The sequence below is a fragment of the Acipenser ruthenus genome, chromosome 3, assembly GCF_902713425.1.
Source record: "Acipenser ruthenus chromosome 3, fAciRut3.2 maternal haplotype, whole genome shotgun sequence".
NCBI lineage: Eukaryota > Metazoa > Chordata > Actinopteri > Acipenseriformes > Acipenseridae > Acipenser > Acipenser ruthenus.
The window spans coordinates 91,050,136-91,194,314 of record NC_081191.1 but is presented as its reverse complement, the minus strand read 5'-3'; the positions used below and the strand labels follow the sequence as shown (position 1 = coordinate 91,194,314).

At 39.1% G+C, this 144,179-nt stretch overlaps 2 protein-coding genes across 7 annotated transcripts; one reads left to right on the top strand and one right to left on the bottom strand.

The window, feature by feature from the left end:
• The first annotated feature begins 41,798 nt into the window (after window positions 1-41,798).
• LOC117435340 (glutamate decarboxylase 1-like) lies at window positions 41,799-123,579 on the top strand. Of its 6 annotated transcripts, none has more exons than XM_059018765.1 (16): window positions 41,799-42,221; window positions 42,861-42,894; window positions 97,222-97,377; window positions 98,551-98,793; window positions 104,323-104,413; window positions 104,614-104,726; window positions 105,378-105,493; window positions 112,323-112,402; window positions 112,987-113,041; window positions 114,346-114,465; window positions 115,923-115,987; window positions 116,328-116,406; window positions 116,664-116,813; window positions 117,370-117,477; window positions 118,462-118,551; window positions 122,255-123,579. In XM_059018765.1, exons 3-16 carry the CDS (start codon window positions 97,365-97,367, stop codon window positions 122,426-122,428), a joined length of 1,497 nt encoding a protein of 498 aa, XP_058874748.1. In that variant the 5' UTR covers window positions 41,799-42,221; window positions 42,861-42,894; window positions 97,222-97,364; the 3' UTR covers window positions 122,429-123,579. The 6 variants fall into 6 exon arrangements, with proteins under 6 accessions (XP_058874748.1, XP_058874746.1, XP_058874745.1 ...); XM_059018763.1 differs by having other exon boundaries at window positions 41,799-42,327; XM_059018762.1 differs by lacking the exon at window positions 42,861-42,894.
• Window positions 44,782-46,825, bottom strand: LOC117435765 (melanocortin receptor 4-like). The gene is made up of 2 exons (XM_059018766.1): window positions 46,603-46,825; window positions 44,782-46,506 (listed from the first exon to the last, which is right to left on the bottom strand). Exon 2 carries the CDS (start codon window positions 46,459-46,461, stop codon window positions 45,421-45,423), a length of 1,041 nt encoding a protein of 346 aa, XP_058874749.1. The 5' UTR covers window positions 46,462-46,506; window positions 46,603-46,825; the 3' UTR covers window positions 44,782-45,420.
• Window positions 123,580-144,179: the final 20,600 nt, after the last annotated feature.

The window sequence follows — 144,179 nt, the reverse complement described above, 5'->3', positions numbered from 1 at the left end:
CACCTCCCGGTCTGCTGGCTCCTTCCACCGCTGCTTTAGTACCCAGTCCCTGATGGCCAGACTGCATTATCTGTGCGGGTGTGGAAGGGCAATCCACACAGATAGTGATGGAAATGGTGGACCGTCGCCACTACTGCAAGCAACTCCCATTGGGTGATGCAGTACCGCCACTCTGTCTTGTTCAGGGACCAGATGAAATAAGCCACTACCCGCTCTCCGTCTGTGCCCTGCTATGACCCCTTCATTGCTGGCATACGTGTCAAGTAGGAACAGGAGAGTTGGATCAGGGGGATGTCACAGAGCTAGTTAAGATCCTTAGGCCTGGCCAGATGTGGGAAATATACAAAGTAGGCACAAGTGCTGAGGCAGGATCTTTGTCTAATTTAGTAGTAGAAATGCCAACTGACTGTAGTAACGGTTCTAAAGTGTGACATTCTGGAGCCAATATTATGTTAAAAGCATTAAAATGGCTCATGGAGTACCTAGAGTGACATACTTGTGTGAATGGATTGAGATGGAGAAGTACAGTACATAATTGTCCTGCAGGAGATTCATATAGGTTTGGGCTAAGGGTAATATAGTCTAGAAAGATTTGGGCCTCTACGAGACAAATAGATTGTGACAAATATTAGAAAAGAAAGGGCACAGTTAAGAAGGGAGATTATACAGCACGTTTTTCTAAATGATACCATGCTCATACCAGAATTAACTCAGGAGAACCAATCCATATCCCTGATGGAAAAGAAATAGTGAGGGCAACTTGTCAAGTGCAAAAATCATATAAAATGGGCAGCAGCTGAAAGCCTAGAGTGTATAATGTGTAGGGAGAATACCAATGAAATTGCAATACATTACTGGGGCCAGCCAGAACTGATTCAGCATACATGCAATGCTAAATACTGGAGACCTGAGCCAGTCCTCCTACCTGCTTTGGAAAAGAAGGGATCAGAACTAAATTTCCTATCATCCTCCTGCTCACATGTAACTGAAATGGATTTACCAGTGAGCAGGAGGATGATGGGAAATGTAGTTCTGAGCGGTCCATGCGGGTACATGGGAAGCCATCTTGAGGCAGGGAATGCAATTTAAAAGTTTAAAAAGTGGTCAAAATGTAAAAAAAATAAAATAAAACAATACACACACCTTACTTAAACAGTTATAGCAACACATGGGAACATGTAACACAATAAAATAAAAAGGTCCTTATGTACCCTTCAAGTACAGTAACTTGTGTAAGCCCTTCTACATTGCTTGGTGGAAGCAAGCTTAGGCAACCCCACTTGTAAACAAACTTTAATGCAGGTGGTATGACTGATTTTACATCGTCCAATCAGTTTTATTGGTTTGGTGTGAACCAGGTTATTTTGGATGTTTCATAAATACCTTCAAACTAACCAATTTGCACCAAACATGGAAAAATACACATGCGAAAGGGCCTGTAAAGTGATTGTAGTTAATACAGTTATTGCATTGATTTTCCATGCCTTGCACATCTATTCACTATAAATGTTTGAACATGACTACCCCTTGTTATAAGGACACCATTAATTGGCACTGGCGTACAGCAGAGTTTAAATGTAATACTTCTTTGTTTGTACTCATCTGTATAAATTTCACATGTATCTAAGTAACTATCTGCAGACAGTTACAAGGTGTATTATTTTTATGTGTTGCATATAATGTTTTTCAGCATTCTGATGCAGAATGTAATATCCAGTTTCAATCCTGCACAACATACAATGCAGAAGTACATATTTAATTCAGGTTACAAGTACAATTGACAAATAAAATTCATTGAATGTGATGGTCTCTAACTATGCCACATTAAAGCAATCATACTATACAGTTCAAAGTAATACACAATGAATTCCCTCCTAGTTTATTTGTGTATACTTTGCAAACCATCCATCATCTGAGAAAGGCAATCTTACAGGACAAAAAAAAGTTTTTGAGACAAATGCCCAGTCACATACTTGAAATATTTTTTTTGTATATTGATAAGCTGGCTGCTGTGGGTTGAACAGTAACTATTAACGTCCACAGAGAGTAACTCTCAGTTGTTGAATTTGCTGATAGAATTTATGAGGAATAGCCTACAGCATAGTGTGGCAGGGCTGAGGCCTGCCCCTGTAAATAATGTGTATCAGTGGTGGTTTGTGAATAGATATGGCAGTGCTGGGAGGTTAGACTCCCCTCCCTGTCTAATTGAAATAGCATGTGCAGCAGGTGGCCATGTGTCAATTGAATAATTGATAATCAAATAACCCTGGTCACCTGTCTTTGTTCTGTGCTGTTCTTTGTCTGGTGCTTCGACAAGCCTGGACGTAAGGAAAGTAATCCTCGCCACTGGATGTGGAACCAGGGTGAGCTACAACACAATCACCACGCGTTTAACCAGGATCATAGATTAAACCTAGGGGTTTAACCTAGGTGTGGGAATTTTAAACCCACACCAGTTTATTTAGTTTTTGTAGGTAGAAGGTTCCGGGACCTCCCTTTTAGTGGGAGTAGCGCACGGCCCGAGCTTGGCCACCTTTTGTTTTCTAGTTGTTTTGTATTTTGTATTATATACATGTGTATACAATGGGGATATCATCACTGGTACCCTAGTGGTGGCTACGTATCACTGCAACTGTGTGTGTGATTCCCAATAAAACCTGGATGCCTGAGCGGCGTTTCAAATACAAACCCTCTGTGTCTCTCTCGTCTCTCAGTGGATACCCACACAGTAACAGTACACCCCAGTTACATACAGATATACTCCTGTTTTATTTACCTTGTTTTGCAGGTTGGCTTGCTTATATTTTCACAGTATTGTTACAGCTTTTAGGAAGCCTCCAAAGTGACAATGCCAGTCATTATGACAGAGGCCTACCAGCTTCATACATTTTAGTGATAATTTTTGTGCTTATGTTTTCTGCCCACTCATAACACAAGACCCCCAAAGTAGAGATAGTACCCTATAAGTATAATTAACTACAATATTTAACATTGATAGCACAGCTAATAAATCATTTGGCGAGCATTCAGAATTAAGAAAATAACCATTACACCACAAAATATTTCCCACGTTAAGAATCAAACATATTTTTTTTTTCTGTAATATCCCTTTGGTGTTTTTGTTCTCATTTCACTGAAATAATACATTTTACTTACCTATAACATTTTACTTGATTTCTTCCCTACTGTAATTAGTCCCCAAAGTTAATGTCTATTACCTGTAAAATCAGTATACACACATTGCTCCTAATTGGATTATTAAAACATCCTTCACACCTTATCCATTGAGGGTGGAGACCACATTAACCAGTGATATAGGAATGTGAACCAAAACTAATTTCAACATTAGGGCCAGGTGCCTGATAGACATGTGGGCATGTGGTTTGAAAATGTAATTAGAGGGACCGTCCACAACACTGCAGCAGTGAACAAGCTTCCAAATCACACCTAATTCTTGTTGAAAATGCAAACGTGTGTCAATATTCCACACGAGCTGGGTTAAATTACCATGTGTCAATATTCCACACGAGCTGGGTTAAATTACCATACTGTTTAATTGGCTAAATATTGCCCCTGCAATTGTATGTGTTTCCTATAGACAGAGACTAAATAATAAAATAATTTTCCCTTGAAATACAGTAAATAAAATGAATACATATATACGTATATATATGCAGTTCATACATACATACATACATACATACATACATACATACATACAGTACATACAGTACATACTTATGTCAGGAAAAGTGTAATTTACACTGAGATGAAAATATAAATGAAAGGTAAACACTGTATCAGTGTAATAGAAATGAAAACAGTTTAGTGGAATGTGAAACCGAAGCACAATTAAGTTAGGACGTGTCTGAGCTTCTGGCACTCTCTTTAAAGTGTTTCAAGAAACGCAGATGTGGAAAGAAATGATGGATTGCTGTTGCCTAGATTGCAAGAGGAGCCTGTTAAGATGGGAAAGCATTGTACTGCTTTCTCACTTGCATTTAATAAAAGTACTGACAGGAAGGACACAACTCAGTTACCAGGCTTATATAATCAATATCTTTTTGTTATGCAGGAGCTGATGGCATTTGATTAGGCATGCCTCTGAGAAATGACAACATGAAAATGCCTGCTGTATGCAAGCCTTGCAAACTGTCCTGCTTCTAATGTTCACCTATCCATGACAAAATTGCTCAATGAAAATGGCAGTGGCAGAGTATTACATTTTTGTGGTTACATTTGTTTTGTGTGCTTGTGTGAGATAAGTTAGCAAATTTGTTTTAAAAATACTTAAGCTACTAAAGAGTTAAACAAACCCTTTATTTGTGTTGTTATTCTATTGTCTGCAATGGATGCTTTGGCCTAAAGCTACACATGCTTCACAATAGTGATTCTGGAGAACTTGCTGGGTTGAATGAAAGCTGTCACAGAGATTTAATTAAAGTAACAGGGCAAAACTGAGCCTTAGGGAATACCAACATACAATATAGTACCAGTGTGATTGCTTCCCTTTGTTATATCATTTTTTAAATTTATTTTTATAATAAATACAATATGTTGTTTAGTTAATTTTTGTCCATTACAGTGTATTCATTATAAACTACTCAAGGGCATGCACATCTGAGGCGTGCAATTATAAGAGGAGTGGCTTACTGTTTAATTCACAGTCCTTCCACAAACCACCTACATATGGGTCCAAACAAACTGCATTTGAAACATTTCACAATAAGTGGAAGAGATTAATAAACAGCAAATTAGTTGAAAGCAGGGACAAATCTATTCAATTGAAATATACCGTAAATGGAGAAATGAGTCAAACCAGGGTAACTAGAATTAACCATAGAAAGGTGCTGAATAGCAAAGAACAGCACCTTTATTCAAAAAGTACAGAGCTCTCATGTCTCTCTCAAATTCATCACAAAGTAAATACATTAGAAGAAGAACAGTTGTTAACGTGACTGCTGTCAGCTCACAGAGAGATCAAAGTTTTATACATTTGAATCTAGAGTTGTTATAATGCAAAAACTACAAAGTGCATGGGCTTGAGAAAACTATATATATATAGTGCATGAGCTCAAGCAATATGAAAATACGAGTAAAAGATGAATATGAGGCAAAAGTACAGAACGTCATCTTTTATTTCTGGTGGTTTCAAGACAAACATGTTTTACCAACTAAGAATAACAGCACTTTTCGAGTTCCATCCCCCCATTTTATGTGAGCATAAGTATTGGGACAATTCAACTTAAAGCAAACATAAGAAGTATAAAAGCTAGTATTTAGTCGCAAATCCCTTGCATGCAATAACAGCAGTGAGTCTGCGACCCACTGACATCACCAAACTCTTGGTATCGTCCTTTGAGTTGTTTTGCCAAGCCTTTACTGCAGCCATTTTCAGCTGTTGCTTGTTTTGGGGAGTTTTTGACTTCAGTCTCCTCTTCAGCAAGTGAAATGCATGTTCAATCGGATTTAAATCAGGAGATTGACTTGGTCAATCTAAAACTTTCCACTTTTTTCCCCTGATGAACTCCTTGGTTGCATTGGCAGTGTGTTTTGGGTCATTGTCCTGTTGCTTTGTGAAGCACCGCCCAAAGAGTCTCGTGGCATTTCCTTGTACATTGGTAGCCAAGATGCTTCTGTATTATTATTATTATTATTATTATTATTATTATTATTATTATTATTATTATTATTATTCCTTATCCAGGGCGACTTACAATTGTTACAAGATATCGCATTATTTTTACATACAGTTACCCATTTATACAGTTGGGTTTTTACTGGAGCAATCTAAGTAAAGTACCATGCTCAAGGGTACAGCAGCAGTGTCCCCCACCTGGGATTGAACCCACGACCCTTCGGTCAAGAGTCCAGAGCCCTAACCACTACTCCACACTGCTGCCCATGTACAGTTCTGAAGTCATTCTGCTGCTGCCAGCATTCATTACATCATCAATAAAGATGAGTGAGCCTGTTCCAGAGGCAGCCATGCATGCCCATGCCATGACACTACCTCCACCATGCTTCACAGATGAGGTGGTATGCTTTGTATCCTCTGCAGTTTCTTTTTTTCTCTCCACACTTTTGCCTTCCCATCACTTTGATAAAGGTTAATCTTCATCTCATCTGTCCATGAAACTGTTCCAAAACTCTACTGGCTCATCTCTGTACTTTTTAGTAAATTCTAATCTGGCCTTTCTGTTTTGGTGCTGATCAGAGGGTTGCATCTTGCAGTGTAGCCTTTGTAATTCTGCTGCCAAAGTCTTCTGCAAACAGTAGATTGTGACACTTTCACCCCAGCATTCTGGAGGTTGTTGGTGATTACACTCACACTTATTTTAGGGTTGTTTTTCACAGCTCTGGTCATTTTTCTGTCATCAACTGCTGTTGTTTTCCTTGGCCGACCTGGTCGTTGCCGATTGCTGAAGACACCAGTGGTTTCTTTCTTTTTCAGGACATTCCAAACTGTTGATTTGGCTATGCCCAACTTTTGTGCTATGGTTCTAATTGAGTTCCTTTTTTCTTTTAGCATCCAAATCGCTTGCTTTTCTTTCATAGACAGCTCCCTAGTCTTCATGTTGGATTATGCCTACTGACACCAAATGCAGACTCCAAAGGCAAAAGCAAAGGATAAAACTGAGACTACACATTCACAGCTGTTTTATGTGTGAACAATCAATGCAACAGGAAACACCTGATCAATTAGAAACACGGGGATGGAACTCTGAAAGTGCTGTCATTCTTAGTTGGTAAAACATATATGTGTTGAAACAGCCAGAAATAAAAGGTGACATTCTGTACTCTTGCCTCATATTCATCTTTTAATCGTATTTTCATATTGCTTGAGTCTACAGCAAAAATAGCAAGTTTGACTTCACTGTCGCAATACTTATAGAGGGCACTATATATATATATATATATATATATATATATATATATATATATATATATATATATATATATATATAATTTTTTTAAACAATTAGGAACATGCCTCTTTAAAGATATATTAAGTCAGACAGAGCAACTTAAATATGAGAATTTGTTTCAACAGAGTTTTACAGTTGGGAAGTCCGTGGCAGGGGATGGGTGTGCTTCAGATATTTCCACACATAGTTGTTTCAGTTCTAGTTCTTAATTTCATTTTAGTGTGGGTTTGTAAAGTGCATCAAACAATGTTCCAATGGAACACTGCACTAAAATGTTAAAGCTGTTATACTTCAGTAGCTTTCTTAGTGATTTCTCTATAGATTTGCAAACCTTTTTTTCATTGCACAAACAATATTGATCCATCCATCCATTATCATTAACCGCTTACTCCTTACAGGGTCGCGGTGAGCCAGAGCCTAACCCGGCATACACAGGGCGCAAGGGGAGACTACACCCTGGACGGGACGCCAGTCCATTGCAGGGCACCACACACACACACACAGAGGGCAATTTAGAGTGACCAATCAACCTGGACAGCATGTCTTTGAACTGTGGGAGGAAACCGGAGTACCCGGAGAAAACCCACACGAACACGGGGAAAACATGCAAACTCCACACAGACAGTACCCTAGGCCGGATTCGAACCTAGGACCAGCTGGCACTGAGAGGCAGCAGCGCTAACCACTACGCCACTATGCTGCCCTAATAATATTGATGTTTAATAATTATTATTAAAAGAAAAAAGGGGTCTCTGACAGGGAGAACCCTGCAGCTGGTTCATGCGCGGATGTGTGCAGCTGGGACGCATAACAGTAGAGGCATTGCTAGGCAACCAACTGAGCAAGTAGGCTCTAGAACCACACAACAGTAGTAAGTCAGGATATCATTAAGTTACAAAAGGGTATGTGGCAGAGAGAACTGCTCCTTTATTATGGTTGCGAGAGAACTGCTGAAGGACCGTAAAGTTACTGTGAGTGTTTCGTGTTTGCTTGTTTGCCCATCTAATTGTACTTGTTTGTCATTATTAGATGGCTAATACATTCCGGGAGCTGTCGCTAAAGGCCAGCACTAACCCGGACAGCACTGCACTACTGTACACAAATAAATTGTATTTCACCACTTGCACAAAAGAGCTCACTCTGGAATATTTTTATTTATGAACATCATTGTCACAGATGGCTTTGTGTGGCATGTGGGTGGTGACGTCAGGTTCAGGAAGCAGTAGTCAAAAACAAAGTATGTGCTGAAACTGAAGCGCTATGGCTGCGCTTAGTGTTTTATTAATTCATAGTAGACAATTCTTAGCAGATGCCCTTATCCAGGGCAACAATTGAAACAATAAAATAATAAAGAAACAGTTTAAACAAAACAAAACCACGTCCACAAAACAAAAGGGCACATTGGCCAAACAAATAAACAAACAATAACGCAAACAAGTATATTGGTATATAGCAATTGGTGGCTGGAGCCTTAATTACCCATTAATAAATTACCTTATTAAGGCTCCAGTCACATTCCCACGAGGATTCTAGGGAAGGGGTTTTAACCCCATCCCCACCGACTACACATTATAAAAAAGGCTTTTTCGCAGGTCTCAAACTGTAAATAATAAAAGAGGGATGGTGCTCGACCGCCCGCACATAAACACAATAATAATGATTAGGACGGACGGCTTCGTCCGCTTGCATACAAATACAATAATAATAAGAATAATGATAATAATAATAACAACAACAACAAATGAAAACATACATAAATAAATACCAAGGGGTGGGCACTTTGCCACAATCATACATAACATTTTCAGAGCAGAAACACCGTATTTACACTGAAAATTTAACTTTTCTTACTTTTTTCAAAAAGAGCACATATACATAAACATGAAAAACTGTAATAAAATAAACTTTACGCAATAAACTTCTGTGCAAACTGGTGTAGAAAGCTGTATGCACATATACAATTATAAAACATAAATAACTAGTCATAAAAATAGCATAAAACAAAATTATAACACAACTTATCTAACTAACCTGCTTGATTTTTTTGAGGATGCAACATCGACAATGGATAATTGCAAAGCATATGACATGGTTTATTTAGATTTCCAGAAAGCTTTTGACAAAGGCCTGCATAAAAGATTAATTCTCAAACTGAACACAGTAGGGATTCAAGGAAATGCATGCACAGGAGGCTGTGTGGTCCAGTGGTTAAAGAAAAGGGCTTGAAACCAGGAGGTCCCTGGTTCAAATCCCACCTCAGCCACTGACTCATTGTGTGACCCTGAGCAAGTCACTTAACCTCTTTGTGCTCTGTTTTTCGGGTGAGACGTAATTGTAAGTGACTCTGCAGCTGATGCATAGTCGCCTTGGATAAAGGTGTCTGCTAAATAAATTAGGGAGTGGTTAACATGTGAAAAACAGAAAGTACTGATTAGAGGAAAAACCTCAAAATGGAGCAAGGTAACCAGTGGTGTACCACAGGGATCAGTATTAGGTCCTCTGCTATTCCTAATCTACATTAATGATTTAGATTTTGGTATAGTAAGCAAATTTGTTAAATTTGCAGACAACAGAAAAATAGGAGGAGTGGCAAACACTGTTGCAGCAGCAAAGGTCATTCAAAATGATCTAGACAGCATTCAGAACTGGGCAGACACATGACAAATTACATTTAATAGAGAAAAGTGTAAAGTACTGCACGCAGGCAATAACAATGTGCATTATAAATATCATATTGGAGATACTGAAATTGAAGAAGGAATCTATGAAAAAGACCTAGGAGTTTATGTTGACTTGGAAATGTCTTCATTTAGACAATGTGGGGAAACTATAAAAAAGGCCAACAAGATGCTTGGATATATTGTGAGAAGTGTTGAATTTAAATCAAGTGAAGTAAAGTTAAAACTTTACAATGCATTAGTAAGACCTCATCTAGAATATTGGGTTCAGTTCTCTAGAAAGAGTGCAAAGAAGAGTGACCAGAATTATCCTGAGTTTAAAAGGCATGTCATATGCAGACAGGGTAAAAGAATGGAATCTATTCAGTCTTGAACAAAGAAGACTACACTGCGATTCAAGCATTCAGGATTCTAAAAGGTACTGATAATGTTGACCCAAGGCACTTTTTCGACCTGAAAAAGGAAACAAGGACCAGGGGTCACAAATGGAGATTACATAAAGGGGCATTCAGAACAGAAAATAGGTGGGACTTTTTTACACAGAGAATGTTGGGAGTCTGGATCCAACTCCCCAGTAATGTTGTTGAAGCTGACACCTTGGGATCCTTCAAGAAGCTGCTTGATGAGATTCTGGGATCAATAAGCTAACAACCAAATGAGCAAGATGGGCCAAATGGCATCATCTTGTTTCTAAACTTTTTTATGCTCTTATGTTCTTATCTGCATGCCATGTCCCCATTGATTCGGTATCCCCAGGCGCTCATTTCCTGGCAACACGTTTTTTGAAGGGTGCTCAGCGGTTACGTCCTCCTAGAAATGACGTCCTCCCCGAGTGGAGTCTAGACGTGGTACTGGAGGCTCTCACTATGGTCCCGTTTCAGCCTATACATTCCATAGAGTTGAAATATCTTTCTATGAAGACAGCCTTTTTGCTAGCCATCACCTCCGCTAAGCGGGTTAGAGAGCTACAGGCTCTGTCAGTGCACAGTGCCTGTATGCGTATTTGGGATGATGTAAACAGGGTATTGTACGCATAAACCCTGCTTTCCTCCCTAAGGTGGTTACGGCTTTCCACTTAAACCAATCGATGGAATTAGAGGCTTTCCATCCCCTTTCTTTTTCTTTGGAGGAGGGTTGGAGATTGGACTCCCTCTGCCCAGTTCGTGCATTGAGAGGTTATGTGGATAGGATGAGAGTGTTGCTTCAGTCTGACCAGCTCTTCATCTGTCATGGTGAAAGGACCTTGAGTCAAGCCCTCTCAAAGCAGCGACTGTCCCACTAGATTGTGGACATAGTCTCGACTGCATATACCAATGCCGGTCTACCACCACCTGGGAGGGTGGCCACGCACTCTACCAGAGGAGTTGCTACGTCATTGGCCCTCTTTAAAGAAGTCTCATTGACTGATATTTGTACTGTGGCTAGCTGGGCTACTCCACATACATTTACCAGGTTCTACCGACTCAACATGGTAGATTCCGCATTGCCTTGGCAGGGTCGAGGATGTCACTCCCTGGAGGGACCTGTCGGCGGCTCTCACATAAAATGACCTGTGGCAGGCGTATCCCAAAAGTATTGTTGTTGGTCGTCTTCTTTTTCAGGGACCCGGGGTTACATCCGTAACTTATCGTTTTGTCATTTCAGGTTTGCAGTTAACTTCTCTCCAGTGTTTAATATTTTGGGATTAAAGGCAGCAAAATAGGCTACGGGAATTACACGATCATTGTAATTAATGTGTCAATATATGTTTTAAAGGTTTACAAAGCTTGAAAATGTTGCTGAATATGTCATTCAAAGTTGTTTTTAAAAAATCTATTTTTTTGCAGCTAACACAGACCATTTTAAATGACTCTTGTTTCCAGCAAAAGTTTGTTTCATTTTTAAAGATTGTTTCAATAGCGACTCGAGTTCCAATGATACAATGTACTCGTACACCCTCAGACAGTCCGGGATATATGAAGATTATGAGGCAGGTGTATATGCAACACTTTTGGCTATGTTAATATATTTATATAGTCAGCATGTACTTGTGATATTTAAGTAGACTATGCTTAAAATAGCTTTAAAATATACAAAAGAAACTGTAAATGTAAATGTCCAATAAATTAATGTACACAGAATGCAAGTTGAGGTGCAGTCATAAATACAAGCAGTCAAATGGCATCTAATGGTGAAAATTGACATTTCACCAAACACCTTTTGAAATGTAAATAGTGAACTTTTAATTGACTGAGCGAGTGCTTGACTTTTGATTAATATTACAAAATAAATCAGAGGGAGAGTTGAACAAACACATATTTAATTTTATTTGCAGAGTTAAACATAAATGTTCCATTAACAATTACTTTCTCTGCTTTGACTGTCTTGCAGGACGCTGTGATTTGGGACAAGACCCCCGCCCTCCTCCTACGGAGCGCATTTATTTTGTCCTTAATGTTTCATTGAAGTTAACCTTCTCGCTGATTCAGCACCAAATAGCCATTCATAATTCCCCCACCACTACTTCTGCTAATACATTTAGCTCCTGGTCTGTAAACTTTAGATTCCTCACCCTCCTTCTTGGTCGCTGTCATTGTGACAAACTCAGAAAGTACTTACCTTTTCTTTCGTGTGCCCTATATATATATATATATATATATATATAATACAGTGTGTGTAACCTCGTGCATAATTTGTGCATATAATAAGCTTAGTCAATAGAGCTACAGCTGCTTCATTTTTGCACGCAGTGTGGCTTCCCCCTGCCACGTGGTAATTCTGGTAATTTAGTGAATAAGTCCCACAGTATTTTTTGATGTCCAATCAATACTGTACTGTCCATTTGCAAAAAGTAAAGCTCAGTAAACACTGTAACTTTCAATTTGTCAAACTTCAGCTGTGTCCGTTTTATTTATTTTTTCCCCACATCTCAGTCTTTAACCTTTTCAATACTAAGGGCAAGATTTCTCAATGTCTGCTCCAGAAAATGGAATTTGCACCATTCTTTGTGAAAGGAAAATATAATCTGTTAAGCAATATTACACAAAATAATAATATTGTTTATTGAAAGAGTTTTGTTTCATTTAGACAAAATATTATAAATGAGTCCAAATAATTAAAGCTACTTTGTCCCCATAAAAACAAAACAAAAAAAAAAGAAAATAACTTACTAAATAAATCAATTGATCTGTAGGTTCTCTGTCTGATCCTGTCCTGGGTTTATCATCAAAACACATTTTAGGACTTGGCTTGTGAGTTATTTAAAATTATTATTATTATTTGTTTATTTAGCAGACACCTTTATCCAAGGTGACTTACAGAGACTAGGGTGTGTGAACTATGCATCAGTTGCAGAGTCACTTACAACTACGTCTCACCCAAAAGATGGAGCACAAGGAGGTTAAGTGACTTGCTCAGGGTCACACCATGAGTCAGTGGCTGAGGTGGGATTTGAACCGGGGACCTCCTGGTTACAAGCCCTTTTCTTTAACCACTGGACCACACAGCCTCCCATTGTGCATACTATTTTGGAATAAAAATATTTATGCTTTCACCCTGAAAACGATACGGGTCCCTTGTAGCTACCAGTTTGGCGCCATAAAATATATTTTCCCATGTTTTTCCACTCTGTTGGTGGTTCCTTTATTTAAAGCGTATCATCATCTAGGAACATATGAAGGCTGTCTGTCCCATTTACATTTTTACAAACAAAGAAAGAACTGAACTGTTTACCCAAATATGATCACACTTTCAAAAGACATCCTTAGAACAAATTAAATGCTGTTGTTGTTTGTTATTTGAGAAGATCAGACAGTCTGTTTGATATTCTGAATTTGTGTCTGTTCATGTTCACGTGTTCACCCCTTAAAGACCATCATGTAATACAGCTTAGCTGCGCCTGGTTTGGCATTCTGCTCTGACGTCAATCGGTTGTTCAAGCTCAATGGTGTGAGTTATTGTTATATTATTTAAATTAATATAACAAGCTGTCTACACATTGTTGGAAAGGATAAATACACCCCATATTAAATGTAACACTCACCCAGTATTTAGGACTGTGATAATGTAGATGACCAATCCAGCAAAAAAAGCAAAATGCAATGTGCAGTCTTTGTTTGTATTAATATAATATGATGTCCTTAAACTACCAGTATTTATATTGTTCACTTAAAAAAAAAAACTATAATGATAATCAGTACTCTGAAGTAAGTTATGCACTGAAAAAAAAACTCAAATCAAAGCACCTTACAGTCCTGTTTATTTGAGTACTTCCCAGATACCAGTACATATGAAAACATACCGTGTAGGTATAGGTCCCAATTTTGGTAAACATTAAAAAAAAAAAAAATGCAATGTGCAAACTCAAGAGCGATTGCATTGAGTTGTGGAAAAAAAATGACTATATTTGTATGAAACAAAAACATTTATTTCTAAATAAATACACGTCATATTTCATAATTACTAGAAGTTTTAATTTTGGTTTACCAGTTATTATTTAAAAATGTGTGCAGTGTCCGTGGATATTAAACCGACACAAATTGGATATTTGTATGTGCTCATAATAAATTCTTGATTGAAACCCATAAATTCTAGAGCTGACTAAGTTCATTGATCCAGATCGTCACACAACAGAGCCTTGTGTACACTTCAAGGAACGATAGCCTGCAAGCTGTATTGCAAACAATGAGATCATGAAGATAAACTGTAGGTTTTTCTGGTAGTATTTTGTGTAGCTTGTTTTGGCTTTCTTCTGTGAGCAGGTCAGCTGCTTTTAATTGAGTATGGAAGTTCAATAATAAAGTACTGATGGCATGAAATGATCAGAACAGTTTTATTTATAGGCGCCACCTTCGTTCTGCATTGTTATATTGATTTAAAATATATTGGTACGTCTCAAGGTATAGCTTATAATAAACATTCTGAACAAGAAATATGGGTAGGTATGAAACATGGCCAGTTTCTCAAATAGTGGTATAAGAGAGCCTCTTACAAGTTGCAGCTGCTTGTTTTCCCAAGTCTGTTAAACGTTTTAGAAAACCAACATAATACCAATGTATTTATGTTAATCAGTAAAAACCTTGCCAAACTAGTTTGGGTCCAGGACTGGGTGACAACACATAAAACATGCTAAATAAATGCTATAAGCCCCCCGCCTACTCTGCAATCTGATGGCAGTTACAAGATGACTAAGGCTGAAGGTATGTAAAAACTACACGCTTAATCTAAACAAAGAGAAAGTACCATATTTAGCTGTGAAAGGTTCATTTTCAGTTTCTGTGTTTTGTAAATACCCTAAAAAAATGAAGGTGCATAGCTGCCAAATAAGCATGGAAAAATTCTGAACATTACAACTATAAAGGAGTGAGCGCCTGGAAATGAAGTGAATTACCCTGCTATCTTCAGAGCCATGTATAAATACGATGGACATTTGTAACAAGAGGTAGTCTACATATGATAAATATATGTGACCTACTTCTTCAAGGAACTGACAACTCATTGTCTCAGCAATGGCATGGGATATGTATGTCATTTTTTTTCTTCTTGAATTTGAATGTCATTATCAACTAGGAATCGTTTATCTAACATTTGGGTGTTTTTTTTTTTTTTTAGATAAAGTATAGTACATACATAGCTATGGAGGAATTTATGTAAAATTGAAGATGTTTTGTGGCAAACTTTAATCTAAAACTACGTGTGCCTACAATCTTTTAAGCTATGAATAAAATTTGAAGAAAACTGTACATCTAAATTAGTTTTAGCTCAACTGGTATTAGTTACAGACCATTATTACATTTTTTCCATCTTGTAAAAAAAACTACATTTAACCACTACATTTACATAATAATTTTAAAGACCTGGCAAGCGACTTTCATGTGCATTTGGCAATGAAAACAAAATGAAACAAGCTTCAGATCTCTGATTATGTCAATACAGCTACCAGTATTGATTCTAAAGGACTGCAACCAATTAATTTTCTTACCTCTAATCATTAATATTGTTGCTGGCACCACCGGTTCACATGTTTATGTTTACATTCATTTTACATTTCCATCTACAGCATTGTCTTTGGAATATTACCAGATACAAATAGAAGTACAAATACTAGCAAAGAACCAAAATATCTTCACCAGGTGAAAGAGTGGAGTTAGTAGGGGGAGGGGGAGGGGGGGGGGGAGAGTCGTGTTATTGCTGGGGCTAATAAAGTATGACAATTGGTTTTAAAAACATGGTTACAGGATGAAACTAATTTGTAAGTGGTAGCATTTTTCTTTGTCTTTAACTTTGCAATTCCATTCATTTTCATTCTCTCGTTTCATTTTGTTTATATTACAAAATGATTCTTTTATTTATTTTTCCTGTTTTCCTGGCCTTTCCAGACTTCAATAAAATGTGCTGAACCACTTAAAAAGCTGATAATTACAAAGGGAAGTTTTCTGTATTGTAGCAATCTTTTATGTTTTGTTTTTTCCCTTGGCAAATGAAGTAAGCATATAAAGAATACCGCTGTAAACACTACAGTCCGTTTTAAGTCACTCAGCAGATTGTCAAGTAATATATCTTTTAATTATGGTCTCAAACAAAACTGCTTATAATTCAGGTGGGCCACAACAACAACCTTAACAGGTACATATTATAATTCAGCTATATTTATGATATGGCATAATTATTGGCATATAGCAAGCATGCTCTAATTATAATTCACTTCAGGTATCAACCAGAAATAACCCCTGTAGAAAAAGATGTGCAATTGTTGTATGTATGAATACATATTGATGCATAGATTTATTAATTTATGTAGAAAAAACAAAGCTCTTGATTTCTTCTTTGAAGTCGTCCAACTATTGCAAACATTGTCATTAACCATCAGTCTTCAAATAAAATAAGTCATTTTGAAGCACAGCTTATAATTGTCTGATTCCTTTGTTATAAATACAGATACACAACACATTTGTAAGCAAAATACTCAATATGAAGATAATCTTCGTGTTAAGAGGTAAGGTCATTTATGCTGGCAATAGGGGACTAGGGTTTTAAATAGTTATAGATATGTATGCAGAAGCATGATTCCTGCATTTTCTTTTTAACATTAATCTGCTTGTCTGTGAAGGTCACAATCACAAAATTAGCACTGTTATTTATATATGCCGCAGGTTAAGAAAAAAATAAAGAATGGTAATGCTCTTAAAGATAAAAGTGCAGAACTAGTTTTCCCTTTTTTTAAAAGCCCACAAGAAAAAAAAAACACATTCTTACTGTAGTGAAGTCATTGAATGTCAAGTGAAGGGTAGTCATTCAACCATGAAACAGAGAAATGTGCAGGAGCCAAATATAGGTATGATTTCACATTGGCTTTTATATTTCTGCTGACATTTCTGTTGCAATGTCATGTTTAATCACTGTTCACAATCGTGCTCTCCACCTTGATTTTTTTGTTCCACCAAATATGCTGCCTGTGTCTCTTCTATGTGCATCAGCTGAACACCTGTCAATCAATGTGAACAAAGCTGCTCACTGCATTATAATGCACACTGATGTCTGCAATTACTGTAATGTGCCATATTCTTGAAAATATAAGACTATTTTTTCTTTTTTTCATATGTGGTCCTTTGTTGTCAAGATCCAACACAGCCACTCTGTTTCCCAATTTCAGATCTTACAATATGGCTGAATTTGGTACTTGTGTCTGGGCCTTAACAGGTAGAACTTGAATAAAAAGAAATCCAATAAAATTTATTATAATTAAAATTGTAGTACAAGAACATATAAAGAAACAAGGTGGACCTGAATGGTTAAGAGTGATTCAATACAAAACCAAAAGGCCCATACTGTATTACTACACTGAAAATATTTGAAATGAAAAGAAAGTTATTCACTGAGATAACAGTCTTAGTCCTAAACATTATATTTTTAAATGAATTCAACCTGCAGTTTACCATAACTGCTCATTCCCCCTTTTACAACTGAGGGAGATTAATTATTAATGTAGCATGTGGGAGGCAGCTGCAGTAGGAAATGCTGGATGATGCTCCTGAATATGGGATGGTTTGTAGAGTATACCGCAGACCTGCTCCTGGAAGTCTTTTTCCACATATTACATATAATACATGCTAGTTGAGTTCAGTAAAAGGAAGCATAGGGATGACATAAACCAGTAAGAGACAACTCCTAGTAAGACAGAGAAACGCAGCATGTAAGCCACGAGCAACAAATACAATAAAGACATTGTAGAGGATGAATGCCTGCTGGTATCACTTTCCACACCATCAGGAGCAGAGCAGCAGGAGCTGCCTCTGCCTCCATCACCATCAGGGGGAGAAGAGCAGGAGCTGCCTCTCCCTTCACCAGAAGGATCAGGATTAGATGCTGGCGGTCCTCAGCAGCCCTTGCATAGGCTGCTGAGGGAAGCACAGGGAAGAACCGCCCGGCCGCAGAGGTCGAGAAGAGGGCCAACACCCGCACCCCAGCTTGTCCTGACTCCCTGCCTCGCTTCGCCCAAGGATGCCCGCCTCGCTTCGGCCAAGGATGCCTGCCTCGCTTCGCCCAAGGATGCCTGCCTCGCTTCGCCCAAGGATGTCTGCCTCGCTTCGCCCAAGGATGCCTGCCACGTTTCGCCCAAGGATGCTTGCCACGCTTCGCCTGGGGCTGCCTGTCGCTCCGCATCGCCTGGGGCTGCCTGTCGCTCCGCATCGCCTGGGGTTGCCAGCCGCTCCGCATCGCCTGGGGTTGCCAGCCGCTCCGCATCGCCTGGGGCTGCCAGTTGTTCCGCATCGCAGCAGGAAGTACTATGGCCGGAACCCCACCAAGGGGAGCTGCCGGCCACGAAGAACGTGGGGGAGGTCAGGAGACCTGCTCCCACTGCAGCAGTTTCGCTGCCGGAGATCGTGGGGGAGGTCCGGAGACCTGCTCCCACTGCAGCAGTTTCGCTGCCGGAGATCGTGGGGGAGGTCCGGAGACCTGCTCCCACTGCAGCAGTTTCGCTGCCGGAAGTACTGTGGTCGGTGCCCCACCAAGGGGATCTACCGGCTACGAAGACAGGGGGAGAGGTCAGGAGACCAGCATCCCCCACAGCAATTTCGCTGCAAACATGGACTAGCAGGCTGTCAGCCGTGCCACTACCGGCAGGGGTGCTGACAGCATGGCCAGCCATGGGCCCACTGAAGCCTCCCTTCCCAGCCTGAGACTTTGTCCTGGACTGCTGGATTTTTAAGGGGGGAGGTGGCCGTTGAGGCCATGTGTGCTTTGCACAGGGGGGGGGGTATATGTGGCAATGTGCCCCGCCCCTGTGTGCATATTATGTGTTGTATGGTGCGTGCGTGTGTAAATGTTGGTGTATAGTCATTGGTACACGGGATATAAATGGGTCTGTGTTTCACGTGTATTTAAAAATGTAGATTTATATTTAGGCACGAGGAGGGCACAAATCACTTCACGTGCTGGTTAAATGTAATATGTGAGCACGGGGTTGCTGTAATGAATTCACGTGCTGGGATTCAAGTGAAAATTAAATTAGTAATTGAATCCCAGCACAACAGTATATATAGACACATTTTCTTTCAGTCGGGGTTGGGTGTTCGGTGAGTGGAGAATGGGATTGGAGACAGAGGTATTTGTGGAAAGTAAATAATAGTTAAATCTGCTCACCGTGTTTTGTTCGTCTGTCTGTGCACTGTTTAGTTCGTTTTGTTTGTCTTTTTATTTAGGCGTATAGTGCCATGTCCTGTGTTTTTGTTTCAAACCTTTTATTTTCTGTGCTGTTTATTAAATGCTGAGTAAAAGCATTCGCTCAGCTCCACCAAACCACAAGTCTCTGTCTGTTTATTTCCTGCTTCTGGTCTGACGCCACCCACTCCGGCCGTCTTTGTGACAACATCTATACACCACTAGTAGGTGGAATCAAAATGCAAGCTCAAACTGTGACAACATCATTGCTATTGGGCTTTAACTGAATGAGAGCCATGTGGTGCGTACACTTTTGGAATACAGATGCAATTAAAAGTGAATTACGTCAGGGGCTACAGAGGTGTACCAGGGGGTGCTAGGGGTCTGCTGTGGCAGCACAAAGTCCCTTGGTGGCTGCATTTGAGAAAAGCTGCTATAGTAAGTAAATATAGGACAAAGTCATGTCAATTGGATGGTCATTTTAAACATACAACACAGTGGCATTTAAATATGATATTTGAAATCCTGGTATCTAAAACAACACTTTAAGACAATCATACTGTTACTAGTACTCTCACTTCTTTTTGCCTCTTTTGCATGTTTTGATTTGAATTTAATGTGCAGTGTTCTTTATTTAATAGGAGTCAAATCAAGGTACTTATAATGTCATGGGATTAAGATCAGGACTTCTTGCTGTCCATAACCATTGTAGATTCCTGCTCAAGATAATCCATAGACTGTGTCTATGTACCGTAGAGCTATAAATCCACCACTTTGAAGCACAATAAGATTTGTGTGACTTACAATGTAAATCCCTCGTCACACCATAAAACAGTCATATTCAATAACGTTAAATTGAGCAAATCATTCTCCTTGAGTTCCCCATACACAGACATGTTGATCATTAGTGGACAGATGAAACCTTTATCAGTAAAAGGTTGAGGTTGCCCTCCCACGACCTTGTTCAGGACATATATTCTACAAACTGTAAGGTTTATGAATTAAGGGAAATATGGAATTGTTATTGTTTAGACATTATAAGAACATTTTAGATATATACAAACCCGGTGAAAGTGTACATTGTACATAAAAAGTGTGGGGGGAGTCTGACAACATTACGAAATATGTTTAGGCAAAATCCATGTCAATGATCTCGATCACATTCCTGTAGATCTGTGTGTCCTTGACGCCTGTTCTTTGTTCTTGTGTGGATAAGACACAGGTGTTAAAAGCCAAGGATGCATTGCAAATCCGCGATCACCTAAGGAAGCTTTATTGTAATATCTGATATGCTGTTTTCTATACCAAGATTTCAGTTGTATAATTCAAACAAAATATACAGTAGATGTCAGCTGTCATATAATGTACGTATGCAGAATTAAAATAGGCTACAGTTGCACTGATAATTTCTTGGTAGTAACATTACACTGGGTGCAAATAATGGTGTATCATTTTAGTAATACAGTCAGCACTCACATTTCCAACCCTATAAAATTTTGACTTCAGTGACGGTTACAAATAGTTAAAATAAGTGAATAAAGCGCATTCATAACCACAAGTATAGAAAAGGCTAAAATATTTTCATAACTACAAATATTGAATTATTGAGGTAGTCAGAAATTAACCCTGGTCCTGTACACGCTCTGTATTTTCGGCGTCACAGACACGGTCTGTTAAATGTCTGTTTCAAGGTGAGTTATTTACTCTTAGGGGTTTAATTAAAACCCTGTTTATCCAAGTGCAAATTAACTCCTGATAAATGATGACAGTTAACACGGATTTGCTTTTAAATCCCCACGCAAACAAAAGAAATAATCACAAGAAGAATTGCTTGTTAATATATTAACATTATTTTGTAAATCAGCATAATTTTGGAAATTACATAAGGATGATTATTTAATAATGAAATAGGCACGACGACTGCTTGAAAATGCCATAATCAATGCTACATACCGATTTCTTGATTAACACTGGAGTTATCATTTACAAACTTTTGAAAATCCTGCCCAAATGGGGAGCTCCCGAGTGGCGCATCCAGTAAAGGCGCTCCGCGTGGAGTGCAGGATGCGCCCTACAGCCTGGAGATCGCAGGTTCAAATTATTATTATTATTATTGTTATTATTATTATTATTATTTATTTCTTAGCAGACGCCCTTATTCAGGGCGACTTACAATTCTTACAAGATATCACATTATTTTTACATACAATTACATTTTTATTTTATTATTTTTTTTTTTTTACACATTATTTTTTACATATAATTACCCATTCATACAGTTGGGTTTTGACTGGAGCAATCTAGGTAAAGTACCTTGCTCAAGGGTACAGCAGCAGTGTCACCCAACAGGGATTGAGCCCACAACCCTCCGGTCAAGAGTCCAGAGCCCTAACCACTACTCCACAGTGTATCAGGCTATGTCATTGCTGACTGTGACCATGACGCGCCGCCCGGGTAGGAAGGGATTAGGTCGGCAAGTGAATCCACGGTTCACCGCGCACCAGTGATCCCTGTGGCTGATATGGCGCCTGCGGGTCTGCAGTGGAGCCATTCAGATCTGTGTTGTCCTCCAGCACTATAGGTCTGGTGGCTTTGCTGTGGATCCACAGTGCAAAAAATTACGGATTGGCAGGAACACGTTTCAGAGGACGTATGTTTCAGCCTCTGTTTCCTGAGGATGGGGGTGAACCCGGATAAAAACAATAATTGGGCATTCCAAATTGTGGAGAAAACTGGGGTAAAAAGACCATTGGCGCTGACTAAATTAAAAAAAATAAATACATAAATACTGCCCAATATGTGCTATTAGTATTAACTATGTAAGAATACATTTATTATACAACTTTGTCTGCTCACATCTGCTGGAGCAGGTGCTGCTGCTGCTGCTGCTGCTGGCACTGCTGAGTTGTGTTCTGTGGGGTAACACAGATGCAGTATAACCATGTATACGGTATGACTTCATTTTTCAAAATATTAGGCAGTGTTAATCTCAGGGACAGCAAATTGTATAACAATGCACAGCAGTCTAATACTACAATATCTGTAAAAAATATTTGTGTGGTTTATTTAAAAAAGAAATGAGGGGAGGACCTTTTTTAATGTTCATATTACTTGTTTTGACAATGGTGATCACCAGACATTTTTAAATGAGGCTGTCGTTAGTTTAGACTTGCCCGCACCAAGCGTTCAATAACACCTCGTTGCCGACAGCATTTTGCTTTCATTCGGTTTATGATTTATGCTAATGAGGTATTTGTTAACCTTTATCTCAATTAGTTTCAAATGTTGCTTCAGGAACAAATGTCCTTGGGGCTTAACGACACGTGTCAGTTGTCCCTTGTGAATAGCAATGGTCGTTAAGTAAGTGGTTACGGTTGAAATCCGATCATGTGCTCCTGTTTTCCCCTTACGACAGCCATTAACCCTTTATGAATAGACCCCAAGCACTTTAAAAAGAAAACTGGATTTATTTTTGTGCATTTTGATAAAATAATAATAATACATATAAAAATAAATAATTTGGGAAAGGTTTTAGTCCTCTATTTGTTAGCCAATAACCACGGCAATAATCTTGTACCTCTTTGCTTTAGTTAAAAAATTATTAACAAAAAATCAAATTGGTATATCAAAAAGAATATCAGTAAACTAAAGGAAATGGGGATGCCAGAGCCTAGGGCAGTATTTTGTTTGTGACACCAATGCAATGATTGTCTTTTCAGATTTGTTTAAGGTGACAATCTGCTTCTGTGCTGTGCGTCACTAAAGTAAACAGGAGTTTCGAACAGCAGGGAATGCTGCTCTGAAAGCTATTAGAGAGTATGGATCGGAGAAAGAGATTGATGTTTTATTTATACTGCTTGTTAAAATGCTTAGGGTTTCTTCATCCAAATTACATTATTTATAAACGGTAGTGTATAATGTAGATTCAATTTGATGTAGGCAGCAATTAAAACAACCAAATAATGATAATTGAGAAAGGAATTTAAACCAACAATTAGCAGCATTAATGATGTATGTGTAACAGGACGGAGGCTGGGCATGAACTGGCGACCCTACACACCGCAAGCGAGCATAGTTAAAAAAAGCCAGGCTTGTCTGCAGTCATGGTTTTGAGCTTTTAACCTCATCTGACCCACACAGCACATGTCTGTAACGGAAGGGAAGAGACAGAAAGTACAAAAGTGAATGCAAATGTGATGACTTTACCGTGAGCTAGCTCAAATGGTGGGTAGAAAACACTTTCTACTTTAGGAAAGCAAAGACAAATATTGTGTGGATAAGTGTGGACATTAACAAAGTCTGTAGCCTGGAGATCACAAGATTTGTCTTTTCCAAAATGAGCCCCCATCCCTCCACCGCGTTCATGCTGCTGCTGGGCCTGTTCAGCAGTACAGTTCTTTTTTTTAAAACGTAGTGCTTTAGTGCTGTACAGATGTTCTAAGTCGTTCTCCGTTAGTGCTTCAGCTTTATTTGGATCATTGCCTTTACCTTGTTTTAAGAACATAAGAAGAACATAAGAAAGTTTACAAACGAGAGGAGGCCATTCAGCCCATCTTGCTCGTTTGGTTGTTAGTAGCTTATTGATCCCAGAATCTCATCAAGCAGCTGCTTGAAGGATCCCAGGGGGTCAGCTTCAACAACATTACTGAGGAGTTGGTTCCAGACCCTCACAATTCTCTGTTAAAAAAGTGTCTCCTATTTTCTGTTCTGAATGCCCCTTTATCTACTCCATTTGTGACCCCTGGTCCCCTGGGTTGACATTGTATATACTTTTTAGGATTTTGAATGTTTGAATCAGATCGCTGCGTAGTCTTCTTTGTTCAAGACTGAATAGATTCAATTCTTTTAGCCTGTCTGTATATGACATGCCTTTTAAACCTGGGATAATTCTGGTTTCTCTTCTTTGTACTCTTTCTAGAGCAGCAATATCCTTTTTGTAACGAGGTGACCAGAACTGAACACAATATTCTAGGTGAGGTCTTACTAATGCATTGTAAAGTTTTAACATTATTTCCCTTGATTTAAATTCAACACTTCTCATAATATATCCGAGCATCTTGTTGGCCTTTTTTATTGTTTCCCCACATTGTCTAGATGAAGACATTTCTACATAAACTCCTAGGTCTTTTTCATTCCCTTCTTCAATTTCAGTATCTCCCATATGATATTTATAATGCACATTTCTATTGCCTGCATGCAATACTTACACTTTTCTCTATTAAATGTCATTTGCCATGTGTCTGCCCAGTTCTGAATGCTGTCTAGATCATTTTGAATGACCTTTGCTGCTGCAACAGTGTTTGCCACTCCTCCTATTTTTGTGTCGTCTGCAAATTTAACAAGTTTGCTTACTATACCAGAATCTAAGTCATTAATGTTGATTAGGAATAGCAGAGGACCTAATACTGATCCCTGTGGTACACCACTGGTTACTTCGCTCCATTTTGAGGTTTCTCCTCTAATCAGTACTTTCTGTTTTCTACATGTTAACCACTCCCTAATCCATGTGCATGCATTTCCTTGAATCCCTACTGCGTTCAGTTTGAGAATTAATCTTTTATGCGGGACTTTGTCAAAAGCTTTCTGGAAATCTAAATAAACCATGTTGTATGCTTTGCAATTATCCATTGTCAATGTTGCATCAAAAAAGTCAAGCAGGTTAGTTAGACACGATCTCCCTTTCCTAAAACCACGCTGACTGTCTCCCAGGATATTGTTACCATATAGATAATTTTCCATTTTAGATCTTATTATAGTTTTAATTTCCTGTTCCTCGCTAGTTTCTCTGAAATATGAAACTACCAGCTTTATATTATTTTTTTAACGTATTCTCATTCTGTTGATTATTAATGAACTTTTCTGTACTGTGGGTGTTGTCGAGTGATTGAAAACGAGACATTTTGTGTTTCAATTGAAAGTGATGGTCTCGAGGAGTCGAATGGGTCAAAGTTCAAGTATATTTTCCTCTAGAAGAATTATCACTTTTTGACATCACTACTGTGGTATTATGCCTTTTTTTCCAATGGCTCAAGATGCAAATATAGCTTTCATCCATGTATTATATATATATATATATATATATATATATATATATATATATATATATATATATATATATATATATATAACCCAATTGGTGCTGCATTGATGATTTCACAGTGGTCATTAGCACCTACTCTCAAATAGACACTCTTATCTAAATAACTGCCTAGGTAAAGAGAAGATTGAGAAAATAAATGCCTGGGCAAATACAGTGCATGTGCATTCAAAACCAGGTTTTAGTAAAATGTGCCTTTTTGGCTTTCAACTGGTTTAGTAATTTGGTGGTAACATTTTGTAAATCTCTTTTTTTTTATCATTAAAACATTTATTAACCAGTGCCTGCGTCAGCATGGGCTGCATAATAAACTCTTTGATTGCAATGTCCCTTGAATCAGTTCAATCCAATTAGTCTGTTTCTGTTGATATTAGTTTTCATGGCATACTTTTATGCACTCTGCCAGTAATAACAAGATAAAATCCCTGTTTATACATCTACTACAATTAGGAATCTGGGAGTTGTATTTGATGCTGGTCTTACATTTGAAGTTGTTGACCTTTAAAGCACTTGGGGATCTTGGACCTACACATCTATCAGAACTGCTCCATCCATACAAACCTTGCCACTAGTTGTGATTGACAAATTCTGGGCTACTGGTTTTACCAGTGTCTAGGTACGTCACACTAGGCATTTATCCCACCATGCTCCGTGTGATTTTACAGAAAAGTATGCTGTATATACACATTCATTTGGCATCAAACCTAACTTGGTTTGAGGGTTCGCTGCCTGGCCGACTGGACGAGGCTGAGACCCCCAAAAAGAACAAGCCGGTCTCAATGCCACAATTAGAATTGAATATAGTCCTCTTGAATGTTTAGCCAACCTTTAACAAATGATCATCAGCACGCAGGAGAGGAAAACAAAACCCATTTTTGGGAAATAAACCTCTGGGAATCCATGTCTGATTCGATTGCCCTTCCTCCAGGCAGGCTACTAACGCTTTACTGTGCACATTACTGTAAAAGCATTTTTAGGCTCCGTAATATTTGTTATAATGTAAACTTGGTAAGCACTGTAGGATCAACAACCTAACCGTTTGATAAGGGAGTCTGGAGCTCCGTGGGAAGAAGCTGCTACGATTCTGAAGGAATGACCGGAAAACTGCTCAGCTGCGAATCCGGACCTGGAATAAATCAGGTGAAAAGGTGAAAGAAGAACAAATGTTGGGTGACGATTGTTCAGTTTTCGATAATAAAACAGCGGGCCTGAGGGTGATGCGCCCTGAGAAAGATGGAGATGGATAAGAGAGAAAGGGGTCATATGGGCCAACATGGGAGTTTAATTTATAAACAAATTGAAAAGCTTTTCCCTAATCTTCCTGGTCAGTTTTACTTCTTTTGAGCAGGAAGGAAAGGGTATCAGATGAGGTGATTGCTAGGTCAGAGATTAAGGGTTGAATCTGGTGGTTGAATTTGAGAGCGATGTAGACTCTGAGCACCTATGGGAACCCAAGAAGGCTAAGAGAAAGAGCTTTAAGGTTTTATCTAAAACAGGCAGGAGTAGCTGGAGCCGATGAGAGACACCAAGAGAGTACGTTGATGGCGATAGGTAGGCAAGCAGGGGGAGAAAGAGATTCTGATAGTTGGTCCTTTCAGGATTAGTGAAATTTGTGAGTTGCAGAGTGTAGAGCTGTGACACCAAAATTGAGTTGAGTTTGTAGAATGCCGGAAATTCAAATCTTATAGCTCTGTTCTTAAGGGACATAATATAGGATGACGCTACAGGCACTGAAAATGATGGAAAGGAATGTTGAATGCAAAGTGAATTTTTAAATCAATTCCAGGATGACCAGTACATTTGCAGTGAGCGGGGCGCAATGCTGAGAAGAGTTGTTTCTTGAGCCTGCAGAACCAGGGAATGCAGCAGGTGGCTCACATAAATGTCAGGTCTGAAAAGGGAGGAATCTGAGTTTGCAGGAGGTCGGCTTCGGGAGCTAATGCTCTGAATCTCTGCGTTTGGAAATGAGAAAGAGAATCGATTATATTCAGGTGGCCGAGAATGTGTTGAGCTCTGAAAATGAACTGATGAGTAACAGATAAACAGGTAATCCTTCTGAATATTCTCATTATATGGTGGGAGAAAGAACGACCTTGTTAAAGATTTAAACTGTAGGTGAATTATGTGAGCGGAGAAGAATGGATTTTGAGTCCAGGAAGACCCCCAAAAGGAATGTGGCTACAGCAAATGGACACATTTTGCGCAATGACGAGGAGTGATCGGTTATAGGAATGATGCTGAATTCGTCAGGCCATGGAGCAGAAAACCAATTTTCCCTTGTAGTATCCTCCAAAGCCAAGAGAGGGAGCTGCATCTTTGAACGGTTGAATGTCTTTGTGCAGCAGGAGACAGTTGTCGTAAAAGAAAGTACTGCCATTCCTTTATTTTAGTAGGAGCTCCCACAGGTGGAGTTCCTTGCGAAAAAAAAGGATCCATGAGTATGACATTGTTGAGGGAATCGACAGAAAGGGTCAAATCGAGATAAGGTAGGAGATAAAAGCTCTGCCTTGAGGATTTATCCTCATTGCGTACAAATTGCAAAGCATATGACATGGTTTATTTAAATTTCCAGAAAGCTTTTGACAAAGTCCCACATAAAAGATTAATTTTGCAAACTGAACGTAGTAGGGATTCGAGAAAATGCATACACGTGGATTAGGGAGTAGTTAACATGTAGAAAACAGAAGGCCTCCAGAGTATGCAGTATTGCGGCCCTGACTGATATTCAAAGAAATGGGAACGGTTTTGAAAGTGTTTGAATAAACTGCCGATAAGCTGAAAGAAGAAAAGCATCTCACAGAGAAGAGACCACTATGGGGTCCTGCTGACACCCATAGCGGCCAGGGAGGTCACTGCAGGGGCCTGCAGTGAGGGGAGGGTAACCTAAAAGGTTACATTTGGAAGACCGCTGAGGTAAGGAATAGAAGGGGGCTGTGGGGCCCTGTTGAAGCTCGCAGCTGGTAGATAACCGTTTGACAGAGAAGGGAGCACTATGGGGGCATGCTGGACGCCCATAGTGGCTAGCGAGGTCACTGCAGGGGCCTGCTGGACGCCTGCAGTGATGGGGGGTGGGGAACGCGGGAGTAGCCGCTCCCAACTGTAATTACTGATTAGAGGAGACATCAAAATGGAGCGAGGTAACCAGTGGTGTATCACAGGGATCAGTATTAGGTCCTCTGCTATTCCTAATCTACATAATGATTTATATTCTGGCATAGTAAGCAAACTTGTTAAATTTGCACACGACACAAAAATAGGTGGAGTGGCAAACACTGTTGCAGCAGCAAAGGTCATTCAAAATGATCTAGACAGCATTCAGAACTGGGCAAGCACATGGCAAATGACATTTAATAGAGAAGTGTAAATTACTGCACACAGGCAATAAAAATGTGCATTAGAAATATCATATGGAAGATACTGAAATTGAAGGAATCTTTGAAAAAGAGCTGGGAGTTTATATTGACTCAGATATGTCTTCATCTAGACAATGTGGGGAAGCTGTAAAAAGGCCAACAAGATGCTCAGATATATTGTGAGAAGTTTTGAATTTAAATCAAGGGAAGTAATGTTAAAACTTTACAATGCATTAGTAAGACCTCACCTAGAATATTGTGTTCAGTTCTGGTCACCTCATTACAAAAAGGATATTGCTGCTCTAGAAAGAGTGCAAAGAACAGTGACCAGAATTATCCCGGATTTAAAAGGCATGTCGTATGCAGACAGGTTAAAAGAAATGAAGCTATTCAGACTTGAACAAAGAAGACTATGCAGTGATCTGATTCAAGCATTCAAAATCCTAAAAGGTATTGACAAAGTCAACCCAGGAGACTTTTTGAACCAGGACCAGGGGTCACAAATGGAAATTAGATAAAGGGGCATTCAGAACAGAAAATAGGATGCGCTTTTTTACACAGAGAATTGTGAGGGTCTGGAACCAACTTAGTAATGTTGAAGCTGACACCCTGGGATCCTTCAAGAAGCTGCTTGATGAGATTCTGGGATCAATAAGCTATTAACAAAACGAGCAAGATGGGCTGAATGGCCTCCTCTTGTTTGCAAATCCTCCCATGTAGTTTAAATGGCCTAGGAGGAACAGAAGATTGCGTTTAGTAGGAGGGGGACCGGACAGAAAAGTGGAAATATAAAAAATACAATCCCCTGAGGACAGGCTCAATGGGCATGATTTTAAATGTGTTTGATATATTGGCTTTAGCCAGCAATTTTGATTAAGAATATGGCATGGTCGATTTGCATGCTGTTGATGCTGGGTGTGGTGGAGTTACGGTAAGCGGAAATGAAGGAAGTTACAGGCGGAATAGCACAGGTTCCTTCAATGAAGTTATTACAAATCTGGTAAAACAATCTCTGGATACAAATGCTCAAAACTGCTGATGAGCAGAAAGAAAAGCATTTCACAGAAAAAGAATCACTTTGAGGGCCTGTTGGACACCCATAGTGGCCAAAGAGGTCACTGCAGGGGCCTGCTGGACGCCTGCAGTGAGGGGAGGTAACCTGAAAGGTTATAGTTGGAGGTGAAGGGAGCACTATGGGGGCCTGCTGGACGCCCATAGTGGCCAAAGAGGTCGCTGCAGGGGCCTGCTGGACGCCTGCAGTGAGGGGAGGTAACCTGAAAGGTTATAGTTGGAGGTGAAGGGAGCACTATGGGGGCCTGCTGGACGCCCATAGTGACCAAAGAGGTCACTGCAGGGGCCTGCTGGACGCCTGTAGTGAGGGGAGGTAACCTGAAAGGTTATAGTTGGAGCCAGCATGCTCAGGAACTGCTGAATGAGCCTTTCATTGACAGGTGCTGTGGTCTTGCCTTCGGAGTTTTCCGGATGTAGACGCGCTTCGTGGAGATGCAGTCGGTGCGCGGCGAGGTGTTTCAAGTCCGCTTATAATAAGCCACTGGGCAGTCGGTGTAGTCCGCCCTCTGGGCAATAAATAGGACTACTAAGACAACTCGCTTGGTGGGAGCCCCTCCGACCCCCGGAGGGCGAGAGTCCCCAGTGGGAGGCTCTGTACTTCCCGCTGGTCCCAAGAGGAGCTGGGGACCTAGGATGGAGGGTGTTGCATGGAGCGCTCACGTCAGGAGAGATCCTGCGTCAATTTACCGACTCGGATGCCGCATGCCCTTTCTGCGGTCAGTCCGAGTCGGTAGCTCACATTTATTTTTTGTGCGCCAGGCTGCAGCCGTTTTTCCTTCTGTTTAGGAATCTTCTGTTGCAGTTTTGGCTGCATTTTCCCCCCACCCTCCTCATTTTTGGGCTCCCTGTTCGTGGCTCCACCAGGAAGAGAGACCTCCTCGTGAATCTGCTCCTGGCTCTTACTAAACTGGCCATTTACAAGACCAGGAAGCGTAAGATGATCGGGGAGGGTCTCTTTGACGGTGGGGCCATGTTCAGGGCCCTTGTCCGATCAAGGGTTAAGTTGGAGCACGCCCACGTGGAGTCCACTGGCGACATGACCTCTTTTGTCGACCAGTGGGCTCTAGGGGGCGTGCTCTGTACCACCTCCCCTTTTGTATTAAACATTTAATTTACAGTCCTTTTTGAACCGGTCTTTCCGTTAAATTAGTTAAGGCTCAGTCCTTGTTGGCACCCCTATTGTTTAGGGGTGCTAAATTGAATTTTTTCTCCGCCCGCTTTTGGGCGGCCGGTGCACCGGCTGCTGTTGGGCAGTCGGTGTAGTCCACAAACTGGCCTTAAATAGGACTACTACTAATAATAATAATCTTTTTTTTTTTTCATGTCCTCAATTTACCACCATAGATTTAGACAAATTGATAACCTCTTATAATATGCATCCCTGGAATGTTAGAGATTACTACGGCAGATTATACAATGAGTAATTATTAAATTAATTTATATTTAAAAATGTGGAGAAAGACTAATTTAACCAAGGAAGGTTGTATAACAGAGGTGCATTGGCCTGTGATTAACCACTACAATGTATAAGATTTGATTAAATCTAGGCCAAACATTTTTTTGAAATGCCAACATAATTTCAATATGACTAGGAAATACCATATACCTAATGTTACTGGTATACCATAACAGAATGCCCATAACTTAATGCAGAATGTATTAAAAGGTGGTTTGAAAAAAACAACAGCAACACTGTTCACATCGACTTTATTTATTGACATGATAAATCTCTCACATCAGTTCATTCAACAGGGATTTTCAAGTACAATAAAACCTGAACTTAAAGCCATCTAAACTAAGTGGACACCTGCTCTTATGGATCAGCCAACCTCTTAACAGATTTTATTTTTGAGAGTGACATCTTGAATAAGCAGCCACATGTTATATCTATTCCCTTTGGTGACCAGTAAGTTCAAACTCTCTTGTTAATGGATATATATATATATATATATATATATATATATATATATATATATATATATATATATATATATATATACAGTGCCCTCCATAAGTATTGAGCATAAGTGAGCATAAGTATTGGGACAATTCAACTTAAAGCAAATATAAGAAGTATAAAAGCTAGTATTTAGTAGCAAATCCCTTGCATGCAATAACAGAAGTGAGTCTGTGACCCATTGACATCACCACACTCTTGGTATCATCCTTTGAGATGCTTTGCCAAGCCTTTACTGCAGCCATTTTCAGCTGTTGCTTGTTTTGGGGAGTTTTTGACTTCAGTCTCCTCTTCAGCAAGCAAAATGCATGTTCAATCGGATTTAAATCAGGAGATTGACTTGGCCAGTCTAAAACTTTCCACTTTTTTCCCCCTGATGAACTCCTTGGTTGCATTGGCAGTGTGTTTTGGGTCATTGTCCTGTTGCATTGTGAAGCGCTGCCCAATGAGTCTGGTGGCATTTTCGTGAACATTGATAGCCAAGATGCTTCTGTATAAAGGTTAATCTTTGTCTCATCTGTCCATAAAGCTCTGTTCCAAAACTCTACTGGCTCATCTCTGTACTTTTTAGCAAATTTTAATCTGGCCTTTCTGTTTTTGGTGCTGATCAGAGGTTTGCATCTTGCAGTGTAGCCTTTGTAATTCTGCTGCCAAAGTCTTCTGCGAACAGTAGATGTGACACTTTTAGGTTGTTGGTTGTTTTTCACAGCTCTGGTCATTTTTCTGTCATCAACTGCTGTTGTTTTCCTTGGCCGACCTGGTCGTTGCCGATTGCTGAAGACACCAGTGGTTTCTTTCTTTTTCAGGACATTCCAAACTGTTGATTTGTCTATGCCCAACTTTTGTGCTATGGTTCTAATTGAGTTCCTTTTTTCTTTTAGCATCCAAATCGCTTGCTTTTCTTTCATAGACAGCTCCCTAGTCTTCATGTTGGATTATGCCTACTGACACCAAACGCAGACTCCAAAGGCAAAAGCAAAGGATAAAACTGGGACTACACATTCACAGCTCTTTTATGTGTGAACAATCAATGCAACAGGAAACACCTGATCAATTAGAAACACCTGTGAGCCAAATGTCCCAATACTTATGCTCACATAAAATGGGGGGGATGGAACTCTGTAAGTGCTGTTATTCTTAGTTGGTAAAACATATATGTGTTGAAACCACCAGAAATAAAAGTTGACATTCTGTACTTGTGCCTCATATTTATCTTTTAATTGTATTTTTATATTGCTTGAGGTTACAGCAAAAATAGCAATTTTGACTTCACTGTCCCAATACTTATGGAGGTCACTGTATGTATATATATATATATATATATATATATATATATATATATATATATATATATATATGCATTTCTTTTCCATAAATCATAACTAAATTGACTGCATGTATACGTTTGTAATTACAAAGTAAATTAAGAAAAAGTGAATATTTTGAATATTCTGGATACCAGTCTTTTAAGGGGGCTATTTCCCCTTTAGAGCGCGAGGGAATTGATGCAGTGCATGAGCCCCATAAAGTAAGACACTTGTTTTAGAATGTATTACAATTGGCAATCTCAATTATCGGGAGGTTCTTGACTCTCGCCGGGACACGGGTGATCAAGCTCTGTATCGGCAGGTCTGCTATGTACTTGCATCATACTTCCACAGGAGCTCCTCTTTTATGATTCATACATTTTCCAAATCGGAAACACAGTGTCTCTGCTTGTCTTACTGGAGTATATTACAAAGTATGGGTTTTCTGGGTAATAGATATGTAATTACAGAATACTTACACAGGAACTGCCTACTTAATGTGAAGTGTAACTTCAGTAACACTTGTAATTACAATGTACGTTTTAAAATGCAGAATATATACATACTGGTCTACTGTATAATTACTGTACTTGCATGATACTTACACACTTATACATTCACAGCGGTACTATTATAATATGGGGCTGTGGCGCAAGTGATTTAAAATATATAGTTGTATGTAGGCACGAGGATTGCACAATCACTTCACGTGCAGATACAATGTCTATTAATATGTGAGCACGGGGAGTGCACAGATTAGTTCACGTGCTGGGATTCAAGTGAATAATGAATTAAAAACTGAAACCAGTCACAATTGTATATATATAGATGCACGAAGCACTCACTCAGGGTTGTGTGAGAACGGGTGTGGAGAGGAGGTAATTTAATAAGAAAAAGGATGTAACAATTGCTCCATATGCTATACTACTTGTTAATGTTTATTGTTTATTTGTTTGGCCAATGTGTCATTGTGTTTGGTGTCAGTGTTTTTGTGTTTTGTTCAACTCTTATTTTGCAATAAACCGGCGCAACAGCACAATTCACCTTTCACCTCTTAGTACTGTGTGTTCTTCCGGGTCTGACGTCACCCCCACCAGCCAGCCTGTCCACAGATACACATTTCATTTTACTTTCACACAGACTGACTTTAGATTCTTGATTGTACATTGTTTTGAAAAACAAGTCTGGTGCATGGGAGGTTTAAAAATATTACATTGATGTTTGTTGTTTTTCACTGGGTAAACATATTGAAGTTCAAACCAAGTGCTAAATATAAGGATTAAAAAAGGTTAATTCAGGATTTCTGTGCTTCAGAGTTCCATTTAAAGCCTGTACTGTTTAGCCGGCACTAGGCATGGAGTTCCGATACAGCTAGACCTACTGAATCTACAGTATTTCTAGCAGGCGCATACAGAAAGGACAATAACGAAATGGGTGTTTGAAATTGGGCAATCTTGTTTACATATATTACAAACATTTTAAAAGTCATTCGACAACAACCACTTACATTTATATTGCACCTTATCATGCCATGGCTTCTCAAAGCACTTTACAAAATACTAAATACTATTAGAATTGTTTTATTTTCTCGGTTTTCTGAATGCAGAAGTGACAACTGGTGCAGGTCTAACTGAGACACTTCTTGGATTCCTGAGGCAAAAAGGAATACCTCTAGTTGACTGCAGGGGTCTGGGCTACGATAATGACAGCACAGTGGTGTCCAAGCATGCTTGTTTGAAATCAATCCCAGAGCTTTTTTTTTTTATCCCCTGCAGCTGCCGTAGTCTAAACCTGATTATCAGTGATGCTGCACAATCCTCGGTAGCAGCATAATTAATAATTTAATGGCTCCCTGCAATAAAGTACACCGCCCAGTCGATATATCGCGGGTGTCGGGGTCCAATACAAATCCGCTATATATTGAGGGCCACGATATAGCGAGAGACCCACAGAAAAACAAATAGGCTAATAACAAATACTGTGCAACCATTCTCTCATTTTATCATGGGCGTCAGGGTCCAATATAAATCCTCTACGCAACACGGCTTTTCTCATTTTTTGTAAAAAAAGCAGCACACTGTTTTAATTCATACTGCGGAGGGCAACTGCTTCTCATCAACTTAAGTCTCCTTTCTCAAATGCCCGAACCGCTGCATTGAAAGAATCCATTCCCAACATAGGAGGCTTGTTGCTAGGGAGCTGACGTCACTGCCCTGTGACTTTTCCTTGTGCATTGCTTAAAAAAAAGCTTCAGCAAGTAGATATTTAATTTGCTTTGTGTGATTGTGCAACGCATGTGTATATGATAACAGTACGATATTAATGCAATATTAATTGTTCTGTATATTTTAGTTTGTGATTTGCAGTACAAAATAAAAGGAACAGTAATTCTAAGTGAAATTGTCCATGTATAGTGCAGCTAAGGCATGCGCAGTTAGACTGTAAAAATTGGGAGCCAACTCCAGGACTGCAATATATCCGAATCCGCAGTATAGTGAGGGGCGATATAACAAGGAGTGGGTGTAGTATTTTCAGCCTCTATTCAGAGATTGAAGATTATCTGTACCTATGTCCAAATCACAGTCAAGCCAATTTCTGATATCAGATGAGAGGCAACAATTGACAGTGTTAAAGCTGTCTGATACCAGACTGAGGGGGTGCATGCTGCTTTTTGAGAAGTTGCAGCTACAGCTAAATATGCAATCAACTGTTCAGAAGCAGAATCCCTTGCAAAATAACTGGAATCCTTCCACTTCCTTATGTGCTTAGTTGTGTAGCACAATGTGTTAGCTGAGATAAGCAAGATCAAGACATGCACCCTTTAAGGAATAAACACTGTAAGCAAAAGTAGATCTCAAGTTAGTTTACAGAGTAAACAGCCTCAAAAGTGAGATACACTCTCTGGGTTTAGCAGAGTGAAACTAAAGCTCCGAACACCAGGCTATTACCCTTTTTATCCAGATCCTGGAGGCATCTTATGACTCATTGTCATAAGATCAATAATACATAACAATGGTTAGATTCCAGCTAAAGAGCAAGTAGGTCGTGACCCAGACTACTGATGCAAGGGGGACTTCTGTTGTCATTACTGTTAAAGTTTTAATCCAATTCATGCAACAAAATAAAATAAATCCATGTCTGGCTATTACATTTCCCATCGTCCTCCTGCTCACTGGTAAATCCATCTCAGGTACATATGTGAGCAGGAGGATGCTGGGAAATGTAGTTCTGAGAGGTCCATGCAGGTACATGTGAAGCCATCTTGAGGCAGGGAATGCAATTTAAAAGTTTAAAAAAGTGGTTAAAATGTAAAAATAAATAAATAAATAAATAAATAAAACAATACCCACACCCTACGTAGGGTTGCCAACTGGCCGGTTTTGGACCGGACATCGGTTTTAAGGGAATTTGTACCATGTACAGTCAGAACCACTGACCTGACAGCAAAAGTCAGGTTCTTGCAAATCTTGCTTACTCACTGTTCATTGCCGTTTGGGTATTTCCATTCTTGCTGAGCCAGTCCACTGTGCAAACGTTTTTTTTTTTTTTTATTATTATTATTATTATCGGTCCGTCAAGTTTGAAAACTACACTGAAATATATTCTGCGTTGTTTTGCCATTCACTGCTTATCGGGATCCGATTACTGAGCATCTGTTATTTAAAAAAAAAAAACCCTCCACCGGATCGTTTATATTGCATTCTCAGGTTTTGTGATCAGTACGAGCCTGACCCCCAACCCAATCACTTCACTCGCATTGCTGGTTTTGTCCGGTTTTGGAAAAATGGAAAGTTAGCAAGCCTAACCTTACATAAACAGTTGGAGTAACACTTGGGAACATGTAACACAATAAAATAAAAAGGGCATTATGTACCCTTTAAATGCTGCCTCAGCCTGATTCTTTTTCAGTTCTACAGACAAATCCATATTCTCTCATACCAAGCTAGTGTTCTGGGTTTTCACTTTACGTGCGTTTTCCTCGGATAAGGTTCAATTCTTTACTTGCACCCTATGGCTTGCTTGTAGGCCTAGGAGAGTAATGCCTACTTTTTCTTTCTTCTCCTTAATGGATTGCAAGTTATTTCTAATTGTATATTTGCCCATTCCTATCATTTTGTTTGTTATTTGACCCCTTTAGGACATCTTCTTGAAGGAACATATTTCTCAATATACTTTTCTATAACTTCATCCATCATTGTAGTTGTCGTCTTCCCACTGATAAGTGACCACAATATAAACTGGGTTACCCTTTCTTTTTTCTGTAGCCAATTTCAAATAATTTATAATAAGTATAACGTGTGTGCAATTATAATATCAAATAGGCGTCTCGCGAAAAAAATAAATACAGCTATTTGTACTATATTGAGCCAACCCCCCCCCCCCCCAAATGCTGTGCTGCTATTTTATTATTATATTCTACTTAGAAAAAAAAAGAAATAAAAAAGTGTACAAAGTAGTTTTACTGTAACATACTAAAATTGTTTAATATCTTTTTTTTATCTACTAAAAAAATAAAAAATAAATCAGACAGACATCTAATACAGTGGATTTACAACTTGAACTCTACCTTGATAATAAATAAATAGCTATGAACACAATTAAACTTCTTCAGTACAGACAGCAAAAATACTGGGCATTGGTGATTTCTTTTTAGAAGACTAGCGATTGATGTCAGTTGAAATAAGCACTTAAAGCACCAATATGGCAAATAGGTGTTTTTTTTCCAACTATTAAGACTTTAAACAAAAAAAAACTAAGCCAGTATTTCAATTACTGCAGCACAGTTTCCCTCCAATAAAACTTACAGTTACACTTACAATGGTTGGGGGGCAGGGGAAATTTAAAGTTCACACTTACAATGGTTAGGGGGCAGGGGAAATTTTAAGTTCAATACCCTTTCAAATGCAGTCAAAAACTACGCCACCCCTTGTTTATGTAGAGGGGTGTGACAGAGATCGAATGGTACTTGGTGTTAGATCTCCCTCTCGACCTGTGATGGCACTGTGTAACGGGAACAGAGTACCCTTAACTAAACGGTACGACAATTTATTCTGTAGGGTAGGTGGAATTTGGTCATTTAGGAAAGGGGCGCAGCTATGGTATCCAAACTCAATGACCCAGATGGTAATCGGTGTGGCGTCCGAGGATTGGAGGAGCGGATGCTCTCGTTAACCTAGGGGTCATGAGCGAGGATATAAATAGGGGACTTAGCATACGTGATCTGTTCCTTGGTAAATGATTAGTGTTGAAAACCTACAAGGAGTCTGTGTGCTGTTTCGTGAACCGTGAGTTTTGTCTTGTGTTTGTTAGTGTTTTGTTAACTGTCGTCTGTTTTTTAATAGACTACCAGTTGCACAATCTGGAGCTGTAGCGAAAGCCAGCATAAACCCGGACATCACTGTCACCCCTGCATTTCACGGAGAACTGTATTACACCACTTGCACGTATTCACTATCACTAAGAACTGTGTTTGTGTTTTGTGTTTAGTGTTGGTGTGTAAAACTGGACTTTTGGTTACGGGTCAAACCCGGGGAATTACAAATACTGAGTGATACACGCCGCTGTATCACTCCAACATCATTATTTACAGGTGTTTGCCATAAGGCTCTGGACATTGTTAATTAAATCAATAAACACCCTTGCACCTGGAAATCATTGTCTGTCTGTTTTGTTTCCGCTCTGCACTGCACTCACCTGTATTCACTCACCACTTTGCCACACGTGCTTGTCAGAAGAGGGATGGACTACGCAGCACTGTCGGAGCTGCTGGAGCAGCTGGACAGCAGACGGGAGGCTGAGGAAAGACGGAGAAAGGAGAGGTACGCAGAGCTAATTGAGAGGGTCGGACTGGGAGCACAGACAGCAGCGGTACCCGTCATGATGGCCCCAAAGGCGAGGACTCATAAGATGACAGTGGAGGATGACCCAGAAGCCTACTTGGTGGCATTTGAGTGGTTGGCTAACACCGCGTCATGGCCCAGAGAGTTCTGGGCAAGCCAATTGGGACCCTGCCTGATTGGAGAGGCACAGGCAGCTTACCAGGCTATGTCAGATGACGCCGCCGCTCAATATGACCTGGTGAAGCTAGCCATCCTCCGCCGTCTGAATATTACGGAGGAAACCCACCAAGTGAGGCTCAGGGTGTACAAGAGGTCCCCAAATACACGCCCCAGGGTGGTGACGCAGCAGCTCTGTGACCACATGGTACACTGGCTCACCCTGGCACTGAAAACAAGTGTGGAGATGGGTGAAACCATTGTCATCAAGCAGTTTTGCCATGTGGATACGGCGCCACAACCCCAACACCCTGGACCAGGCAGTAAAACTCGCAGAGGACTTCGAGGACTCCCTGGTGTCAGCCCAGTCTGGGCTACTCACCGCTCCAACACCACGGAGCATCCGAGCACCACCCCCTCTCTCTACACCTCCACCCCCACCACTGGGACCGGCTCAACGACCTTCTACACCACCGGCCCCAATGGGCAACCTTGCCTCCCCTCCATGGAGACCGTTTGACCCCCAGCTGGGGTAGAGATGCTGCCCCCGCCCTGTTGCCATACCGGGCAGCGGGACAGATCTCTAACCTCTGTGCCCTCCTTTCCCCCTACCTGTTTTAGGTGCCACCAGCCGGGTCATCAGGCCAAGTCATGCCCATCTGTGATGGAGTGTGACGTGGCCGCATGCAATCTGGCATCAGAAGCGGTTAAGCGAGGGGAAAATGGTCGGGAGGGGCCTTGTATTGTTAATGTAATTTTGGGAAATGTGAAAACCCATGCATTAGTGGACACAGGGTGTGGTCAGACCTTAATTAGAACGTCTCTCTTGGGTGGTGTGTTGTGGCAGCCACAAGATCAGGTGGCTATCTCCTGAATCCATGGAGACAAGGCAACATACCCCACAGTCAAAGTATATTTATCGGTGCATTAATTCGAACCTTTTGACCTGGAGGCAAGGTAATGCTGCTGCTTCCCTCCTCAGAATCAAAACTATGTGCTAATTGACAGAGGCCATATGAAGTGATTCGGGCTATAGGAAAGGTGAATTATGAAATTAGACAGCCTGATAGCCGTAATGAAAAATACATTTATCATATAGATTTGTTAAAGCCCTGGCAGGCAAGGGAGGCCTTATTTATAGCCCCAGGCAATGTAGAGGATGATTTGGGCCCAGAGCTAGAGACCTTTAGCACAAAGGACATTTCGATGGGGGAACAGTTACTTCCTGATCAGCAACAGGAGCTGCGTATGTTAATTCAGGAATTCAACGATGTTTTTTCTGACGTGCCCGGTAAAACTAATCTTGTTGAATATGCCATTGTTTCTCCCCCAGGTGTCACAGTACGAAAGAGACCTTATCGGATTCCAGAAAGTCGACGAGGTGGCATTCGCAAAGAGGTATGGGACATGCTCGAACTTGGGGTGATTGAGCCTTCCAGAAGCGAGTGGTGCAGTCCAATTGTGAAAGTGGCCAAAAAGGACGGCACCAACCGCTCTGCGTTGATTTCTGCAAGGTAAACGCTATTGCCAAGTTTGATGCGTATCCCATGCCTCGGGTCGACAAGCTTCTAGATAGACTGGGGATGGCAAGGTTTATTTCCACTCTGGATCTGACAAAGGGATATTGGCAGATCCCGTTAACTCGTAGTTCTAGAGAGATAACCGCATTTTCAACACCAGAGGGGCTGTTTCATTTCACAAACATGCCCTTTGCTTTGGGCTACATGGTGCGCCCGCTGCCTTCCAGAGACTGATGGACCAGGTTTTACATCCACATCGTGAATATGCGGCAGCGTATATTGATGATAATAAATTGTAGTGGCTGTGGGCCATTTTTATGGTTAGCAGTGGTGTAGTTCACCTTAATGATAATGCCGTCGGCTTTTTTATTAATGTGTTTTGCTGTGTTTGGACTGTCATGTTGTATATCTCTTGTGGGTCTACAGTTCTGTATAAAACCACTTACCATGAACTGCGTTATGCCCTTGTTATACTATTGAAGCCGCTATTTGGGAATACCCTTGCTGTAAAAACTACACTAAAGTTAAACACGAAGAGCAAGTGAGCTCCTTAAATGTAACTGAAATAATTCCTGTCCATTTTTTGATCCCAGCTATTTCCAAAGACAATGCGTGTCTACCCTCCACGTTAATAAATATAGTTGGTGAACTGGATGTCATGAGCCAGCTCGATCGTCCATAACAGCGCAACAAACATCCAACAAGTTGTTGATGCCCAAATAAAATTGCAAATGAACGTATTGATTGTGTTTTATTTGTTTGCATCATTAATATTTAACACAACAGTAAGTCCAACACAACATAAAAGAAAGGAGAGAATCTCTGACAGCACGAGCCTCCTCAGATCGCTGCTGTCCAAATGAAACTGGTGGCAGAGGTAACCTTCACAGTTGCCAAGTCCGCTTATAATAAGCTGAATCGGGCTTGTTTTTTGACAGTCGTGGGTTGTAATTGCATAGTTAGTACTTAAAACTGCTTTTGTGACATCGTATCTTATCTGCGGTGATAGTAACATGTGTAGTCCCCTTTAAAAATCTGCGATTGTGGCCATTGTTATTATTAACTGCATTAGACAAACTACACGCCCCTTAATGCAATTTCGCGCCCAAAGGGATTGAACTTTACACTGCAGCGTGTCAATCAATGCAGAGCACCAATCAGGAAGGAGAATCGCCTGTACGTCCCACCTTTGACAGACACCCTTATAAGGATAAGCTCCGCCCAAAACTGTTTTTTTTTTCCTCTTGGCTTTGTTGTTGAGTTTATGTTGTGGCGGTTAAGAAAAAAAACAAGGGAGATTACGCAGATGGCCCCTGTTTTATGAAGACGACACAGTGCATTAAGGAAAATAAAAATAAAAAAAGACGTTAGCGTTTCAACATACTATAGCTTCAACAGTATGAGTTAGAACTGCAAACGCCGGTTAATTATATTACGACTAACACCGTGTTGGTTTAAATGGAATTAATTACCAGCTGGCACTGAAGCAAGTCAAGTCTGAGCTTGCTTGACGGCCTGATTAGGGTAATTCCAGTTTGTTGGCGCATACTCCAAAGAGCCGTGTGTGTGCTGCAAGGCATCGGACTAAAGTTTTCCTGCAACCTGCCTGTGCAATTTTTCCGGAACGCCGTGGCGTTTGTCTGCTCCTTTCCGCAGCATCTACCAAGGAAATTCGTGAGTAGCAAACATAAAAAAGGAAAGAGCAAGAGTTTGCCGTGTATTGATATGTCAATTAAAAGATTAAAAAGTCCCCCTCAGGACTGAGGAAAAAAACCACGAGGTGGGTGAAAGCAATTGTTTAATGTTTATGTGCACCAACGGAAAATAAATAATAAAAGGACAGTATGGGCCCCAACGAGTTATGCTAGCGCTATATAAAACAAAAGGAACAAAGTTTACACGAGTTTGCATTGCATTGGACTTGTTTTTGTTTTCTTTTTGAATGTAATATGGTATGTAAGGTGTATGTAATTGTTTAATTTAGGAAAAGTTGGTTTTATAGAAGCTATTAAGAATAAGAGTGGAACATTTCTTATTTTTCTTTCATTACTACAGTACCTACATTATAGAGTTTTGATCTGGTATAAAAAAAAAAAAAAAAACAATATAATTTTTAAATGTATTATTTTTTTTCACTGGGGTTATTCTGAAGTCTTGATTTTGACAATTAAAATTAGTTGAAACAAATGCATTTACCCAATTTAATGGTGTTGATAATAGTTGAGAACACTACCCAGATATTTACTTATTAAATGCACTAGTGCCTGTTGTCACTAAGCTGAGTATATTATTTTTATTTTTTTTTTCCCCCAGGTACAATGAAATCTGTGCTTCATTGGAGTTGGATGTGGGTATTTAACTGTTTAAATATATTGCTGCATATTACTGCTAAAATAGAGGGGCAGTTATTTCAATTTCCAGGGAAATACTACAAGGGCACATTATTTTAAAGTGTACAGTATTATCCAGGTGGAAGCACCGCACCATAGTCATTATTATTCATTCTTGACGATATCTGCATATAGAATAGGGCAATACCAGTCAGCTCACCATCAACCACTGTGAACCAGGATCTTATTGTATGCGTACTACTGTAAACCACAATCACCATCAGGTACTCAGACAAGTAAATAAGTTCTAAATATTGCTTGTTTGTGCTCTGCTAGCTCAGAGTGACAAGAGTGGGGTTACACATGATTAATAAATTAAACTCCTAATATCTTCTGAAATATCACCCAAAAAGAAAAAACGTGTTGTGATTTCTGGTCTCGTTACACCGCTCTCATTGGTTGTTCTTAAGTTGTGGATCAACAAATTACCGTTATTTCCCTGGGACTAGCAAAATATTTTTTAAAAAAAAAAAGATAATTGTGACGCCAATTTCTCTGGCACACAACGGATTTTGTTTCCTGTGATTATTGGGGGGCCAAAAAATAATCTGCCCCCCCCCAAAACAAAATATTGGTGGGGCCCAGCCCCCCTTGGCCCCCACAGTTCCTACGCCTATGGCAGATAGAGACTATGTTTGCACACCCAGTTGTGTGGTATTGATTTTTTTTACGTGACATCCTGTACCCTGCAGCTCTCCCCCAATCCCCTATCTAAAATACCCTGGTACACAGAAGGACAAGGACGAGCTACAAGAAACTGTTGAATTGACTCCAGCATATTTACAGTTGCCTTATATTTTGCTATGGACACCTGAATAATCAAATCAATTACCACAAATTTGTCCGTGATTAAACATAAATGACACTTTTTGTATTTGTTTATTTGTGCAAAATATATTGACACCATAAGCATTTTTGTAACCTATGTAATACTTGCAATGTACAGCAGTTTGTATCAGCAGTTCCAAAATTGTAGTTACAGACATAAACATCATGCATATTTAACTGGTAACATGTACCTATAGCAATTAACGAGAGTTTTTGGGAAAAAGCGTTACATTGTAATTACATATCCAGCAAGTTTGTTTTATACAATTGTGTACTTACATATATTGTGTAAAAAGATGTACACATGAAGTACATTGTAACTGTACATAATAGCATTGTAATTTAAGTATTTACTGAGTAAATATTATGTAAATACACAGTAATTAGAGACACTTAATGTAAAGTGTTAACAGAAACATAAAAATGAATTGGTAGTTCCTCTTAGTATTTGTAAGTTAAATAATGGTCATGGTAAATTAATAGGGTATTACAATTTAACGTTAAAGTATTAAGGCAATATAGAGCAAGTCACAATATAAACTGTAATAACACAATTTTACAAATGCTTCATTAATATTTATGGTAACTGTGTGTAAGTTGCCCTCCCATAATAAATTTACAGTATGGTACAGGTAATTTGTTCTCAATAGAAAGACAGACCAATTTTTTTGTGGGGTCACATTTCACCAATTTTACATTGGGACCCTCTGGTCCAGCTCCAACCCCACCCCAGGAACGATGTTATTTGATTAAATATTGAATGTAGCATAAACGAAGGCTTACATATTAAAAAATCTGAATTTAGTCCATACATAATTGCATTTGAATTATTGGTACATTACAATGTTACTGAAAATTAGTAAAGTTTGTAAATTTTTTTGCATGGATCTAATCTTTACCCTTTTTATTTCCAGAAATTCAAATAGAAAAGTGATAGACATGTATTTAATATAAATAATTATGGCACAAAATATAAATATATACAGATCTTTCAAATAACACAGTACATATTAACGTTGAAGCCCATGTTTGTACTTTATAACAAAACATGACAAAAACAATACAACATTCAGACATGACAAAAACAGTAAATAAACCTAAGAAATCACTGTAGACACAATTTAATAACAAGGTCGAGTTTACCCTGCAAAAACAATTACGATTCCACAGATAACATTAACCAAAAGATATTCCTTACACATTCAAAACATACTGCTACTACACGTTTGCTCGACTACAAAGTCCATAAATGGATACATATTTGCCTACATTAACATGATCCTTAACCATTTATTTACCCAGCAGACTTTATAGTACAATTTGGGTTTTATAAAGCAATAATAAGAATTGCAAAATAAGGCATTGCATGGTTTATGCCTTGCAGTGATTAATTTGTGTTTGTCAGGAACCAAGATGAACAAATAACTTGCTCTGCAAACTGAATGAGCAAAATGAAAAACTGCAGTTCTGAGAATTAATTTGCCCTCACAGTTTCATTGTTTAAAAGCAGCATCCTGGATTGTTTACTTAGCAGCCTGGATTGGTAGAATGTGTTAGAAATGTGGCTGAAATGAAATCAACATAGGCGGTTCATTTCACTTAGGAATGCAGTTGTTCTATAGTAAAATAGTGACTGCAAACCGTGCCATTTGTTTTTAGTACCGGCTGGGCAGTTCACACACACATGTTCCTGGTAAGCTGCAACAGCAAATGATTTCTTTAAAGGTCTTGCGCATCTCCTGGCTACGGAATGCATAGATTAATGGATCGATCACTGAGTTACACATTATGAGAATGAGGTACATATTGAAATGGGACATGAAACAGACACAGTAAGGGTTTCTAGGGCAGGAGATCATAAGGATGAGGTGGAGAAAGAATGGTGCCCAGCATACCACAAAGACACCAAGCAAGATGGTTAAGGTGATGGCTCCTTTCATATTGGTACCGTGATGGATTGTGCCATTCCCTGGAAGGACTGCGATTCTCTTCATGTGCAGCCGAGCCAGCATGAACATATGGACATAGAGAGAGGTCATGAGTACAAGCATAGTGAAAAACATGGAAATAAGACAAATTAGGACAGTGGTACTTTCAGAGTAAATTATAAACAGGATACCAGACACTATACAAAAAGACCAGATACTTGAAATAATAATCATAGCCCTTCTTACAGTCATGATGTTATGGTACCGGAGGGCATAGAAGATAGTGATGTATCTGTCTATTGCAATGGCCAACAGACTGCAAATTGAAGCCAGCAATGAGCTGCAAATCATAGAATCAAACACATTGTCCATGTTTTTGATCAAGTTGTCCTGGAATGTCAGGTGCCCACCGGTGATCAAGGCCATCACTATAGTTTCCCAGGCATTTAATACACTTACGAGCATGTCGGCCACTGCCAAACTGCAGATGAAGATGTACATAGGAGAGTGTAGGTTCTTGTTCTTTATAATTGCAGCAATAACCAAAATGTTTTCTAAAAGGCTGAAAATACCAAGGACCAGAAACACCTCAGTTGAGATCAAAAGCTGCTCATAACATCCTGAAGAGGAGAAGTCTTTTTCACTGGACTGATTAGCACCTGCATAAGCACCCAAAGTGTGGTTCCTTGTATGGTAGGCTTGAATTATTCCGTGGTGATATGTGGAGTTCATTTTGTGGATCATGAACCCTGCTGTTATATAGACCATTCAAGTAATTAATCAGTTGAATGAACAATGGCGAGGCTCACATTCCTGAAAGACACTGTGCAGCATTGATTTACCAATTCAACAATCTCCAGAAACATGCATTGACAGCACTGCACAAGGTAGATCACAGAATTTACTTACTGGACTGGACTGTAGGGAAAAATCTTGCCACTTGCCAACCTTTCTCTTGCTGAAACAGCTTCTTATATTCTTGCCATTTATTAATTGTTTAGCATCAGCTTCCTAGAAAGCGTTCTGGTTTTCCAAAGAGGAAAAATGCAGTAGAAAACTTTTTCATTTTAATTGCTTTGTGATGTGCAAATCCTGTGTTGTCACTGAAGCAAACTGAAGCTCCAGCTACCACTGGCTATTTTATAATTCTGCACTGTGTGCTCAGTCTCCACCCCCACATTCTTATTAACCAATAAGAAATAGGATATGCAGAAGAAAGCAGCACAGCATCACCACTGAAGCTACATACCTGTTTCATAAGAAGGGAATCCTAAATGTGTTGTTGGCTGAATTTGTCCTTTTGGTCTTTATTGTGACTGTAGCTGAATGCATGAATGCATGCACTGGCAGGTTAGTTGCAAAAAAATAAATAATCTATGAATCAAATGAAGAACAAAATGCCTGGCAGATATTTGTTTGACTGCAATCAATGAAATTAATCTTCTGTTTTTCGGGTTTCATTAATTTTTCCAGTGCTTATTTTTTAGCTATTTTTGAGTTTTATGTAAATCTTTTTTTTTCGGGGCTTTCGTTTTGATATACTCTATGAAATTAGTGGTTTTGGTTACTTTCCAAAATGCTTGAGTGTTTTTTTTTTTTGTCAAAATATGTATAGTAGTAACTCGACAGTATTTGCACACTTAAGTTGTACCTTCTTTCCTTTTCTGTCTTCCACAACGAAATCCCTATGGTCATGGGTACATTCTTCTGGGGTTTTTGTGTGGAGGCATTTTTATACATTTCGCCACAATTCTGTTTTAAATCCTTTGTATCTTAACTGTAATACAGCTTTAAATCCCGCTAACAAGCCTCCATCCTGATTGTAATCTTGTTTTAAATCTCGCAAGCGGAGTCTCCAATAGAAATGTAGGAATGTGCTGCCACTCAGTAGTTGGGGCGGGTTTAAAGTATTCAAAACGAATCAATGATAGATGCAAGTCAGGAAGGCGGAACATTGCCGAGCAGCACTGGGAAATGTATTTATTATTATTGTAGTAGCAGGTTTTATTTTTTAATGGGAAAAGGGTAAAGTCAATGTGAATTGATTAACCATTTCCACAGTTTTTCCGGTGTTTATTGGCTATCAACCGATTAAATTTTTTTGGAATCGGGGGTGTTATATCGTGTTTTATCGGTTAAAACTGAAAATCAGAAGCCCTAAACATAATTTACAAATCATTGTAGAAAAGTGTCTGATAAGCGTTTTTATGCCTGACTCATTTAATAATTTGTAAAGAATTTGGAAATGATTCATAATGAGTGTAATAAAAAAACTCAAAACGCTATATTTCAAAGGCCACAAATTACAATTACGTTTTTCTGTTTATTTTGTGCCCTTTTTTTTACTATGATTGACTTGAGTTGAATATGAATTATAAAACGATTAATTACAAAAAGATGAGGGTTAATATCATAGTGTACAAAAATTTGAAAATCAAATTTGTTATCACTTTAAATTTCTGTATTAGTTTTCACGCAACCATGACGAGTGTTCCATTTCACGCCTGCACATCCTGCAAGGCGAATATACCGCCCAGCGACAAACACCCGCTCTTCTTGCGGTGCCTGGGGGTCCAACACGCCACGGAGGACTTCTGCAACTTGTGCGTGGCCTTTCAGCCCAGGGTGTGTCGCAATAGGCTTAGAAGGGCCATGGGGCTAGACGCACAGTCTCCCATGGCAGAGCCGTCAGCAGCCCTCGGAGCCCCATCCCCACTCTTCCAGCTCTCACAGAGCCCTTCGCAGGGATAAACCTGTGCTCAGGCTCCAGGTGAGAAGGGTGAAGCGCTCAAAGCAGGCGAGGGACCTTGAGCTGCTGTCTAGGCAGCAAGCTCCTGTGGCACTGGTAAAGGCCCAGGCCCCACTAACGCCCGTACCAGATTCGGACCCTGGGTCTGCCATAGAAGCCCAGGTCGAGCTGGACCCACAGCCCGGAGGAGGAGGAGGACACGCAATCTTTAGCGGCCTCCTGGGATGAGGACTGCTTCCCCACTGAAGTGGAGAAAGAAGAGGAGTTGGCGCCATCGATTGTGGTGGAACTTAGCTCTGAGAGTGCCTCGGAGACTAGTTTACCGCCATTGCTTAGCTCCATGCCGGCATTAATGGGGCATGCTGCAAATCTTTGGAAGATCCCCTGTACGACACCGGCAGACACCATCAGAGCCCCGCCGGTTCGTGTTTCGGACGCAGGCAGTAACTCCCACAGCACAGTCATTCCCACAGTTCCCTGAGTTTATGGAGGAGGTACGCTCCTTTTGGGATCGACCGGCGTCAGCGCCAATTTTTTTGATGCAAGCTGCCTGACTTGCTTCATTGGAAGGCACAGAGAAGCTGGGCTTGGCAGGATTCTCCCAGGTTGACTCCACCATCGCGGCCTTGGTTAAGGCCCCGCCGGTGGGTGGATTGTCAAGGGACCCTATGTGCCCGAACCCTCAATGTAGGGTTACGGAGACACATTTGAGGAGGGCTTATGCAATGGAAGCATATTTAGATGGCGTGCTCACGGGGGTCCCGCTTCCAGAGCCTGTGGCCACAAAGCTCCACCTCCTCTCCAGTATGCCGCTCCAGATTTCCGGTCTTCAAGGGCAAGCCATAGGCCGGAGCCTGGCAAGCCTGGTGGTAGCTCGCAGACAGCTATGGTTGTCGCAAGCAAGGGTACCCAATGCGGATAAGGCGGCATTACTGGACGCGCCAATATCCCAGGGGCATACCTTTGGTCCGGGTGTGGAGGAGATCTTACAGCGCTCCCTTCGGCAGCGCGAAGCATCTTGGCAGGTGGCCACGTTGCTCTCTCCCCGTGCTCCGGCAGGCCCCACAGATGCATACCGTCACAAGAACGGTCCCAGTGCCCATGGCCCCGCTGGGTGACCTGAGACATCGCCTACAGGCCACAGCGGCGATGGAAAACCGAGCCCCTCCACAGAGCACAAGGAACGCAGCCCGCGGTGCGTCCGCGCAACAGCATTCCAGGAGAATTCCAGGGCCGTCGTCCTAGGCAGCCGCCTCGGAGTGCTCTGCCCCAACCTTGCTGGTGCCAGCAGAGGTCCTGAAGGCTAGCAGCCTCAGACCCATCCCTTCATCGCACAACAGCTGCAATATTGGCGCGCTTGCACCTCGGACACCTGGGTGCTCGCTACCGTGCTAAATGGTTACGCACTGCGGTTCCGTTTTGGACCTACCCCCTTCCGAGGAGTCATGCACACATCCGTGTCGGACCCTCTTCAGGTCTCGGTACTCAAAGAGGAAGTGAACGCCTTTCTGTGCAAGCAAGCCTTTCGTCTCATAGACCCCACCTCCTGTGGAGAGGGGTTCTACTCAAGATATTTTCTAGTACCCAAGCAGGACAGCGGCTTTCGCCCCATCTTAGACCTAAGATTCCTCAACAATCTCTTGAAGGAAAGGAGGTTCCAAATGCTGACTCCAGTCAGTACGACCGGGCGACTGGTTCACCACCGTGGACTTACGGGACGCATGCTTTCACATTCCCATTCGTCCAGAGCACAGGAAGTACCTCCGCTTCGCCTTTCAGGGAAGTGTTTACGAGTTCTCCGTGCTGCTGTTCGGCCTCTCCCTGGCTCCTCATACATTTTCAAAGTACGTGGAAGCTATCCTGGCCCCCTTGCGGTTTCAGGGGATCAGAGTACTAAACTATCTCGATGACTGGCTGATTTGTGCTCAGTCGTGAGAGGTAGCAATGGTCCACATGGCGATTGTGACGCAGCATCTGGCGAGGCTGGACCTCACCATCAACGATGCGGAGAGTCAGCTTATACCAATGCAGCACACGACGTACTTGGGGCTCCGGCTGTACTCCAGTACGATGCGCACATACCTGTCGGACGACAGAGTAGCAGCGATTCAGGGTTGCCTCTCCCTGTTCCCACAGGAATCAAAGGTCCCCTTGGTGTGGTTCCAGACAGACTCCACTAGGTCGCTGTATGCCTATAAGTGGAAGTATTTCAAGAATTGGTGTCTGACTAGAAGCCATGACCCAGTTTTTTGCAGTTGCAAGAACTGCTTGATGCTGGTATGCGTGCCATGCCTCCATAGATTCGGTATCTTCAGGTGCACATTTTTTGGCGACACGGTTTTCAAGGGCACTCGGCGGTTACACCCTCCCAGGAGGACCGTTCCCCCCGAGTGGAGCCTTGATGTTGTACTGGAGGCTCTCTCGAAGGCCCACTTTGAGCCTATACACTGTAGAGTTGAAGCTTCTGTCTATGAAGACAGCCTTCCTCTTGGCTATCACCTCCGCTAAGCGGGTCAGTGAGCTGCAGGTGCTGTCGGTGCACAGCTCCTGTATGTGTATTTGGGACGATGGCAGCAGGGTGTCGCTGCATACAAACCCTGCTTTCCTTCCCAAGGTCATTACAGCCTTCCATATGAATCAGTCTGTGGAATTGGAGTCTTTCCATCCACCACCATTTGCTTCCGAGGAGGATAGGAGATTAAATTTCCTCTGCCCAGTGCGGGCATTGAGGTGTTATGTGGATAGGACAAGAGCTCTGCGTCATACTGACCAGCTCTTTGTCTGTCATGGTATACAGACCCTAGGACAGCCCCTCTCAAAGCAGCGACTGTCGCATTGGATTGCGGACCCAGTCTCTGCAGCGTATGATAGTGCTGGCTTACCCCCACCTGGGAGAGTAGCTTCTAACTCTACTAGAGGGTTGGCTACATCTTGGGCCCTCTTCAGAGGGGACTCACTATCAGATATATGTACGACAGCTAGCTGGGCTACGCCGCATACATTCTCCAGGTTCTACCACTTAAATGTGGTAGATCCCTCCTTGAATATAAGAAAGTTTACAAACGAGAGGAGGCCATACAGACCATCTTGCTCGTTTGGTTGTTAGTAGCTTATTGATCCCAGAATATCATCAAGCAGCTTCTTGAAGGATCCCAGGGGGTCAGATTCAAAAACATTACTGGGGAGTTGGTTCCAGACCCTCACAATTCTCTGTGTAAAAAAGTGCCTCCTATTTTCTGTTCTGAATGCCCCTTTATCTAATCTCCATTTGTGACCCCTGGTCCTTGTTTCTTTTTTCAGGTCAAAAAAGTCCTCTGGGTCAACATTGTCTATACCTTTTAGGATTATGAATGTTTGAATCAGATCACCGCGTAGTCTTCTTTGTACTATAATCAAGCAAAAACTAAAAAATGTTTCAATGTTCGTCTGATATATGTGCGGAAGTACATTTTTCACTTACTGAGGAATCTGAGGAAAGTGACCATGAACCAGATGTGCAACCGGAGGGCAAATGGAGACGCGCATCTGTAAGTGCAGATACTTTAAAAAAACTCTAATTTAAATAAGGGATTTCAAGGGAATACTACTTTGAGAACTGCACTGGAGTTTTTTCAACTTTTTTTCACAAACGCTTTGTTTACTGAAATTGTAAATGAAACCAATAGACATGCGAGCGTAAAACTAACAGGACCGCTGCGTCACAATTCTATTTGGAACTCCTGGAAACCTGTGATGTTACCTGAGATGAAGGCATTTTTTGGTGTTCTGCTAAATATGGGACTGAATGTAAAAACAGACATAAAATAATATTTCTCAGAGGAATGAGCCGACAGAATGCCGTTTTTCAAAGATGTATTCAAGAGATCACGTTTCTTGCAGATCTTTTGGATGCTGCACCTTTGCCCTCCCCCACCCAGATGCCTTAGGCTGCTTTTGTTAGCAGAGGACAAAAGGTCAGGAATGTGGTCAGCTACATAGACACAAAATGCCGTGAGCTATTTATCCCAGGTAGAGACATTTGCATTGATGAGAGCATCCTTGGTTACAAAAGAAGGATTATCTTCAAGTGCTACAATCCTCAGAAGCCTACCAAGTGGGGGATGCGTGTGTTTGTTTTAGCTGACTGTGAAACTGGTCATGTCTCTGCTATTGTTCCTTACTTTGGCAGCCCAACAACAGACTCCCTGCTGAGACCTGACATGCCGTTTTCATCAATAATTGTTCTTGACCTGTGTGAAACATTGCTGCAGACAACAAATGGACATGGCTTTCATTTGTTTACAGACATATTTTACACAGGTTACAACCTGGCCATGGAACTGCTAAAATAAAGAGAACAGAAGAGGATTGCCAGTGACAGTAAAGCAAGGCCCCAAACTGAAAAAAATTAGACAGTCTCATTCAGCAAGGACAACAAGGTCATGGTGCTAGGATGGAAGGACAAAAGGTTAGTGCTTGTGTTGAGCACCTTCCATGGCAGTGACTGTGAGAAGGTACAGCGCACCATCAAGAGAGGAGCAATTGAAGAGCTGGACAAGCCTAAAGTGATCCTGTGATTACACCAGCAAGATGGGTACAGCGGACCGGGCGGATCACTACTGTGCCAGCTATGCTTTCACAAGAAAGTCTCTGAAGTGGTGGAGGAAGATGTTCTTTTGGCTGCTGGAAGTAGCAATTGTGAACAGTGCTATCCTGTTCAATTTGATGAAGGTGGAATCAGGACAACTACCTGTTCACCATAAAACCTTCAGGAAAGCCTTACTGGTACAACTGGTGGGAAATGTTCGCAACCCTGGCTCAAGAAAACGTGGTCGTCCATCATCAACAGACAGAAAAGAAAGACTGAATGGAAAGCCTCATTTTGTCGTTAAAAATGAATCAAAGAGCACCAAAGACTGTGCAGTGACAGAAAGACAAAAGGGGAGCAAAACCTGCTCAAGGCGAAAGATACCATACCATGGACACATACAGATAATTTCTGTCAGTGTAAATGCCTTTTTTGTTTGCAAACCTCGCCTGATATAAATTGTTATAAAATTGATGAAAAATAGTTTTTAGTTCATTTTTTTATTTTTTTTTGCTATTTGTGTGTAATTGATTTGTAAAAAGTTTTGTACCTGTCTGATTATTCTAAAGGGACTATAATCAAGCAAAAACTAAAATTTTGTGAAATGTTGTTACTTTTTCTTTCAGTGTTCGTGTGATATATAAAAAAATAAAATAAATAAAAACATGTTTTTTTTGTTCAAAATTCTGGTACTGTTGTCTGTATAGGGTACCCGTTGGACTTGCACTGCTTTGTGGCTTGTTTTAAGCAAATTAAGTCACTTTATTTCAATTTGAACAGCACGTGGTCTGAAATTTTATTTTGTTCATAAAAATTAATTGGACCTGACCAGCCTGACAGCCACAGAATAAATGGACTGCAAAGGGTTAAAACTGGATAGGAACAGGTCAACATGTGGGGTATGTTGTCTGTATCCTCCTTTGCTATTTTTTTTTCTTCATCTATGATTTTGCCATTTGTATCTCTTAGACATTTAACCTCTTCTTTGAACATTCTCTTGCTGTTATAATATTGGAAAAACATTTTGGAATTGGTTTTAGCCCCCTTAACAATGTTCATTTCTCTCTCTTTCTTGGCCTTTCTAACTTCCTTTTTGACTTGCGTTTGTAGTTCCGAGTACTCTTTCTGTGTACTTTGTTTTTGGTCCCTTTTAAACGCTCTGTAAAGTGCCTTTTTTCACTGAATATTTTTTTTAAATTGATCTATTAAACCATTTCTTTTTTTCCTTGCTTCTGCCAACCTGAACCTAGCTGTGTTGACCCTCTTCTATCTCGCTGGTGGCTTTCAGTCTGCTAGGGGTGCTGACTTCCATGAATTGCATGAATTGTGGGTGTGCCAGCTCCTCAAGCTCCTCTGTTGCTGTCTCATTTCCTGCAGCTCCATTTCTAGCATACTTACTAGTTTACGCAAGTCCTAGATCGTGCGGCACTTTACACACACTTGGTTTAGCTCTGCTGGGTTTTCTCGGATTTCCCACATCATGCAGGTGTCACAGATTACTGGCTTGAAGACAATGTTAATTATCTTTTTTTTCTTTGGTTTAGTTTAGCTTCTGCAGCTGTCAACCTGCGTTCAAACTGCTTCTAACTGCTCTGTACTTTTCCACGACTGTACTTCTCCCACGCTGTCACTTCCACACGCTTTCCCCTGGCTTTTGTTTGTATCTGTTGTCCTGCAGGCTCCGCCCCTCCCCTGTGTCTCAGAACGGCGGCGAATTTGAATCAGCTGCTCTGAGCTTCAGCTTGTTATCAGAAAAAGACACACATGTGTTATACTTTAAGCTATGGTGTTTTCTGATTAAAACAATTAAAAGATGCAATTTCTCCTTACTGCTCTGTACTTTTCCACGACTGTACTTCTCCCACGCTGTTGCTTCCACACACTTCCCTGAAAGAGAAGACGACCAACAACCACAAAGTCACATCAGTCGCCCTCACGGGTTCGATGCAAAAAGAAAAATGGCTTCCTCACCATGACGGTTTTAATCCCTCGGTAGGCAGGACTGAGAGCGTCATCCCAGGAAGGGGCCTATCGGCAGCTCTGGTATAGAGAGCTCAGAAAATACCTACCAATAGGCAGGCATATCCTATACCTAATGTTGTTGTTGGTGGTTATCTTCTCTTTCAGGGAACCAGGGTTATGGTACCAGGGGAACCAGGGTTATGTTTTCTTGCTTTGTAGTATTTCCATCAGCATCTGCAGTATTTTCTCCCTTGTAAGATTTTTTATCTTTAAAGTGAAGATCTTTGTGTGATATTGGGCGGCAGATGACAGCCCAAACCGTCAATCTTTTCTATAGTGATAGACACTCAGAACGTACTATAAGTAGGTTGATCCAAAGATGCACCTGGCAATTCTGCCTCTAATGGCCACGCTGCTCAGAGCGCTCTGTGATACTCATGAACTTGGCAGTTTTCAACTCGTTGTATAATTAAATACAAATCAGTTAAGCACCATCTTTCTGTATTTTGTAGAAGTATAAATACTCCGGTAAACATAAATAACATTCATCATACTCATACTTTGACGGTTTTTGTTTTATTTCCCTTTAAAAACTGCCATTTCTGAAAATAATACGGTCTCAAGCATATTCAAACTGGTAGAAAATGAATAAAAACATTAAATTAAATCTAAAACACACATTTTCAGTATAGTATAGTAACTGAAGAAGACATAACATGTGCAATGTAATTTATTTTTGCTCGTAGTGCTTTCTCGTAGTGATCTCAAAACAACGCATCACGGCACCACCTGTTTTCTTGATAGTGCAAAATATGCATTTCGAACGGGTCCGCGGCACCGAGTTTTATTTTTCTACACTTTTTTAAACTCACGGTTGATGAGTCCTGGTCGATTTTGATTCATGTTTGTGTAATAAATTAAAAGTAGACAGTCTAAACTTTTTGTCAGTGTAGGCCCTAAAGTGTACGTCATACAGAAGGGCGTTTTTTTTCGTTTTTTTTCCTTTACGCGATGATCTCAACACCTAAACCAATCAGGGCCGAGCTGACACTTAAACTATTGGTTGTTGAAGGTGTCTATAATAAAACGTAATTTAAATCAAGAGCCAATCATGGTCGACATTTTAGATATTAAGGCGTTAACATTGTACGCACTTCCTCACCAGCTTGTAATTTTTTGAACAGCTCAGTATAGTCTTTGTTTTGAAGTGGAGCGGTGCTCCCAACATTCCATCAGCGAGTACTATACTGGCGCAGCAGAGCAATACTTTATTGTACGGAATTAGGAATAGAGTTATTACATTTATTAAAGTTATTAAAGTATAAAAATGTAAATGATAATTTATATGTACAGATTTTGAGTAATGGAGTTATACACGAAATATATGTATTTGCCGTTGCTAGACAAAATGATCGACCCCTGAAATATGTGTGTTGTGATATTTTAATCACTACTTCATCCTTAATTTAAAAAATCAAGAACTTAAATTTTAAACAAAAATGGTGTAGAACGTAATGGAATTAATTGAAAATAGAAATAAAATGCGTGAAATTAAGCTTAGACAAACGGCCTTTCGTTGTACGGGGGGGGGGGGGGGGGGGGGGTGAAACAGTGCCGCGGCTCCAGCAATGCTGAACTCATTTAAAATACGCTAGTACAGTAGTTGATATAGGTAAACAGTTAAAAACTATAGATAATGTTGATATCACATAGATCTCTGACATATGCTTGTGTGTGTGTGTCTGTCATTAGACTGCCGTTTGAGCTCATATCTCCTGTGTAGGTTGAATATTTTTAGGCTCGGTAGTTTTAACATGTAACAAAACGTCACAAAGTGGTCATTTGCATATTAATTAAATACTTATTTTATTTATTTTAACCATTGTTGTTTTAAACTACTCAACGGCAACAAATATGATACCAAATTATATATTATGCTTTAAATATATCAACTTTATAGAAATGACAAAGTTGCAATTGTGTAACAATTTACACAAGTTTAAATTAGATTAATATATTAATAAATTAAAAATGCTAAACACTTTATTTATATACAAATAATCACATTACCTGCCTTTTCAGTGGCAAATGCACTCTTTACAAATTCTTAACATGTAAAACATTGTTATGATGACTTTTGAACCCTAAACAAACACTATAACACATATTGCAAAACTGGAATAGTTATAATTTCTTAACAGACAAATAAAAACGCTTTTAAACAAGCTATAATATGTTATGTTGCGATACATTATAAACAAAACCCTTGCATTTAAAAATGACACCTAACCCATTTTTTTTCAGTACAGATTTACATACAGACACGTGTCTGTAGGTGCCACGCCTTCTGGGCAGTCCTGACACTTGGGTGAGATGCGTTTTTAGGGGCAGGTTGTTGCATTAAAAGAAAAACTAACTTTCAATTGAAAAACACGACCAAGCTTAGCGTAAACTTTTTCTTTAATTTTTTTTTTTTTTAATTTTTTTTTATTTTTATTTTTTTAATTCAGAAAGCTAAAGTCAGTAGAGTGCAACACTTAAATCCAAGATGGCCGCCGAGAAGGAAAGGGTAGCAGGATTTGGTGCATAAAAAAGCATTTCTACACGTTTTAAATCATTTTTTATATATTTTAATTTTAGATATGTTTAAGTTGTTGAAATCTAAAAAAATATGTGGCCAACCTACTATAAGCATACACTGTATACACCCAATATACGGACACCTAGAGAAGTGTATTTTTGTGTTTTTCTTCAGTGTTTACAAACCACTAAAAAGACATTATTTGAAGTGATGGTTGGGTGAGTGTATATACTGACAGATTCTCCAATTTTCTTTTCATTTAGAGAGTGGTTTATTGCAGATCAGAGACTAATATAGCTTGAATCTTTATATTCTTCTTGGGCATTTCTTACATTTCCATAGAAATACCTTACTATTTTATTAAGATGTGCATTTTCCACAGTTGAGATATGTATTTGTTTCTGTTTTAGCCAGTCCTGAAAGATGGCAATTGCTCACTTTGTCATTTTTTGTATTTCTCTGTTTTGCTATCTTCCAGTTTATTTAATTGTTCTTCGTCTAAATCGGCATGCCTACTTACAAGTTTAGGAAAATGTTTTGGTGGTTCAGTATCTTCAAAGACATCCATATTTTCAGGTGGTCACTCAGTTTTGTAGTTGCTGTAACTTTATAACTGTAAACAAGATAGCTGCAAATTCTATGAGGCAGCGCAGTGATTTCTAATATGTGATGAGGCTCAAACTGTCCGTATCCATCCAATATATGGACAGCTGGAACCTTGCTTGACCAATAACATTGCTTGTTTCACATTACATTGCCAGCCCTGGATTATAAATTAACTTATAGTACAGCAAATTGCCCTTTGGAGCAGTGGAGACTCCTTAGAGGAGGCAAGGAAGGCAGTGCCTCCTCAAAATTTTCAAAGTTATTTATTTTTTAAATATAAATATAAGAAAAAATTACATTTTAACCTAAACCCTAGATTCAACATAGTAACAGCAGTTCTGGTTCCTAGGTTCTGAACAGACAACACATCATTAACTCCTATCTCCTATTAACCACGGTACTAGCAGTAGCAGATCATGTGATCTGAGCACGGGTTTTAATTGACAAGCCTCTGTTACAAACTCCTATCTGCTATAATCACACACAGTACAGTACTTGCTATAATATTTTATAAGTAACTTTAACTCTGCAACTGTTTAAGAGCAGAAAACAAGTAAAAAGGTATAATTAAACAAATTATCAGTTCAATTAAGGGTTTAGTTAAGTGTCTGAGAGCTCAGTTGGAATGAAAACCAGAAGACTTCCATGACAGCCAATTAAACCTCCATACAGACCCTGAAGTAGTAGTGGAATAGCCATCCATGACTGTGTTTGGACACCCCCGCATTAACTACTGTATGCACAGCACTGTGTCTGCAGAGTAAAGATCTATTTTCTGAACACTGAAACTGAAAATCCCCAGTTACCTAGCAACTACAGCAGGACTGCCAGACAGGGTACAAGGTTTTATATATGAAAGTTTGAATGAAATCCTTTGAAAAATAATGTCAGTGTTTTATTCTATCTTTGTGTTTGCTCTCTTTCTTAAAGTCATATGCTTAAATAAGCAGACAATAAAATGTTTTCAACACGGTGAGAGCATTATTGAACAATCAAGTATAATGTAACCATATATTTTTAGAAATAGGTAATAAATGCAAGATGCATTTAAAACCCCTTTCACACTGGCATGATCTACCCGGGTCAGGACCCAGTGTCATGTGGGTTGGGTACACGATTTCACACTGCTTTTGATAAAACAGGGTTGACCTGGGTGACAGAAGTAAACAATACACGTATCAATACCCTGGAAGCAGCTTGTTGCTGACGCTTCCATCCAAGCTTCTCTGGATTAAACCTTTGGTCCAAATGTTGATTAAAGCAAATGTTTCTACATCCCTGCTGCAATCTGGCTCATGGTCTGTCTCAAGCAACAAAAATATGGCTAAACAAAAATAAACAGATACGTTCCTTACTGAAGTGCAACCTTCATGCAGGCGTGGCTGACTGTTATTGCGTTGACTCACGAACGGCCGTCAAGCATTTTGTCTCGCTTAACCTGGGTCACTGTGTGGCAAACCACATCCTTAACCAGGACCTGGGTCCGGACCTGGGTAGGAGTGCCAATATGAAAGCGGCTTTAGTAGAATTTTTCGTTTTTTGGGTCTAGAAAAAACAAATTACATGAAGCATTGTGGTTAGGATGGCATCCTGGTTTTCTGGGTTGGTCTGTGTTTTTGGCTTCAATCCCAGGGTCCTGGGTTCTTTTTGAAATAACCAAAAAAGGTCCTGTATATATATGAAGTGTGCACCTGTATTACAATTATTTCTTATAATCACTGTCAATACATATCAACCAGCAATAAAAATACTCTTGTACTGGTTGGCAACAGTATTGTCAGCAGTGTGAGATGAGAGAACATGTTTTTTATCAAAATGAAAAAAAAAACTGGTGTAAGATTGTATTTAACGGAATTTGTTAAACATTTCGATGATGTGCTTACTGCTCTGCGTGGAGTCCTGATTTAAATGGCATCTGCGCTGCGTGTAAGAAGTTCATGGCATATCCACTTTTTTTTAGTTTGAAGTAACAAAATAAGGTTTCAGAGAGAGAGGAGCCTATGGGCCGTTTGGACGAGACGATAGACCACCTTGATTGAAAAAAGAGGGCGCTTTGAGGACTATTTGACGGTTGGTATATGCATACATGTATGTAAATTATACAAAATTACTTTATTTACAATGAAGGGAAAACAGAATGCATGTTTTACTGACATTATAAGCATTTGGGCGACACAGTAACGTGATTTGGTATAATGTAATTATGCCATGTATGGCATGGATGGATGTATGCAGCTGATGGTGACAAAATAATGATGTGTAGATTTTGCAACTGTCGGCTGGAATGGGAGTTGAAAGATAGCATCGTTAATCATAAGCTGTTTATTCCTTTTGGGGAAAATGTGGAGTGCTTGCTTATATTTTGTATTAGTATGCTAATTCTTTGTTTTATTTCAAGTGATGCAAACTTTGCACTGGAGCAAATGCGGTTTGGGTTTTGAATGAATTTGAATGAATGAATGAATCCGCTTTGCTTAGTGTTTAAATACTGAGAAACCCCAAGCTTGTATACTGGATCCCTGCTTCAGTGCAATGGGATTGAAGTACAATTCTTTTTAAATGGGTAGATTGCTGTATGTGCAATTATTGTGACAGCCCCACAATAGCAAAAAATATATATTTATATATATATATATATATATATATATATATATATATATATATATATATATATATATATATATATAAACACGCAGCCATTTACCGGTGACAAACACTTTTACAAACACTTTATACAATACCTTTCTTTGTTTTAAACAACACTTCTCTTCATAAACCAGCACCCTGGTGATCTCTCATCTAATGGAGCTGGAAGCTCTCTTTTTATAGTATGTATCAGTAGTGGCTCCTGACTATAGTGGGGTTGCAAAATAAATGGGGACCCAAACTAATTAATAGTAGCTCACCGACCGGAGGCATTCTCACTCAGAAATGATTCACAGCAAAACAGCCCAAATGGAAAAATATGCTATTATACTGTATACAGATTTAATAGTGCAATTTTTAATACATGTTTGGAGGAAGAGAGGAGAACAATTTAAAGAAAAGTTAATCATGCCCAGTGTTAAACGTGGTGGAGGTTGTGTGATGGTATGGGCTTGTTTTTCTTCCTCAGGCTCTGGCAACCTTTTTATTGTAGAATGATCAATGAATGCTGCAAAATATCACAACATTTTGCACTCTCATTTGTTACCCAGTGCTAGAAGGCTTGTTGGATGGAAGTTTGTATTCCACCAGGATAATCACCCTAAGAATTCTGCAAAGTCTACAAAGGAATTTCTGAAAAAAGGAAGATTACAGTTATGGATTGACCATCTCAGTCCCCAGACTTGAATCCCACCAAGATGTTGTGGATTGACTTGATCTGCTGTTGCAAAAAGGAAACTAAAGTCTGTTGCCGAACTCAAAGCTCTATGTGTTGAAGAATGGGCAAAAATCTTAGGAAAGATGCCAGGACCTGGTTTGAAAATAAAAAAAGACTGCAAGCTGTAAAGGAAGCAAAGGGAGGGCACACAAAATACTAATATAAGGGTGCCCAAATACTTTTGTCAAAGTATGGAATTAGCTTCTGCATGTAATTTTTCATTGTATGCATGTTATATAATAATTTGTTGTTTTATTATAAAGCTGAATCTCTAATTTATATCTTTCAAAAGAACAATTAGAAATTGTATATATAAGCATGGATAAAATCCAAGGTTAAATGTTTAAATATACAGGACTGCATATGTGTGAGGGTGGCTTTTAAATAAAAATCTTTCTCAGGATTCTTTTCATCAACCTTGTGATTCGCAATCTTTCCTTTCAACACTGTTGTTTGCGTGGCTTCAACTCCTACTTCATGGTCTTGCTTTATTTCACATCATCTCACTAATAACCTATTCTGTTCTGAGTAGCAATGACCTAGTTATCCTTAATAGCCCCAAGCTAGGACATTTTCATCTAGATTGCAGAAATACTGTTTTGTCTCAACTAGGCCTGCTTAATAAAATGCTCTGTTTGCTTGTCTCCCACAACTGATCTCTATAGGTTACTGCTTGTTTAAAACTCAATTACAAGACGCAGGGTTTTACATAACCTTGAAACAGCAATCATAGGTTTTAGCAGCAATTAAATAGATGGCGATGAATATACATACACATTAAAAAAAACAGTTACATGATTTCCATTACACGAGAGTAGATGTTAAAACTTCATGCTGATTTGAACTCGGCTCTCGCCAAGATAAGCACCAGCTAAGACGTAGCTTTACAGTAAACTAATGTGATCCATATGTGTCTCTATCCATTTACGTTTCCTTCCATATGATGATGTAGATATCCTTCTGTCTGGTGTTAATGGCTGAAGTGTAATGCTGGCTCCAGGGATCAGCTTATTTTGCCACCCTGGCGCATCAGCACACACAACGGCTGCGATGCTGGCAGTAATGACTGGCATAAACAAAACATGAAAAAATATAAACATTACTTAAAATAAACTGTTATTAAATTGTACTAACCAATTGTGTATCAAATTAAATTTGCAATTAAGTAAAATCATATATTATTTTTCTCTTGATTATACCATAGTCATTCTTATAACTGACATTTGATGTTTGATGTTTTTTTAAGACAGCTCCTTGTCTTAGACAGAAGGGGAATTGCTTGTTAATGAGATGTCTTCTCAAAAACTGCTGATGGTGATAAATGTGTCCCCTTCAGCCAACATTGAAAACATTGCAGGGCTGTGGTGATAAATGATTGCATTGGTGAGACAAATATAGGAGTCACATATTAGATTGATGACATTGGGAACCCTTTGTGTAACTGCTTAACAGATCAACAAGAAGCAAGTTCATTTTGCATTTAGAGAGCTCTTACAGACAGCAACAGAAACCAATAATGATTTGACTTTACATATTTATAAAACCAGGATAAATGCAAGTTGGGTAGCATATGAAAAATAAATTCCTGCTATAATAAATTTTCATCTTGCAAAGTATGGGTATGTTCCATGGTATTTTTTGTGTGACTGTAAAAGGAAAATCAATCTGTGAATGTAAATCATCTTTAGGGGTTGGAAGGTTCATTATTACTATTTAAACAGAGTCCAGTTTTCCAGAAATGGAAGTATCCAAATTCAACTTCCCCTTTGCTTTTGTGACCTGTTGATAATACTACCCAAATGTTTTTTTTTTTTTTTTATATACTGTGGTTCTGTGCACAAAATACAATTAAACTGTATGCATGTGCTCTATGTTCAATAGCCTGACCACCGGTAATCTTATTTAAGATTTACTCCTATCGCACAGACTTACAATTGAATGTATGTTAAATTAATGCTTTGGGGCTCAACAGAGCCTGAAAAATCATCCTTTGACTTTAAAGCTGCGTAAGTCAGTAGTTCATAATTGAAGACAAAAAAGCCATGTCTGTCACTTATGATCTCTGAGACCTAATCTATCTGGTCTGGCTGTCTCAGCAAGTCCATGAGTGAACATAATAAACAAGAAATTGAGCAGGTGCAAATTACTTTTCACTAGATGTGTGTAGCCTTAGAATTCAAATATACTATAAAATGTATTTAATTTTTATGTTTCTCCCTGTCTGTAAAGCAAACACAAACTAGGGATCGCTACCAGTGGCATGCAGCAATATAGTCTAAAGGTTCCCTTAGTTAACTGCACTATTTATCCTTATTGCTGCCATAGAGCCTATTGCTGCTTCTTCTCAAAATATTACTGGAAAATGATATAGTGCAGTTGAGAGTTCATCTATAAATGTGAGAAGGAATGGCCACCAGCCAAATTCGAGAGAGAAACTAAATGAGACAAGTCAGTTTTAACGCCATTCAGCTGTGAAATTTGAAAAATTTCCCCATGACCCATTGAAAATCATATCCAACTGAAAAGTATTAAATCCCAACATATTCACAGGAAAAATATAGAAAATGTATTGTGGGGCTTGACACCGTCTGAATACGTAAGGGGATTTGGTCAGCGTTGAAGCTGCTTGGTACCCCTGCACACAAGTTTATTTCTTTAATTTAGAAACAAGCTGAACTAAATTTGTAGCTCACAAGTAGTTGGAGAAATGCAAATAAGTAATCAAACAAGTTAGGTTTGAAGATGTTAATACATATTCTAGAAGTCTCAATACCTTTAAAATTGCTTTGTCCTACAGGTATACAATGGGATTAAATAACTTTAATCATTTTAGTTTTTACAGTATAGAGCTGATTCCTGGTAGTGATTTACTCAATAGTGAGTTTATTAGAATATATATATATATATATATATATATATATATATATATATATATATATATATATATATATATATAGATATATATATTATACATATATATATAATATATTGTAAATGGACTGCTGCCACACAGGTTTGTGCCCCTTAAAAATAGACCCAGGACACAGATTAGGAGGTTTCAAAGCGCTGACACGCTATATTTTTTTAAAAACACAAAAACAAAATAAACAAAACAAACACCTAGCTCCTTCGGAGCACTTACTAGACAGTATGCTGGTCCCTGACTAGCTTGCAGGACAGCTAAGCCGTTTACCTGGCATATCCAAAAACAAATCACACAGTTTTAACAAAACACTTACTTGTTCCATTGACTGCATGGCCACAGAACATACTACCTGTCTCCTTCTACACAGCAGCCTCAAACAGACTGGCTGCTTTCTTTAAATACCCTGCACCTGGCTGTAATTTACAATGATAGCCAGGTGCAGGGGATCATTACTAATTAAACAATTAACAAAACCATAAAACAAAACAATTAAACCAATGTGCATTTGCACAGGTTTTTCATGCAAGGAGGATTAACCCCCTCCCTGCTGTGTTACAATATATGTATGTGTGTCTATATATATATATATATATATATATATATATATATATATATATATATGTGTGTGTGTGTGTGTGTGTGGACCAGCATGAATCACTACCCCTGGTTTTGCAGCTTTCCAATCATGGGTGAGCATATATATATAAAATGGGGATTGATTTTATTCTTAATCGAGGACGGTAAAACGTGACTGACGTGCATCTGGGTAACGGATATCCGAGTGCTGACTGTATTTCATTTTTGCTAAAAACAACATAAAATGTATACTTAAAGAAATACAAAATGTTCTGAAACTTTATTATTCATTAACATACATTTCTTAGAGGGTACCAGTCGTGAACAGAAAGTGAATATAGACTTATTTCAATAGAAAATATGTTTCCAAATACTTTTGTCATATTTTACAGATCCTCCTATTGTTGTGCTGGGCTATTTTGATGCACAAAGTGTTCAAACCACGACAAGCTTCAGTGCATTGCGTTATTAACATGGCATTGATTTCCGCAATTGTCAACTATAGCTACACACAAAGCAAAGTCGTTTGCATGCAGATATACAAATATCATGGATGATGAGAATAATTCCAACACAATACAATGGTACCTGTATGAGCCATTATTGTTAGACTATAGTAGTCTAAGCTCTTCAGGGAGCGGGAGTGATGATTCAGACTATGATAGCCGCCAGTTCATTTTAGCAACAGTCAGTGGATAAACCCACCCCCAATTCTCTGTGATTGGTTGCAAATATGAATGTTGACTGTTCAGTAATTCTCCAGATTTGCACGCCGCTGTACAGCTGCTTTTTAATGCTACTGGTTGTTCAACCTTCCCTTTAGTCACACCAAGTGTCATTGTAGTGTAATAAGTTAGATATGGTAGTAACACAGCAGCCAGCATGACTACGCTGTGGGAAAAAAACAGGATAAAAATAACATCCCAAGAAAGGCTCTGGGGACACTGGGACCAGTGTTACAAAAGTGGGACTGTACCGTCCAAAATGGGACGTCTGGTCACCTTAGCTATTCTATTTATAATTATGGGGACCAATGGGAGGAATGTCTATACCTATGTATAACTGGTTCCACCATATAGAGGGACAAGGGAGCAATCTAATTAATGTTTGAGAATTCTTATTTTGAAATAGACATATTTTGTTTATGTGGATATTACAAATATGGTATAACATGCAGTCTATAGCAACATGTAATTATTAATAGTTTATTTAGCTATTATAAACCAGTTGGCGGGTAAGTCACCAATGCACTCTATGTACTGTTCTGCACAAAATTACTATGTGACTGTGTGTGCATTTCAATCAAAGTGTGTGTGCACCAGCTTGTTCTAAATAGACTGTATATATGTTTGCCAGCAAGTTACTGAAAACCAAGACCTGATGATAAATAATTAGCATGTGTTTTTATTAAACTTTGTAGGAAATAGCTAAGCTCAGTGGTGTTCTTCCCTTCACTGACAATATTAAGGGTTGATAAATTTCTGAGGAATCGCATCCAAGCAATAGCTGCAGGAACCTAGTCCAACTGTCAAACCCACACTGATAACTGAATTAAAAAATAGTGAAAATTGCAAGGCTAATTAAAAGAATGACATGTTCTAGAGGTAAGTTACAGAATTTCTATAGTGTTCAATAATGTACATTTTTTAAAAATAAATGCATAAACATCATGTGTAGCCCTATTTTAACGGTATGTATGTATTTATTTATTTTCATACTTTGTCATTTAAATTCATAAGAGATATATGAAATATAAACTGACATTGCTGGCGACACCCATTTAAGGCTTCTAATACAGGAAGAAGGAAAATAGTCATAGAGTCAGCGAGAGCATGGGGAGGTTTGGATAACATGGAAAGGAAATGGACATGAGAGTGAATACTACTTTACAATGAACAACCCAATTGTGCAGCTCAAGATCTGCAGTGAGAGCTCTGGGACAAGATGTGGCACTCCAGGTTTGCAGTTCTGGCTGGACCAAGTTGAGAACGGTCAAGGGTCCGAAGAATCATGAAGGGAGAAAGAAGCCGGTCAATTCAGACGAGTGAAATCCAGCGGCAGGTTGCACAGCACAGTTCACAGGATAGCAGCACCCCTGTTATAGACAAGAGTAGTTCCAATAGGAGCACAGCTAGTGATGAAACCAATGATCCTGGTGAGTCTAGTCAGATGAACCAGCCTAGGAGAGAAAGGAACCATAATGTGCGCAAACCAAGAGTTAGGTGGTCAAGAGCCTCTGAGAAAATGGCTTGGCACATGACAGATCTCTGCTTGTTGTTGGAAAGGTTAAGTGGAACATTAGAAAGGAAGCTGGAAAATTCGGGGATACCATCTACTGTACGTGCATGGGTTTGAGAGGTTTGGAGTAGAAGATAGAAAGCAATGATAACTACGATTCCAGGAAAGTCAAGATGGCAGCAGGAGATTGAATGTCTGGTTAGAGAAAGGAGGCAACTGAGAAAGTGGAGGGCTGAAGAAAGTCAGATGGAGGCCCTCAGTCTTCTGCAAAATGATCTAAAACATTAGCTTGCGATATTGTGCAAAGCGGAGCACCTACGAAAGCGATGTAAAAAGATGGGGCGTGCAAGAACAAGCTTTTCTGAAGATCCATTCAAGTTTGTGAAGAACGTATTCTCCAGCGAAAATAAAGACATTCTTATAGCAACTAAGCCAGAGATACCTTGAAGAGACATGGGCTGATCCAAGAAGAGGGGAGCCTATGTCTATTCCCTCTGATAGTCCACCTATTAATCCACCAAAGTACCAAATCCTATGGAAGGAGGTGGAGCAAACTGTGAAGAAAACAAGGGCATCATTGCCTGGGGCAAATGGTGTACCATACCAATACTGGGAGTCCACGATGCCTTAGCAGGGTAGCATTCTACGTTAAGGGGAAATTACAGCTGCCAATCTCAGCTCTAACTGAGGAATTCAAGTGCACTAAGGTTCGACTGGAAATGACACTGATGGAATCATGTGACAAGTGTGAAAGGGAGGCAGCACCCGTAGTGAGAACTGGGAGAAAGTGGACAGCAAAGGTGGTGAAAGTGGTGGAAGATGTAAAGGCTGCTCTTCATATCAGTGATATCTCAGGGCACGTACAACAGGGAAGAAGAGGCTTTGATCTCAGTTCGGCTCCCCCAAGATGGCACAAAGCAGCTTCAGCTTAAAGAATGAAGTTGGTCACTGAAGTGCAAAAGCAAGAGGAGAGGATGAGGTGTGTCAAGGCAGTGTCCCAGGCTAAGCAAGGAGAAGATGAGATGGGAGAATCTGGAACAGCGTAAGATTGGCTGACAAGACCAGTGGACAATGGAACAGAGAAGGATCAGCTTCCTAATCAGATCCATATAAGATGTTCTTTCATCACTGCAAAACCTGGATGTGTGGGTAGGAGAGAACCCTGCATGTCCTTTGTGTTCATTACCAGCTACCCTGAAGCACATTCATGCAAATGTAAGTTGGTTCTGAGCCAGGGTCGCTTTACTTGGCGTCATGATCAGGGGCTACAATGGTTGGCGTTAGCACTGAAAGAACAGCGTAATAAGAGCAACAGCTCGCCGCCAATATCCGCAATAGCTGACACAGAGAATGACACTCCTTCATCTAGGAAAGCAACCAATAGAAAAGCTTATTAGAACTAAGATTCACCTGGGACAATTGGAAGCTGCTTGAGATTGGAGAATGCAGGTAAGAACATAAGAAAGTTTACAAACAAGAGGAAGCCATTTGGCCCATCTTGCTCATTTGGTTGTTAGCAGCTTATTGATCCCAGAATATCATCAAGCTGCTTCTTGAAGGATCCCAGGGTGTCAGCTTCAAAAACATTACTGGGGAGTTGGTTCCAGACCCTCACAATTCTCTGTGTAAAAAAGTGCCTCCTATTTTAGTGCCCCTTTATCTAATTTCCCTTTGTGACCCAGTTGTCCTTGTTTCTTTTTTCAGGTCGAAAAAGTCCTCTGGGTCGACATTGTCAATACCTTTCAGAATTTTGAGTGCTTGAGTCAGATCTCCGCATAGTCTTCTTTGTTCAAGACTGAATAGATTCAATTCTTTTAGCCTGTCTGCATACGACATGCCTTTTAAACATGGGTTAATTCTGGTCACTCTTCTTTGCACTCTTTCTAGAGCAGCAATATCATGTTTGTAACGAGGTGAGCAGAACTGAACACAATATTCTAGGTGAGGTCTTACTAATGCATTGTAAAGTTTTAACATTACTTCCTTTGATTTAAATTCAACACTTTTCACAATATATCCGAGCATCTTGTTGGACTTTTTTAAAGCTTCCCCACATTGTCTAGATGAAGACATTTCTGAGTCAACATAAACTCCTTGGTCTTTTTCAAAGATTTCTTCTTTAATTTCAGTATCTCCCATATGATATTTATAATGCAGATTTTTATTGCCTGTGTGCAGTACCTTACACTTTTCTCTATTAAATGTCATTTGCCATGTGTTTGCCCAGTTCTGAATGCTGTCTAGATCATTTTGAATGACCTTTGCTGCTGCAAGTGTGTTTGCCACTCCTAAGTTTGCTTACTATACCAGAATCTAAGTCATTAATGTTGATTAGGAATAGCAGAGGACCTAATACTGATCCCTGTGGTACTCCACTAGTTACCTCGCTCCATTTTGAGGTTTCTCCTCTAATCAGTACTTTCTGTTTTCTACATGTTAACCACTCCCTAATCCATGTGCATGCATTTCCTTGAATCCCTACTGCGTTCAGTTTGAGAATTAAGCTTTTATGTGGAACTTTGTCAAAAGCTTTCTGGAAATCTAAATAAACCATGTCACATGCTTTGCAGTTATCCCATGGCGATGTTACATCCTCAAAAAAATCAAGCAGGTTAGACACAATCTCCCTTTCCTAAAACCATGCTGACTGTCTCCCAGGATACTGTTAGTTAATTTTCCATTTGGGATCTTATTATAGTTTCCATAAGTTTACATATAATTGAAGTCAGGCTTATTGGTCTGTAGTTACCTGGTTCAGTTTTGTATCCTTTTTTGTGGATCGGTATTACGTTTCCAATTCTCCAGTCTGTCGGTACAACCCGTGTCAAGGGACTGTTGCATGATCTTGATTAGCGGTTTGTAAATAACTTCTTTCATTTCTTTGAGTGCTATTGGGAGGATCTCATCCGGCCCAGGGGATTTGTTTATTTTAAGAGCTCCTAGTCCCTTTAACACGTCTGTCTCTGTTATGCTAAAGTTATTAAAACTGGATAGGAACAGGTCGACATGTGGGGCATTGCCCGTATCCTCCTTTGTAAAAACTTGTGAAAAGTAATCATTTAATATATTTGCTATTTTTTTCTCTTTGTCTATGATTTTGCCATTTGTATCTCTTAGACATTTTACCTCTTTTTTGAATGTTCTCTTACTGTTATAATATTGGGAAAAAATGAAATTGGTTTTAGACCCCTTAGCAATGCTCATTTCTAGCTCTCTTGGCCTTTCTAACTTACTTTTTGACTTGTGTTTGCAGTTCCAAGTACTCTTTCTGTGTACTTTGTTCTTGGTCCCTTTTAAACGCTCTGTAAAGTGCCTTTTTCTGTGAATATTTTTTTTAATTGATCTATTAAACAATTTTGGCAATTTAGTTTTAGATTTAGATTTGTCTACTTTTGCGATGTAATTGTTTTGCACCTCTAGTACTACATTTTTGAAAAACAGCCATCCTTTTTCCGTGGATGTTTTCTCTAATTTACTCCAATCTACTACTTGTAGTCTCTGTTTCATACCTTCGTAGTTTGCCTTTCTAAAATTGTAAACCTTAGCTTTAGTCATTACTGTTTGGGTTTTAATAAGCACTTCAAATGAGACCATGTTGTGGTCTGAGTTTGCTAATGGTTCTCTGACCTCTGTTTTAGTTATTCTGTCTTCATTATTTGAAAAGACTAAATAAAGGCTTGACTTCCCTCAAGTTAGTACCTTAACAAACTGCGTTAGGAAGCAGTCATTTGTCATTTCCACCATTTCAATTTCGTCCGTCTTGCTCCCCACCGGGTTTTCCCATTTTATACGTGGGAAGTTGAAATCCCCCATTAATTTGTCTTCTCCCAATTAATGTATTTTTTGATGAAAGCAATTCCTGCTTTAATTTCTCCTGAGTGCTTCTAACTGCTCTGCATTTTTAAAACAGTGCACTTCTCACACAATGTCGCTCCCATGCTGTCGCTGGAAGAACTGCCTCGCTTTGTTGTGTTCTGTTGTGCTGGTAGCTCCGCCCTGCCCCCTTGTCTTAGAACGGCACTGAATTTGAATTAGCTGCTCTGAGTTTCAGTTTGTGACCACTGGTAGATGTTGGCCAGTGCCTTATTTTCCCACCCGAGACTGCTACAACTACCCTTCGACATTGTTCTGTGGTCATTCTCAGCACACCTGGTTCTCCTGGTGGAGTTAACTGTGCCATGGGAAGATTCCATGGATGAGGAAGAAATTCCAGTATGCCGAGTTAGCCACTTTATACAATAGAAGTGGGTTGTCTGGGATGTGTTGCGCACTGCATTACCCGGCTTCTCAGAAATATTGGATTCAGTGGACAGTAATTGCAGTGTACAATGAAGGTTCTATTCAAGGAGGCAGAAAAGCAGTAACTGGCTCTGGTTGAGGAGGAAAGAGATAGATTGGAGACCTCAAAATAGAAGTGATGGATTAAGTCAACATCAATAGAAAATAATGGGTGGCAAAGGCAAGTGATGGTGGAAGTTAACATGAATAAAAAGGAATGTAGTATGGCTAGGGTAAGTAAACTGGGCTGGGTTGGGTGGGGGTGGGGGTGGGGGTGGGGGGAGTGGTGCTGATATACTAGCATCACTGTCGAGCCTTCCTGAGATGTCACAGACTAATCAACTAAGCACCGAAGATGAAAGGTGCCCACCTGGTGGCCCCTGTGAAGTGCTCAACGCAGCCCATTCCAGACAGTTGCCATGCGGAGGCGTTAGGGAGGTCATATCTTGGATGATCCCTGGAGCCAGCATTGTTGCTGTTGTGTGTGCTAATGTGCCAGGCAGGCCATAAATAGAGTGATCCCTAGAACTAGCCATCAACACTGGGCCAAAAGGAAATCCACGTTACCTGGCAGAGGAAAAGCACTGAAGGCTCATATATTACAGCAAAGCTATGTCTTGGTTTGACCCGACCACTACTACAGTCAGTTCCGCTTTATGGGGACGCCTCAAGAGAAGGGAAAAATATCCCAAATAAGTGACTAACCCAATTAAACGAGAGGCAGCTGAAATGACCTTAGTCAAACTTTTTTGATTCTTAATGAAAAAAAGAATGAAATTACATCATATTATTATTAAATGTTAAATACGTAATTCAAAATACGAGTCAATGTTTTTTTTTTTAATTCCTAAACAAAATTAAATCGCACCTGCGCTGTTGACACGCAAACTTTCTTTGCAAGTCGCCTGTGAAACCATAGGAGACTTCAAGAGTTCAACATGGTTTAGACAATTTACGCAAGTCACAGCATAATCACATAGTCACTGCACTGTGCTACGCGACCTGTCTTCCTCTGAAAAGCGATCTCCGTTCATAATTTGAAAATACTGTATCCCAATTAAATGACATAAATAGCATTTGGAAGAAAACTCTCCCAGAGTTGTATCCCATTTAAGCAGCAATCCGGATTATCAGGATTCCGATTAGGCGGTGCCGACTATTTCATTTTATCTTGGCAAAAGCAGAGTCTAATATTAGCATGAAGTAGATAACAACTACTTGTAATTAAAATATGACTCAGGGTTAAATATTGTCATATTCATGAAAGTGGTGTCTTTGCAAACAATCCTATCTTACATTAACAATATTAGTATTAACAATATTTCAGATTAACAGATATACTGCCTAACAACGCAATGTATTTGCTGTCTGCACAACGTGTTGCATGCACCTTTTCAATTCAAGAAAAACAGTATGGATGCATGTGGCAAAGTGGTAAGTAGTACATGCAGGTGCAGTGTAGTAATCCAACAATGAAAAGACAATAAAGTATGGGGGGAAAATGAGTTCTGTTTATTTTATTGCACAGGGAATTATGAAGGGTTGCAGTCGCGTAAACAATAACAAAGTCCAAACACACCAAACACAAACACGGTCACCTCTCCCAGTGAGTGCTGCAGTGCGGGTGGTGAAAGTACAATTTATTTGTGAACAGTTAGTGCTCTGTTGTCCGGGTTTTGTGCTGGCCGTGGGCGACAGCTCCGGATCGTGTTAGCCGTCCATCAAACAAGACAAACAGTAGGCTTTAGACAGACAGACAAAACAAACAAAAACACTCACGGTTAGTTTCACAACTCGGGTCCTTTCGGTCATAGCATTACCATTACAAGTAACAGATCACATCACTACTTCCCTTTTTTATACCGTCAACCATGGCCCCTTGCTTAACTGGCACACCTGCTCCTCCAATCCATGGATGTCCATGACATTAACCTTCCGGGTCAATGGTTTAGTGTACCGTAGCTCCGCCCCCTTTCTAGATGGCTCTGTTCCTTTTACACAGCACCCTCACAGGTTGTGGGGGAGATCTAACACCAAGAATCATTCAATCTCTGTCACAATGCATTGTTGAATTTCATCATATTCATCAACAATGACAACGGATAACATACTTGTCTGGATGAATAATGACATTAATTGTCACAATGTATTGTATAACACATTTTTTTCATTAAAATACAGAGGCACAGTTTAATTATATGATTTACAAAAATTCCAACTATAAGAAAGTAATCCAGGCTGAATTAAATACAGAACTGTTTGTGAAAAAAATAGAAATTACTTGAATTTCACAGTTCAATTGAGAGGAACGGTAGTTCCTCACGCCAAGTTATCAGTGAGAACTGCCAGAGACTCTCTATACAGCAAGGATTGTTGACGTATTTTTAAGGTATTGGCGCATGAGTAAATCAGCCAAAAGCAACATTTCACTTTTAATTTGTAGTTCCCAAAACTCTTAGGTGACATGTAAGAGAAATAAGTTGCTAAAGTAAGGTAAACATGTCCTCCTTTTTCTCCCAACGTTTATTTTGCAAATTTCTGCAGACCCCAGGCACTTTTATCCACACAGTATATTACAGGACATCTGAGTTTAATGACAATTAACTTGTTTTGTCAACATGGAAATGTACTAGGGAATGCATTTATTTTGATGTATCATTTATATTAAACAATTTATTTCTGTTTTAAAATGAAACATTTGCATGCAAAAAATATTTTTTTTAAATAAAATATAAATATAAAAGAAAGGTTTCTTGAAACTTGGCTTGTTTTTGATATCTCCACTTTAAATGGCTGGGCACTTTTGGTAACTTGGCATTGTTTCACATTTCCCATATATGGCAGCAGTGTGGAGTAGTGGTTAGGGGTCTGGACTCTTGAACGGAGGGTTGTGGGTTCAATCCCCAGTGGGGGACACTGCTGATGTACCCTTGAGCAAGGTACTTTACCTAGATTGCTCCAGTAAAAACCCAACTGTATAAATGGGTAATTGTATGTAAAAAATAATGTAACAATTGTAAGTCACCCTGGATAAGGGCGTCTGCTAAGAAATAAATAATAATTTCCAATGTGTTTTTGTTTCAGATGATAAAACAATGTTGCTATTATCATATGTCGCGCTAAGTGGGCAGCAGTGTGGAGTAGTGGTTAGGGCTCTGGACTCTTGACCAGAGGGTCGTGGGTTCAATCCCAGGTGGGGGATACTGCTGCTGTACCCTTGACTAAGGTACTATACCTAGATTGCTCCAGTAAAAACCCAACTGTATAAATGGGTAATTGTATGTAACAATAATGTATAAAAAATAACGTAATTGTATGTAAAAATAATGTGATATCTTGTAACAATTGTAAGTCGCTCTGGATAAGGGCATCTGCTAAGAAATTAATAAATTAAGTCAATTCAGAAGATCATATATACAGTGTCTGGCAAATACTACATGTAAATTCAAGGCTATACTTTCTGATTTGTAAATGATGCTTTCAAAAACATTCCTCATTCCCTGAAACCGTCTCACTGTATCAAAAGGTGTACACCTTTGTGTGGCAGCATATTTGATGCTGGAAGTTTAGTTTGCAAATATTTATTAAGAGATTGTAGTTAGGTCAAGTTTGTGAGGGAGGTGCAATACAGGTACAAATTATAACAAAGTACATAGCAGAAATTCAGTAAAAACAGCTTATATAAATAATATTCCAATTAAACTAATCCCACAAAAAAAAATTAAGGTCCAATGAAATGCAACAAAAGATCATACAAAAATGTATCAGTGGAATTAGACCCTACTTTTTCAATGCATAGCAAAAAAACTGAACAGTTGTGAATTTTTTTTTTTAATGGTACCCACTACTGCCATTTGGTGCCAGTAGAGCAGCGCATAAGCACTGTCTGTAGTGTAGTGAGAAGTGTGGAAGGATTCAGTGTGAGAGTCAGTGTGAAGTAACTTTATTATTAAACACAATTTACTTGACGGTAAGAGCTGACAATTCCGAAAGACAGGAAATTGTCAGGTAAGACATGTAAGAAAACATGTCTACCATTATAACAAACATTCCCAAGTAAGACCACATCTTAGATACCTTATACATAGACTTCTTGTACATAAAACAAGCTATTATTAGTTTATTATATTTTTAACAATTTTTAAAAACATGAATACTTTTATGCAGGGTTGAAATTCTCAACAAAAAAGTGCAGGTACTTGTATGCACAGCAGGGTGTAAACATTTTAAAAATGGAGACAATTTGAGTGCCAATAAATAAATCATTTTAAAATGTAAACATATCGGTACACGATACATTTATAAATACAAAATAAGCCATAAAAAATAACTGATCAATTATAACCAATTCACCATAAACAAGGAAGCTGAAAATAATGAAAGCATTGTATCCCCTGCATGTATCACTCAGTCATGTACTGTAATATAACACTTAAGTTAAACCTTAAATGACAAACATTAAGAAATATTACACTACTACTGCTGTAGAGAGGGAGTTTTGTTTCAAGATATCCTAAAAAAAGGCATGATGTTATAAAAAAAATGGTATAAAAAAACAATTGTGCTATGAAAACATTATACAAAAAGGTCTAAGTCAAACAATGCACAATAGGGACTAAATTACCCCTCAAATTTATTACGTAACAGGCACTACGACTACTAATGATGTCATTGACTTGGCCATTTTAATCTTCATAGTATTCTCAGCAACCATCCCCATACTTTCCAGACCCTGGGTACCCATCTACAACAGGACCTGGCCATGCTACAGCCTTGGATTAGAACATATGTCCCTGTTTCTTTTATTTATTTTATACTTCTTACTTATCTTACGATATGTTTTGTGTGTTTCTCTGTTGTGTTTCTGTGTTGATTATACCATGATATATTCCAGAAAAAGATTTCAGGCAGAAACAGAAGAAAAGTAGACTTTTATTTTTATTTGACCCCTGGTATTATGGTTTCTGCACAAGAAAGGAAGTGGCAAAAGACACATTTTCATAAAATAATATCATTACGGTGGTTTATTTCTGCCTTTTTAAAGATACAACGCTGATCACTATACTTAACATGTACCTTGCAAGTTGGGCCCGTGTTTGAAAAGCGTGAAGCACACCTCCACCTGTATCCTGATTCTGACTCGCTTACCAAATCTGAAGCAGTACTTTCTTGATACTGTTTTTTTATTGTTAATCCCTACTGTCCCACACATCACTTGCCATTTTAGAAAATTTTGCGCAAATTCTGGCAATGTGGTAAATCATTGCAAGGCAAAACACGTTATGATAATTATTTCTAATATTTATCAACTATGTAATTTATGGCGAACAATGACATAGATTTTTGCCTTCAAATTCATGTGCAGCAATGGTCGTTTCGAACATTTCAGAGTTTCTCCGCTGCACTATAGAAAATATTATTATGAAGTAATAATAATAATTACTCCACACCGCTGTTTTCACATTGCACTGCTAAGGTCTTCTCTCGTTGATCAACGAATGAGCACTGACATAAAGAGAAATGGGCGGAGATTTGTGTTGCATGCCAAAATGAAATCAGATCAGAATGAAAGCTCGACCAATCAACATGCAGTGATCATAATGACGTTAATGGTGGCCAATAGCAGCTAACAGAAACAGAAACTCTCAGAGGAAACAGAATGCAAGCAGCACAAACTGTGCTGAATGAAAGTGCATTTGAAAAACGTTGCGCTAGTGGACTGTGTGAGTGGATGGAATGCATCCGTGTTGGATGAAAAGCAGATTAAATAAGTCCCAGTACCCAGTACCGGCATCTAAATAAGTCCCGGTACGGTGTACCGGTGAGTACAGGCAGAATTTAGAACTAAATTAATCATGGACAACAGGATCTCCAAGATACTTGTAACTCTGAGATACTTATAATTATCATGCACATTATATTGTTTGTGATACGTTATCACACAATATATTAGTATTACAAATGTAGATCTTTTATGCTATTTTTTTAAAAAGTGTATACAATGCATATAAACTAAATATATACTGACTAATATCTTGGCTGTAAATATTTAAAGGAGGTACAACTTCCTTCGTTGCTACATCAACTTGTGGAGCCCCCATTGGAGATAGCGCTGTCAATCATGGTACTGCATCCGGGGTTTAGCTTCACAGAGTTAAGGTCGGAAGCATTTACATTTTTTTTTTTTTTAAATAAGTTGTAAAAAAATTAAATGGATAGTCAGGATCCACAAGAACCACAAGACATGTGACCTCAGAAATTCAAATTAAATTACCCACAGAGAATTATTAAACTGTGCATGTTATATTCAAATAACTCGCTAATACTTTATCAATTTTTTCAGTTCCAAAAAAAGGCACTCCTAGTCTGAGTACTATCCGCCTGCCAGATATGGTGTTTAAACACGCAGCCATTTTTGAGTTATTTTACGACAAAGAAACCTCTAACTAATTTGTTAAAACAAATGTTTTCACGATACTGCAACTTAAACTACACCACGGATATTCACGAAACTTGGACAAAACAATTATCCGTCACACGGACACAAAGCTTATGAAATGCTGTCCTGATCCGTTTTGAAATGGCCGAGAAAACATACCCCTCAAAATTGAGTTCAAACAAGGCTCTGCCAGCCGCTCTTACCTAAGTATAATATATGCTACACAAACTCAAATAAGTACAATTATAAAATGGCTGGGATAAATTAAACATGACCGTGCAGAAATAATTGTTTAGTGATAGTCCCTGTAAAGCCCTGGGCTTAAGTACCAAATTCCGCCGGACTCCATGATCTAAAATCGAGGTGGAGATCGGTTGCGTTGGATCAAGGGGGGGTTAGCGTTTTACAAAAAAAAACTAAAAAACCCTCAGGTTCAAGTTTTCAAGAATATGGTATCGAAAGTGAAATACATTACGGTAACTGCAGACATCAGTGTGTATTATAATGCAGTGATCAGTTTTGTTCAGGTTGACTGATATGACATTTTGCATGACATGCTGGCTGTCTGGAAGACTCTGGGGAAGTTAAAATGGTGTTGAGAAGAGACATAGACAGCGTGTTTGGAGGGAAACAGTGAATTCAAACATCAGCTTTACTTGGTGTATAAAACATTACAGTACTTAAATAATAACCTTGAATATCTAAAGAAAATGGTTGTGGGTTATTGCTTACTTAACTAACTGTGACTTACCTTTTCTAATTTATTCATACTCATTTACACTATTTTTTATTGAAAAGTAATTGCCACAGAATTGCTTTTTGCAGAAAATAATTGTTTTGTCTTTGCAGATTTACGTGAGGACTAATTACTGTTCTACAGTTAATTATAGCACCAAGGTTGCTGTATGGATTGTTTTCATACCCTGTAACAATCTCACTGCAAGACTCTGATAGCTTGCAGCACTGGAATATATATATATATATATATATATATATATATATAAGGCCAATATGTATGTATGTAGGTAAAAAACAAACAGATTATAGATGTATAGAGTTTCCTTTATATTTACCTTGTAATACTTGAGGTACAGTATGTTAATGGCCTGATAACATGATATTACAGATTGTGAAAATAATAACAAGTTTAATTTGTGGGGCTTTCTTTATACAGTAAACATGGTATTTGAATGATCTGCTCATTTTAATTCTTGAATGTATTCTGTTGATTGGAGTATAACGTGAATACAGCTTTCATGGCCTTGTTTATGGAACGTGCACCAAATGTAATCAGGTAGATAAAGTGGTCAGGCAGTTTATAGCCATGGCTGAGAAGGTAAAAAGTCTGCATAATAAACGATTGCAATACGGTGTCACGAGATTCAGAACACCTGGATTGTGAAGAGATGAGGCTTCCAGCAAGGAACATGTAAGCAATAAGGCACAACAGGGTGTGTGATATACTTAGGGCTTCTGTTTTTCGGGTGTTATTCATTTTATTTTTTCGGTGCTTGTATTGTTAGCTATTATCAAGTTTTATGTAAATTGTAAATTGCTTGTTATATACTGTATGAAATTATTGTTTTCTGTTACTATCCAAAATGCTTTGGCGTTTTTGTTTTCTGTCAAAATATGTATTGTTGTAACTCGACAGTACTTGCACACTTAAGTTGTACCTTCTTTCCTTTGCAGTCTTCCACAACAAAATCCTTATGGTCATGTGCACATTCTTCAGGGTTTTTTGTGTGTCTAGGTATTTAACATTTTGCCACAATTTACAATTCTGTTTTAAACCCTCCATATCTTAACTGTAACCAAAATAAAGCGTGCAGGCCATTTAGAGCCCACTGGCTGACAAAAGCCATCATGTCACCAGTGGACTCCGCATAGACATGCTCTAAAAGAACCCGGGACCGGATCAGGGCCCTGAGACTCTCCCTGGCAGTCTTGCAGTGTAGGGGCACACATAAAAATTAATTAATTAATTAATTAATTAATTAATTAATTTATTTATTAGCAGAGGAAAGGGAGGGAGATCAGGTTAGAGGAGTTTGTTTTGATTAATGCTTAGTGTGTTAACTATGCAACCAACCTGTTATATAAGGCTGTGTGGTCCAGTGGTTAAAGAAAAGGGCTTGTAACCAGGAGGTCCCCGGTTTAAATCCCACCTCAGCCACTGACTCATTGTGTGACCCTGAGCAAGTCACTTAACCTCCTTGTGCTCCATCTCGGGTAAGACGTAGTTGTAAGTGACTCTGCAGTTGATGCATAGTTCACACACCCTAGTCTCTGTAAGTCGCCTTGGATAAAGGCCTCTGTTAAATAAACAAATAAGAAGAAGAAGAAACAATTGTGCGGAGTTGAAAGTAGCCTGTTTTTATTTTTTTATTTATTTAAATATATTTTTGGAATTTCAAAACTTAATGTTGTTGAAGCGGACACCCTGGGATCCTTCAAGAAGCTGCTTGATGAGATTCTGGGATCAATAAGCTACAAACAACCAAATGAGCAAGATGGGCTGAATGGCCTCCTCTCGTTTGTAAATGCTTCACTTTGAACTTGTAACTAAAGTATGAAATCCTTTTGTAAAATAATAATAATAATAATAATAATAATAATAATCTTACCTTATTCCGTTCTTCAGTAGCCACTGTTTGTCTATCCATGGTCGTTGTCATGGTCTTCTGCCGTTTAACAGAAGCTATGACGGCGAGTTATTGGAAATTCTGGACTTGCATTTTGCATTTGTGCCTTATCTTTTGCAGTTATATCCGGTGCTAATTTAGATTTGTTTCCAGATCTCATTGATGGCCTTAGTAATCTCTCCATGGCTGAACTAAAGCTCGCACTAAAACCCCGCCACACTTCTCACAATACAAATAGCGTGTATGCGCTCTAGTGACATGTACGGTGATAGTAGGGAGCAAACGTATGAGTTTGTTTTTTTTGTAAAAAACAAAAAAAAACAAAAGGAAAATTCCTCAAGAGACGAAATTCCGTGATTTTTTTCAGTTGTGTTGTACTTAAGTGCAACACAACTGAAAAAAGAACAGTTCTTTTTGATGTTTTTCCCCACATGTAGCACTTCAAAAAATGAAATACAAAAAAAAAATGAACCTTTAAAAAAATTCAAATAAAAATAAAGTAAATAATTACACACACATACGAGTTCAAAGCATCTATATATTGTAACAGAGCAGCACTCACTCTGGTTCGTTGCCCCTTTAAAATCTCTTCCACGGGCGGGCTTGAGGGTGGGTCGGTCCCTCCGGCGCTTCCAGGAAGGGACCGTGAACCGGCGACACGGGACCCCACCGGGATGACAGGGCCGACCCAAGCGACGGCCGGGGAACAGGAGGATGCAGCAGCGGGCAGAGGTCTTCACCTGGGGACCGGCGCAGCGATGTCCGATCACCCAGGGGGAGCTTAGCAGCGAACAGGGGGAGCACCAGCGACGTCTGACAGCAGCTCAGCAACGTCTGGGTGCTCGGGGAGAGCGGAGTAGGGAACCAGGGGTAGAGCTGTGGCCAGTGGTGCACAATCCTGGGCTCCAGGTCTAGTGCAGTGAGGTCCAGGCAGACCGGCAGGGTGTCCAGGAGCAAGGGGCACGGGATCACCTGCAGCAGCGCTGGGCCGGATCGTAGGGGTGGTGGTCGGGGTTGTGGTGGGGGTGGGCTCCTCACCTCCTCCCCCTTGTCTGTAGCCGGCGGCAGTACCTCTTGCTCCCTCGGCTGTCCTTCCTCTGGCTCCGGGAAGGACTCCTCCCGCTCAGGACACAGCACCATGTCCTCTGGTGCAGGAGACCGCGGGGCTTCTCTCGCTGGGACTTCAGACAGCGGTGCCTCCCTTGCCTGCTCCCGTTTTTGGAGCAGCAGCTCCAGCTCTGTTGGCTCCCGCTCCCTTGCTTCCAACGGGGCCAACCCCAGATCTCTTTCCCATCTCTCAGTCTGCTCTAACTGAGCAGCGGTGTTCCGGTTGATTATTGCGATCAACTCTTCAATGCTTTCCATTTTTCTCTGGGTCGTAGGGGCGCCCACACTCGCTTCCACCATATGTAACAGAGCGGCACTCACTCTGGTTCGTTGCCCCTTTAAAAGCAGGACCCAGGACACAAGAAATTGATTTTCAAGCGCTTACGCGCTAATTTTAATATACACAAAAATAAATAAACAAACGAAACAAAACACCTAGCTCCGTTTTGAGCACTAACTAAACATTTTATGCAGGTCCCTGACTAGCTCGCAGGACGGCTAAGCCGTTTACCTGTCATAAAAACACTGGAAACCACACAAGTTTAACACAGCACGTTGACTGCTCAGAAGCAGAGCGCACCTTCTGCCTCCTTCTACTCAGCAGCCCCGTGCAGACTGACTGCACATCTTAAATACCCCTGCACCTGGTACTAATTGATAATAACTACCAGGTGCGGGTGATAATTAAATAAATAAAACAATTAATTTAAACAAAACGTGCATTCGCACATGTTTTTGGCAGGGAAGATTTTAACCCCCTCCCTGCCGTGTTACTAATATATATATATATATATATATATATATATATATATATATATATATATATATATATATATATATTACTGTTTAATTTTTATATTAATACAATTTTGTATTTAGATATTTTGTATTAATGTCATTACTTAATGATGTATTTTAATACCAGTAAATAACTTAATAAAATATAAAATACAAATAAACAAATTAAGTAAATTAGCAAATAAATTAATAATTAAATATATAAATGTAAACAAATATGTAAACAAACAAATATAAAAATAAATGAAATAAATGAGTAAACAAATACATTATAATGCGCTACGGACGCTGCACTGTGGTTGATCCCAGGAGCCAGCATTGCAGCTGTTGTGTGTGCTGATGCGCCAGGGAGGCAAAATAGGCTGATCCCTGGAGCCAGCATTAAACTTCAGCCATCAACACCAGGCAGAAGGATATCTACATCATCAGATGGAAGGAAACGCAGATGGATCACATTAGTATACAATAAAATAAGCTATGTCTTAGTTGGTGCTTATCTTGGCTAGAGCTGAGTCCAATACCAGCATGAAGTTTTAACACCTACTCTCATGCAACGGAAATCAAAATAAACCAATAAATAAAGAAATAAATAATTAAATACAACATACAAAAATCAATAAACAAAATAAAAAATAATATATTGTAATGGAGCCTCACGGCTCAGGTTCGTTTTGCCCTTAACACAGCAGACCCAGACACAAGATTTATGATTTTTCAGCGCGTATGCGCACTTATTTACAATAATAAAATAAAACAAAACAAAAACAAAAGCCTAACTCCACACAGGAGTGCTAAATAAACTTTTGCAGTTCCACTACCTAACACCGGACAGCAAAGCTGTTTACCGGTTTCACAAAACACGCACACGCACACGCACACGGTTCACACAGTACCTTTGCGAACCACACAGGTTTCTTCACTATGACATCCTCACTTCACACAGACTGGAGACTGTCCAGAACAAACTTTTTTCCTGGTTTAAATACCTGCCTGCTAATTGCAGGCAGGTGATAATGATTACAGACTGGAGCCAGGTGAACCCCATCCTGGCTCCCTCCCGTGGCATTCTGGGGGTTGTAGTCCTGCAGCTCCCTCCTTGGACTACATATATATATATATATTCAAGTTGTTCCTATTCAATTTATAGTAATAAATTACTAAACCATTTTTTTACTGGTGCATGGTGACCAATGCAATGTTAATAATTTATAATCACATATATCATATTTTCCATGCATTAAGGACACCTGACCCTGTTGACAGTGTAATCACTTGCAGTTGGTGACACAGTCGCTGTGTCACCATACAAGCACCTGTACTCACTGACACGGGGTCTGTGTCACCATACAAGCAGCTGTACTCATTGACACAGGGTCTGTGTCACCATACAAGCACCTGTACTCATTGACAAGGAAGCTGTGTCACCATACAAGCACCTGTACTCACTGACACAGGGTCTGTGTCACCATACAAGCACCTGTACTCATTGACACAGGGTCTGTGTCACCATACAAGCACCTGTACTCATTGACACAGGGTCTGTGTCACCATACAAGCACCTGTACTCATTGACACAGGGTCTGTGTCACCATACAAGCACCTGTACTCATTGACACTGGAGCTGTGTCAGTATATAATCACCTGTACTCATTATCACAGAGGCTGTGTCACCATACAAGCACCTGTACTCATTGACAAGGAAGCTGTGTCACCATACAAGCACCTGTACTCATTGACAAGGAAGCTGTGTCAGTATATAATCACCTGTATTCAGTGACACAGGAGCTGTGTCACCATACAAGCACCTGTACTCATTGACACTGGGTCTGTGTCACCATACAAGCACCTGTACTCATTGACACAGGGTCTGTGTCACCATACAAGCACCTGTACTCATTGACACAGGGTCTGTGTCACCATACAAGCACCTGTACTCATTGACACTGGAGCTGTGTCAGTATATAATCACCTGTACTCATTAACACAGAGGCTGTGTCACCATACAAGCACCTGTACTCATTGACAAAGAAGCTGTGTCACCATACAAGCACCTGTACTCATTGACAAGGAAGCTGTGTCAGTATATAATCACCTGTATTCAGTGACACAGGAGCTGTGTCACCATACAAGCACCTGTACTCATTGACACTGGAGCTGTGTCAGTATATAATCACCTGTACTCATTAACACAGAGGCTGTGTCACCATACAAGCACCTGTACTCATTGACAAGGAAGCTGTGTCACCATACAAGCACCTGTACGCATTGACAAGGAAGCTGTGTCAGTATATAATCACCTGTACTCATTAACACAGAGGCTGTGTCACCATACAAGCACCTGTACTCATTGACAAGGAAGCTGTGTCACCATACAAGCACCTGTACTCATTGACAAGGAAGCTGTGTCAGTACATAAACGCCTGTACTTATTGACACAGGGGCTGTCAGTATATAAACACACATCCTCGTTGACACAGAGGCTATTTCAGTATATAATCGTCTGTACTCGTTGACACAGGTACTGTGTCATTATATAAACACCTATATTCAACGACACAGTGGCTCTGTCACTATGTAATCACCTGTTCCTGTTGACACAGTGGCTGTCACTTGATTAACATCTGTACTAATTGACACAGTGGCTGTGTCACTATATAAATACACAGTTCACACAGTTGCTGTTCAGTTAAAAACATTGAAACAGTGTAAAACAATGGGATATACAACATAATAAAGGTGCTTTCTTCACTGTGTTAACAATTTTAAATGCGCAGCTCTTATACTCATTACGGTACACTTGAATGCATCGCGCAGTTTATCCCTCCCAGGAAAGAAAAGGAAAGCAGAAAACAAACTGGTAATAACTTTTACTTTATTTTCATGTACATTTATAATCATGACAGAGTAAAATCAGAACTCACTGATGCTACATGTTATTCTCTGTGTGTGTTAACTTTGATTCTTTTCTTTTACCGAAGCAGACCACAACAGCGTCCTAGCCTCATGCAGTGTTCAATACCGTTTGCTTGAAATGGCTCATTTACATAACTGTATACAAATTGCTAACAATTAAACAATCGTTGGTCAGTTGGGTGAAACGAGTAAAGGGATCCCCTGGGTCCTGCTATCCTGCCAGTTGCAGGCCACCTGCTACATTTATACTCCTAAAGTTTACCGATTTTACAGGATTAAGACTTGAATGAAGTGACGAGTTCATAATTTCGGTTCACATTGGTGTCGTGAAAACAACAACAACAACAACAACAATAATAATAATAATAATAATAATAATAATAATAATAATAAAAAAAAAACATTGAGACGCATTTCAGTGCTTCTAGTTTTACAGAGTGACTCATTCTTTTTATGTAGAATTGTATTTAAAAATAAATAGTTAAATTTTCAATTCCCTTACCTACACAGACCATTTCCCCCTTCCTCTGTGACAAAATCCCAGCTTTAATTATAACACTTGCTGAGGTGACACAAGGTAAAATAATTATATTTAAGAATTCTATGTTTAAAAAAACAAAAAACAAAAAACAAAACAAGCAATAGATCAAAGGTGATACATATATCTAAGTCTGGTTTCAAACCAGTTTGGACAACTCCAAGTCAACATGAGAGTAGTCTCCCTATCTCCTCCCACCTGCACCACCCACCTTATTTAAACCACTTGACAAGTCATTTCTTGTGGTCAGGAATATAAGCTCATGTTGGTGACATTTACTATCCACTCATTCAGAAGAGACAGAAAGAAATTGATATGGAAACCGCAGCAAGTAAGTGCTATACAAATTATGCTATGGCCTTTATATGTTTGATAATATGCAAACATTAAGTGTAAATTACTGCTTCCAATTGCTTAGGCTTGTCCAGGGTTTACAAAAGTCTCATGGAATACGTTAATTCTTGTTTTGGAGACATGCAATATATTAGTTAGAATGTATTTTTGAGTTTTGGGCAAACAATGATTCCGTACAGTATTCCGTCCAGTAATATATTTTATAATAGTTGGTTTTCAGTTTGCAACTATGTATATCAAGACTGCTACTGTAATATGTTTCATACTTCACATGGAACAGTCTCAAAATCAATACTCCAAGGCCCATTCTAGAGAACGTAAACAGTGTTTTTTGTTTAACCCTTAAATCTTATATACCGTAGTACTAAGTACTGTAGATTATCACTCAAAAGATTCAGTTAATCGATTTTGAATTTGCAATGACTTTCTTCAGGAAAAAGTTCTGTACATATGTATGCGGATGACACTGTGGTTAACTACAGCTCTGACAATGTCCATGATTTAACTAAGACACTACAGAATGATTTTTTTTTTTTTTAACTTCAAGATTGGTTTGTTAAAAATGGTTTGATTTTAAATGAAAAAAAAGACAAATATGTTATTTGGTTCAGAGAAAATGATACAAAACAAAAGTTCAATTTTATTATTGTTACTTGTAATAATACACCTTTGGAGAGAGTTGATACTTTTAAATACTTAGGTGTCATTATCGATACAACTCAACTTTAAATATGAAAAAACACTTAAAAGAAATATGTAGTAAAATTGGGGAACAACTCAGATTGTTGTATGGCCAATGTCATTGCGTAAATTTTCCATCAAGGTTTAAATTAGCTAAGCAACTTTTGTTTCCTATTCTGGACTACAATGATGTGATTTATATGACAGCTAGTAAGGAGTCGCTGAAGAAGACTGATACAGTGTTTAACAGGATTTGTAGATTTGTTCTTCAGTGTAATCCTTTAGAACATCACTGTACCTTGTATTCCAGATGAAACATGTCACCTGATAATAGAAGGAACTTTCATTGGAATCAGATTCTTTTTAAAGGGGCGCTTAACAAACTGAATGTTTATTTGAGTAATCTATTCCAGGAGTTTATCTGCGATTACAGTTTACAAAATGTTTGCGGTACCAAATATTTTAAAATACCGATGGTAAAAAGTGCTACTGGAAGGAAATCTGTTGCTTTTGCTGTAGTTCCAGACTGGAATGCAAGAGACTTCCCATCGTCAATTAAAAAATATGTTGCTTCATTATCTGAAGCCCTGTGTGTATATATGTTGTGTATAGTTTTAAAGGTGTATTCTCTGTGTTTTATGTGATTGTAATTTGCTGCTGTTGGATGTCGTTGTAAACAAGCTAATTTTTGCTCATATGGCCTTTTTTCAATAAAAATAAATGAAAGATGTTAAATAAATTAATTTTAAACATCTGATATTTCAAATTATAAATTTATGCTGCATCATTTTTGTGCAAACTTACTTCAAAACACTTGGTCTAAGCACTTCAGACCGTAAGATCAGTAGCACATTGTATTAACATTATTTAAAAAAAGAAAAAAAAAAAAAAAAGAATGGAGTTTGGTTTCAATGGAGCCAGATCATGACGTTTGGATGTATAAAATGGATGAGGCTCAGATTCCACTCACCCGTCATTGTCATCCAACAGTAGTGCTGCACGCACTGTAGCAAGGCAAATTAACCAATGCACATCAACTATGTAAACACCATTCAGTTGCTTCAAACTGTTATTTTGAGGTGAGGTATGACACAGGCCCGGTTTTTGGGGTGGAACCGCATAACTGTCTCGCGTTTTGATTGGTCCTTATGACGTCAACACGAGTGGGAAAGCTTGGAGGTATTGAGAGAGAGAGATCTGCTTTCCAGAACCTTTCAATTAAAATATAAGTTGGTATTTTACTGTACTAATATAACAAACAATGGGTGACTATTACTTTGTATAAATTGTCATGTTATGCACGAATGTAAGAATTGGCTTTCTGTGTTGATCTACTTTTTTTCTTTCAAACAGCATATATCTATAATCATTTGCGTGATTTATTTTAATTGCAAATATATATCCTGCCCATTACTACAGTTTTGTTACAGGATTCATTAGTTTGTCTGTAATGTAATCACAGTTTTACATCTAGACTGCTCGTTCTCAGGGTTCTGGGCCGCTTTGCTTTTATAACTTCCCAAATTCTGGGATGATTTGGTTTTCAGATAATGTCACAAATTCTGGGCCGCTCTGGTTTTCCGATAACATCCCAAATTCTGGGCCGCTTTGTTTTTCCGAATTCAGCCCAGTTTTTGTGATCTTCTGCTCCGCTGACAGCCGAGTTTCAAAGTCATGCATGCCCAGTTTACCGAGAACTGGATTGTGAATTCATTTAAGAGTAACCAGTACATGAATTAAGTTAATGTATTTTTTTACTCGACCCAGAAAACCATTATTTTTTCATGACGAAACAGAAATGAAATGTAAATGTTAAAAAAAGAAAGTATTTCATAATTACAAAGAAACTACATTGCACTGAAATAGATACATGAAAATTCATTAAAGCAGTCATTTTCCTTTTTTTTTATTTAGTAGTCTCCAATTAAATTTGTCCCCGTTTTTTTCCCAATTTGAAATGCCCAGTTGTATTTAGGCTCAGCCCACCGCTACCGCCCCTGCTCTGACTCGGGAGCGGCAAAGACGAACACACGCTGTACTCCGAAGCGTCGGAGGACAACGCAGCTCTGGGCAGCTCACAGGCAAGCTCGCAGGCGCCTGGCCAGTTTACACGGGTTGCTGGTGCGATGTGAGCCGAGGACACCCTGGCCGACCTAAGCCCTGGCCTACCTAAATTTCCTCCAGTAGTTCAATTGGCTAAGCAATTCCTCACTTCACCCACTTTAACCACTGTGTCAGTGTGATGGCACAGAATAGCTGCCGCATATAAAGAGCTTTGTTATCCTATGGGATGAAAGGTGCTATATAAATCCAAAGTATTATCTTTCATTTAAATAAAGAGCTTTTTAAAACTAGGGGTACCGTAATTTTGGAGTTCAAAGTGTTTGAAGACCTTGAGTCATTTACCCTCAAAAAGGTGAGAAAGGGCACCCAGAGTCTTGAAAAGTGGTATCCTGGCAGCATAAGTAGCTCTCTAATTGCTCCTGGAATTTCAGAACCCTCCATTTATGTGAAAAATGGACATTCCGTTGCTTATCAGTGCCCACTTTGGGATGGTGGTAGAGGGCACAGCAAGTTTCTTTTTTTTTTTTTTATTTAGCACGTTCTTATCTCAAACTCAGCTGTGGGTAAACACAAAATGCTAGACCGGTTGTTTATAATTAGGCTTGCTACTCTCTACCTGCCTTTAAAGCTGTAATTAAACCAACTCAATTTCTTAATTTCAGTGTCTTACAACTGCCAAAGAGCAACGTGAAACTGTTGTTTTGTTGTTTCAGAATGTGTGTAAAAGCCGACATTCCTCTGTACAAAGTGGACCAACTGGCAGTTTGAGATTTTTTCAGCAAGCACATTAGGGAGGTGGTGTCATTCCAATTGTAGCTGGAATGCTGCAGCTTATTTTTTAACAATAGCCGTCCGGACGACGAAGACTAACTCGACTATTATTATTTTTATTATTATTTTTTTACAGCATTTGTAATACTTGATGTAAAAAAATAAAAAAGGATGTTTGTTTGTTTTATTGATTAATGGTGCTGGTAAGCTTGTAACTTGCTTAGAATTTGAAAGTGTAACCATTTTTATTTTATTTATTTATTTAGCAGACGCATTTATCCAAAGCAACTTACACGTTGCACTGTAATACAAGGTTACAGTTCAAGAATAATTAAAGTTATAAACTAAAATACAACATAGATAGACAAACCATCAGTTTGAGACAACAAGGCAGTTAATTCTTTGGAGTAAGGGGGGAGTTTGCGTAGCAGCTACAGGAATACAGAATGGTAATGTACACCTCTTCATGGTGACCCCCCCCCCCCCCACTACCCCAAAATGAAATAATACGCTTGGACAGTTGTATTGGATTTACCGCTGTATCATGTATAAAGGGTTTCGCAGCCTCGCAAATAATAACAAACTTATGCACAAAGGTGAGAATCCACTGCATGGCCATGAGACTCTCAAAATTGTGAAAAACGGTAAGTTTCATGGGTAAACCTTGAGATTTGACATCCATGAGTGCTTTGTCTTTTAAAACCCATATTGATAAAGTTCAATCTAAAGTTAAATCTAGAATTGGTTTCCTCTTTCGCAGTAAATCGTGTTTTACACGTTCCGCTAGGTATACTTTAGTCCAGATGTCTGTTCTTCCAATACTAAATTATTTTATGTTCCAATACTTATCTTACTCATCACTGCAATCTTTATATTATGGTTGAATGGCCTTCATTGCACACTAGGCGACTGGATCATTGGCTTAGGTTAGTTTATAGAACCCTGAATGGGAAAACCGCACTATATCTGTACAACCTATTACAGTTCTCTGTTTCGGTGTACAATTTACAATTTAAGATAAGATTCATTAATTAGATTGGTTCTTCCCAGAGTGTCCACTGTTTTTGGGCGTAATTCATTTCAGTTGCCGGCTGCTATTGACTGGAATGAATTTCAAATCAAATTAAAATTACTGAGTTTTGTTTTTCGGAGGATGTTTTTAATCGGAATCTGAATTTACTATTGTCTGATACATATGTATGTATTTGTTAATGTGTTTGTTTATTTATTTATTTATTTATTTATTTATTTCTATGTTGTATTTGTTTCCTTTGTACTGCTGTGATGTCTACCTCTTGACCAGATTGTTGTTGTAAATGAGAATTTGTTCTCTATTTTCTCATCTGGTAAAATAAATAAATAAATGAAAAAATTAAAACATTTGCAAGAAACAATAGGGGGGATTCATTAGGTGTTTGAATTAAAAAGGGTGCAATGTAAATCTGGTGATATGGAGCAATGAACCTGCTAGCAGGGGTGTCCAATCCTGGTACTGGAGGGCCGGTGTCCATCCTGGTTTTTGTTCCAACTGTACCCTAAATGACTTAATTGAACCAATTAACCCCTTCAGTGCTAGGGGACGTACAGTGTGCATCCTCCCATGTATCTCACTGTCCCGCAGGCTGCGAGTAACCGATCATTTAAAAAATTTCACGGAGTGTGTGGAAGGGTTCCATCTCTAGAAATATGTGAATGGTTGATCGGTTAAGCAATTTAAACAGTGGATGATTGACGTCTAAATTAGCCTATAGGAGTTATCCGTGTTATTCAGTCTGGAGTCCAGGAAGTCGAGTCCGCAAACTATTAGAAATTATTTTCAGAACTATAAACAATCACTATTGATTGCTGCAGGCTGTCCTATTTTGTACTGTATGCAATCTAGTGGCACAGTGCCCTGCAGGCTGTGAGTGACCAATCGCTTCCACAATTGTAGGACGTGTGTGGGGGGGTTTAAGGTTGGTTTATACTTCCGACTGCAACCCAATTTTTGGTTTCAGTCAGTGGTCTCTGACAGTCGGAATGACATCTTCCGCACTGCCGCGAGCTGCGTCTTTTTTAAAAAGTCGTACAGCCTTTTCTTGTGTCTGCGACCACAAAACGCACAGGATCGGATTATGTTGAAAAAATCCAACATTTGTCGCATGGTCGCAAGCCAGTGAAGCACAATAGAGCAAGTTTTTGAGGAATCCAATAAACATCAGAACAGGATTTTAAACTTGCCTCTAAACTGAATGAAATTAAAGCATAAATTAACCTTTGATAAAATGAATATTGGTGCTTACATAGGCTACCATGCACAGCAACCACTTGTATAATAATAACAATAATAATGAATACATTGTATTTTTATTTGTATTATTGTTATTCTTTTTATGTATTTGAGTTAACATCGCTATTTATTTTCTGTATGCAATTACTTTCCCCATCAAATCAGTAACATTGCTCAGCTGTTCAATATGCCTGGTCGGAGGCAGTATGTTTGCTGCTCATAAAAATATATATGAGACAATTTACACATTCACTTCATTCATGAGATGGGCAATTTTAAAATCCCGTCTCAAAGTGTCACAGGATTGTGGAGCCTGTTGGCAATCCTAGTCACAAGTCGACACCGGCAGTAGCGCAGACTGGCTGAAAGTATGACCGAACTCGGGGGCGCTTCAGTCCTTCTGGCACACCCGTAGAAGTGTCTGCAGCTGACGTACGGCTTTTGACAGCGAAAGAAGTATAAACCAACCTTTAGTCTCTCAAACTTTGTGAATGGTGCACCGGTCACATCTATCAAACATGTATCATGATTGATGCCTAAACTAACTTATAGGATTTTTCCTTCTTCAGTCTGGAATCCAGGAAGTCAATTCAGTAACCAAAGTCTGTATTTATATAGGATCGTGCTGTTGGCAACCTGTTGCAATATAAGAAGCATGTATTGTTAGTGGAATTTGTTATTCGTGCAAAAAATGTTTCCATTTTTTTCATACGCGAAAAACGCACAATAAAAGGTTTGCAAATATTTATGGCTTTACAGTATGTAAATAGTTTACCAAACATTCCATCGATAAAAACTGGCCTATAAGATTTATCCTTGTTGTTTTGTCTGGAATTCAGTTACTGTCTGGAAACTAGCTAATCTTTCATCACTGTGCCATGGTGTGAGTTGAGCGATCGAGATTGTTATAACTGAAATAACTGATTAGTCAATAAAGAGATTTGAATACATATCTGTATTTTGTACAGCTCTTTTTGAGTGTTCAGAGGTCAGAGTTCTTTTCAGAATTCTAATACATATATATTTTTCTGTTTTTTGGTGTGGAATGCTTGTGCCATAATAAGAACATAAGAAAGTTTACAAACGAGAGGAGGCCATTCAGCCCATCTTGCTCGTTTAGTTGTTAGTAGCTTATTGATCCCAGAATCTCATCAAGCAGCTTCTTGAAAGATCCCAGGGTGTCAGCTTCAACAACATTACTGGGGAGTTGGTTCTAGACCCTCACAATTCTCTGTGTAAAAAAGTGCCTCCTATTTTAGTGCCCCTTTATCTAATTTCCCTTTGTGACCCGTTGTCCTTGTTTCTTTTTTCAGGTCGAAAAAGTCCTCTAGGTCGACATTGCCAATACCTTTCAGAATTTTGAGTGCTTGAGTCAGATCACTGCATACTCTTCTTTGTTCAAGACTGAATAGATTCAATTCTTTTAGCCTGTCTGCATACGACATGCCTTTTAAACATGGGTTAATTCTGGTCGCTCTTCTTTGCACTCTTTCTAGATCAGCAATATCATGTTTGTAGCGAGGTGACCAGAACTGAACACAATATTCTACACAAGGTCTTACTAATGCATTGTAAAGTTTTAACATTACTTCCCTTGATTTAAATTCAACACTTTTCACAATATATCCGAGCATCTTGTTGGACTTTTTTAAAGCTTCCCCACATTGTCTAGATGAAGACATTTCTGAGTCAACATAAACTCCTTGGTCTTTTTCAAAGATTCCTTCTTCAATTTCATTATCTCCCATATGATATTTATAATGCAGATTTTTATTGCCTGTGTGCAGTACCTTACACTTTTCTCTATTAAATGTCATTTGCCATGTGTTTGCCCAGTTCTGAATGCTGTCTAGATCATTTTGAATGACCGTTGCTGCTGCAAGTGTGTTTGCCACTCCTAAGTTTGCTTACTATACCAGAATCTAAGTCATTAGTGTTGATTAGGAATAGCAGAGGACCTAATACTGATCCCTGTGGTACACCACTGGTTACCTCATTACATTTTGAGGTTTCTCCTCTAATCAGTACTTTCTGTTTTCTACATGTTAACCACTCCCTAATCCATGTGCATGCATTTCCTTGAATCCTTACTGCGTTCAGTTTGAGAATTAATCTTTTATGCGGGACTTTGTCAAAAGCTTTCTGGAAATCTAAATAAACCATGTCGTATGCTTTGCAATTATCCATTGTCGATGTTGCATCCTCAAAAAAAAGTAGTTAGACATGATCTCCCTTTATAGTTTCCATAAGTTTACATATAATAGAAGTCAAGCTTATTGGTCTGTACCTGGTTCGGTTTTGTTTCCCTTTCTGTGTATCGGTATTATGTTTGCAATTTTCCAGTCTGTCGGTACAACCCGTGTTAAGAGACTGTTGCATGATCTTGGTTAGCGGTTTGTAAATAACTTCTTTCATTTCTTTGAGTACTATTGGGAGGATCTCATTCGGCCCAGGGTATTTGTTTATTTTAAGAGCTCCTAGTCCCTTTAACACTTCTGCCTCTGTTATGCTGAAGTTATTTAAAACTGGATAGGAACAGGTCAACATGTGGGGAATGTTGTCCGTATCCTCCTTTGTAAAAACCTTTGAAAAGTCATCATTTAATATATTTGCTATATATATATATATATATATATATATATATATATATATACAGACGTGCTCAAATTTGTTGGTACCCCTCCACAAAAAACAAAGAATGCACAGTTTTCTCTGAAATAACTTGAAACTGACAAAAGTAATTGGCATCCACCATTGTTTATTCCATATTTAATAGAAATCAGACTTTGCTTTTGATTTTTTATTCAACATAATATTGTAAATAATAAAACAAATGAAAATGGCATGGACAAAAATGATGGGACCACTAACCTAATATTTTGTTGCACAACCTTTAGAGGCAATCACTGCAATCAAACGTTTTCTGTAGCTCTCAATGAGACTTCTGCACCTGTTAACAGGTAGTTTGGCCAACTCTTCCTGAGCAAACTGCTCCAGCTGTCTCAGGTTTGATGGGTGCCTTCTCCAGACTGCAAGTTTCAGCTCTTTCCATAGATGTTCGATAGGATTCAGATCAGGACTCATAGAAGGCCACTTCAGAATAGTCCAGTGTTTTGTTCTTATCCATTCTTGGGTGCTTTTAGCTGTGTGTTTTGGGTCATTATCCTGTTGGAGGACCCATGACCTGCGACTGAGACAGAGCTTTCTGACACTGGGCAGTACGTTTCGCTCCAGAATGCCTTGATAGTCTTGAGATTTCATTGTGCCCTGCACAGATTCAAGGCACCCTGTGCCAGGCGCAGCAAAGCAGCCCCAAAACATAACCGAGCCTCCTCCATGTTTCACTGTAGGTATGGTGTTCTTTTCTTTGAAAGCTTCATTTTTTCGTCTGTGAAATAGAGCTGATGTGACTTGCCAAAAAGCTCCAGTTTTGACTCATCTGTCCAAAGGACATTCTCCCAGAAGGATTGTGGCTTGTCAATATGCATTTAAGCAAATTCCAGTCTGGCTTTTTTATGTTTTTCTTTCAAAAGTGGAGTCCTCCTGGGTCTTCTTCCATGGAGCCCACTTTAGCTCAAAAAGCGACGGATGGTGCGATCAGAAACTGACGTATCTTCACCTTGGAGTTCAGCTTGTATCTCTTTGGCAGTTATCCTTGGTTCTTTTTCTACCATTCGCACTATCCTTCTGTTCAGTCTGGGTCGATTTTCCTCTTGCGGCCGCGCCCAGGGAGGTTGGCTACAGTTCCATGGACCTTAAACTTCGTAATAATATTTGCACCTGTTGTCACAGGAACATCAAGCTGCTTGGAGATGGTCTTGTAGCCTTTACCTTTACCATGCTTGTCTATTATTGTCTTTCTGATCTCCTCAGACAACTCTCTCCTTTGCTTTCTCTGGTCCATGTTCAGTGTGGTGCACACAATGATACCAAACAGCACAGTGACTACTTTTCTCCATTTAAATAGGCTGAATGACTGATTACAAGATTGGAGACATGTGTGATACTAATTAAAGAAACTAATTAGTTTGAAATATCACTATAATCCAATTATTTATTACCTTTTCTGAGGGGTACCAACAAATGCGTCCAGGCCATTTTAGAATATCTTTGTAGAATAAGCAATATTTCATCTCTTTTCACAGCTTCTTTGCTTTATTCTATGACATACCAAAGGCATGCAAGTATACATGATAAAATAGCTTTTAATTTCATCACTTTTCAGGAGGAATGAAGCATTATTTCAATGAGCTGTAAGGGTACCAACAAATTTGAGCACGTCTGTATATATATATATATGTAAGGCAGTCACGTTCTGTACTTTTATTCCAAGCAAAATAATGTCATATTGTTTGAATTTTGTATTTATCAAATGGATTCCATAGCATACCAAAAGATATTGGCCAATCATCTGAAACCCTCTGCTACAAAGCTTGGTTTAAAGCACAACTGGATGTTCCAACACAACAACGATGCAAAGCACACATCAAAATCTACTTCAGAATGGTTAAAGAAGAATAAAATCAAGGTTCTGGAATGGCCTAGTCAAAGTCCCGCTCTAAATCCGATTGAGAATCTTTGGTATGATTTGAAGAAAAATTGGTGGAGTTAAAGTTTTTTTGGAACAATGCCAAATATTTTGGAAGTATTTATATTATTTCAGAATTTCAATTGATATTAATACTATCAATTGTATCACTATTCTAAACATTTTCTTTTTCTCAATTACCTTCCTTTGGTTCCTGTTTGAGCTAACCTTTTCTCCCATGTTTATACAAAATCATATGTTTGTCCCTTTCTACAAACTCCTGTACTGCTTAGATGTTTCCCCTCAAAACTGTAAACTTTTTATGTAAAATGTTTTTATTTATTTTACTACTAATATTGACAAAAAGTAGCATTCAGTTTTACTATATATATATATATATATATATATATATATATATATATATATATATATAATATTAGCTCAAAGAGCCAGCTGCCCTAATTTTGAATAGTGTTGAATTTTCCTTGCTCTTACTTTTGACATTATAAAATAATGAGAATGTATGTGACTGTTAAATGGTGTGTGCTTTTCTTTATATTCTGCTCTTTCCCAGGTTCAGCTGAGACACTGAAGACTAAAGGAAAACGTAAAGCGGACCCTTTATGGCTAAAAACTCAGCAGCTTATCATCCAATCAGAAAATGAAAGCAAAGAAAGGCAATCTGGTACTGAGAGCAGAACCACCAACTTTTCTACAATGTATGGCCGGGGTAAGAGAATTCTTGAAATTTAGGACCGAAACAACAGATAATTCCTTCTCCGCTGTCTTTTATGTACATACTGTAGTGTAACTGATGGTGGAAGTGGAGAAACCTCTTTAGAAAAGGCAAAGGCTGTTTAAGTGTCTCTAATTTCTCTACTCTGAGTTTCTGTTAGTAGACTTTATACTGTGTTTGTACTTGCTCCAGGCTTTCCTTCTGCATCTTTAATGAGACTGGTAATCCACACTTAAGACATAAATCTTGTGTGGACAATATACAAATTACTGCTAGGGGTTGTAAATACCTAAAACCAGTGGTCCTAACTTTTTGTTGTTTGGATTTATATTCTGTGTAATCGTTTCTTGTCATATATATTCAACCATGCTCAAAATGCACAGAAAAACATAGATATTTGAAGAGAGTTTTTAAAATGAGATTCTGCATGTGAAACCCAAATACGATTTGTCAAAACTACTCTTACAATCCAGACCAACAGGTACAGCGGTAAGACACTAGCCTAGCAAGCAGTTAGTACAGAGTCACTATCTTTCCCTGTGCATAAGGTTGCCGCACCCTGATGATCACCAGTTCTGCATTCTGAATCTCAGGGACTGCTTCAATATACCCCACAACAAGAGTGTTGAGGCAACCAGATGACCATGGTCTCTACTTACTGAGCAATCGTCTTACCTATGTTCAGTTTGTAGGAGTAGGTTTGAGTTGATGTCATATTGGCTTTCACGTGTACTACCTTGTTTAAACAGCATTGGTCTCATACCAGCTGTCATAGTTAATGTTATATCTGCAGGGGAACTCATGGTAAAAAGACTATGGTAATGTACTTTTCAACAAGTCTGTATCTGTTCTTTTGAGCATAGTTTAAATATATAAGAAGATGAGTTGCCTGAATGTCTGAGAAGACATGGCCAAACAGAATATGAAACCAGACAATGAAAATGAGTATTTTAAACAAACATACTACTACCACATCATGTTCCACAATACAGTACACACTGTTTTACAGCAAATACAGTATAGAAGACAATTAAGGCAGGTGCTAGGGAGGTATCCCAAATTAACTAGGCTATATGTATTTCAGAATGTTACTGGAACTGGAATTCTGCATAGATTGTGTCACTCAAATGTTTCCTGCCTATTAAATTGTTTTCCATTTTTCCATAGACTTGTTGCCAGCAAAGAATGGTGAGGAAAACACTAAGCAATTCCTCTTTGAAGTGGTCCACATACTTCTAAACTATGTCAGCAAATCGTTTGACAGAAACACCAAAGTTCTGGACTTCCACTACCCACATCAGCTCAAGGACGGTCTTGACGGATTTAGTCTGGAGCTGTCTGATAATCCTGAAAATTTAGAACAGCTTCTTGTGGACTGCAGAGACACCTTAAAATATGGAGTTAAAACAGGTATGATTTTAATAAATAAATAATAGTAATAATAATATCATTATCTTCTGGGGAGAACTTGTTACAATTTCCTCGAATCAGATTCACTTTTATTGAAATAAAAGAAGGGGCTGGAACTAGGGGTGAAATTCTGCGGTCATTAGTACTGGGACTTATTTTGATGCCGGTACGTTCTGTTGGAAAGCAGTCTTGTCACAGCAACGAAACTCATTAAAATATTATCAAAATGAGCCAATGGATGGCCTATTGACCTGCATAAGATCACGTCAAATTATTTGGAAGCTTATGTGCCAATCATTATTAAACCAATCGGGCAGTTTCGTTTTGGCATGCGTCAAAAATCTCCACCCATTTGGCTTTGTGTCAGTGTGAACATTGCTGCACATTATTAATTGGAAGCCAAAAATCCACGTCTGTGTCCCCACCATAACTAGTTGATATTAGAAATACGTCTCACAACGTGTTTTGCCTTGCACCGATTTACCACCTTCTAAAATGGCAAGTTATACTGTGAACAGGCTGGCTTGTGTGGTGACGTCATGCCAGGAAGGAGTAGCACACACAGCACTGAGGTATGAATGAATGCGCTGGTGTGCTGGTTTATTGTAAATAAAACAAAGATTTAAACAAAACACGAAACACTACCATAAAATAAATAAAACAGCATGTTGACCAGACAAACAAACAGTGGACGAACCAAAACTAGTATCGTGCGGGTCCACCTGCATGAGTAGAAATTGTTATATTTATAATTCTAATTCTAATTCTCTCTCTCTCTCTCTCTCTCTCTCTCTCTCTCTCTCTCTCTCTCTCTCTCTCTCTCTCTCTCTCTCTCTCTCTGCACAATGAACACCAACCCTGTGTGTGTTAAACACTTACTCTTTTATGCAGCTGTGCCGAGAATCTCAGCATGGTCTGCACGTGAACTAATTGTGCACTCCCCGTGCCCCCATACAAATACCCACTTTAATCTGCACGTGAAGTGATTGTGCAATGTGCAACACAAATATACATTTTAAATCACCTGTGCTACATAACCCACACTTCGTGCACCACTACACACATATAAACATCACACATGCAACATAAAACACAAAATACACACAGGGGCGGGGCACCCCTCCACAGATACATAAACACAGGATTTGGCACCTGAGTCAGAATCGGGATACAGATGCATGTGTCCTTCAAGCTTTCCTAACACTGGCCCAACTTGGTAAATGTGACGCATAGTGATCAACGTTTTGTTTTACTGTGATCCTATTTTCTGTTATGAGGAGAGTACTAATAAACAAAAAAACAAAACGGTGAGATTTTTCTTTTTGTACAACACCCCCTTTTCCACATTTATTTTTTGAAGAGTTTAAGTTAAATCTGACAGTTTTCAACTGTGTGTACAGCTAAAAAAATCCAAAAAAAGGCAAATGTAAACCTGGCAGTGGGTAAAACTGCTCAGATCATCTTGAATCATACATCAAATTATCACTCCCTCCCCATGCATTGCATACAACAGGAATTATCATTCTAGTTTTTTTTTTTTTTTTTTTAAATACACAAACTTTGCCGGACAGAGGCAAAAGTGCCCAGACAAGGATTTAAAACTACTCAGATCGTCTTAAATCATACATCAATGTATTGCTCCCTCCCCATACATTACACAGCAACAGGAATTATCATTATGGCTTTTTTCCTAAATAAATGTTTATGCTTCCAGACAAAAACAATAATAATTATTCTAGTAGTTGAAGTGTTGGCTGAAGGATTGACTGATGATGACTTTTGTAACCAAATAAAGCCAGACTAGAGCTGAATAGTGTCTTTGTCTTCTGGAAAGAAAAAAAAAAGTAATTTTTAACACTGTCCCTATGCCCGTAAATAACAAATATCTGTGATTTTCTAATCAAAATAAAAGGACGGTATATTTTTGTATTGCTTTTTGGTTTTCCCAATCAGCTCGAATGACATATACCTATACCTTATGTGATATATCAATACCAATTAAATACTGTGCTGAAATTAATATGGATTCTTCAACCAAGTAGCCAAAGCAAAAAGATTGTGGACTTCCGTATAACTAAACACACATCCCACTACTTCATGTGCAAGATGCTGTCAACCAAGGATACAGTAAGGTGTTAATACGTCAGTCCAGCACCTCCACATCACTAAGCTGTGGGATACCTTTGCAACAGGGAGGAGCTTCAGATTTTTAGCAGCTCATGAGATGGCTAGAGCACTGGGTCCTGACAAATGTCGAGCCTTGCCCATGTTCCATGCCTTCACTGGCTGTGACACGGTTAGATACATGGAGGTATTTTGATGAAGTCACACCAGCAGTCTGCGCTTTGGCTGCTTGCCCTAACTGGCTGGGGTTACTGGAATGCTTTGTTATGCTCTTATATGATCGTGCCAGCAGTCAAGAGCATGTCAACGATGCTCGGACGCAGCTCTTCACTAAGAGGGGTAGAACGATTGTTGGCCTTCCTCCAACACAAGCTGCACTACAGCACACCAAGAGGTCCGCCTACCAAGCTGGCCACTGCTGGACACAGATGATGGTTACTGTTCCTGAGCTTCCATCTCCTAGTGAATGGGGATGGATTAAGAGTGACAAAGGTGGCTGGGATATAAGGTGGACAACTCTTCTGGAGGCTACTCCAGCATGTTGCCAACTGCTTCTCTACGGTTGCAAGAAAGGTTGCAGTGTAAATGCATCAAGGCAGCATTCAAGTGCACTGCTGTCTGCCAATGCAGTGGACTGTGTGATTCTGAATCAATTTATAGCTAGTGGACACAGAAATGTGAACTTTTCAACTTTTGTGTACTAAATAGTTGCTTTATTGATGATATATCTTAATTGGTCAAGTGATAGTCGGTACTGTGATCCTACAAGTAAGCAATAAGACTGACAGGGTGTGTGATATACTCTAATATCAATCACCCGGAGCGTGGTGATATTAGAGTATATCACACAGGCTGAAGTGCCTTATTGCACTTTGTGGCGGAGTGTCCTGCCCCTTTGTTTATTATTTATGTATGTTTATTATTTATGTATGTTTATTATTATTATTATTATTATTATTATTATTATTATTATTATTATTATTATTATTATTATATTGTTATATTGTTTAAATGTATGCAGGTGGGAGGCAGGAGTTGCCTCTGTCTCCACCACCTCCACCACCAGGAACAGAGCAGCAGGAGCTGCCTCTGTCTCCACCACTGCCAGGAGCAGAGGGTGAATACCTACTGGTTCCGCCTCCACCAATGTGGGAGGACGGCTTAACGCTCCCACCTCCACCAGCAGAGAGTGAATACCTGCTGGTTCCGCCTCCACTGCCGTGGGAGGACTGCTTGCCCCTCCCACCTCCACCAGCAGAGGGTGAATACCTGCTGGTTCCACCTCCACCGCCATGGGAAGGACTGCTCCTGCCCTGCCTCGCTCCGCCCAAGGATGCCTGCCTCGCTCTGCCCAAGGATGCCTGCCTCGCACCGCCCAAGGATGCCTGCCTCCCACCGCCCAAGGATGCCTACCTCGCACCGTCCAAGGATGCCTGCCATGCATCGCCTGGAGTTGCCTACTGCTCCGCATAGCCTGGGGTTGCCTGTTGCTCCGCATTGTCTGGGGTTGCCTGCTGCTCCGCAGTGCCTGGGGTTGCCTGCTGCTCCGCATCGCCTGGGGAGCCACTGGTTGCAGGGTACAAGGGAGAAGTGGAGCTCCCGCTGCCGCCTCTATGGCCAAGGGCTCCCCTCCCGAGTTTGCCTCCCGAGGGTCTGCTGCTGCCGTCGTCTCCCGAGGGTCCGCTGCTGCCGTCGCCTCCCGAAGGTCCTGCTTCGCCTGGGGTCACTGAGGGTCCTGCTTCGCCTGGGGTCACTGAGGGTCCTGCTTCGCCTGGGGTCGCTGAGGGTCCTGCTTCGCCTGGGGTCGCTGCCGGCTCTGCTTCGCCTGGGGTCACTGCCAGCTCTGCTTCGCCTGGGGTCGTCACCGGCTCCGCTTCGCCTGGGAAGCTGCCGGCCATGTAGAAGGGGGGAGAGGTCAGGAGACCAGCTCCCCCCGCAGCAGTTTCGCTGCAGGGAATTGGGTGGCCAGAACCTTAGAAGAGGGAGCTGCCGGCCATGAAGAAGGGGGGAGAGGTCAGGAGACCAGCTCCCCGCAGCAGTTTCGCTGCAGGAAATTTGGTGGCCGGAGCCCCAGAAGAGGGAGCTGCCGGCTACAGTGAGTAGGGGGGAAGGTCAGCAGACCACCCCCACAGGCCGCCGGGCGGCCGTAAGATTGCTTTGGGTTAACTCCCTCTCCCTGCTTTCATGTGTGGAATGCAGATAGTCAGAAGATAAATGATCGCCAATTGTCTCATTAGCTCCTGACTACCTGCTATATAAGATCTCACCTTCAGAGTGTGGGGAGAGGGTTGGAGGAGAGAGAACGAAAGCCAAGAGACGATTGCTACCGGTGTCAGTATTGCTGAAGGTATTCGTTAGTACAGTTTATTTATATCTTGGTTTTGTTTGGCCCGCGTGCCTTTTCATTTTGTGTTTGTTTAAATCTTTTGTTTGTTGTATTATTTAATAAAAACACTGAGCGCCATTGTGCTTCAGTTTTGCACCGCCATTCATTGTTTTGGTTTCTGTTCCTGGTCCGTGACGTCACCACCCACACGCCACTCAACAACTCGGTCACACGCTTATAAAATGGGTTAACTAACTAAATTGAAAAGAAATATATAAAAAAAAATGTTTTTTTTAATTACAAAACAAGTCATTTTTATTAAATATCCTTCTGCCTAAAACTGATCTAAGAATAAATATTTCCATATACAGTAACTTTAAAAAAAAAATGCATGGATTAAGAAAAAAAGAAAAGAAAAGCGATTTATAGATGTTGACTTTAACATTGCTATTGGAAGTGCAGTTTTTCTTTATTTGATTGGTTATACTTCTTGGTTTGTACACTACATAAATACAATTTCGCTAATAACCAACAGTGGCCATTTCATAAAATGGCCGCCCGGCCATCATAGGACAAATCTACCATGGCCCCATAGCCAGAAAGGTTTGTTTAGTCAGTGTCAAACTGTTTGCCAATTTCCATGCTTTTATCATCTTACACATACCTGCTGGGCTATTTATGATATCACTGTGTGTGTGTGTGTGTGTGTGTGTTATTTTTGTGAATTACAGTAATTTATAGTAGAATTTCTCAATTTTTAGTAACTTTTATAATTTCCATGAACTTGACTGTATACCGTGATATTAAGGTTACCATGGTATTTTTTGGACGGTTATCACAGTGTGGAAATGTTATACCGGCCCATTTTTAATCTACAGTGCCCATGTTGTTGTTGAAGCTGACACCCTGGGATCCTTCAAGAAGCTGCTTGATGAGATTCTGGGATCTATAAGCCACTAACAACCAAACGAGCAAGATGTGCCGAATGGCCTCCTCTCGTTTTGTAAACTTTCTTATGTTCTTATTCCCAATAACATTAGATCCATTGTTACCTTCTGTCTATGTATTGTTTTCTGCAGGTCACCCTCGTTTTTTTAACCAGCTGTCAACTGGGCTTGATGTTATTGGATTAGCCGGAGAATGGCTGACAGCAACTGCCAACACAAACATGTAAGCAATGTTGTACTGTATTTTGAAAATGTTAGGATAACTGGCTGACAAAATGTACAGACTGACTGGAACAGTTTGGCATTTTGAAAGAACAGAAAAGCCAAAAAGGATACATGTACTGTATGAAGGTAATGTGTCTATTGATTTGCAATTACCTACAATTGAATCATACTAATATTCAAGGTATGACACTTTTGCAGATTTACATTTGAAATATCACCAGTTTTTATAATGATGGAAGAAATCCTCCTCAAGAAAATGTATGAAAAGATTGGCTGGCCATCAGAAGAGGGAGATGGCATTTTCTCACCTGGTTAGTAGACCACTGTGTGCAAGTAACCTACTGTAGTAAGCAGACCTCTACTAGTGTAGGCTATTGTAATAAATTTTAGCAGAATCTTCATATTCAGTAATGCAATACAAAAATAATAAAAACATTTTAAAAACTAACAAGAGGTTCAAAAGCCAAAAGAATACTCAAAACAGCATATAGCTATCACAGGTTTGGAGAGATAACTTAACTCAACACGATAGACCACTAATGTAGTCTGAATAGAGATATTTTATCTTTTTTGGTATAAGGAATGCAACTCTTTAATTAGTAATTTATCTTTCTGTAGTTGCTTCCCCTCACATTACATTTTCAATATGGTGTCACTATTCTTATACAGTTGTGATAAAGATACTGTTTTGTTGCCTGTGCAAGAATGCTTTAGAAATGAGTTGTGCCTGAAGCTCAGCTTGAATCCTGCTCAATTTTCCAAGATGTCCATGAGTGGGGCATTAGATTAAGACCACACACAAACCAAAATAAATATTGGACCCCATGTATTTTGTTTTTGACAAGTTTCCTTGTCATTTAAATGTACGCATTGTAAGGGATTTCAGTTTTAATGTCATTATGTTCTTAGTAAACTTTAAAAGAATGACATCATGTTTGTTTTTCCTATTTTGATTTTCTTAGGTGGATCCATATCTAATCTTTACAGTGTACTGGTGGCTCGATATTACCGGTTTCCTGAGGCAAAGACAAAAGGAATGGCTTGTGTCCCCAGACTGGTGCTATTTACATCTGAACATGTGTGTTTTTTTAAGATTTTATTTTTTTCACTTTATAGTAGTGGTGGGCAACAATATGAAAGTGGTATATCGATATTGTGCATGTATTTCGATATCGATACTATCGAGGTCTTCCAAAACACAGAAAAATATGATCATTGCAATATCAAATATTTACATTCAATTATAAACATTAACATAACACAGACGTTAACCGATATTTACAGATGAAAAGCACTAAACTACTTTAACTCAGTGGTGCTGCTTTGCTTCGTAATATCCATGAAGACAAACAAGGTCTTGTTATCTTTTACGATTTCATCATCATCCACATCAAACTCGTAGTATTTCCACCGACTTCAGGGTTGTTCATTTTCTAGCCATTCTGATGTAATTGAATCTTAAGCTGCTGTGCGTGTAAATGCTGATTCACGAGACCTCTAAAATTAAGTATTAAGTATGGTGTCGTGCCGAATTTTGCATTATTTTGAGATGTGTTTTGATGATTTCATACTGTATTGATACCTAAAAAGTACATCTCGCTTATAATACAGAAATACATGGCCGTGAGTAAATGAATAATAGCATAAGTAAACACACAGACAAAATTAAAATGGCATGCGCATATCTCAAAATAAAGCAGGATGCAAAATTCTGCATGACCCCGTCAACAATTTACGGATGGTCAGTTGTGCCAAACTTAATGCAGCATGCAAATAGTGTTTGGTACCTAAACACATATCAATGGAATAAAATGGTAAAGTAATACTTTAGTGTGTGGTTTTTCTTTGCCTATGAGACTAACAATAATTGGTATGTATAGAGTTTATTGTATCTTAATATAAAATAATCTTAATTTATACTGCGTTTTGTATTTTAGCAGTATTAGCAATAAAAAATATGTTGTTGCGAGCTTCCCATATAAGAATTATTTTAAATCCAACGATATAGGAAATTATTAGCTATATTGATAGCATGTCAAAATATTGATATCGGTGCCCATCGCTACTTTTTATAGCATTTTAGTATTGCCTAAGGCACTAATTGAATAAGCCTACTTTTATTCTGATTTGCAAACTTCAAACTAGGAAAAGTAGCATTTTGCAAAAAAAGTTCAACCCTAGGAAATCCTAATATGTCTAGTATCATGGCATAACCTATTTTTGTTCACTGGATTGCACGAAGTCGAATGAGTCATAACCAAAAAACCTGTGGAGTGGGGCTAAAGTCTGAAATGGTCTGCGACACTTAAACTCAGACAGTGATTGATTACCCCATTACATTGAATTTGCAGCCATACTTTAATATGTGAAAGATCTTGGGGAAATATGGCAAAATCATGCTGTGCAAATTCAGCTAAATGTTTATTAACTTAGGCCCGTAGCGTATTGTGCTCTGTGTACATACAAACATAGTATTCCAACATCACTAAGTAAAAATACTATTAAAATCAAAGGTAAACTATTACATTTTAAAGCGTGAATGACTTCAGACAGAAAATTCTGATTCGGTTTTACATTTTTGATAAATAACAATGTTTTTTTTATTCTAGTTGAAAACAATTGGAAATACTTCACTTTCTGATTTGAAGACGGAACAATATATCTGTTCATTTCTGATATTATACAAAATTTTAAAGTATGAAAAGTTAAGTTTACATAAACTGGACCAACCTATATCTGAACACTTATATTGAATGCTGGTGGACTATGTTGTGATTCATTCATTTTGATTGCATACATCACAGAAAACAGTCATAGATTAATACCATTTGAGACTGCTTTTTTAAGTTTGTATTAATAAGTTTTGAACAAGCATGCATTCACATTAACATTACATTCATTATGAGAACATATCATATGTGCATAACCCCACAACAGGGCTCTGTGTTAATATAATTAACTATTTATGGAAATCAAAATTTAAAATACATAGAAAACCAGCTTCTTGAATACTCAGGATAATTACTGGAAAACAGGCAGTTGCATGCAAGTCTACACAATCCAGTAAAAGCTTATATTGTTACTGCACCTGCAATTGTAGCACATAGCACTGTAAAAAAAAGGCCTTGGGCTTGGATTTAGAAACATTTATGGTATCTGCATCTGTAATAAACTGAGGAATATAATTCCAAGGTCCAGGGCATTACAGCTCAAAGACCTGGCTCCAGCCAACTTCTTCTGTTGGGATTTTACATACAGACAAAAAGGAATAGAGCAAAAAACTTCCAATACTGTTCAGCACAGAGGGAGACACCTGTTTGGTCTCGTAACATGGATATCAGATGATGAGTCAGTCGGAAATATTATGGTGTGAGCTTGTTTGTGCTTTATAGTTACTGTCTTCTATAAATCTGAAACGCAACTGCAAAGTTTTTGTTTTATAAGCTTTTCATAATGACTTTTTCGAGTCTGTATGGGTTTAGGACACAAAAGAGAAGGTTACCTCATAATATAACTCCACCATACTCTTGTCAACAGTAACCACAATATCTGTTTGAACAACAGGGCAGATCCTGTTGACAACTTCAAGGGATAGTCTAAGGAATGTATTCATGATGCAGGTAGTGGAACAGGGCTGTTTAAAGCCACGTGAAGTGTTGTATGTGTGTTGCATAATTTGCTATATGCTGTAGGTCTCAAATATTTATGCTTGTGTTTTTTTCTTCTTCAAGAAGACAAAGACAGTCAACACATAGGTAACCTAAAATATTTAGCTTTATTAAATTAAAGAAAAACAGATATTTTGCTTTTAAAGTATTTGTAAAATCAGCGACCCTCACAGTGTGCAAACACAAATAATCAATAACGATCAACTATCAAAAAAATATACAATTGTGACTGACTGAAAGTAATGTGTGCCAATCAAACAAATCAAAAGCTAAATCAAGTACAACGGAAAGAACCAAAACTAAAAAATTGTCTGGTTTCATCTGCTGAAACTGTTGAAGACTTCTATCACTTTATGGCACATTACGTTATCATCACTGACAAGTAAACTTCTGAACCAGCTTCTTGGACTGGGCAGTAGAGGTATCAGGGTCTTGGCCAGGCTTCCAGGAGGTAGACAAATGTTTGCCTTGTTCAAGCCAGAATCGAATGAAGGGGAACGGGTCAAAGTCTTCCAGACATGGGCCATTCAGCTGTAGGAACATTAGGTCTGAGATTGTTGATGGTTTCAGACTATTTCTGCGATCTGTGGCAATTAGGTTCATAAGTGAGAGACCTCTCTCTCATTCAGCCGATGTTGCTGGGTATGTTCTCACTGCTGTTACTCATTTGTAAAGTTCATCTTTTGGCTCCTTACCATCAAGTCTGTATCTTTGAAATTGCTGGTCAAATCACATGATCATCAATGTCTGGCCATGTTTGGGGATCCTGGATGCTGACTTCTTTAATTAGGCCAGGGTCAGGAACTCTCCACTGGAGTGCATCAATTAATGCTTAGAGAAATTGGCCAGGTTAATTCCACCTTTTCCTGTCAGAAGTGTCATGCCCTTGAACTGTGGCTCCGTGTTGGCTACTTCTATGTGGCTTAATTTTTTTTTAAATGACTTTTCCCTATTGATTTTTCATGGCTGTAAAAACTGTTTTCTGAATTGCTGCAAAGGCATCACTGATACTGGTATATGTCTTTGCAGGAAGGGGGATAGAAAATGTTTGGTGGGGAAGTGCATCACAGCCAAGCTTTTCACAAATTACACTGAGGCAAGACTGTTGTGAAGTCCTGTATACTTGCTTTGCTCGCTCTGAGAACGTGTTACATCATTTGAAGCATCACTGAAGTGTCTGCTGGGTGCAGGAAAGTCTACCCAAACAGCTCACACTGATTGGAAACTGCTTGCGACCCATCTTATGCTAAAGACAGGACTGGTCAAGAGGAGTTGTGTTTCAGTCTCTAGCAGCCTGTCTAAGCTGGCTTTGAATCTTCTGTGACTGACTGTAGAGTACAGTACAGTACAGTTTTGACATGAAGGCCTGGAAATAATTGGTCACAGACTTAAGCAGCTAAGCCACTCTTATGCCCTATCATTACTGAGGCTCATCAGTGCATATTGCTATTCATTTCTTCTGCAGCAAATCTTCTTGGAACCCAGCTTGGCTTCGCTCCTTCTCCACAATGCTCATTATGCCTTTAGCACTCTTGCCTTCTTTTGCTTCTAAGAGACCCAAGAAAATGTTTTCCACAACATGGGTTTGAAGTTCATTCTCAAGACTGCAGCGAAGATAGCACAACAGCACTTAAATTGTAGTGTAGCTTTATCCAGTATGATAGCCATGTGTGGTCTCTGCGCTTTGATGGCACTGCAACAGCTCTTTTTCATGCAGTTAGCAATATGCTGCAGAATGGTTGCACATCTGTGGTCAGAGTGCAGCAAGGGGGCCAATCCCCCCCCAAAAGAAGTAAGGGGCACTACCTGCAATTCAAGCACTGGATTTTACCATAATTAAAAAACATACTCTAGTGTGAGTTTTATACTAAAGTAGGATCAGCTGTTGCAGGGGTGTGGCGAAGTGGTTAATAGTGTAAAGGTGCAGGTGATCAAGACAGACAATTATAATCCAGGTGCAATGTTGTTAAATGGATTTGTAAATCCAGTGCCTAACAGCAAACCAAACCGTAAACAATAAATGAAGCTAAGTAATACAGCAGCATGTGTTACTTAAGTTGTAAATCCCCGGGTTTGTCCCGAAATAATAGTCCCGTTCTTTATACACCCACACGAAACACAAAACACATACACAAGTCAGTTAGTGAGTGAATTGGTGCTCGTGATGCAAATACAGTTTATTTGTGATACAAGTGCAGTGATGTTCCTGGTTTGTGTTGGCCCATGGCGACAGCTCCTGAACGTGTTAGCCGTCTACTAATAACAAGACACAATTAGAAACAAAACAAACAAACACAATACTTTTTTCACACAAATCACAACTCTTTCCAGGTTGTTCTCTAACCAAAACAAAGGAACCAATTATGTCGCTTCGTCCCCTATTTATACTGTCACACAGGTGCACTAACTCATCATTTCCCTTCCGGGTCGATGAGTTAGTGCACCAAAGCTCCACCCCCTTTCTAGATGACCAACTTCCTTTTAACCCTGGGAATGAAGTGTCAGGCCAAACAATCTAGGGTACTCTGTTCCTGTTACTTAGCGCCCTCACAGGTCGGGAGGGAGATTTACCACCAAGAATCATTGTCTTTCTTTCACAAGGGGAAATTAAGTTTATTTCTCAAACTTACCATTTGAGACAGGTGAAAGCAGAAAGCTTGGGAATGTAATTAGGAAGTGTACTGCTGAAAAAACAACACAACATTTAGGGAATTCAAAATGAAATGTACTGCAGCTTACTTGATTGCAGTAAAAAAAAAAAAAAAAAAAAAAAAAAGCCATTCACTAAATGCAGCTCCCAGATAGAGCTAATGAAAATATCTAAAATATATGATACTATGCTGTGGTGAATTTAATATCGTAAATAGTAGAACGAACTCACTGCAATTGAAACTCATTTTGCTAACGGTAACATGAGCTGTGTGTGTTACATGCTGTCAGATCAGGACTTCAGTGACAGCATGGGAGCTGCAGCATGCTATTTCTCATATTACAACTGTACACAATTAAAGGTGCAGTCACCAATTTCATACACAACACTTGCAAAATATTTAAAATACAAAAATGCTCAGTTCATTTCAGTCATCAGCTGCATAGATTAACCATTCAGCAGAATGTGACAACAGACACATGCGTACAGACATTACAGTACTGTTTTAGTATCACTTTAGTGTCTTAGCAAGTTGTTGTATTTTAAGCAGCTGAATATGATAGCAATCAACTTGCTCCTGAAGTGGCTCCACCAATTGGATTTGGCGACCAATTTGTTTGGCTCCTAAGGCAAAAAGTTTGTCTTGAAACCTGCTATTAATTAATTAATTCAGCCAATGTCAAACTCTGAATCAGATTTGTTTTCACTGTGACTCAATACTTTTCAAAAGGCCATTATACTCTATGTTGCGAGCTGTCATTTTCACATCTCACGACTGCAGGGGTTCTGGTTTCACATCCAAATTGTAGAGTGCACATGCCTACAGATGAACTCCCGACCACACTAGTCGTTTTCTAGTAGGATTGTGGGAAGGAGATGCAAGCATGGCAATGAGCAAAAACTCATTGGGGGCTATACTGTACCTACATTTACATAAACTGAAAATGCAAGGGTCGTATCAAAACACAAAATGTGTGCATAGTTAACCATGTGTGCAGAATTCAGGCAAAAAACAAAATACATTCAAGACTTATTTTCAGGTAGTCTGTTAATGTTTCATTTCCAAGGTCATTTCAGGGGTAAAATCAAGTTACTGGAGGCAAAGCATGGGTGGCGGGCTGGTTGGTTAATGAAAGGAAAGAAGATATTGAAGTGGTAGAGCCAATTACACTCAAGGTTAAATGACCAAGGGAGCACAAACTAGCAGATTTCTTTAACCAATTCTATTACTTGTGTTTTTAAATGAATATGTGGTTCTTTACACTGCACGATATATGTATGTATGGCTTTCTTATTTTGCTATAACCACTTTAATTTCCTAAAAGTTCAAATGAAAAACAAAAGAAACATTAATAATGCCATAATCCCTTTGTGTTCTTGTGAAATCCTCCTTGTAATTGACAGTTCCAAGTAATAATAATCAGACCAAAGTTAGAATAAAGGCATACAAAAGAGGCCATATTATAAAAATGGGGATAACTCGAAGAAACAGCAACACTTTATAAATATCAAATCTTCATATTGAGGATGTCCTTCTTCTTTGGTTGCTGCTATATTTATTTATTTATACATGTATTCATTGATTTCAGAGCCACTATTCTATCAAAAAGGCTGCTGCAGTACTTGGAATTGGAACAGAAAATGTTATTTTGGTCAAATGTAATGAGAGGTAAGCTTTAAACTGAAAGTTGTTTGTAAAATAAATGTAATAATGCACAAAGATGAGTAAAATAAAACTGAGCTTCATCTCAAATGTAATTCTGTCTACAGTCTTAATTTGCTTTTTAATTAGGTGACTAGAAATCCACAAACCACTGTCACCAACTAACAGTTCAGAGAATAGTTAGTAAGACTAAAAGTAATTACTTCACAGATGATATTTTTGGTGCAGCACACAGGCTTCTAACACATTTGCTGGGTTATATTGGCTTGTGAAGCATTCAGCATACATTGATCCCATCTTTTAAGCTGATCAATCTCCCTGTAAGTTGATTTAAGTAACCCACATGCATCCCATCTTGCTTTCATTTCAGTAAACTAAAAAACAATCTAATGTAATGTATTTGTACTTCAATAAATCAGATTTCTGTAAACCACATTTGGATTTTAACATATGAGCTGGGTAACTAACAGGAGTGATATAGGTCCAAGGCCTAACTTGCCCAACAACAACACAAAAAATCAGTTACTGAAATTAAAAATCACAGCAGAGAAAAATGTAAAGTACAATTTTATGTTTTTGCTTTTTTTTAGGGGAAAGATGATCCCCTCTGAACTGGAATTGAAAATCATGGAAACTGAAATGAAGGTTTGTGCTGTTTCTGGTTTGGTTAGATAGATGGCTAAGTTTACTTCGTTTATTTACAGAGCTTTTTGTATGTAGAGAGGAACTGAACATAGACAAAGAGATAAGTGGACTGAACTGACTTTAGTACATATCGTTAACAGGCAGTAAATGATCTTGTTTTTGCAAAGGCAAACACAATTATGGAAAGTATTACGTAGAAGTTCTTCCATTATCCTGTGTGTATGCCATTATGCAACAAAACCTTATCCATGTCTTCTAGTGTTTGTACTGTGTAGAATTTTGCAGCATTATAGATTATTAGAATCAAGGATATTCTGACTGTAGTGGGTAATTAAATAATCCGAAGAATGCCAAAAAAGTACAAGTCTGTTGATGACAAACATGCCATTACCTACTCTTGAAATCAAATCTTATTGAAAGTACTGTACAAGGGTGTGATTTATTAAGGTCTTTTGATGTAAATCTTGCAAAAGGTGCGCTCCTTCTAACTGTCACTTTAGCTGTCACATTTTGTATGTATGTTTAAACCTAGCACAAATATAACAAATGCAAGCAAAATGATAACTAGTTTATTTACATGTATCATTGCAATATTTAAATGTAATAATAATAATAATAATACATTTTATTTATATAGAGCTTTTCATTTAAAAATCACAAAGCACTTCATAAAGCAGCATAGACAGACATTTCAGTAGACAAACAGTAAGAACAACAAATCATTCACACAAAGCAATCGAAAGAAGTAAGTTTTAAGATTAGATTTAAAAACATCAATGAGTCACAATTTTTCAAATAGCACAGCAGGGTGTTCCATAGGCGTGGGGCTAAAGAGCAGAAAGCCCGATCACCCACAGGGCACAGACGAGTCCTAGGCACAGACAAAAGAACATTGTTACCAGATCTCAATTTTCGTTTAGGTATGTGGTACTGAAGGAGATCCCTAAGATAGGCAGGGCCTTGAGAATGTATGGATTTATAAGTTAGTAATAAAACCTTAAAATCAATCCTATATTTGACTGGCAGCCAGTGGAGAGAAGCAAGGACAGGAGATATATGCTCATGTTTCTTGGTCTTAGTGAGAATACGGGCAGCACTATTTTGAACATATTGTAACCTGTTGATAACTTTAGAGCAGATACCTGCAAAAAGAGCATTACAGTAATCCAATCTTGATGAAATAAAGGCATGTGTAAGCTTTTCTGCATCAGTCATTGATAATGAGGGCTTGAATGTTAATGGCCCAGTAAAGCTAATATATGCAATAACTTTCCCCATCTGTTTTCTTTGTTTGTTTTTTTAAGCAGGGTTTTGTTCCTTTTTATGTGAATGCGACCGCTGGTACTACAGTATATGGAGCAATTGATCCTCTAAGTGAGATTGCAGACATTTGCGAGAAGTACAAACTGTGGATGCATGTTGATGTAAGAACACTGAAGAGATCTTTACTAAATGTTATGTCAAACAATACTAGGGACATGCAAAACAGAATATCGTAAAGTCATTTAACTTGTATTTAGATTCAGTAATATTACATTCCATTTTAATAAAATCATAATGAACTTAGGGAATAGAATGTCGAATAATACATGAAAAAGGGATAATTGCAGAACCTTGATATATGCAGGCCAGGTAGCATGTTCAGTTTTACAAGAGATACGCAGTATAAAAATATATATTTCTCGTTGTTTTCACTCCAGATCACAGCCTGAGTTTCTTCAGAACAAAGTCACGTTCACGTACACTATTTCAGGGAATATGTATTGTATACTCCTTTTTAACTAAGTTGACCTTCAATTTGGAAAAACAAGCTAATTATCCCATTTAACAGCATGCTAGTCCTCCTGTACATCTATGAAGCTGGAGTTGTATTTAGGTGTCCTAATTAGTATCTGTATCATTACCCAGCAGTGTATCAAACATTGTGTGAGATGCATCATTTTATTTGAGGTTATGTATGAATAGCAACAAAACTGACATGAGCCATTACCCATATTGATAACAGAAAATTAGAAGAAGCCAGACAGAAATAAATCACTGTATTTAAATAAACCACCAAGCATATTTTCTGAACTTTTCTTAGATTCGTTAGCTTGGGTGGTTAAATCTTGGTGTTGTAATTTACCAAAATAAAAAATACAAAAAAAAAACCAAAAAACTGTTGTATAATAGTGATAATGGTATTATTGTGGTATGTTTCTACATAATAATAGATATGAATTAATAGATTTCATCACATTTTGTAAGAAAGGTAATAAATCTCTAATTAATCAATACCAGTCGCCTCAAAATACAAGAAAAACATTAGCACAAGCTTGGTTGCATATGAACTGTAATATATATATATATATATATTGCCCTTACTGTAATATTGAACAATACATATCAGATTCCCTATTTACTATGGTAATGATCTACATGTGTAATGCATATAACCAAAGACATTTACAGATAAAAAGGGAGAGGAAAGGAATTGATGTTGGCTTCAGCAAATATAGAATATTATTCTTAAATTACTTTTTAATAATAAGATTCAGTTAACTAGTTTACCACCTTTCTCTGTGTCTTTGTTTGTATAATATTTTGTACATACAAATCCAGAAATTGTTCTTAATACAGCATTTACTGTACTTAATTTTAGGAATAGTATGTATACTGCACAGGAATACACACATTGCAATTTCCTGCATTAAATGTTCATTGGATTGCACTGTATTGTTAGGAAATAATCCTACCATATAAATTAAAGGTGAAAATGGATAAGATATAAGGACAGTGAGACAACACAGACTAGAAACCAACATTAATGTGGAAAAATCTTACATGGGTTTAGCACAAAAAATACCATATAAATAAAAATATATATATTTTTTCTCCATAGGCAGCATGGGGTGGTGGTCTTTTGATGTCAAGAAAGCACTCTGTGAAACTCAGCGGCATAGAGAGGTACTTAAACATAACAAGCACAGTTATTGATGCACAAACAATACTTAAAAGTATTGAAGGATTTAAATACATTTTCTTAGCACGAGAAACATTGTCACCGGCCAACTATGTTTTTTCTGTCTTTTGAATAATTGCATGTTTTTACAGACAAAGGTAACTTTCTAAATGTGTAGCATTGTCTTTGAAAAATCCAGTCCATATCCCCATTCACTTATAGCAAGTAAATAACACAAATGTTATGCTCACAGACACTACTGGCACTGCACTGAGACCTGCTGTGTACTGTACATTCATGGCTAGCCTTGCTGAGATAATTCACACTTATCGTTTTATATTTCAGAGCCAGCTCTGTTACCTGGAATCCTCATAAACTCATGGGTGCTCCACTTCAATGTTCTGCCATACTCGTTCGAGAAAAGGTAAGAACTTTATTCTCACTGTTTCAACACAAGAAAGAAGTATAGATAATGTCCGTTTTGAATCCGAAAAAAAAAAAAAAACACCTGTGAAACCCTAATATACATGCTTTGAACTGTTAAATTGTTGAGTATATTTTACAAAAATCTAGGAGACCAAAGTGTTTAATGAAGTCTGGCATTGTCATTACTGATTTCTTTTTTAAATGTGTACAGTGCCAATTAATTTTGAACAGTCATCAGTAACTATTATATTGCAGGGTCTCCTCCAGCTGTGTAACCAGCTTTGTGCAGACTACCTGTTTCAGCCTGACAAACATTACGATGTTTCCTATGACACTGGGGACAAGGCCATTCAGTGCGGCAGGCACGTTGACGTCTTTAAATTCTGGTTAATGTGGAAGGCTAAGGTAAGAAAACAGAGGGAAAGGAGGTCACAGATCTCTGCAGGCCAATGTCACTGTTAATGTTATCATACCAGACTACTGCTGACAAAGGTGCTAGTTGTAAATGGGGGCCCAGTATTGTGCATGATGGTACACAACAAGTGCCTGTGGCATAAACAGGAAGCCAATGATGTCGTAGGAGGTAAAACTAGCAATTTGAGCAGAGAAATACTTTAAGATTAGATGACTTTATGGGGTCAGTCACATCCAAAGAAGTAACCTATAATGAAAAATTACACAAACAGCACCTATATAATTGTTCTCTTAAAATTACAGTGAATGTGCCACAATTGGATAAAGCAACACAAAAGCACATTTCATGTTAGTTTCTGTATTGTTCATCAACAGGACAATATAGAACAGACAGTATTTAACCTTGCACTGTACCATATTGTCATTCTTCAAGATATGTTTTGTATTTTGTGCTTTAAGCCATTATGACCTTAGATTGCATACCACTAACCTTGACACCTCTATTTATTTAGCAAATTGAGAGTTTGGCATTCATTTTCTTTTACAGGGTGCAGAAGGGTTTGAAGTACAAGTCAATAAGTGTCTGGATAATGCTGAGTATTTGTACAACAAACTGAAGCAGAGAGTTGATTTTAAACTTGTGTTTGACGGCAAAGTAAGTTTCTTTAAAGACATTTAACTAAACGTCAGAAAGCAATACGTGGCAGCTGTTTTCACTAGTATTATTATTTATTTATTAGCAGACGCCCTTATCCAGGGCGACTTACAATTGTTACAAGATATCACATTATTTTTACATACAATTACCCATTTATACAGTTGGGTTTTTGCTGGAGCAATTTAGGTAAAGTACCTTGCTCAAGGGTACAGCAGCAGTGTCCCCTACCAGGGATTGAACCCACAACCCTCCGGTAAAGAGTCCAGAGCCCTAACCACTACTCCACACTGCTTGAGTATAGCTCAACAACCCTTTGATACTAACACGCTTTAACACTAAAATCTAAATTCCCTGCTCAGGTGGGTTTTAATGTTGGTATTAAAACATAAATTCACTATGCTACTCAATTTCTTGGTATTAAAACTAAAATGCAAGTGAATTGTAGGCTGTGTGTCATTTAACATAGTATAAAAACACATCTATTCAATTGTAGAACCCACATTTGGTAAGGTGGGTCCTTTCTTAAAGACAGCTTTGAAGTTGCTCTTGTACAGTGCTCTTGAAGATTAATGTTTAAAAAACAATGACAAAACATATAAACGAAATATATAAACAATATCATACCAAAATACACCAAATACCACTGTACAAATGTAAACAGCACCAAACGTTTAAAAAAAAAAAAAAAAAAAAGTACACATATTGTTTTACTTTTCATGATTTAAAGAGACAGTAACCAAATAAATCAAGCACAGTAAAACATGTCTAATCCTGCCCCTCGGTATAATTTTGGGGGACCTGTAAATCAATTTAATTTGACTGTACAGTCCGGCACCAAGTCACAATGAACTAAAGATTGGAACTAAAGAACTAGAAACCTCAGCACATTTGGTTTCCAACCCTTTAATTTCTGTGTGTTATGGATATATACATTTATATCATTAAAAGTAAATTATTCCTGAAATGTTTGTCTAATTTCAGCCTGAGCACAGCAATGTTTGCTTTTGGTACATTCCACCAAGTCTGAGAGAATTGCCAAATGGCCAAGAGAGAAGCAAGAGACTTCATGAGGTATGACATTAGCATTGTTTTTTTTGTTTGTTTTTTTTTACAGTTAATTTGGTAGAAAATGTGACTTTCAAAAGACTACCTATGCAGTACATATATTGTAGTAAGTGGCAGTATACAACATTTTGTTGACTTGTTTCAAATGTAGTTTTATTTTACAATTTTATTTATTTCATTTTCCTTATTATTGTATTCTGTTCGCAGTCATTCTGGGTGGTTCTGGATTGTGTTGCTCCAGTATTGAATTATATATGAATTGTTCTTTAAATCAGGCTTTGAAATTGCTTTAACCCCTTTACTGCCACCTGTTGTATATTTGTTGTTCCTTTCAGGTCTAAAAGTGAATAGATTTCTTTTACACCAACATTTATTTATTAACACTGAAGTGGCTATATTTGTCAGTGATTCATTCACATGTGTACACCGTTTCTCAAAGTCAATCACCTTCATTATCTCCTGTCAGCTTTACAAAACATTTTAAAATTAATTGTAAATGTATTAATAGCTTTAATTACTCAACTACAAACACGATCTATAATTATTTCTTATTAGGAATTATATCATCTCTAATTGTGCATTATCCACCAGTAGTTTAATAACTGGATCCAGATTTTATCATATATTGATTATTTTAAACAAAATGTAGTTTTAATTCACCATCATTAAATCATGAAGCTTGTAGTTGTATTGGCTTTCAGGTTTAAAATGAGTATTGTCTAAAAGCTCAGAGAAAGTGGTTCCCAATCTTGTAATTTAGTGGGATAACTTATAGCTGAGCCACCTGGATTCTTAGAGACATCGGATTCAGTGGTCAAGAGTTGCGACGCATAGTAAAGAACTTATCTGAAGCAGCAGAGAGGAGCAGCAACTGGCTGTGGTTGAGACAAAAAGATTCTGGTTAGGGACCTCAAGCATCGTAGAAAGAAAGCAACATCGATGTAAAGGACGGTAAGTAAGCTGGGCTTAGCTGAGTGGGGGACGGAGGGGGGTGATGCTGGGACACCAGAATCACTGTCGAGCCCTCTTAAGGTGTCGTGGGCTAGTCGACAAAACACCAAGGATGGAAGGTGCCCACTTGAAGACCCCAGAGAAGTACCCAACTCAGCTCAGTCCAGACATTGTCATGCTGATGTGCTAGTGAGGCCGCACTGTGGTTGATCCCTGGAGCCAGCATTGCAGCTGTTGGGTGTGCTGATGCGCCAGGGAGGCAAAATAAGCTGATCCCTGGAGCCAGCATTACACTTCAGCCATCAACACCAGGCAGAAGGATATCTACATCATCAGATGGAAGGAAACACATATTGATCACATTAGTTTACAGTAAAAGAAGCTGTGTCTTAGTTGGTGCTTATCTTGGCGAGAGCTGAGTCCAATATCAGCATGAAGTTTTAACACCTACTCTCATGTAATGGAAATTGTAAAAGTTTAAATTAGATCTCTGCTCGAGAGTGGTGGTGTGATAGCAGGGTAAGTGCAGGGATCAAAGACAATGCTCTGCTCAAGCTGATGTGGGGAGCTGACAGCAGGGTTGCCAGATTGAGTGTAATCTCCCATTTGTGCGGGGAAATCAAAGATATGGGGGGAATGGGGAAATGTTGCATGGGGCAAAATGTGGGGGGAAATATTTTTCTAATGGGGGGCTTCAGCTAAAAATTGGTGGATTTTATGTCCTCTGTAATGAGCTCCTTAATACTTTCCCATAGTATTCTCATGATCTTTCAAACATATTTGTCCCGCCTTCTGACAGTGATGGACTGCCGCAGCAGTCAGTAGTGGTTGCCTTTTACCATACGTCCCGCCTTACACTTGACCACTCCACAGTCTACACACGTGCACTTCTCTTCCGTATTGAAAATAGTAGATAGGCAAAATGCAGATTTCGTATGCCTCTTCATTTACATAAAAAGAAATCTGGCAACCCTGGCTGACAGTTGAGAGAGTGACAGAGGGAGTGCAGCAGGAGCAGTGATCAGTTTCTGGTAGTTGCTAAAGAAACCAAGTGTTTAAGTTAAAGCGCTTAATTTTCTTTATTGTGTTCTTTAAAAGAAATAAATTTAATTTGGCAACTGCAATCTAGCCCCACCTGTTAAGCGTTTCGGTCGAAGTTCTATACCCCACGTAGACGTATTCTCCGACAACTTCACCTTGCATCCAGTCTGCAGAGGGAATTCCCTTTTTTAATTTAAATCGCAACTCTACAGCTCCATAGAGTCAACCAAGACCAGATAATTCTCACCTCACCTCATCCATTCACTTTCACCATCCACTCATCTGTATATCATCACCACACTCGCTAATTTTAACGTCCCTTCATCACCTCACCATTTGCCATCCTCCAACGCAGAGTGCGATCTGTCAAATTTCCAGTGGGAGGATAAAATACACAAACTACAAAACAGTAGGAAATTCTACAGTAAAGATTTATCATGTTGATACTTCACTCATGTGGCAACATCTGCCACCATGCAAAGTCAGTTATTTCCGTTTAAAACATTGTTCTCGATAATTAAAAGGTAATAAAAGCAGACATTTATGATCAACCAAAAAATACATACATTTATTAAAAACCATTCAGGACGAGTAATTGCACATAATCTCCTTGATAATGCATTCCTGTGGGAAGTGTATTTACTGCAAGAATACTTGAGTATGGGATGTAGATATTTTAAACTGCCTGTTACTAGCAGTACAGACAGTTCAACCTGCTCTATGGTATTTTATGTTCCGTTACCAAACAACCGTTGCTAAACTTACCGAACCCCAACAGAAACAAACGTTAGCTGTTCTTCTGAGGTGGCTTCTATTAACTAATTCCTTTGGCTTTGAGAAGATTGTGTTGTAAGGCTTGTGTATTAATTGTTGATTGATACACAATAGGTGGTTCAAAAGGCTTATTGGGAGAGAACAGAGTATGAGGATGTGTACGCAGAGCAAAATAGATAGTGTAGCTTAGAATATAATAATAATAATAATAATAATAATAATAATAATATCCCCTACATAAAGGTCAACCTGCATCAATATGCATTAATTTAAACCTGTAATTTTAAAGGTGTAGACACACATTTCAAACATAGTTTAACCCATACAAATGATTTGTTTTCTGTCCTACAATTGTTTTTAAAAAAATTATACTGTCGATTTCTGGTTGCTTCTCTTATACAACTTTACAATTTTTAAGCTTCAATGCTGGTCTATTTTTTCAAGCACTAAAAAGAAAAAGAGCAGTTTGAGCATAGCAATGTCAACGATGTCAGCGTACTGACGTTTTGGAAATGTGTGTTCTGTTGAGTCTTATTGTCTGACTCCCCTTAAAAACAGGGCAGTCAGTGGGTGTGTTAAGTAACAGTGGCTCAGAGTGAGAATTTTTCTGCTCACTCAGATCACAGATGAAATCTGCTCATTAGCGCTCTTGATATTGGAGCAAGAAATCAGAACCATTCAGATTATTACACATCATAACATAGTAAGGTAAATGTACAATGTAAAACAACTAAAATAAGATTTGAAGCTACTTACTTTTAAACTTGAGATTTCAAGTCATTTTTGTCTCACTACAACTAATTGGCCCACTTCACCTAACCTGTTTTTTATCCATTATTTACAGTATAGCCTCTGATTTGATTAACTCTTTGATGCCAGATAAGATATATAGTGAGATCCAGATATATGCCACTTAAACTGGTTTTGGTCTGTTTTGTAATAGGTTGCCCCAAGGATAAAAGCAAAGATGATGGAAGAAGGAACAACAATGATTGGCTACCAGCCACAAGGAGAAAACGTGAATTTCTTCAGGTGTGTCTTTTCAAACCCAGCCACAAGCAAGGCAGATGTTGATTTCCTCATTGAAGAAATAGTGAGGCTGGGAAACGATCTGTGAATGATAGCATTTGTTTAGAGCTTCTTAATTCTGCTTGATCTATGGGATCTTTCTGATAAGCAGAAATCATTTTAATGAACAAGTCTTTAGGTTCACAATGTTTACTGTAAATACATTGTATGACATTGAGTAGGTAAGCATTTGGGATCAAAAATTTCAAGAACTTTAACTTGTAACTATAACTTTCTTCTAGTTTAGATCATTTTAAGGTTGTATTTACTGAACATTACATACTTTTTCCAGGAGTTTGACTTAATAATCTGCACATATTGAATGCATTGTAATTACATTAACAAAGCTGATTAGAAATGATAATGTACATTAAGGATCTATATGCATTTTAATAAATGATTAGTTTACAAATGATATACATCATTACAATTGGTCTGAAAATCCGTTGTACTGTAACAATCATAACAGTTAGGATTTGATAAAGAAGAACCTGTATGTCTGATAGAAGTCAGGGATCCAGGCCGCTACCATAGCTGTGTATTAAAGCAGTTGTTACAATAAGTCTTTGATTTACCGCATCTTAGTTATACTGAATTATGCAGTAACCGCTCCCTTTGCGAATCTATAAATCAGTATTTTATTTGATAAACATTTTCATCATAAGAGGCTCAACTGAGTAACCAGAAATATTGTGAAACCTTAGTTGAGTGAGGCAACATACAGCTATGGCCAAAGGTTTGGCATCACTCTATGGAATTAACTAATTTAACTTCAAAAAGTCAAATGAAACCTACTGAATGGTGTTTCATTAAAATATTTAATGACACACTGCTTTGCAGTTTTCCATATACTTAACAAAAAAACGAATACAAAATAAAAAAATTGACATTTTGAAATCCAACATGAAATACTGTACTACTAATATGGCTTCCACTAGACTTCTGCAATATTATTTTGTAGTTTATTTGATTACATGATGTTAAATAAAAGATCAAAAATTTTTTCAGATAGTTTATTTTTTTGTGTCAATCATAAATTCTAGGTGATGCAAAGCTTTTGACCATAGCTGTACACTGTCAGCAACAACTGTACACTGATAAACAGCTTTTGTTTATCACTTGGACTTCAGTGTATACTGTATTCAGTTGTCATTTCCCCACTCATGTATCAATAAATACAAAATTATTATTAGCACTGTACATTGTTTTGGGCTTCAGTGTATAATTTATTAATCCGGTGAAGTGACTTCTTTTTAATTTTTAAAGTGTACAATGTAAATAACGTTAGTATAAATGATATACATTATTTAAAAAAAAATACATTACATTTTACCTTCCTGCTGGATTGATCCTCTACTATAGGCCTTAATACATGCTACATTTTTATTTTGGGGGTATATTTTGCCATGTTGAGTAAGACATTTGTGAGATAAACTTGAAAATAAATCCTAGTTCATTTCAGCAACTCGCAATTCAGTAAATGTCAAATCCAATCCAGTAAGGTTGTCAAAATTGATATCCAAAATGTTACCTTTGGATACATTTAAAGTAAATTAGCTTGGTGGTGTGGTGAAAGACAAGAAGGATATTCTCAAACGGTTTCCCACTCGACAGAATTCTAACTTCTCTAGTTCATTTGCATCATGTAGATTCTGTTTAAGGGAAGGAAACCCTCAGTGTAGAGAGTTGCACCACAGACAGAAAGATTTTTAAATCCCAAAGTAAAAACTCATGACCACAGTATATACCTGTAGTTATAGCCTGCACCCAACATTGTTTTTATGAAAGGGGATTTACAGTATAATAAGCTTGTAATGAAAGCTTTTTATTGGTTACAAAAGATCAGCATTATAAAGGAGCTGAATACTTTCATGTACTGGAAGAGAATGGATGCAATTGAAAAGCCAAAAACAAAACATAAATCCAAACAAACAATTTAAATGAAAGCATGTAAAAGGAAACCGACTGTAGGAAAAATTGAATTAAAAGCAGCTCGCAATTAGCCCATCCATGAAGTGCTCTGTGATAATCCTAATATAAACATACCATTGAAAGCATCCCTACATTCATCCTTCAGAGTATAAAGAAAGCGGAACAAAAATATTCTCTCTCTACAAATGTGATAATCTCCCACAGACACACCCTAACAAACCAGTTAGGCATTATATTTCATCCATTAAAACATTGAACATTGGCTATGTTTACACGTTTTAGCAAGACATTAGTTCTAAACTGGTTGTACTTTAGTTGAACTCAAGAGCATCTGCCCTGCTTATACTGTAAACACTGCTGTTGACTACAATCAACAATTCATGGAATATCAGGTGGTGAGAGTGATGAGGGTGACGTTCTATAGAAACAGCTGTTCTGAGAAAGGGGAAGGCACAATGTAGACATAGGGGGTCATTGTAGCACAGCATGTAAGCTTGTGCTTGTCTGTTTGTATAAATTGGGAGTACACACAAGCACTTTGAGATGTGCTCCAAGTCCTCCCGGTGACCTTGAGAGAAAGAGACAGGATTCACATACTCTGGGGTAGGCTATACCCTACAAATTAGTAACATTACCACTGCACCAACATTGCAGCTTTACGGGATAGGCAGAATTCTACCTGGTAAAAGATTTCAAAGAAGACTCCATTACTGAGTGGAAGACAAACCATATGTCCCAATAGTGCTTTTTTTTTTTTTTTTTTTTAACTTTCATTAAACTTTACCATTTTAAAATACAATGTTGCCCACCTACAGACAGGTTTGTTGTAAACCCTCCTAAAAAAGTGTAGCACTGTTTCTGTTGTAATCATAGTCAAGGTAAGAGAGCCCCATACTGAGCTACCACCACCACTTCCTGCTGCACATCATATATTTATATACTGTATATTTGAAGAGAAAACAATGCTCTATTCTGGGATAACCATATATATTTTGTAAACAAGTCATCACACTTGGTTCAAATGGAGCATAAGGATTCATTTAGTACAAAGCAAAAAAAAAAAAGCTTTCTAAATAATGGGCTAAATGTAATTGTAGAATAAAATAGCATTTTTATGAGTAATTAAGGAGGCAATGTGAAGCGCTTTTTCCCCTGAGTGCTGCAAATGTACACATTAGGAGCAAGGCTGTAACAGAAGGGAAGAAACAGAATAACAATTTATTAATGGAGGCATGTTGTCCTAGTAACACCCTAGGGGAAAAAAGAAACTAGTGTTTATCCTGTGCACATCAAAGGAACACTAGAAACGACTATCAGTACTTATTGTGTGTTTTTCCTCTCGTGGTGTAGTTTACTGTAGATGTGGATTCATGTCTACTGTGGGGAAACTAGCAATGTGTCCTAAACTCATGTCACTAACTATGGTGGTGTATAACGCACTGTCAACAGTGTTTCTAAGAAGCCAAAGACACTGACTATCTGTACCTATGGTCTGCACGTTGCAACTGGTACAACATTTGATTCAACAGTGACATCTGCTGGTTTAGTAATGCATTTTCTTCTCCATACCATACCAGCTTTTGGAGAGTCAACTTCCAAATTCTAATTGATTCATGCTGTTTGTTCTTGTTATACACAATGCCCCTATTCATATATGTATTGTTATATTTATATTGGTTACACCTGCCAGATGCACAGCTAAGGTAAGGATTCTGGGTGGTTACCCCTGCTCTAGAAACAAAGATACCTGATATTTTTTTATGGAGGTGGGCAGGGAGTTATTATCTCCCTGGATATTTGATAGAAAGACCCTGTGGCAAATGCATTGTCTGTGTATTGGAATATACCCGCCTTGCTCCCCTCGAAAAATACTAAAATAAAAGTAATAAATTCAATGGTAAACATTTTGAATATAAGTTGTTCTCAATGTCCTCTCTCCCCTTACACACCTCTTTGTTTTACTCCTTGTAACAAGGGTGTTGTGTTACGAGTGTGGGGATCTGCTGATAGAGACACAGAGGTTGATGTTGAAATTCCACTCAGATGATCAGGTTTAATTAACAATTCAGACAGTTGCTGTGGTTGGTTGCCACCACTAGGCTAAATACAAAAATGCAAAACAAAACAGTTTTCCAAAAGCTAGAAAATAGTGCTACTATACCTCCCACTCCAGGAACCTTCTCCCTGACACATAATTACATACACTAAATGGGATTAAAATCCCCTAAATTAAATCCCTTTCCTCTACACTAGGATCCTGGCAGACACACAGTGAACTCTAGTAGTGGGTTGCATTGTATGCTAACCTTGGCTCAACCAAACAGCCATGAGGCTTTCCAGCCAATTTATCTCCTGCTTGCTGAGACAAAGAACAACCCAGGACTGGTTTTTTCAGCCCCTTTAAAGGCATGTGGCCAGGGTTAATTGATAATCATTTAGTCAATCAACACCTGGCCACATGCTGCACGAGTTTGAATTAGGCAGGGAAGGAATTCGCACCTCCCAGCCCTGTCATATTTAACACAAACTTTATTTGAAAAAACCTTCAAGTTAAACACATTCTATTTACAAGCAAAACAAAAACATATTATTTACAGGTTCAGGGCCTGCCCTGCCACCCTCCTGTTATAATATGTCTTGATATAAGGCTATAAGGCTTAGTTTAAACTAGGTTTTTAATTATAAACTAGCTTGTCCAGCCTAGCATTGTTTATCATGTCTTTAAATATAATTTTGAGTAATTAGACTAAACTTTTTTCAACTGTATAATTATTACTTTTCAATTATTCCACCTGGTCATATAGGAAAACACCTGCAGAGGCAGATTGTGGAAATGCATCACTACAAATAAAATGACCCCACTCTGATATGATTTATGTAGATGAGTTCTCATTGTGTAACTGCTGAGACACTGTAGACCACACGTTATTCTGTTTTATAAAGCCACTTTTGTTTATGCACAGTAAGCATGTACAGTTGTTAACTGGCTCACTGGAGTCTTATATTGTTGACTAACTGAGAGTGATTCACTCAATACAACAATGAATCAAGTTAATACTAATACTTTATTAGACTTTGTGGAAAGGATGGCTTGCATGTGACGTCAGACCAGGAAATACAGACAGTACTGTGAGTGCCATGCGCTGGTGTGCAGATTTATTGAAAACAAAACGTTTAAACACAAAACAAAACCCTGAGACAAAAGAAAACGACATGTTGGCCAAAACAAGCAGACAAACAAAACCCTGAACCAAACAAGTATCATGCTGGTTTTAAAGCCAGCATGAGTAGCAATTGTTATTTTATAATTCTTTAGTTCTCTTTAACTTATGTTCCACCTCTGAACAGCCAACCCAGAATGAGCTATCTGTGCCTTTATATACAGCTGTGCTGGGACTCGATTGCTAATGAGGAGGCTGTGTGGTCCAGTGCTTAAAGAAAAGGGCTTGTAACCAGGAGGTCCCTGGTTCAAATCCTGGCTCACTCACTGATTCATTATGTGACCCTGAGAAAGTCACTTAACCACCTTGTGCTCTGTTTTTCAGGTGATGTGTTGTTGTTGTTATAAGTGACTCTGCAGTTGATGCATAGTTCACACACCCTAGTCTCTATAAGTTGCCTTGGATAAAGGCATCTGCTAAATAAACACATGTGTATTATTATTTGTATTTTTGTTTGCGGCGCGGATAAAAGCGCCGCGTCTTTTTGTTATTGTTTTTTATTATTTATATTTAAAAACCCTGTGAGGATGCATGACTGATCAGCTACTGATTATTTAACTACCTGACAGTCATGCATACTTACCAAACACGTGCAGACTCTGGCCTAGGGGTAATAAGATAATTAACAACTAGTTAACCCCTCGGCCAGAGTATAAGAACCTACAGCTGTCCGTTCTGCAGGGGTGGAGTGTACAGAGGAGAGTACGGGAGAACACGGGAGAGCGAGCGAAAACAATTGCTATATTTAATATACTTGTTGCTGTTTATTTGTTTGACCAACGCGCCTTTTTGTTTTGTTGTTTGTTTAAATCTTTTATTTTTGTTTTGTTTATTAATAAATACGCTGAGTGCCGTTGCACTCAGCTTCACCCGCCCATCCATTGTTTTGGTTTCTGTACTTCCTGGTCCATGACGTCACCACACCTCACCACTGCAGGCCAGGTTGTTTACATTCTTAATCTTAATTAAGAACATAAGAAGATAAGAAAGGTTACAAATGAGAGGAGGCCATTTGGCCCATCTTGCTCGTTTGGTTGTTAGTAGCTTATTGATCCCAGAATCTCATCAAGCAGCTTCTTGAAGGATCCCAGGGTGTCAGCTTCAACAACATTACTGGGGAGTTGGTTCCAGACTCCCACAATTCTCTGTGTAAAAAGTGCCTCCTATTTTCCGTTCTGAATGCCCCTTTATCTAATCTCCATTTGTGACCCCTGCTCCTTGTTTCTTTTTTCAGGTTAAAAAAAGGCCCCTGGGTCGACATTATCCATACCTTTTAGAATTTTGAATGCTTGAATCAGATCGCCGCTTAGGTTTCTTTGTTCAAGATTGAATAGATTCAATTATTTTAGCCTGTCTGCATATGACATGCCTTTTAAACCAGGAATAATTCTGGTCACTCTTCTTTGCACTCTTTCTACAGCTCTGGAGACGTGTTAGCCGTCTAGTGAATTTATAAAGCAAAAGACAATTACTAACAGCAACAAAAACAAATGAAACACTCATGAATACTACTCCCAATAATTCACAGGGGATCTCTCCTTGTCCTTCCAGTTTCGTATCCGCTCTGAAACCTAGCAAAGGAAAAGAGTTACGATTCTCCGGCCCCTTTATGCCATTACGTATGACCCCTTGGTAAGCGATTGCAGCTGTCTTTACTATCTGCAGCTGCTACATCGTTTCCCTTCCGGGTCAATACATTCCTGCAACAGTGTCTCGCCTTCTTCCAGACAGACCGACTTCCCGTCCCAGGAAAAGAACTGTCAGGCCAGCCTGTCCAAAGCCTTTCCATTTCGCTGCTTAGCACCCTCACCGGTCGGGAGAGAGATTTACAACCAAAACTCATTATATTTCTGTCACACTCCCATATGGTATTTATCTATACATTTATAATAATGCACATTTTTATTGCCTATGTGCAGTACCTTACACTTTTCTCTATTAAATGTCATTTGCTATGTGTCGGCCCATGACTGCTGTCTAGATCATTTTGAATGACCTTTGCAGCTGCAACGGTGTTTGCCAGTCCTATTTTTGTGTCATCTGCAAATTTAACAAGTTTTCTTACTATACCAGAATCTAAAGTCATGAATGTAGATTAGGAAGAGCAGAGGACCTAATTCTGATCCCTGTGGTACTCCACTGGTTACCTCGCTCCATTTTGAGGTTTCTCCTCTAATCTAAACTTTCTGTTTTCTACATATTAACCACTCCCTAATCCAGGTGCATGAATTTCCTCGAATCCCTACTGCGTTTAGTTTAAGAATTAATCTTTTAAACCATTTTGGCCATTTCGTTTTAGATTTTGATTTGTCTACTGTTGGGATGTATTTGTTTTGCACCTCTAGTACTATATTTTTAAAAAAATATTCCACCTTTTTCGGTGGATGTTTTCTCTATTTTACTCCAATCTACTTCTGTTAGTCTATGTTTCATTCCTTCATAGTTTGCCTTTTTAAAATTGTAAACCTTAGTTTTAGTTGTTACTTTTTGGGTTTTAAAAAGCACTCCAAATGAGACCATGTTGTGATCTTAGTTTGCCTATGGTTCTCTGACCTCTAGTTGGTGCCTTGACAAATTGCGTTAGGAAGCAGTCATTTGTCATTTCTACCATTTCAATTTCGTCTATGCTCCCCACCGGGTTTTCCCATTTTATATGGGGGAAGTTGAAATCCGCCATTAGTATGGCTTCTCCTTTTCTGCACGCATTTCTAATGTCATTGTATAACAGATTATTTTGCTTGGTATCTGGATTTGGCGGTCTATAGCATGCTCCTCTTATTATGCCCTTTGAATTTTTGTCCATTATTCTGACCCATATTGATTATGCATTGTTTTTTCTTCCAGATTTAACACCTGGGCTTCAGGACTATTTTTGATGTATAGCGCTACCCCTCCACCTCTTCTGTACTGCCTGTCTTTCTTATACAGTGTATACCCACTAATATTATATTTGTCTCCATCACCCTTGGATAACCAAGTTTCTGTAACACCTATCACATCGTAGTTACTTGTTAGTGCAGTAGCTTGAAGTTCTAACATCTTATTTATAGAAATACATTTAATGGCTATCTTATCTGAGTTGTTGCCCTTGTTTTGATGTCGTCTCCCTTCTGTTTTTTTGTTGATTTCTCCCCCCTTACTTTCTAGTTTTAAATGCTTCTGAACCTCCTCGAGGATCCTTTCTCCGAATAGATTGGTTCCCTTTTTATTAAAGTGCAGTCCGTCCTGCCTATAGAGATAGTCCTTGTTGTAGAATGTGGTCCAATGTTCAATTAAGGTGAAGCCTTCCTGTGTGCACCACGATTTCAGCCATGCATTTATATTATTTATTTCCAGTTGTCCATATGGTCCTTTGCAAGGTGCCAGCAGTATGCCAGAAAATACCACAGTTTTGGTCTTGTCTTTTAATTTATTGTGACCGATTATTATTTTTATTTATTTTTCCCCCAATTTGGAATGTCCAATTATGAGAAGCAATGCCTGGCGGTTTCCCATCCCCCACCCCAGAAGCATCAGAGCCAATGTGACGCCCACTTCGGAGTCCCCAGCAAAGTTTGATCTCTTTGCACAGCCCAGTCTCAAACTGGCGCTGTCCAAGCTGTATGACTCATCCTGCGAGCCTAGTGGCAGCGCTTTAACTAGATGAGCCACTTGGGGACCCCCATCTTAATTACTTTTTACTGTAATCTTGGAACTATTCACACCTATATCTACATGACACGCAACTTATCTTATGCATGGTGTATTTCTAAAGAAACCAGTCCCATGAGAACTAGAGCAAGGGGTGTAAACCAGATTGTTATATATACAGCTATGGCCAAAAGTTTTGCATCACCCTATAGAATTAACTCATTTTGGTTCATAAAGTCAAATGAAACCTGCCAAATAATGTTACGCTAACAAATGTAATTACATGCCACTTCGTAGTTTTCCATATACTTAATGTAAAACTGACAACATTTTAAAAATGTGACATTTCGAAATCTTACATGAAATACTGTACTACTATTATGGCTTCTGGTAGACTTTTGCAATATCTTATCATCGTTTCTTTGATTACACAGTGTTAAATAAAATATCTAAATTATGTTCATGTCGTTTTTTTTATTTTTTATTATGTCTCAGTCTTAAAATTCAAGGTGACTTTTGGCCATAGCTGACCTCCTAACACAGGGTTTGCTGGATTCTTCATAAAATGGCTATTTCTGAAATAATTGCTATCTCAACAAAATATCTTTTTGGAGAAATATGTACCCCAGAACCTGTAAGAATATCTAATTTGCTGTCAACATACCAGATGGGGAAAGTGCATGTTTGCAAGGGATAAAGCAAACATTTGAGTTAACAGTTTTACTTTGCATGGATCTATCATTAGTATTAAAGACAAAGATGGGAACATCTGCTGTTTATGATGGTGATGGCTGTGTTTGAAAAAAGGGTGAGTTTTGGACACATTGCTAGTTTTTATATTTTACTATTTAACATCTATTAACAGAAACAGGGTAGCAAAATGCTTACTGCATATTAAATTATGACAAATTCAAAGTAAGTTATCTGGAGCACTTCAACTTTTATCATGGTTAAAGAGACTTAGTTAAAAAACCAACAAAGAAGCCTGTATATCCATTTTAACATATGGAGCTGTCCTTGGATGTTTTCAGTTTGATAGCAAATTAATTGAGATCTATTTATAGAGCAAATATGGTTAGGTCTAATCAAATCCTCTCCCAGTGACTTCCTATTACATAAGAAAAGTTGGCTGTTCCAGTTGAGTTTAGTAATTGTTTAAACTGGATTTTTCTGCTATTTCTTTTAGCCCAAGGGAAGGCACCCAAGCCTTGATCCTTATCTACTTGTCCAGCTATTCATTTCTAGGTCAGACGACTTCTCCTTCAACATGGCTTATATACATTTGTTTCTGCTCAGTGTTAGCACAGTTTTGTATGGGAAATGCAGTTTTCAGGAAGCAGTTAAGATGCAATAATGTAGATTTAAAAAAATCCCATTATAATGTGATGTAAGGATTTTGCCTTTTTTTATTTCTTAGCAGACGCCCTTATCCAGAGCGACTTACAATTGTTACAAGTAATCTAGGTAAAGTACCTTGCTCAAGGGTACAGGAGCAGTGTCCCCCACCTGGGATTGAACCCACGACCCTCCGGTCAGTAGTCCTGAGCCCTAACCACTACTCCACACTGCTGCCCACTTAGGCAATTGCTGACCCTTAAAAACTGTACACCTCTTCTTACAAGGTGAAAACCATTGTAGACACGAGTAGCTAAGAGCTGTATAAAAGCACACACCTGCAGAGACCTGTCATTGGCTTCAGGATGGCTGCTGTGGTACACTTCCTGATGCGGTGACACTTGGCTCTTGTTGAGGAGAGGGGCAAGACAAAGAAGACCCTGCATATTCAATCCCAGGGTCACTTTGTTTGGGATGCTGGAGGATGCGGTGCTAAAGCGTTATCATCTCACTCCGCAGATCATCCTTGACCTCAAAGCTGAACTGAGGAATGAGCTAGACCCCAGTGTCAATCTAGGGACCGCTATCCCTGCACAAGTGAAAGTGCTGTATTCTCTGCACTACTTAACCTCTGGTTCCGTTCAGACCACAGTTGGAATGTATGGAGGGATAGCCCAATCCACCTTATCCAGAGTGCAAGGCAAATTTCTGCATGTCATGCTAAAAAGGGCAGGCCAAAACATATCATTTCCTAAGGATACTAGCATAACTGATGTTAGCTGAGGCTTTTCCAAACAACTCTGTTTCATGCTGAGTGACCTCAGCCATAAGGACTCTCAGCCCCATCTCTCACCGAGATTTTATGAAACATGTTACCTGATTAATGTAATAACTTTCTGCTCCTGTCAATCATCATCTACTACCTATTTAAAGCCTTATCACCCCTACCTCCCTCGTCAAATGTTTTGCTTTTCTGCAAACACCACAATCCGTTCTTTGCTTAAATTAAAATCTTAATTTTCAGCATGAACCAACTCCCTGACAACTCTGATTCAGGCCAGGAAACCTCCCTGCTGGATTCTCCTCAAAACCTCTCCTTCAATTTCACCGATGGAAACCCGGTACCTGCTACTTCTTATGCCGACCTCTACCCAGCAACCAGACCTTCTGCCCCGGGACTACAGCGATTAAAACGCCCCCACCAGCAGGCTCAGCCACCGGAGCAGCAATTTTACAAGGATTGGCCACTCGCCAAACTCTTAAAAACCCTGCATGACAACAATATCTATATAAAAGCGATTGTATGGCGCTGGTCAATATTTACTGTACCTTCATATCTGCTACACCCATGTTCCCGCCTTCTTGCAGGCACGCTTCAGCAATCATTCCTGCAGCTTAAGCCGCCCAGAGTCCCAGGACAGGCAGCCACCACCACCCTCCCTCTCCAGTTATGGTCGGCGCCTCCTCTCCCAGCACAGCAGTTCAGCAACACAGAGACGCAATCAAAACAGATCCAATCCTTCAGCTTCACAACAGCATTTTCAAGGACATAAAATCCCTCATTCACCCAATCGCTGCTTCAATTAATGCAATAAACACACGGCTCAACGACATGGACAAACGAGTTGCTGCCAACTCTGCAGCAATCACCATTCCTCCAGGCCCAGCATTTGTCTCCGTCTCGGCTGCCGTCTCTTCCAGTCTTCCGGTCCCCGGAAGACTGCAACAGCAGCCTTCAATGTTCCACAGCAAGCTCTTGTTGTCAGAAATTACACTCTGGCTCCTCATCTCAGGCTGTGTGGTCCAGTGGTTAAAGAAAAGGACTTGTAACCAGGAGGTCCCCGGTTCAAATCCCATCTCAGCCACTGACTCATTGTGTGACTGCAGGGACCTGACTGTCACGCTCAAGTCCAGCGACCCCCGGCTGCTCAAAAATCTTACCCTGGGGGAATTTGCGCTGGCTTTCTCTGTGTATTGGGACATATTATGCACTGCCTACCCTCATCGCCGCTTGGAGTTCGATTACTATCTATTTTATATTACAGATCTAGCAGTCAGATACGGAGGCACAATGTTTTACGAATACCACAGGGGGGGTAAGGGCAAAAGCATGTGCAGTCTGCGCTTCTACAGCGCATTCTACTTTCTTGTGCCCTAAGACTGCCTTAGCATCAACCTCCCACAGAGCGGCTCCTTCCACTCCGCCCCGCTTCAGGGACAGGATAGCGGCTCCATTTGCAGCTCCCCATGCCGGCCAAGCATCCGCTCCGCCTCCTTCTTTCAGCAACACAGAAAAATATGGTTGTAACATCAGATTTGCTGGTTCCAAGCAAATCTGTAACAATTTAAATTCCTCTGTCTGTTCATTTAAATTTTGCAGGAATCTCCATATATGCAACTACTGTGGCGACGCACACTCTCAATCAGTTTGCCCAGCCGCCCCAAGAAATTACGCTCCAAAAAACTGCTCAGTTTCCCGCCCAAATAATCCAACTCTGATTGAAGCCCTCGAACATCACCCAGACCAGTTTTTCACAACCTACCTCATCAAAGATCACCAAATTCTGCCAGCTGATCTCAGCAGCAGCTCCAGTCCCATTGCAGGTCCCGCTATTCCAGCACCTGGTGTTCAACTAAACTCAGCTTTATCCAAGCTCTTTCAATCTGCCAGAAACTACATGGCTTCAGCTCTCGCTCCATCCACAAGGTCATCTTACACCACAGGCTGGAACTGTTATGCAGTTTTCTATGCTCAAAATCAGATTCTTCCTATTCTGCATCGCACACGCAAGGGACTCTCTCCATCTGGCTCCAGGCACAATTAAATCATACATCAGTGGGATCCAGTATCACTATCGCTCACATGTTCCTGTCCATTTTGGCAGTCCGTCCAACACTGCGAGGAATCATCATAACCCCAGCTTCCCAATCGTGGCTACCTATATCTGTGGACATTTTATTCACTTCAATACAAATCCTTCAAAATGGCTGCTTCAATCCTTGTGTTTAACCTCTGTCTTCGGATTCCTCAGATGCACAGTCACAGTTCTATCAATCACCAGTATTCCCTCTATCAGCATCCATTCCTGCGACCTCTCACTGGCTCCCAGATCCCACTTCATCCTCGACAAATCAGCTTTGTCAAGGCCAGTTTATTCAGCTGTCAAAGATGAACTCTCCTCTCTGCCCTTATAGCTCCATGTTTAGATACCTCAGACGTAAAAACCCCTCCTCCCATCAGACCCGCTGTTCATGGATTCTTCCCGTTCAGTCATATCAAGCATTGGTTTTCTTCCCACCTGGCCTCCCTGATCTCCAAGGCAGGCCTCCCACCCCAACATCGGCAGCCAAGAATCAGCCAGCATCTCATTAAGAGTCTGGGGCGCTGGTCTTCTTCAGCAGTTGACTTGTACATTCGCTGTTCCATTTCTGACATTTCCACAGCTCAACAAAGTATTGCTAGCTTGCCCGGAGTGGGGGCTATCCCTTCCTCTCCACTTTGCGAGAAATATAGGTCTAGTTATACATACACATAATCCATACATCTATCTAACCCCCTTTTATCGTTGTCTTGGGTGTTTTTTTCCTATGCGTTGGCACATGGTCTTTTTTTTTGTGTCGCATGGTTTTGGGGAGCAAGTGATCTCACTACCCCGACCTCGGGTCAGGCTACGCCACCTTTGCCTTCGGATAAGAGGGGTTCTCATCATACAAGTCAATGGGGACCCCTGGCCACACCTATCCTTTCGCAGCTCATGCGCTATTACTTATCTTAAATCAGAGACTCAATTCTCTCTCTTACTATTTCCGCTCGGGCATTAGCCTGCTATGTGTTTAGTGTTTAATGTCCTAACTAACCATCACCTGTTTTCAGACTCCCCGAGGGAGGCTCCGCTCCCACTGCGAGCAGCTATCCAATAGCCAGGGAAACTACTTTGCTGTCCTTTCATTTTCAGGTTTGCATCTACCTATTCCATCCTTCAGGTTTGCATCTGCTACTTGTTCTATCCTCGAAGGATGCTATGCACGGTCTTGGAGGCCACACCTCTCCTCATCGAGCAAGACAACCCTTTTATATGTTTTCTCTAGAGGTCTCTCCTCTACCAACCCAATCTATGATCTAACAAACTATTCTTATAACCCAGGCTCCTGCCCTGTGAATGACTACAAAAAAATGCAAAGATCATTGACTGCAGTGATGGAGGGAAGCATATGAATCCCTTGAAGAGTTCCATGGGAAATAATGAGATTGGCACAATTGAGAAATACCCATACAGTATACAGAACACACAAAATGGAGATGATATTAAGTACTTTACAGTGCCTTTGACAATAAGTCCTGTCTTTGTACTGTCTTTGTTTTCTATGCTAATGATGAGAGGTCTAGCCATACATGGATTGTTAAATATGACGGTTTTACCAGTGTGCAACCTACACATAAGTGTAGTGTGCGATCGCTTAAAAAAAAAAAAAAAACACTGCTTCTATTTGGCCACGTGGGGTCCTGTTTTGATCTTGTTGATAGATCGATAGCCAATCAGGTTTAATTGAGGTGAGTTTGAAATATATATATATAATTATTTCCTGCATAAAACATGTGTGTATGCACATTTTGTTTAATTAGTTTGTTAATTGTTTCATTGTTAATTATCCCCTGCACCTGTTGGTAATTGTAAATTAGAACCAGGTGCAGGGTATTTAAGAGAGACAGTCAGTCTGCTCAGGACTGCGGTGTAGAAGGAAGCAGAAGGCAGTGTGCTCTGTTTCCAGGCAGTCACCCTTGTGAGTACGGCTTAGCCGTCCTGCGAGCTAGTCAGGGACCTGCATACTGTTTAGTTAGTGCACCAAAGGAGTTTATTTTGTTTGTTGTTTATTTTATGAATTAAATATAGCGCATCAGCGGTGGAAAACTCAATTTTTGTGTCCTGGGTCTGTTTTTAAAGGGGCAACGAACCAAAAGTAGTGCAATTGTGTTACATATGGTGGCAGCAAGTGTGGGCGCCCCTACGACCCAGAAAATGGAAAGCATTGAAGAGTTGATCGCAATAATCAACAGTAACACCGCTGCTCGGGTAGAGCAGAATGAAAAGTGGAGACTGGAGCTAGGGCTGCCAGAGTGGGAGCCTACAGAACTGGAGCTGCTGCTCCAGAAGTGGGAGCTGGAGTCAGCGAGAGAAGCCCAGCAGTCTCCTACACCAGAGGAGCTGGTGCGGGATCAAGGACGGAAGGAAGAGTCCTTCCCGGAGCCAGAGGAAGTGGAGCTGTGTCCGTCTCCAGAGCCATCGGCTGCAATCAAGGGAGAGGAGGTGCTATCTCTCGAGCCAGAGGCGGTGAAGAGCGCACCTCCACCACAGCTCCATCCTGCAACCCCAGAAGCTCGTCCGGTGCTGGTCATTGCGGTCCCTTGCCCCTTGCTCCTGGACACCCTGCCGGTCTGCCTAGACCTCCATGCGCCATTGGCCACAGCTCTGCCCCTGGTTCCCTACTCCGCTCTCCCCAAGCACCCAGACATCGCTGGGCTGCTGCCAGACATCGCTGGTGCTCCCCCTGTTCGCTGCTTCGCTCCCCCTGGGTGATCGGACATCGCTGCGCCGGTTCACAGGTGAAGACCTCTGCCCACTGCTGCATCCTCCTGTTCCCCCGGCCATCGCTTCAGTCACCCCTGTCATCCCGGTGGGGTCCTGTGTCGCCGGTTCGCGGTCCCTCCCTGGAAGTGCCGGAGGGACCGACCCACCCTCAAGCCCGCCCGTGGAAAAGGGCGAAGATTAAAGAAATCGGACTTGAGGGTGGGTGGTCTTTTAAGGGTGTATATATAGTATCACTCCACCACAGTGTTTTAAGATTATATTCATAATTTGATGTGATGTGGTTTTTAAAAAAGATTTTAATTGAACAGTGTAAAATTATGTGGCAGTGAAGGGGTTAATCTGCAGAACAGTATATGCTACGTGTTTCAGCCATCTTGTAGCAAGAGAGAGACTGGTATAAAATGTGAGCCAACTATCAACCTTGCTTTCTCTCACCGACACCTCAGCAGTCAAACGACAAAGGGGTCTGTCTGAAGAGATTTGTCACCATGGTAACAACAAGGCTAATTCCCATCTGTCATATGAGTTATTATGCAGGTACGGACTACACAGCATGCATTCAGATTAAACTACAGTAACCCTGTTCACCCCAGTGTTCTTTTGTTATAAGTAGCACACTTTGTAATGGGTATAGGTTTTTTTTGGTTTAACTATAAAATGTATTAGTTGATCTAAAAAGATCTGAACCCCGCTCTATAGTGTTCTACAGTATTGAACCTCCACAAATAATACAAGTAGTAGATTTGTTAGGTGAGGGGAAACATATATCACTTCCCAACTTCTGTATAATAAATAATGAAAGGAAATAATAAGCAATCATAAGCATAAGCTTGCTTGGCAAACCTGTGAGTGTGTGAGGTGAGCACATGTATATGGCTTTTGTAATAGAGAGGAGACTGGAAATGAATCGTCAGCCCTGCACACCTCAAGTCAGCATCTTAAAGAGAACTGTGACAAGCAGGCTGTAGTGGTGACGTCAGACCCGGAAGAAACACCCAGTGCGAAGTGAAATGTGAATTTCGCTGTTGCGCGTTTAATAATGACCAAAATAAAAGGTTTTAAACAAAAAAACAGCACACGGCATTTTGGGCCAAAATAAATAGACGAACAAAATGACAAAACAGTAAACAGACAGTGCACGAACAGAGAAACAAACACGGTGAGTCAAAGAAACTTTACTTTTTTTTCTTTTCTTTTTCTCCTTCCTCACACCCATTCTTGACTCACCGAACACACAACCCCGAGTGAGTAAAACGTGCATCTATATATACAATTGTGCTGGGATTCAATTACCAATTAATTATTCACTTGAATCCCAGCACGTGAACTAATCTGTGAAAACTCTGTGCTCACATATTAAGTACTTTATATGCACGTGAAGTGCAATCCCTGTGCCTAAATACAATTATACATTTTAAATACTCGTGCTCATTACCCACATTATATCCCGTGTACCAACTACAATACACCAACATTAACACATGCAACATACAACACAAAAATACACACAGGGGCAGGGCACATTGCAAGAGGAACAGACACACTTTTGTTTATTAGTGTAAGAACATTAAGTGAGATGCTGATTTTTTTATTTTTATTTTATGAGAAAAATAAACACCGTATGAGACCGATGTAATAATACATTGGGAATCACATCAGTTTCTAAGTGCCCATATGCTTGTTTTGTTTGTTTACTCATCACTACAGATTGCACAGGGGTTCGTAATCTGGTTTTCTTTCAGCATTACACAGACATTGCTAGATGTTTTTTTTTTTTATTCCTTTTGACATTTCAAAATATACACTGGTAATTTTAACCATTTAAATGTTAAAAACAAAATGGTAATAAGGATCTGTAATCTTAAAATGTATGGATAGTTCATTAAATTGTGAATACTTTTCCTGTGAGACCCCTTCCTCAGCACTTGTTCAGAATGTCGGCATAAATACACTGGACAAGGACCTCTCAATATCTAACCTTAAAGCTGATAACACGTTGAAATGAAGCTGTCATGGAAATGTATGGAAAGATGCTCAGAAAAGACAATCCAAGATGTTTCCATTCCCCACAGTTCCAGCCCTGTGATTATTCCCATTGTCTAGGACACTGTCCTGATTTTTTTCTTCAACAATCTTTTGACTGCCACCTCCCTTTGGGATTCACCTGACTCACCACCTGCTTTCCCATTCTCTTTACTCACTGTACTGTACCCTGTTTGTTGTCTCATCCATCACAATTTGAGACATCATAGATTCATTGAATACATGTTTGTCCAGGTGTTCATTCACCAATGACCACAAAAACAGAGTTTTTTCTTACCCTACATTTTTGCACTTTTGTCAAGTAGTTTGGAAGCCCACGCCTTCTTCAGAGGTTCCTACTGATGATGCTTTTAATCCTCACCACTTCAGTAATGGACATAGTGCAATGTGAGTGGCCATAAGTTACCTGGGCAGCAGGACAAACAGCAAGCAGAACAGCTTGAGTTATCCTGGCAAGCTGAATGGTTGATGTTGCTCAGACCTTCTGTTGCCTGCTGTCTTAACTCCTCTGCCCTTCCGCTGTCCTTCATGCTGGCAATATACATACATTTTATGTAGTAATTATCAGTGAGATAACCCATTTATCTCTGTGAGTCATGGAATTTTTGACGGTCCAACGTCCAGGCCATAGTGATGTAATAATAACATTAAGAAAACACTATATTTTAGGCAAACAGCTCCTACATTGTGTATTTATTTTCTTGTGAGTTTATAAAATAATAACTGGGGGTATAATGCCTTAATGTTTTTGCAGTTGATTTTATTGGCCTGAGATACAAAATCAGTATTTAAAAAAACTAAAACAAAATAAAATAAAATAAAAATTAAGCATGGATATTATTGCTGATTTGTCCTTGACTCTCACTCTCCAGCCTATGACGAGATCAAAGCGAACTTTAGTAGAACCCACTTAATCTTTTTATCTAAACTGTTTTCTTATCCAATCTAGGGTACAGTCCCCATTATACTAACAAGCATTTACACAAGTTTAATACAAACTTTTTTCACATCTCCAAAGCCGTTAGGATTAAAAAGGTTCTAAAATCTCAACAGAACAAAATGTTTCTCTTTTGGCAGGATTGAATGCACGATGCTCTATTAGCCCTAATGCATTTCTCAGTAAGCCACAAAAAGATTGATATGGATGTACTGTACAACAAGCACATGTCTGGTAATATAAAGGGCATCCTTTACAACTAACCAAAAGCTGCTCATTATAGTGAATAGCTGTATCAAAAGCAGTCCTTTTATACTAGCTCTCAGCAGCCCTTGTTGCTTTGCTCTTCTATTCACATCCTTCCTATTGTAGTTATGGAACATCCCAGTTTCATTTTTTTTTTTTTTTACTGCAACAGGAAGGTAATGAAATTGAATTGTATTGGAAAGTACATTGCTAAAACTACTGTATACTGGTTCCTTTGTTATAAAGAAATACTAAATAACAGAAACAAATGTTTAGGATTCTTCCAGTTCTCAAAAGGATGGCTTGCAATAAATATTGCATTCGTCCCACAATGTTGTTTAAAAATGGAATTGCATATAACAGAGAATGTTACATTTCAAACACAATGCCAGGATATGCTGCTTCAGGACCTGTCCTTCGTTACAGTGTCAGATGAATAGTTGTAGAACACCACCCAACTGAAGCAGCCAAGGGCGTACACTTTGAATTACTTCCATGTGGATGGCAAGTATAGTGTGAACTCCTGTGGCACAAGGACAACAATGGTCTGTTGTGTGTGAAACTCCAGGCATGTAGTGTGGAGTAGTGGTTAGAGCTCGGACTCTTGACCGGAGGGTCGTGGGTTCAGTCCCAGGTGGGGAACACTGCTGCTGTACCCTTGAGCAAGGTACTTTATCTAGATTGCTCCAGTAAAAACTCAACTATATAAATGGGTAATTGTATGTAAAAATAATGTGTAAAAAATAATGTAATTCTATGTAAAAATATTGTGACATCTTGTAACAATTGTAAGTCGCCCTGGATAAGGGTGTCTGCTAAGAAATAAATAACAATAATAATGTAGAGTCAACGACATCACTATTTGTGTCATATGATTGTGCCTCTAACATCCTGGTACTGCATGTGCACACATGTTCGTGATCATGCTGATTGGGACTCACATGAAGTACTGGGTAACATGGGTCTCATGATTAGCTAACACACATCACTCATATCAAATAATATGTGTCACTGTACCTCACCACTTAAGCTTCTGTAAACGTGACACAACATGACTACAAAGTTTTGTTCAAATTAGTCACGCAAAACATTCTTTGGCACACTATACCTCTGAACATCTGATTTGGGGTACAACATTCTTATTATTTATTTCTTAGCAGACGCTCTTATCCAGGGTGACTTACAATTGTTACAAGATATCACATTATTTTCACATACAATTACATTATTTTATTTTTACACATTATTTTTTTTACATACAATTACCCATTTATACAGTTGGGTTTTTACTGGAGCAATCTAGGTAAAGTACCTTGCTCAAGGATACAGCAGCAGTGGGATTAAACCCACGACCCTCCGGTCAAGAGTCCAGAGCCATAACCACTACTCCACACTGCTGCCCTAACTACTCCACACTGCTGCCTTCTTCTTCTGTTAACAGGAGAATGTCTAGAGCAGTAACAATGATAAAATCCACATACCGAAAGCTCCTAACCCTAACCCTAACCTTAAACTCTGTACATTCATTTAGACTATACTATATTTAGACTTCTAAACAGTATTACAACAGGTGGCAATCAATAAAACATTTTAATTTATACAATTTGAATTTAATCTGATCTGAAATTCTGCTGGAAGCCATATTGATTGCAAATAAATAAAATACACATTTGTAATACTAGTTTGTAATACTGTACCATGTGCATAATAATAATTTTTCTTTAAAAAAAAGGCCACCAGGGGTCTGTGTTGCACAGTTTCACTAGGAGAGTTTATGGCCAGTCTGTCACTGAGCAATGATAAGTTCTCAGGTATGAAGAAAAAAGTTGACTTCTATATATTGTGAGATTTTATATTTGTTCAGGCATACTGTTACACCAGCACATTAACTTTTAGGCAAAGGTTTAAACTAATAGCAATGGTGTCTTGGTATGTATGAAAAAGATGGATTTTCTGATGCAAGTCATGATCTACAATTGTCATTTTCTTTAAGTGTACCAAATATTCACTTGAAACATTCTTTTAAAATGGTAGAGGACTTAACTATGGGATTCCAATTATGTAGTGTGAAATCTTGTGTCCCAATACTGTTCTATTTGTTGTATGTAACACTGTATCTGGATTTTGAGGTTTCATTAAACTTTAACAAAATAATCAGCCATAAATGGATAGTTTCACAGAACACAGCTAGTATTGATCTTGGACTACCTTATCTAATCAACTTTTCCTGGAGAACATTTAAATGAAGTGCCATTTCAACCTGGTTTGTTTTGTACTGCATGTACTATGCTGTGAATGTGGCAGCCAATGCCATTTGTTTAGTGGCATGCCAAATGACTAGATGCGGTTACTGTTCTCAAGATAGCAAGTGAACAACTAAATAAAATACTAACTTATTCAAAGAGAAGCAAAGTTATTGGAGCAGAAGATCGAGTGTGGTAAAACATCTTGCGCTGCAATGATTGGATATTATTTTTATCACTTTATACTGTGTTTCATTTATGGAAAAAAAAACAAAAACATAGAGCCAGTGTAATACGTGCAGAGAAAATTGTTGACAACATACAAATAATGCTATGATTGCCTGGTTGCATTATTTGTCAAATGCACACTGATATATTATTCATCATCAAGCCTGAACAGTGCTACAGTTCACACCCCTAATTACAATGTACAGACTGAATAGCTGCTTGTTGATAATGTTTGAGAAAGCAACCATTTGCTGTTTGAAAACCAACACAAACAGCCTTATACAGTATGTGTGATGGTCCTGGTTTTATATCAAACAAGAAAAGATAGCCACTCAAATGCAGTAAATCCCTGCTTGATCAATAAACAAACCTCTACTCTTATACCCTTTAACAAACA

Coding starts and splice junctions, on each gene's coding strand:
- LOC117435765 (XM_059018766.1), bottom strand. CDS start 46,461: ATGGTCTATATAACAGCAGGGTTCATGATCCACAAAATGAACTCCACA.
- LOC117435340 (XM_059018759.1), top strand. CDS start 85,296: ATGCGCAGCTCTTATACTCATTACGGTACACTTGAATGCATCGCGCAG. Junction 104,727..105,377: donor AGATGGCATTTTCTCACCTG/GTTAGTAGACCA, acceptor TGATTTTCTTAG/GTGGATCCATATCTAATCTT. Junction 112,403..112,986: donor TTGGTCAAATGTAATGAGAG/GTAAGCTTTAAA, acceptor GCTTTTTTTTAG/GGGAAAGATGATCCCCTCTG.